A 144,179-nucleotide genomic window follows, 5' to 3' on the forward strand; every position below is an offset into this window, starting at 1 on the left:
TCTATTACAGGAGTGGGTGGTCAGACTAGGTAATCATGATGGTCCCTTCTGACCTTAGTTTATGAGGAGCAAACAACGTGTAGCAAATTCTGCTTAGAATTTCTTGTTTAGCCTTTTGTTCCTCATTGATGGGGTGTAGTACACTATCTAATAACACGAATAAGCCTGTATATTTACTTATGTAAACTGAAGAGCTTAAAAATAGTCCACATACATTTTCCTGAATCTATTGACCTTTTATTGACTTTCTCAGGAGAATTCTCAGTGTTTCTTATTAACTGGGCTTGATCTTGCCCCCACTGAAGTCAATGAAAGCTCCCATTAACTTCAGAAACTTTTAAAGGGAGACTGTTCTTATGAGATTTCCAGCTCAGTTTTATGGACTCCAGATGTTCAGAGGTAGGGCCTATGGGTCTGATCCAAACGGCACTGATATGAGCAAGAATCCTTCCATTGACTTCAAGGGGTCCTAATTCTGCAATTCTTAGCCAGTGAAGTCAAAGGGAGTTTTGAGTGCTCAAGGAGTGCAGTACTGGGTCTGTATGAAGTTTGAAACACACAAACTTTGTGGTGTTTATCCAAATTTTCCAACCTTTGGAACCTTGTCCTTCACTCATCACAATATCTTCCAAAATAAAAGCAGTCCGGGATCAAATGTAATAAATATATATTACATAGCCTTTTCATTACCACACCATTTTAGTCACTGTGATTAGTATATTGTGAAAAATAAAGACCATGTGTGTGAAATTGCAAAGTACACACAGCTCATCTATCCCATGTATGACCCGAATATTCAACATGTGGCTAGATAATATTTGTTCTTGGTTCTCATAAGCCACATGTAGTTTTGCAATCCAAAATATATAGTCTGATAATATAGAATAGCTGACCAAAACATTCTGTATAAGCAATTTTCATTTTCGCTCATCTTCTCAAATCAAGGACCATTGTTACATCACTACTCTTTTATTCAAAATCTTACGTTAGTATATTCATTTTAATGTTTTTTTAAAAATTGTAATGGTATTATCTTCTGACACAGACTAAAACTTTAATGTTAAAGGAATTGCAACAAGATTATATGGGTCACAGATAAAAATATTGGGTGAAATCCTGGCCCCATTAAATCAATGACTAAACTCCTATTGACTTCAATGGGACAAGGATTTCACCCACTGCCTATATATAGCATTACAATAAATTAATTGGTTTATGGGCTCCAAATCTACAGGTAGTGTCATAAATCCTTTTGAAAACATGATATCTCTGAATGCTTGATGTTGTGTCTGGATCTCTCTCAGTTATGTGAAAGAAATTTAAAAACAAATGTAACCATTCAGCTCCCTTTTGTTTACAGAACTAAAAGGTTGAAAGAGCATTTGATGATGCAAAAATTAGTATTTATTTAGGTCTAATAAATTAGCTTTTTCAGATGAGAGAAAAATGACACACTGAGTAGTCTACACACTTTGTGTCAACCAGTGCAACTGTCATGGTATAATTCCCCACTCTGAACCTTAGCGTCCAAAAGATGGGGTACCAGCATGAATTCCTCTAAGCTCAAATACCAGCTTAGTACTTGTAGCGCTGCCACCAACCAGGAATTCCAGTGCCTGGTACACTCTGGTCCCCCCAAAACCTTGCCTGGGGGCCCCCAAGACCCAGACCCTCTGGATCTTAACACAAGGAAAGTAAATCCTTTCCCCCACCATTGCCTCTCCCAGGCTTCCCCTTCCTGGGTTACCCTGGAAGATCACTGTGATTCAAACTCCTTGAACCTTAAAACAGAGAGGAAAATTCACCTTTCCCACTTCTTCTCTCTCCCCCTCCCAGACTCCCTGAGAAAGAAAGTAATCCTAACACAGAGAGAAAATTAACCTCTTTCTCCCCCTTCCCTCCTTTCTCCCCACCAATTCCCTGGTGGATCCAGACCCAGTCCCCTGGGGTCTCACCAGAATAAAAAAACAATCAGGTTATTAAACAAGAAAAGCTTTTAATTAAAGAAAGAAAAAACAGTAAAAATTATCTTTGTAAATTTAAAATGGAATAGGTACAGGGTCTTTCAGCTATAGACACTGGGAATACCCTCTCAGCCTAAGTATACAAGTACAAAGTAAAATCCTTTCAGCAAAATACAAATTTGAATTCCTTCCAGCTAAATACACATTTGCAAATAAAGAAAACAACCATAAGCCTAACTTGCCTTATCACTTAGTACTTACTATTTTGAATCTGTAAGACCCTGCATCAGGGAGATTGGAGAGAAACCTGGTTCATGTCTGGTCACTCTCAGAAGCCAGAGAGAACAACAACCAAAATCTAACAGCACACACAAAACTTCCCTCCCTCAAGATTTGAAAGTATCCTGTCCCCTGATTGGTCCTCTGGTCAGGTGACAGCCGGCTCACTGATCTTGTTAACCCTTTCCAGGCCAAAGAGATATGAAGTACTTCTGTTCTATTAACTCTTACTTATTTGTTTCTGACAGCAACCTTCAGGGATAAGCCATCACAAAAGTGAAAAAAAGTGTAGTGTTCTCACACTGTCGAAGGGGAAGTACAAAAATACTTGTATTTACTTGTACGACACAAGCTTTTAAAAAGTGAGCCTGACTGCTAAATTTGACTGCACTCTCTGCAGTGATGGGACCATGGATTTGCTTATTGGAAACGTTAGTCTTAAAACGCTCATGACCACAAAGATTAAAAACATATTTAAAGTTTTTCACCCTTTTCCTAATTTTTCTTTTTTTATTGATCTTAAATTTTAAAAATCATTTTTATGAAAAATGAATAAAATATGCTCAATGACCCCTGAGTGAGCAGAAACAAGTATTTCACTTTCAGCATCAGCCCTTGGTGCAGGTCTTTTGCTTTTGAAGTATCCAGGTATTACATTACAAGTTTTTGGGGGCAGGGACCATCTTCTGATTATGTGTTTGTTTAGTGACTAGCACAGTGGTGTCTAGATTCCTGACACCTAGGCACTGCCTCAATGCAAATAATAAATCCCTGTTTGAGGATGAATTTGTCCTCAGCAGGAAAAAAAAAGCCACTGTTTTTTAAAAATTGCTTTTAAAATTCCTGGTGGTGGCTGCCTTTCTGTAGACTTACAGTCTATTTTTTAAAAAAGTTATCTATTAAAAATGACTTACTTATGACCAATTACAAAGTGCTAAACACAGATTAGGTCACATCGTCCTGCCTTAGCAAAGGAATATACCTATACCATTCTACTGACAAATGTCATAGATACAGAGACGCTGCATACATATAAAGCTCTGTAGTCACCGAAAATTTATGAGGACTGATGGTAGCTGGCGGTTCCTACTAGAAGCAGAAATTATACAGATGTATACTTCCGTCTCCTCCACAATAAAACCCCCACCCTATGTGACACTGCACCCCATATTATTCACAGTGATATTATTGTGATATGAGTATGGCATAATTATGGTGTATTTTAGGTGAGGTGAGGTGAGGTGTCATTGGAAAAGTTATGAATTGCTAAATATGATTATCCTATTTGTATGCATATATCATTTTTGTATCTGGAGTTATGAATATTGACTATGTATCTGTATTTCAAATGTAGTTACAGCTGGGTAACGCCCACTAGACAAGATGTTTTCAGTCTAGGTAGTGGGTGGGGATGGGCCTATTCAGGGGCAATGGGCCCTTAGGAAAAAACAATAGGCCTTAGGAGAAGCTTATGTCCACCTGGTGACGAGCCTTCCTGTAAACGCTACATACAGCCTCCCAGTAATGGCTGCTATGACTCTACAAGGTTATATGATGAGACCACATGTCTCTAGACCCCATCTTGGGATGTCAGTATTTTTCCACAGACCAGTCTGGGGACCAAGGGTATGTCTAACTTGCAGAGTTTTTGCTCTGTAAGTTTCACCGGTGATAGGGAACCAGTGAAAGTAAAGCACTGGTTTGTGTACTCACTTAATTCCTCAGGCGTCTGAGAGTGTTTCCATTAGCAGCACTTCCATTGCAGATGAGCGCAGCGCTCTAGGGCAGCTATCCCACAGTGCAGCTCTTTCCAGTTTGATGATAGATCTTGTGAGAACGGGGGGGATAGTGATTGTGGGGCATCCTGGGTCCCTTCACAGCCTCCTCTCCCCAGACACTGATAAGCTCCACTAGCTCAGCATTGCACCAGGCAGAGGATTGTTTGCTCCCTGGAGGAGGCATTGTCACCTGGCCAGATAAGTGAGCACTTGCCAAGAAAACAGGAAGAGGAGTTTCAAAGTGCCTGGGGCTTTACAGGGGCAGGGGTGGATGTCTGTTGACAACAGAGCAGCAGAGCTACTGGCTAGAGTGGTCACCGAGGCAATGTGAGATATCCTCCGAAGGTTAAAAGCTGTGTAAGCAGGACGAACGTGTCTTCACTTGCACATCACCTCAAAAGCATCACTGGTAAGAGCTGTATGCCTCTCCTGGAGGTGGTTCTCTTTTTACAAAACGTCATTGGCAAGTGTAGACGCTCCCATGGTTCTTGCACAAAAAGGGGATTTTTTTCTATTTCAAATGGCAAGTGTAGACATGGCCCAAGCTTTGAAACAAAGGGTTCCTGCCATATGCAAAAACTATATAAGGCAGGGAGTGACATCATCTGGTGTACTTCACTCCTCACACAAGAAGACGCCTGGGAACACCTGAGGAAAAAGACTGAACTAGGGGAAGTGCTGGACTGAGGCTAAATGGATTTCTAGTCTGTGAATGAGATACCTGGGGATTCCAAACTGTAAAGCAAGTACAGCTTGTCCCTTAAGAACCTTCAGCCTGCTTGCATCATCACTTAGGGTGAGAATCTGCTAATTCACATCCAATCTATTTAGTATATTAAACTTAGTCTGAGAGTTTGTTTATTTGCTAGGTAATCTGCTTTGATGTTTGCTATCCCTTATAACCACTTAAAATCTATCTTTTGTAGTTAATAAACTTGTTTTAGCTTTATCTAAACCAGTGAGTTGGAGTGATGTGTACGAGAACCATAACTCCCATAACTGCAAAGGCTGTTGCATATTCCTCTCCATATTGAGTGAGGGGGCAAATTTGATGAGCTTACGCTGTACAATTCCCCTTGCAGTGCAAGATGGTATAATTTTGGGTTTGTACTCTAGAGCGGGTGCGTGCCTGGGGAGCTGGGAGTTGCCTTAACTTTAACTCTCCTGTTCAGAGGCCTGCATGTAACTGCAGCTGGATGTGGCCCTACCTGTATGAAGGCTGGTGAAAGTACAGGCTGGAAGGCTTTTCAGCGGTCATAGCAATACAGTGTGAGATGGAGCCCAGACTGGTGGGTCGGGGGCTCAGTAGGTTCTGGGGGGAACCTGTCAAAGTAGCTGGCAGTTCCTATTGGAAGCAGAAATGATACAGATGTATGCTTTAGTCTCCCCCACAGTAAAACCCTCAACCTTGACTACAAAATCTGTTCCAACCAATCTCTCACTCCTGTTGATCTCTTCATTCATTACACACACTCACACTCGCTGGTTTCTGGAGTTCTGTTCTTTCTGTCCATCCCAGACTCTTTTTCAGTCTGGCTTTCACCCTCAACACTTCACTGAAAGTACTCTCATCAAAGTTTTTAATGACATATTCCTGGCCAGATCTCAGGGTTTGGACTTCATCCTCATCTTCATCCTCTCAGCTGCCTTTGACACCATCAGCTGTGCTTTTCGAACTCTTGTTCTCCCTTGGCTTTTGTGATCCTGTCCTTTCCAGGCTCTCTTCTATTTACCTTGCAGTTACTCATTCAGTGGGTCTTCCCTGTTCCCTTGCTCCTTTTAATAAAGTCCAACAGAGACCCCCTCCTTTCTCTTTTTACATCCTATTGCCAGGTGATCATATTTAAAAACATGGCTTCACCTATCATCTCTATGCTGAAACCCACAGACCCTATCTCTGTGCTTCAGACTCCTTTTGTCTGGACTAAAACCTTGGCCTGGCTTTCTGACATTGCCTTGTGCATGTCCAGAGCTCAATTTAAGATCAACATGGCCACAACTGGACTCTTAATCTTTTTGCAAAGCTTTTCCATGCTTTAATTATCATTGGAGATAACACTATCTATCTCCCAGCCACTCATTCAAGCCTGTAATCTAAGTATCATCCCCTTCTCTACACCTACATTTCCAGCCTGTGTCTATAACTCATTGCTTCTTCCTACTCAGCATCTCTAAGATCTGGCCTTTCCTCTCTTGCCACTTGACCAAAACTGCATTCCAGCCCCTTATCATATTGCTTTGATTACTGCAAAGTCCTTTCTGGACTTGACAAATGTAACCTTTCCCTCCTCCAGTCCAGTCATACCAATGCTGCTAAAATCACTTCCTTGGATCATCCCTTATTATGTCACCTTCTTCTTTGCATTACACCACTGATTCCCTTTTCTCCACCACATCGAACACAAGATACATGGCTTTGCTTTTAAGACACTTCACATCTTAGCTCCATCCTATGTGTCAACCCTAATGTGCTATTGATCCATTAACTTCTGCCTTTGCTGTGCCAGTGATGACCACTTTCAGTGCCCATTGACCAGTTTTCCCTCAACCCCCTCATGCGTTCTCCTGTGCTGTCACTTATGCATGGCGGGAGATCTCTTTAAAGCCAGTAGTTCATTTGTAATGCTAGTAATACATTGTTCTCCTTCAAATCCCTCCTTAAAACTCACCTCTGCCACTCAGCAGTGGCTAGGCGGATGCTTCTCTTGACTGCTCCTTATGATAATAAACGTGATGATTTTACTCTTACCTCATCATATTTGTCTGCTGTATCCTCCTACTGTCTTGCATCATAGACTAGGACTGTAAACTCTCTGGGATGGCAAATGTTTTTTTATTTGTCCAGTTCCTAGTACAATGGGGCATTGAACCCTGATTGACACTACTGCATTATGATGATGATGACGGCGACATAATGGAGCATATGTGAGGGTTCAGGAGGCCTGTTCCACTGCCAAGAAAAGCAGCTGCCTCAGAATTTGAGACCCTGAGCCTCCCTCCCCCTCCCAGGAAAAGTAGGCGTTTGAGACACCAATGCAAGAGTGCTTTCCCCGTTTTGAAACTTTAAGCCCCTCACAAAATCTTACTCCTAGACTTTAAGGTCAGAAGGGATATCTTCTGTTTCCACTTTGTGGCTTGAAGGTCTCACCCACAAAGAATAACTGCCTTGCTTCGTGCCACCAGGGCTCCCATTGCAAAGGGGAGCTCTCCCAATATGCAGCGTTAAAGCTCCCAAGCTAACCCTTTCCCTGACTAGGAGACACTATACTCTCCCGTAAATGGCAGCTTCCCCAAATATGAGAAAATAGAAGCCTTCTTACGAAAAAATGGAGGCCTTGCATTTTTAGACCAAAGCCTCACCCACAAAGAGCAGCTCCCCCTTTTTTCAGAAACAAAGCCACCTCACCAAGGAGTGCCCCCTCGAAACTTCAAAGCCCTTCCCTGAAGGAGCACCATGCCCGCCTGAGCCACTTGTGCTTCCCTAAGCTCATATGTCCTCTATCTGCCTCTCCCTGTGCTTTCCTTCTCATTTGGAAAGTCATCACAGAGCAGCTGTTGGGGTCCTCCACTGATGGACAGGCCTTTTCCCTCTCTCAGGATGCCAGGCCTCCTTTGGTATTGAAAACAAACATTTAAGAAAAAAAATACACTTATTGTACCTAAGTGCACAGTTTTAATTCTGTCTCTTAACTGCAAAACTGATGGTGTAAACAAGTTAAGAAAATGGCAGGATTTTTATTCTGCTTAATTTTGAAAAAATGGCCTGCTTTCCTGGAATGGCTGGGAGAACACCAAAGATTTGCCCACCTTAAGGGCACCTTATCACACCATTTGATACTATCAATGTAGGGTCTTGTACCAGTTCTGCATAAGGCTGGCCCTGGGACAAGCCCTAAGATGCACCAGTGTAAGTGCTGCCGTGACCTGCTCCAGTGTGACTATATTAAGGCTTGGCACCATTGTAAACAATATCAGTGTAATTACATTGGTGTGAAGGTCCTGAATATAAACAGAGCTCAAGCTAGAGGGGAGTGTTTAGTTCCAGAATTTACAAATAACAGTAGCTAAAATAATACCAATATCTCTGCTCCTGATATTGTAGAGCAGTACCATCAACACCTACAAAAGGCCAAAGCATCTTCTAATAGTGAGAGTTAAATGAATGTGCTCCTATATCTTAGTCAATAAACACCTATACCCAAAGTAAATCAACATCATTCTGACTGACAGCTTGTCACCATTCCAAGTTGTCAGTACCTTAGGCCATGTCTACACTACACTGTATGGCCTACACATACTCCATTTGGCCCCACTTGCCTAACTCTAGATAGGAATGAAGAGCAGATAGAAACTTCATCTCTCTTTGTTGTGTCATGACCGCTTCTATTCAAATAAATTAATGAAAAGTTGACAGCTGTGTTCTTACAAGTTGGGGATGGGGGAATCACTATAATAGGAAATTTATTTACACACTTATCCAAGGTTCCTTCTCCTGCATCACACTCATCCATGCTTGACTGCAGGGACTGACTGGACTCTGGTGGAGTCAAAAACAGGTCTTGGCTTACAGCACAGCTGGATCCCTGCTTTTCTGTTCCCCATACTCCACCTCCTCTTCCTCATCTACCTTCTTCTCCTCACTGTTCACGGCAGAGGCCTGAGTCTCAGGCTCTGTGGTGATATCCATGGTGTTATGCAGTTGTGGTGGGGTCTCTTCCAAGTATGGCTCACTGCACTTTGTAAAAGTAGCAGGTCTACGGCTTGACACCAGATCAATTGTTGGCCACAATTCCTTGCCTTTCCCACAGCTGTGCTGTTAATTCCTGTCCTCTTCTACTGCAATCTGCTTGTAAGTGTCAACATTTCTGTGGCTGATCCATAGCTGTGCCTGCACAGCCTCTTCTCCCTACTGGCCCAGGAGATCCAATAGCTCCTGTCTACTCCAGGCAGGAGCATGTCTGGAGTGCGTAGCCAGCAGGGCCTGCTGGGCAGTTGCACAGCACAATGGAGAGCACATAAAGGTATGCTCACCAAGCTGGAGGACAGGTCAAAGTCATTTCAAAAATTAACGGGGGTTTTAAAAGGTGGAGGAGAGGCTGCCGGTATGTGTGACCCCTAGGCAGTGGAGTTAACAATTGTGATCAGAAGGGTCAGTGTTGGGCAGTGTAGGACAGCTGTTAGGGTCGACATAGGTAATGTAGTGTTTGCACTCATGGTGCTTGAACACCACTGCACAGAGACCATGGTTCAACACAGCTCAGTCAGGAAGTGTTACTATCTTGGCGTAATGGGGCACTGTCAGTAACCTAGTCCCAGATTTGGACCTTAGCATCCAAAATATGGGGGTTAGCATGAAAACCTCCAAGGTTAGTTACCAGCTTGGACCTGGTACTGCTGCCACCACCCAAAAAATTAGAGTGTTTTGGGGCACTCTGGTCCCCCCAAAAACCTTCCCTGGGGACCCCAAGACCCAAATCCCTTGAGTCTCACAACAAAGGGAAATAAACCTTTTCCCTTCCCCCCCCCTCCAGGTGTTCCTGGAGAGATACACAGAAGCAACCTCCGTGAATCTAAACAGAGGGATTCCACCCTCCCCGTTCCCAGCCTGGAGAACAGAATTACCGAGAGTCACTCTCTCTTCCCCCCTCACCCAGAGTGAATGCAAAGTCAGGCTAGTACATCTAACACACACAGGTTTTCCCCTGACTTCTTCCTCCCACCAATTCCCTGGTGAGCTGCAGACCCAATTCCCTGGAGTTCCTCACTAAAGAAAAAACTCCAACAGGTCTTAAAAGAAAGCTTTATATAAAAAAGAAAGAAAAATACATACAAATGGTCTCTCTGTATTAAGGTGACAAATACAGGGTCAATTGCTTAAAAGAAATATGAATAAACAGCCTTATTCAAAAGAATACAATTTAAAGCACTCCAGCAACTATAGACATGTAAATACAAAACAAAAAACCAACTTTGTACTCACAACTTGGAAACAGAAGATTAGAAAGCAGGAAATAGAAAAATCCTTCTCTAGCTGAGAGAGATTCAGGCAGAAGACAAAGAACTCAGACACAAACTTCCCTCCACCCAGAGTTGAAAAAAATCCTGTTTCCTGATTGGTCCTCTGGTCAGGTGCTTCAGGTTACTTTTTTTTCAGGTGAAAGAGACATTAACCCTTAGCTATCTGTTTATGACAGGCACTTACATCAGTGGGAGACAAATTTAAGTGTAGACACATGCACAGCAAAGTCGGCACAAGGAGGCTTTCATCCACCTAATTTTGTAGTGTTGATCAGGCCTTAAACCTCAACATAAAATATGCATTTTTTTATTTAAAAAAAAAAAAAAGCACTGAACAAGATGGAAAGTATGACAGGCATGTATAAACCAAATATTGTATTGCATTGACCTTTCCATTTTACTTGCTTTCCATCACTGATCACAGTTTGCTCATATCTTGTTTATTCTGAGTGATATGCCCATTTTGTAATAGCAAATTTCTAACTAATAAATACTGAAAAAACATCCTAGACTTCGAAACATAAATGCTGGACATCAATCCTGAAGCAGTTACTCAGCTCTCACTCAGGCAATACCCACTGGAGTCAAGATACACACATATACTATATATGTATGTATTTCACAACTGTTACAATTAAAGCTACAATTATGTCATGGAGGTCATGGAAGTCATAGAATCCATGACTTCCATTGACCTCCATGACATTTTATGCCCTGGGGTTGGAGCTCCCAGCCATCCCCACCCTTGCAGCTCCCAGCATCCAAGCTGGTGGGGACACCCTGCAGCTGCCCAGTCGCAGAGGGGGCTGATGGAACTGCAGCTGCCCAGCCGCGGAAGGCAGATGGGGGGGACTCCCTGCATCTGCCCAGCCACAGCCGTGGCCAGCTGCCCGGGGCGAGGGGACCTTGCAGCAGCCCAGTCCCAGGGGGAGGGGGACCTTGAAGCTCCCATGCACCACATCAGTGGGGGACTCGGGAGCCCCAGCAGCAGTGGGTGCTGATCCCACCTACTCTTTGTTAGGGATATTTTTAGTGAAAGTCAGGGACAGGTCACGAGCTGACATGAATTTTTGTTTGTTTATTTCCCATGAACCGTTCCTGACTTTTACTAAAAATATCCATGACAAAAAAACTTAGCCTTTGTTATAATATATATTTATTATTTTGCTCTGTGTGTATGTATATATATATATATATATATATATACACACACACACATATACACACACACACACTGGTCCCGTGTAAATATATATACGCTGGTCTCGCGGCTTCGGCGGTCCTTCCACAGGCACACCTGAGGGAGGTCTGCCGAAGCCGTGGGACCAGGAGACCCTCCGCAGGCAAGCCACTGAAGGCAGCCTGCCTGCAGTGCTTGGGGCGGCAAAATGCCTAGAGCTACCCCTGAGACTAAAATTTATTTGAGCAAAAGCTTTTGTGGGCTACAGCCCACTTCATTGGATGCCTGCAGTGGAAAATATAGTAGGAAGACTGTGTGTATACACACACACACACGCACACACACAGAGAACATGAAACAGTGAGTGTTACCATACACACTCTAACGACAGTGATCAGTTAAGGTGAGCTATTACCAGCTGGAGAGAAAAATGTTTTTGTAGTGGTAATCAAAATGGTCCATTTGCAGCAGTTGACAAGAAGTTGTGAGGAACAGTGTGTGTGTGTGGGAGGGGAATAAACATGGGGAAATAATTTTACTTTGCGAATGACCCATCCACTCCCAGTCTTTATTTAAGCCTAATTTAATGGTGTCCCTTTTGCAAATTAATTCCAATTCAGCAGTCTCTCGCTGGAGTCTGTTTTTGAAGGTTTTTTGTTGTAATATTGCGACTTTTAGGTCTGTAATCGAGTGGCTAGGGAGATTGAAGTGTTCTCCAACTGGTTTTTGAATGTTATAATTCTTGATGTCTGATTTGTGTCCATTTATTCTTTTACGTAGAGACTGTCCGGTTTGGCCAATGTACATGGCAGAGGGGCATTGCTGGCTGTAGCCCACGAAAGCTTATGCTCAAATAAGCTAGTTAATCTCTAAGGTGCCACAAGTACTCCTTTTTGTGCATACAGAATAACACAACTGCTACTCTGAAACCTGTCAAAAAAATTAATCACCATTAATCACACTTATAACTTTAGAATATCAATTGAAATTTATTTAATATTTTTGGATGTTTTTCTACATTTTCAATATTGTTTTCAATTACAACACAGTATACAAAGCGCACAGTGCTCATTTTATATTATTATTTTTATTACAAATACATGCACTGTAAAAATGATAAACAAAAGAAATAGTATTTTTCAAATTACCTTATACAAGTTCATTTTAAGAACACTTTCACAGCAGATTTGACAAAATGCAAAGAAGATACCAATGTGAGATTTCTAAAAATAGCTACAGCATTCGACCCAAGCTTTACGAATCAGAAGTGCGATCCAAAACCTGAGAGGGACGAGATGGAGAGTATGCTTTTAGAAGTCTTAGAGCAACACTCCGATGCAGAAACTACAGAACCCGAACCACCAGAAAAGAAAACCAACCTTCTGCTGGTGGCATCTGACTAAGATGATGAAAATGAACATGCATTGGTCCACACTGCTTTGGATTGTTATCGAGCAGAACCCTTCAGCAGCATGGATGCATGTCTCCTGGAATGGTGGTTGAAGCATGAAGGGACATATGAATCTTTAGCACATCTGGCATGTAAATACATTATGATGCCAACTACAGTGCCATGCAAATGCCTGTTCTCACTTTTAACACATTGTAAACAAGAAGCGGGCAGCATTATCTCCTGTAAATTGTTACTGAGTTTGTTTGTCTGAGGGACTGGCTGAAGTAGGACTGAGTGGACTTGTAGGGTCTAAAGTTTTATGTTGAAAAATAAAACAATGCCATTATTTTTTGTACATAATTCTACATTTGTAAGTTCAACTTTCATGATAGAGATAGCACTACAGTACTTGTATGAGGTGAATAGTTCAAATATTTGTAATAAAAATATAAAGTGAGCACTATACACTTTGTGTTCTGTGTTGTAATTTAAATCAATATATTTGAAAATGTAAAAAATATTTAAATAAATGGTATTCCATTATTGTTTAACACCATTAATCACGATTAATCGCAATTAATGTTTTTATCCATGCAATTAATCATGATTTTTTTAAAAATCACTTGACAGCCCATATTTTTATATTACATATACATATATACATACACACATATATATATATATATATATATATATATATATATATATATATATATATATATATATATATATATATATATATATATATATATATATATATAAAATCAGAATATTGTATTATTAAGATTTGGTGAATCACCTTGATAATATTACTTGTTTATTGTACTTTTCTCCTACTGGTTTGTTTTTTACCCCACCCCTTCCATCTGAGGCCCCGCCCCCCACAGTCTAGAGCTCCCAAACCCACCCCACCATAACAGGAGGAACCCTGAGTGACCCCTCCCCCTCCCCAAGACCAGAGGAGCCCCGGCTTGCCCACCCCAGCCCAGCCCCAGCACCGGGCTGAGCTGCTCCTTCCTGGCCGAGCTGCTCCTTCCTGGCCGAGCCACCTCATTCCCCTACCAGACCCCTGCGCCCACTGCTTGCTTGCAGCTTCCCTCCTTACTCCCCTGACCCTGAGGAGAAGTGACGCCGCGAGCAGTGGGGATCTCGGATGGAAGGGGGAGGTGGAGTGCAGGTAGGCAGGTGGCAGCAGGCTGTAGGTGGGGGCCTCGGGGAAGGGGCGGGGCCACTGCAGCCCAGGTGTCTGTCAGGGCTGCTACACCAGGGAACTCTTAGCCTTCCCTGGCCTGTTATACCCACTGCCCCTGACTAAGTACATCAGCTGCTCTGAGGCCTGTGTGGATCCTAGGGAGGGGAGTGGGAAATCAAGGAGAGAGAAAAATGACCATCCACCACCCCACCTGTTCTCTGGCCTATATGGAACTTGTGAGTGTGTGAGATGGTGGTGGTTGGTCTCAGGCTTGTCGGGAACAAATTTATAGACGTGTGCATAAGGCATGTTTGATAGGTGACAGAATGACTGATCTGAACTGTTGCCACCTAAAAGAAAGAGCAGGAGTACTGTAGGGTTATAGTGGAAGGACTAATTGAGTCAATACAGTGCTTGAGCTTTCCAGCTGTACTAGCACTGCATCAATGCCAATAGAATCAATGAGAATGGACATGTTGACAAGGCATCCTAAGATCCAGTTCAATTCTACTGGTAGTGAGAGGACAGCATAACACTTGTGAAATATTCAAAACACCTTTTTGTTGGGGCATAAAGCATTCCAAATGGTTGAGCCGTGGATGTAAAATCAAAGGCTAGATTTTTTAGCTGTGCTCATTTTCAGCTGGACACTTTGGGGGTGTCATAAACAGAGTGTTAAGGGTTAATGCCTCTTATACCTGTAAAGGGTTACAAGCAGGAAACTGGACACCTGACCAGAAGACCAATCAGAAGACAAGATACTTTTAAATTCGGGTGGAGGGAAGTTTCGGTGTGAGTTCTTTGTTCTTCTCTCGGAGGGTCTGAGAGAGACCAGACATTACTACAGGCTCTCTAAGTTTCTTTTCAAATAGAAGGTAAAAACCAGGCGGTTTAGGCTTTTTAATTGTTTTACTCTATTTGCAATTGTGGATCTGGCTGGTTAACTTTTATATGTGTAGTTGCTGGGAATATTTTGATTTGTATTGGTACTGGGGGGGGGAAAGTATCTCTCTGTATCTGTAAGCTGTAGGACCCTGTATATTTACATCTTGAAGTTACAGAGATAATTCTTTACTTTTTCTTTCTTTTATTAAAAGATTTCTTTTTAGAGAACCTGATTGATTTTTTTCTTGTTTCCCTTGTTTTATCCCAGGGGATTGGGATAACTCACCAGGACTGGTGGGGGAGACGGGAGGAGGGAGAGATAGAATCTCTCTCTGTTTTCCTTGAATCTGTTTGCCTCTTTGTGAGAGGGAAGGGAGATGCTTCTCTGTATGGTGATTTAAGAGGTTGGATCAGTATCTCTCAGAATAGCCCAGGGAGGGAAATTCTGGGAGGGGGATAGGTGGGGGAATGGCTTATTTCTCCTTGTTTTAAGAACCCAAGGGATCTGGGTTCTTGGGGTCCCCAGGGAAAGTTGGGGAGGTCAGAGTGCCCCAAAACACTATATTTTTGGGTGGTGGCAGCCTATCAGATCTAAGCTGGTAATTAAGCTTAGGGAAATTCATGCTAGTATCTCATTCCTGGACTCTAAGGTTCAGATTTGAGAAAGAATGCTATGACAGGGGGAATAGGGGACATGGTGGTGTGCTCTGATCCCAGCATATTTTAGAGCAGTCTAAGGGCTGATCTAAAATACTGTGGCTGGCTGTAACCCCTGCAGGTTAGTGCACTAGCTGAGACTAGCTGGATCACAGTAGTTCTCAGATCAAGTCTGAATTATTCCTTCTATAGTAGGGTAGTATAGGAAGTGGTCATGCTGGCTCTCTACCATTTGGGGACTCTCCCATAAAAAAGAGAGTCAGGGCCTGTCACTCTGGTGGCACGAGAGAAATCAGATTGCAGAAGACAGTCTGGCCTTAAAACCCTGAAACATCAGAGTCTTAAAAGGCCCTCAAACACTCTAGAGATTTTGTGAACAAGCATTCTAGCTACAGGGAAGCCCGATGAGCTTGTAAAGGGCTTTTGGAATTTAAATCAATTATTTATCTGGCTTATGTATTTTATTGAGGTTACATCAATATACCGCCCCAAAATTCAGCTTATTAAAGAGGTCTCGTGTCAAAGTACACCACATCACGAACTGATAGCTGGAGTTTGTTTTAGGTGTTAAGATGACTAGATATACGGTTGCTTTAATAGGCAAATAGAAGAGTCATTAATTCATTCCTGTGTTTTTTAAAAGGTAGTGAGCCACATTCCTGCTGCCTCTGAAGTAAGAAGTGGCATGGATAATACAGGTAAAAATCTTGTAAGTGCCATTACAAAAGAGAGTTTAGGCACTCAGGAATCTACATTTCATTGACCTATAAGCTTAGCTTCCTAAAAGTCCTGCTTGAAATTGGGACTTAGGCTCCTAAGTAATTGAGGAACTTTTGAAAATGTTGTTGTCATAAACAGATAGTTAAGGGTTAATGTCTCTTTTACCTGTAAAGGGTTACAAGCAGTGAACCTGGACCACCTGACCAGAGGACCAATCAGAAGACAAGATACTTTCAAATCTCGGTGGAGGGAAGTTTTTGTTTTGTGTTGTGTTGTTTGTCTGTTGTTCTCTCTGGGTTCTGCGAGTGACCAGACGTACCTACAGGCTCTCTAATTTTCTGTTCAAATAGTATATACAAGTAGAAAGGCGGTTTAGTCTTTTTGATTGTTTTCTTTATTAGCAAATGTGTATTTTGCTGGAAGGATTTTAATGTGTATTTGTGCTGGGGGGAGGCTTCTCTCTAGTGTCTATAAGCTGAAAGACCCTGTAACCTTTACCATCTTAATTACAGAGACAACTTTTACTTTTTTTCTCTCTTTTATTAAAAGCTTTTCTTTTTTAAGACCTGATTGATTTTTTCCCCTTGTTGAGGCTCAAGGAAATTGAGTCTGTACTCACCAGGGAATTGGTGGGAGACAGGGAGAGGGAAGGGGGGGGGAAGGTGGAATGCCTCTGTTTTTTTAGATTCACAGAGCTTGAATCTGTATTACCTCTTGGGGAGGGGAAAAGAGGAGGGGGGAAGGTGCATTCCTCTCTGTTTTAAGATTCAAGAAGTTTGAATCACAGTGATCTTCCAGGGTAACCCAGGGAGGAAAAGCCTGGGAGAGGCAACGGTGGGGGAAAAGGGTTTACTTTCCTTGTGTAAGATCCAGGGGGTCTGGGTCTTGGGGTCCTCTGAGAAGGTTTTAGGGGGACCAGAGTGTACCAGGCACTGCAAGTCCTGGTTGGTGGCAGCACTACAAGATCTAAGCTGGTAATTAAACTTAGGGGGATTCATGCTGGTACCCCATCTTTTGGACGCTAAGGTTCAAAGTGGGGGTTAGACCATGACAGTTGTCCTGCCTTTTAATTCCTATTCTATGAAGCATATTGTTTAAGTTAAAGAACAGATTTAAATTTTTTATTAAAGTTCATGTTAAAAAATTATATAGTACACAGGTTAAAAAAAGAGTGTCTGTACATCTGGGTTTAGTGCTTAGATTATCCACTAATACAGTTTGTTTTAAAAGTCATAGGATACTGTGGCAAAGCTCCAACATTTCCTCCACGGGTCCCATGCTCCCAGACAGTTTATGCTAGCCTCAGTGGCTCACTGCAACCCTCCTTATAGCCCTTCTCTCTCTAGGGCCAGGGTTACAGTCTACTGAGCCCTTTTCATCAGAGGCCAGCAAGGAAGTTTGTGAGAGAACTCCCACAGTCTCTGTTGTCTCTACAGATGTATTTCAGAATAGTTTAGCCTCCTGTCCTGTCTTCCCCTCCCAGGAGGAGTTTTTGTAGTGGCGGGTTGGGGGGAACCCAGGCCCACATTCTACTCCAGGTTCTGGCCCAGGGACCCTAGTGGCAGTAGCTGTTGGCAGCCGACCTTTCACTAACAGAGCTGCTACACTTCCCTGGACTACTTCCCCACAGCTCTCCCGCTTCTTTCTCTTAATACCTTCTTCACTCTTACCTTGGGGCTCCTTCCAGTGGCTTAAGGGTATCTTCATTACCCAGCCACACTTGCTCTCCTGTGACTCCCTTTTCCTCTATCCAGCTAGACCAAAGTGAGTCCTTTTATAGTATCAGAGGGGCCTTAATTAGAGTCAAGTGTTCACATTAGCTTAACTGCCTCACCTGACTCTGCAAGTTAATTAGAGTCAGGTGTTCACCTTAGCCTAATGGCCTCACCTGATTTTTTGCAGGCTAATTAGAGTCATGTGTCCACCCTAGCCTGGAGCAGCGCCCGCGCTGGTCAGTCAGGGAACAGAAAACTGCCTATCCAGTGGCCAGTATATCTGCCTTTGACTACTCTGTTACCATCTACAAAATCAGGGAGAGGAGGTTGGCCGACGGGGTTTCTTGCGACTGTGCGACCTATTTCCACTCCTCCATCCGTTCATGCATCCAGGCAGAGTTCCTCTGGGTGGCGTCCTCTGGCTCCCTTGACGCTTTCAAGGAGCAGTGGGTGTGGTCCGGGGTTCTCTGCTCAGTGTCCCCACCAGGTTCCCTTTGTTTAGCCCTTTGACTTCACTCTCGTTCCTGTTGTCTCATTAGTTGTCCCCCACAATTATTTGGTATCCCGGACCTGTGCATCCTCCCCTTAAGCTGCGGGGAGGTCCTTTAGCAGCGGGCGGGCAGAGCCCACCCACTTCTTGGATCCAACAGGACTACTCTGCTGTACCAACTGGCCTGGATCTATCACAATATATATAGTGCATAATCAGCAATAACCCAAATTTAGGTGAATAAATTTAACAATACAGTTTAGATATTAGCACCCGAGTAAGAACATCCAATGTGAGAAAAGGTCAATTTCACAGGCCCTGACTCCAAATTGCACTGTAGTTACTTGTGGTCCAGTCCAACTCCTACTAAAGTCCATGGAAAGATTCTGATTGACTTAAAGGGGAGTAGTGTCTAGCCCTTTTACCTCTGAAAAAATGAATGCTAATTGGGTAAGAAGAGCTGTAAATGGTGAGTGGGGAATACTGCTTTGGTAGCATTTTAGACTCACTTCACATAGGTGTAAATGTATGTACAATGTGCAGGGCAGTGGAGAATCAGGCCCTTTTTTCTACTGTTAATTTGTTTTTGAGAGCCTTTGATTCCTTGTTGTGTGTAAAGCTGGAGAAACACAATGGTTGCAATTATTTCAGATTGGAAAACCTTTTGGGCGGAGAACGTGTTATTCTCAGTTTATACTGTGTATGGCACAGAATAGAGTGATTTTTAATCATTGTTCCTCTTGCATCCCAGTCCTGATACATCACTGCATATTCTGTATTATCGCTTCCAGGTCTGACACTGTTTCTAACTCCAGACCTGTGCATTTAAAGATGAGAATTCAAACAGGCAAGGAAGAGAATTAAGAGATTATCAGACATCAGATGGTAGATAACTTGGGTTTATGCTTAAATGCTATAGTATCTCCATTTAAACACAATATCAAAAGGTATATTTCAATGTGGTTTGAAATGTGATTTGAAAAAATGACCCTAATCTCATGAAAGACTGTCCTGACACATGTATTTCACTAGCTTGTCCTTTTTTCCCCTCTGAGGATTTAAAGAAGATATGCTAAAATACTGCCTAGCATAGTCTTCCCTACAGAAAGTGTTGAAGTGTAACTGGCGATGGGAAGGGCTGATAAGGCTGTACAATATATGCCACTGACTTAGTGTGTGGCTGCTATTTTGATATGTCTGATGCTGGAATAAGGAGGACTGCCTGAAACCAAACCTGCCAGTGAGGAAGTTACATGGTTAGAGAGGTTTGGAATGTAATGAACATCCTTATCGTCACTGGTATCTTTACAACTGCTTAGATGACTTTTAAATTGTAGCTTAATGCATTTAATTATGACAACTCTTCTCCATTCTCAAGTATGATGTATTAATATTACAGATCATTAACATTGCTAAATTACTGTAATGACACTGAGTCCTCCATGTCCCAGTTAGACAGAGACTCGCTCTCTCATTTGGCTCTTTTGTTATTTGCCTCATAGGAAATTCACTCATGATTCTTGAGTCTTTAAAGCATGTAGAAAGGCTGCTTTGGCTGCACCCTCCTTCTTAAATTATTGATAGAGAAAATCCCCCATGTAAAGCTTCCCCATCTTGAGACTGCATGGCAGCTAATATTGTCTTTCTAATATCCACTTCATCAATATAAAAGTTAGAAAGCCACAGCTCTTGAGCAGTTTTTTTTAAATATATGATGAGAGCAGATTGTATTTAACATCTGCAAAATACTCATGCTTACAAGGTATGAGAAATGTGAGATGTTCCATTCTGTCTGCCATGGTTAGACCATTTTAATCTCTTAACTTCAATATATGTCCTCTAGCAGGCTATCCTTGGATTTCATTTTTAGATCCTTAAGGCTGCATATATCTGTCAAACAGACATAATGAATTTAAAGTGCTAATGCCTAGAAGACCAGAAAAAAAACACTGAAATATATCCTTGGTTGATTAAATTACCACCTCTAGCTACTTTACCTCTTTATGTCCAAACAGATTTCCTTTTTTACTTACCAAGTACTGGATCTGGAAGATGTGGAAGATGTAATTTCATGGTAAAAAACATACACAAGTCTTTAGACAAGTACATATTCTTTAAACAGCTTTTCAAATATGTGTCTGTATGATAGGACTTGCAACTGACTAGAGATACTTTCAATTACACCCAACCTGCAGGTTAACCTTACGGTGTAGCAAGTGACTTTTGTGTAGCATTCTTAAAATATAATTAGTGTTAAAATCTCTGGTATTAAATTAAAGGGTTTTTTTTTTGATAGCTCCCCATTAAAATTTGTAGCTGCACAGCTTTTAAGAAGGGAACCTGGATGTAAGAAACATAGGTAACCTTGGTGCTTTGAGTATTCTGAGCTATTTGTTGATCTTTGGACATGCCTATGGACAAGGAGACAATCCAAGGTGTCCAGTCAGTGCTGTGCACTTCAGGGAAATGGTGTCCTGTGGTCCTAGAATGGCCCTTGTTAACCTGTCCCACCTTGACCTTTGTCTTTTCCATATATGCAAATGAGTTATATAGGATAGAAAGCGGGATACAAAAGTGTACCAGAAATAGGGTCACGTCGAGTGTTTTGGGCTGTAACATCCTCCAATGCTGACACAGGCAGAGGACTAGATCTTTTATGGGATTTTGGATTGGAATGCAATGGTAGGACTTAGAAGACATGCATGCAAATGTACAAAGACAGAGGCACAATCAATCAAAGAGACAAAGCAGCAGCAGCTGTTGCTGTCACACTGGAAGGGTTGTCCCATGTCAAGTGGCTCCTTGAAAACTGGAGATCAAACTAAAATTTAATGTGGATGGTCCACCAATGGAGCCCACTTGGTACCTTTCAATTACCAAAGGAAGTTCCCAGCCGTTCAAACCTAAGGCAAAGCTGGAGAACTGTTAGCTAGGTATAAGTGCCAGGCCATGTGGTTTTTGGGAGGCTAAAACTAAAGAATGCAATGAATTTGAAACGAAATGACAAGTATCAGAAGAAGCAGGAGCAGGGACCGAATGAAGGAGAGCAGATTTGTAGTACTTTGAAATGAAACGTTATAATCCCTCCAACAATCCTGTTGATTGTGAGCTACAGCACTAGGAGTACAACACAGGGGGAAAAAAAGATACATTGTTGGATAAACAGCTTCTTATAGGTAAAAACTGAATGGCCCAAATAGATGAACAAGTCAACACAATGGGGAGGGGGAGGAGGGTTGATTCAGTGGCAGTATAAGAAAAAGGTAAAAGTGAACAGAAGAGAGAAAAGGGGAGAAAAGAAAAAAAATTTAAATGAGACAAAAAAGCAAAGAGAAAAAGAAAAGAGAACAAGAGGAGGAAAGAAGTAATATTTTCCTTGATAAAAATGCACAAAAGGGAAGATGAACTTTGTTCTTTTTCTCTTTCTACTCTCCTCTCTCTTTCTGCTTTTCGCCTCGCAGCACGCCAGCCTAAGCTGAGAGCTGTAATGTCATTAAATTGCAAATGCTTTTTCATTTCCGACACACACTGTTTACTTATCTGGCAAAAACATATGTTGGAAGGAATCCGTTAAATTCTGCCCATTGCCTTGGGTAAAAGTGCAATGGAAACGGACCCACTGAGCTTCTTCTTTCTTCTTCTTTTAGCACTTCCCTTATCTACAAGACTGCTTCGCAGAAAACTGGCTAGTTCAATGAAAAATGAAGATACAGCAGGAGATTAGAGAAGAACACTGCGCAAAAAATTCCTGGAGAGAGGGTCACTCCATTGCAAATGATTTCACTCCTCTAGATCTGCATAAATTACTATTTTTAAGGCATCTCCAAAGTCTGTATATTTTTCTCACTCTGTCAAACATTTAATTTCACGCCCCGTGTTCTGAATATGCTAAAATGCATATCTCTGATGCACCTTTAAGCCAGAAAAACGAATGCAAAATTGAAGATAAAATGATGTGATTTGCACTACAAGCCTATTACTTGAGGTATTTACATATAGTTTACCTCTGCAGTTCTGAGAATGATTTATTAAAAAAAAATCTGGATTAAGCTCATATAAATATGTATAAATCTTTGTTTAGAAAATAGATTTTGCAGCTGTTGTGTCAAAAAGTTCTTTAAGATTCTGTGAAGAATTTTCCTTTTAGCATGCTTTAAAAATAAAAAGAGGCAGTATATGACATTCTGCTTTGGCAGGAAAAAAACCCACCACACACATTCTGTCATCTAGGATTTTTCTTGACTCGTTTTATTTTATACTTCTCTTCCTAAAACTACCCCCTTATTCATTTCATTTGCCGGGATGCCAAATAAAGTGGGCACTGGATTTCCCTAAATGCCACTGAAATAGTGGTTCAGATTTTATTAAAACAATTTTGTGTCTATGGGGAGAAGGAGAATGCCAGTCGATATGGCAAACAGTGAATTTATCCTGGTTAAGTATTGAGGCTGCACTAACACTAGTGCCCAATGTTTGGAGAAAGATGTAGGAAGTCAGACATTTGGATTGTTTTAGGAATTCTTTTACATCCTAGGAACAGCTCATTCAAACAGCACAGTAAGTAATATTATTTCTCTTTAAAAAAACCCAAATACTCCTAAAACTTCATCTGTCAGAACAATAACATGTCACAGCTTTGGCCTCTTCCTGCAATTCCTCCCCACTATAATAACCCTTGCAAAGAAAATGATCAGATCTCTCCCCTCCCCCAATTTATTTTACGGATGTGGTTGAAGATTTCAAAGTTGACTAAATAAGAGCGGAGAATGAACTCTGCCCATGTGCTGGAGTCTAAATGTTAAGATCAGGACAACGCTTCTAGGTTGCTCCTGTAGTGGTATTGTGAGAACAACTGTCTCTGACAGCAGGTACAGGGGAACAGCTATTACTTCAAAGGCTACATTAATCTGTCTGCAATTAAAACGCCTGTGTACAAGCATTGGATTGCTTTTGGGAGAGATAGGAGTTTGCTTACAAAGATTGAATTAGAGTTCCAGCATGATGCTCCTGCTTAGAGTTGTCTAATGACCATTTTAAATAATGAAACTTGGAGTAATTTTCAAGAGCTGTCATTTTTTTTCCCCTTCTTTGTGCAAAATAACTTAACAATCCCCCCTAGTGGTATTTCCACTGCTGTTCAAGAACACACATTTCTGGTTGCAAGTATAGTATTGCAAACAGAAACATATGTGGGGACTATGTAGTTACACACGCACACACACACACAAATCTATATACTCAAATGCATGTATATACTCCCTTTGAGGGGCTGACATCCGTAGGACATTTTTCAGAGCCATGTAATAAATGAATTAATCATGCACTTTTTGATAGCCTCACCTGCACTCTGCCCATTCATTCATCTCCTTTCCCCCTACTTATTTGAACATTCCAGACCCCTGAGCCACTTCAGACAGACACCATCAGTCTCTCCTCAGAAATGTTTCCTCTTCATTCCCCACAAATTACATCTGCTCAAAGCTGAGGAATAGCAAAACACAGCTCAGTCCTGAGCCCACAGCTTTTCCTTACATAAAAATAACAGATTCCCAGAGCCCCACTGAGATGGACAGAGCACATAATCTAGTCATGGACACCTAACTTAATGGACTCTAAATGGTGACATGAGTACAAAAAACCAGATATTTTAGGTAATTCATGGTCGTTTTTATGGCTCCTTCTGAGCCCTCTACAACTATACTTGTAGCTAAGGTACCTAAAAACTATTCTATATAAACCAAAACCCTTAAACATTGCTAAATAGCATTTCTGTAATGTATGAGGCACATACAAAATACATGGTGGAGAGGTGGGATATAAAAGTGTCATAAACAGATAGTTAAGGGTTAATAGAACAGGAGTACTTCATGTCTCTTTTGCCTGTAAAGGGTTAAGTTCAGTGAGCCTGGCTGTTACCTGACCAGAGGACCAATCAAGGGACAGGATACTTTCAAATCTTGAGGGAGGGAAGTTTTTGTGTGTGCTGTTAGTTTTTGGTTGTTGTTCTTTCTGGGTTCTGAAAGTGACCAGATGTGCAACTAGGTTTCTCTCCAATCTCTCTCATACAGTCTCTTATATGTCCAGAAGAGTAAGTACTAGGTAGATAAAGCGAGTTAGGCTTGTTTGTTTTATTTGCAAATGTGTATTTGGCTGGAAGGAGTTCAAATTTGTATTTTGCTGAAAGGATTTTAATTTGTACTTGTATACTTAGGCTGGGAGGGTATTCCCAGTGTCTATAGCTGAAAGACCCTGTAACATATTCCATCTTAAATTTACAAAGATAATTTTTACTGTTTTTCTCTCTTTAAAAGTTTCTTGTTTAAAAACCTGATTTTTTTTTTATTCTGGTGTGAGACCCCAGGGGACTGGGTCTGGATTCACCAGGGAATTGGTGGGCAAAAAGGAGGGAAGGGGGAGAGAAAGGCTAATTTCTCTCTGGGTTAGGATTACTTTCTCTCTCAGGGAGAGTCTGGGAGGGGGAGAGAGAAGGAGGGGGGAAGGTGAATTTTCCTCTCTGTTTTAAGATTCAAAGAGTTTGAATCACAGTGATCTTCCAGGGTACCCAGGGAGGGGAAGCCTGGGAGAGGAAATGCTAAGGGAAAGGGTTTACTTTCCTCATGTTAAGATCCAGAGGGACTGGGTCTTGGGGGTCCCCGGGCAAGGTTTTGGGGGGACCAGAGTGTACCAGGCACTGCAATTCCTGGTTGGTGGCAGCGCTACAAGTACTAAGCTGGTAATTGAGCTTAGAGGAATTCATGCTGGTACCCCATCTTTTGGACGCTAAGGGTCAGAGCGAGGAATTATACCGTGACAAAAAGTTTTATATGAACTTGGCTGGCCATGCCTTTGTCACTTGTGAATAAAATTACAGTAGTAGATTACAAACCCAGGATTACATTGACAGATGTAATTCACAGATTATAAAGCCAAAAGGGACCATTGTGATCACCCAGTCTGCCCTCCTGTATAACACAGGCCATAGAACTTCCCCAAAATAATTCCCAGAGCAGAACTTTTTTTAAAAAAAACATTAAATCTTGATTACCAGTGGTCAGTGATGGAGAATCCATCATGACCTTTGGTAAATTGTTCCAAAGGTTAATTATGCTCATTGTCAAAAAGTTACACTTTATTTCCAGTTTGAATTTGTCTAGCTTCAACTTTCGGCCATTGGATCCTGTTATATCTTTCTCTGCTAGACTGGAGTCCATTATCAAATATTTGATCTCCGTGTTAGTACTTAAACACTGTAATCAAGTCCTCTCTTAACCTTTTCTTTGTTAAACTAAAGAGATTGAGCTTCTTGAGTCTATTACTATCCTGAGTCTATTTCTATAAGGCAGGTTTTCTAATCCTTTCATCATTCTCTGAACCCTCTCCAATTTTTTTATCATTCTTGAACTGTGGACATCAGAACATGACACAGTAATCCAGCAGTGGGCACACCGGTGTCTCTACAGAGGTCAAACAACTACTCTACTTCTACTTAAGATCCTGCCTCTTTATGCATCCCAAGATGCATTAGCTTCTTTAGCCACAGCTTTACATTGAGACCTCACTTCCATATTATTCACCACGATTCCTAAATCTTTTTCAGAGTCACTGCTTCTCAGAATAGAGTCCTCCGTTCTGTAACTGTGGCCTACATTCTTTGTTCCTAGATGGATATACTTACATTTAATATTAAAACACATACTGTTTGCTTTCTTTCAGTTTACTAAGCAATCCAGATCACTCTCAATATGTGACTTGTCCTCTTCATTAGTTACCACTCTCCCATTTTTGGTGTCTTTAGCAATCTTTAGCAGTGACAGTTTAATGTTTTCTGCTGGGGCATTGATAAAAATGTTAAACAGCAGGATCCCACTGGAAACATACCCGCTCGATGAAAATTCTCCATTTATTGTTACATTTTGAAACTATCAGTTAGCCAGTTTTCTGACGGATGAAATGCATGCCAGGTTAACTTGATATCATTCCAGTTCTTTAATCTAAATGTCATGGTACCCAGTCAAATGCCATACAGAAATCAAAGTATATTACATCAACAGTTACCTTTATTTACAATCTTGTAATCTCATAAAAAAAAAAGAGGGACATCAAGTTAGTTCCACAGGATCTGTTTTCCATAAAATCACGCTGATTTTCATTAAGTGCATTACCACCTTTAATTCTTTATTAATCAAGTACCGTATCAGTTGCTCCACTACGTAGCCTGGGATTGATGTCTGGCTGACAGTCCTATAATTACCTGGATCATCCCATTTACTGTTTTTAAAGTCTGGCACAACATTAGCTTTCTTCCAGTTTTGAGGAACTTCCCCACTGCTCCAAGATGGATTGAAAATCAACATTAATGATCTAGTGAGCTTCTCAGCCAGCTCTTTTAAAACTTGTGGATGCAATTTATCTGATTTAAAAGTATCTGTCTAAAGTAGTTTCTGTTTAACATTCTCCAGAGAAGTTAGTGGGTTGGAAAGAGTTATCACCATATGATGAGACTATATCATGTTTTTGCTCCAAATACGGAACAGAATTATTTTTGAACATTTCTACATTATTATTGATAATTCTACTATTTGCATCTAGTAATGGACCAATAGCATTGTCAGGATTCTTTTTGGTCCTAATGTATTTTAAAAACTCCTATTTATTGTCCTTAATTTACAGACGCTAAGGCCAGAAGGGACCATCATGATCATCAGGTCTAGCCTCCTGCACATTTTCGGGCCACAGAACCTCACTCACCCATTCCTGTAGTAGGCCCATAACCTCTGGCTGAGGTACTGAAGTCCTCTGCTGGCCATGGATTTCTCATTGTGTCCCTTTGTTCCCTTATCAATTATATACAATTCCTAACTACTGATTTATATTTATTACTATCAAATTCCCCTTTCTTCCATTTGTTAAATATAATTTTTTTATTTTGTATAGGTGCCTTCACTTTCTCTCTAAACCAGGTTAGTTTTTAAATCACCAAGGCCTATTTCCTCAACTGTGGGATTGTGGCTTTTTGGGTAGCTAGTAAGGTGGTGTTAAATGATTCTCAGTTATAAGTCACATTTTTTCTGATTAAATTCTTCCTCCCAGCTGATTCGGCTCAGAGTTGTTTCCAGCTTTGTGAAGTTGGCCCTATATTACTTCTTGACTTTGTTCTGCTTATCATTATTACAAATGTGATCAAGTCATGATCTCTTATACCTCAGCTACCATTAATTTTTACTTCTATGATCAGTTCCTCTTTATCTGGTAGGACAAAGTCTAATAAATAATTCCCCCCATAGTGACTGCAACACTTTGAGGAAGGAAACTGTCATCTATATTTAAAATTCCAATGATATTTAGGACTGGCAGCCTGAGACCTGTAGAATATGTCACTCAAATTGAAGTTCCTCATGACCTCACAGTTCCCCCCCCCCATGTCCATCCCAAAATCATATGGATAACACTTCTGTAGCACATTGTCCATCAAGCTGAGGAGGAATCTCCTCATCTTGAACCCAAGTTATGATTAGATATTGCAGTACTCTTCCAATAGTGAGTTCTTTTACATAGCAGGTACCCAAAAAGTGCACTGCATTGACTGGTTTTCCTTTGGTGCAAGTATAAGTCCATATACTGCTCTTGCTGTGTCAGCTCGGCTTCTATTGACATGGATTTGATGCAGGTAGGAAATGAAAATGGTGGCCTTCCCTGTTGTCTGTGTTTTTGTTTGTGGATTGTGCCTTAGCCAAAGAGGACCAGAATTACTCATCCTTCATATGTTTTTCCTTGAGGATTTAGATCCAATTTTGGAATTTAAATTACAACTGATATTTCATGAAATAATTTAAGCATTGAAGCCTTCCCAGATCCATAGCCAATAGGAAAATATCTGCCTCTATGTTTTTAATCACTGGCATCAAGAAAAATTAGAGATCCAGATGCAACATTTCGTACTCAAATGACATGTAGAATTGCAGCATTCCCTGGTAGATTTGGTGTCCATGGAACTGATGAACGGGTTCACCTTCACATCTGAAATTCATACTTTCCATTATTCCTAACTTTTTCACAATACAACATGTGAATTGAAAATAAATATTGTTTGGACTGATATTTTGAGCTCAGAACAGTGCTTGGCTATGAGAAATTGAAACAAATGTTCAATATATAAGAGAAGCTTAGTGACAGAAAATCCCTTGCATCTCAAACAAATTACCACCTAACGTTAATTACATTGAAAATTCCCTCATTTATGTAAAACTATCATCATCTGTATGTATTTAGTGTCTTCTCTGCTGTTGGATGAAAAAAACACTGTCCCAGAAACATGCACATAGATTCCAGATAGATTGAGTGACCATGTCATTCATCTAGTAGTAACGTAACAAACTGCGACAGAGAGCGTCAGGGATCAGGTCCCTGGCTCATCCCTTGTTCCGCAGGTGGGTAGGAACTGGGAACACAGTGAGGTTGGGACATTTACTCCCTGTGAGAGAAGAGCACCTTCCCCCACTCCTTGATGACTTTCTAGAGAAAGTCACGACAATGGGGAGACTTGGAGCCTGGGATTGTGCTTTTTGTTTCCAAGGGGGCAAAGAGCAAAGAAAAAGGGGATTAAGACAGGCACTTCTGAAGAGAATGATCTTTACGCATAATGTGGTTCATACTGGCCTTTATGTTTCCTTGTACCGCATTTCTTTCACAGAAACATTGATGTGCTGTCCATCTGATATGAGATAACATAGTTACCTGTAATAAATACCGAGAGTGAAATTCTCCCCTGTGCAGAGTTCTAGCACAAAGCTTATGCACCATCTAAGTCCTTCTTAAACTCTATTTGGAGGGCTTAAGTGGGATTTACATGATGCAAAACGGTGAATTTAATTCCATCTGAGTAGCATTATCTGAAGTGTAATCATTATTCCGCTGAAACTCCACAGTCTCAAGTGTTAATCCTAAAGAACATTCTTCTACGGGGAAGTCTGGTCAAGAAGTTACCTGGTGTTTTACTAATTCCGAACACAGACATTTAGTCATTTCGAACATCTATCCAGCGCACTCTTTTCTTCAGGAGGTTAGAAGTAGCAGTCAACAGGGAGGCACTGGAGCCATGATGGCTGTGAAGAGGCGCAGGAGTGCAATGTGGATGGCCCTGGCTTATGGAGGAACGCTATCCTAGATATTTCTAAGCACTTATCATTTTGGTATATTGGGGAATACGTGTGTTTGGGAGCCTAACTTCTTACTAACTCCGTGGTGGGACAAATCTACCTTCCCAAACAAAGACATTCCAGCCTAAACTCCATTAGTTCAGACTTGCAGTTTCCTATTGTCTCTATGGAAATATCTATTTAGGGACAACTGTGCCCTGACTTTCAGCTGTGACTGAATTTCCTACATTTTATAAATTAGATTCAGTCCCTCTGTATTACTTTAATGCAGTTTTATCTGAATGGGCCTTTGTTAGCTACTGCAGTCTATTGCATAAATACATATTTGAGCTTCATGCGTGACGTTAGTGTATGTGTCATATATACTGTAGAAAGCCTTCCATGGGTGTTACTGAAAAGCGGTTAAAGCACATATGCATCAGCCATTTTTCAAAGTAGAACCTATCTGTTAATTTTATTTTCAGAATACCAAAAGCAGTAAAATCAAGTAATTGATTAATCACTTGCCAAATTTTGTTTTTTAATCTAATCTATTTTGTGCTACACAAGAGCCAAAATGCAAATTAAATTGGTACACTTCCAAATGATTTTTTTCTTTTTAAATACTCATATAAATTGGAAAAACATTTTAAAGCTGTTTGCTCTTGTATGCTCTAAACTTTGAATAGCAAGTTTCAGCTTGAAGGTAATTTTCATGGTTGATAGAGGTTTTATGTACATATTGATCCACCCTTAACTCTTTCATTTTAAATCCTTGGATTGAAATTAATAATTCCATAGTCTTAAAGAGGGCCACATGGTCAACAATTGTTTGAAAAACTATTTACTATTATTGCCATGCACACATACATCCTTTCAGATCTAGTTACCACCTCAAACAAAATGGTGGATGCTTTCATGAAACTGCGTGTTTACACAGCTTTTCCAGTGAGCTGTTTTACTGCAGAATAAAATATTCATTAGCCAACCTAAACAAACTCTTCAGAGTGCTTTACCCAAAGTGAGAAAATACTATTCAAACTTGCAAACTTATGAAGCCATCCACCATTTTGTTTGATGTTGCTGATGTGTGTAAAAATGCCCTTAAGTGAGCTCACTGCTGGAAACTATTCCAACTCATGGGGCAATGGTTTAAAATCTCTCTCTCTGTATACATACATACATACACACACACTAATACACACACACACACACTTCCCTTGGCAGATTCTGCATACAGATAGGCTGTCTCTTTTCCCCTGCAGTTGGCACACCACCTTGTTCCAAGGCATAACTATATACACAATTTAGCCCCATGGCAATAGCAAAGTAGCTTTCCTCTTTTCACTGAGAACACCTAAGGCGACCTATGAAAATCAAAAAGAAAGTCAAGATATATGGAGTTTGATTCTGCACTGCTTGGCCCCTGTGCGGTCATTGACACTTGTTCAGGGTGAATACAAAACGGGTGTGAAATGCTAACCAGTCAGAATGGTAGCATTGCCAACCCACTTTGCAGAGACATAAATGACTACACAAGGGGACGGCAGAGCAGCCATAGGATTTTACATGCAATAGAAATACCATGAATAAGAAATAGCAGCAGAGCACCTGGTAAAGCAGAATAATGCTGAAGTCAGGTGAAGACATGGGTCGGAGTGGTGAGGAGACTGAAGACTTGGTAGGCAAAGTAAACAAGAAGCTGGGAGAGAAACAAAAAGAATGGGGGGAAAAGGGAAAGCTCATAATAGATAGAAAGTAAGAGCCTGATTGTGGATGCTGACAGTGCTTGTGGGAACAAGTTCTGAGAGAGATGAAAAGAAATGGTGCCTTGAACTCTGAAGAAGATTGTGTTTGTAATGGGCTCCTGGAAGATGGGAGACAGAGATCCAGTAAAGATGGTTGCAATTCTGAAATTACATTTTTTGCCATAATATTTAACTTGTTCAGTTAGCATGCCATGTTTAACTGTATTGGCATTAGCGGGTAGTCTATGCATAAATAAAAATTACATCTACTTTTTTCATTTAACATTTTAAATTTGCAGAACAGACATTTAAAAAAACAAAAAAACAAAAAACCAAAGTGTATTAGGACTCATTTGTCTTTTGTACATTGTACCATGCATTCTTAACACGTAGTTGCCCATGTATAAAACAAAGAGTTAAAGATCTACTGCATGTTGTCAGTTTTGAGCAGCCCAATCTATGTTATTTACAATAACACCTAAGTAATATCAATTAGCTGAATAACATAGCACAGTTAATAAACAGGGCCAAATCAAATAGAAATGCTGTCTGACCTGTCTTAGTGAACAGGACTAAGATCCAGACAACAAAAATAAAGAGGTGAATGGCCTTCCATTGGCACAGAAACCAGAAAGAGTGTTCATTAGAAGTGGCTCTAAAAATTTGGTTTGTGTGGGTGGGAAGAGGAATGTACTAATGTCTATTAGATGGAATTTTGATTTTTTTTCCAGTCTATTAATATATAAAATTGTATGTAATTGTCAGCATAGTTCCTCATTGTTGAACACTTTTAAAAGTACAATAAACATATTTTTGTATGGTACAGGAATGAATGGCTTAGGGGTTCGGTAAAGGCTACAGAACTGTTCCCTTCTAGGCCAACGGTTCAAATTCAGCCCAAGTTCTCATAGACTCATAGGTCAGAAGGGACCAATCTGATCATCTAGTCTGACCTCCTGCACAAGGCAGGCCACAGAACCCCACCCATCCAATTTTATACAACCCCTATCCCAGGACCGAGTTATTGAAATCCTCAAAAATGGTTTGAAGACCTCAAGCTGCAGAGACACCACCAGCAAGCGACCCGTGCCCCACGCTGCAGGGGAAGGCGAAAAACCTCCAGGGCACCTGCCAATCCGCCCTGGAGGAAAATTCCTTCCCGACCCCAAATATGGCGATCAGCTAAACCCTGAGCATGTGGGCAAGAGTCACCAGCCAGCACCCAAGAAGGAGTTCTCCGCAGCAACTCAGTACCCATCGCATGCAACATCTCCCCGCAGACCATTGAGCAGACCTGTCTGATGGTAATTCAAGATCAATTGCCCAAATTGACGATCCTATCATAACATCCCCTCCATATACTGTTGGTAGAAATGGAAAATTATTTCCATGTGAAGGCTGTTAGGGGCCTTTGTGAAGTGAGTTGGTGACCTCAGTCTAATTCCTAATGAACAGAAAACTCCCCATAATTGGAACAGCTGGCAGATATGCCAGTGCAGAAGGCAAGAATTGGGCATGGCTATGAAATACCCTACAACACCTAGAAGTGGGTTCCTTCAGAATCCAGGGAACTTTAGTTTGCAGCCTTGTCAATATTCGGCACCTTTCATGAACATTGCTATTCACCTACAGTAATCTGGGAGAGTACATAACTGCATCCTGTAGATAACACAGAAGTCTATATTCAGTAAGTCAATGCATGAAAACTAATGAGTAAGATGGCATCATTCACCTCCAGCCTACTGTCGGCTGGCAGTGTCAATGCACATGGACCTTGCATACATTTCTTTTGGTTCCTTTACATGGCTGCAGTGGCGCAAAGAGACTACAGTCTGGCCACAGATACCCAGTTGAGAAAGAATTTTATCAGGTAAGAAATTTACCTTTTTGATATCAGTGTCTCCCACAGTTCTACTATGTATGGGCTAGCCCCCTCCTGTAGGCAGTTTTCAGAGGTGGTTCAAAGCTGTAGCACAGCCTGTGCTAACCACAACCCCCTCTCCTGTCTGATGCCAGATGATTCATTCCAAAGCTGTGTAAAAACTCATAATATGATTAGTAACAACAATTTAAATTCCAACCAATCAACTATGTAGTAGGGCTATAGCCTACTAGCATAACTATCAAAATTAAACACTGTCCCTGGGCTAGGAAGCTAACCGAGGAAGACAGGGAGGATAGAATTGTGGAAGATGATGTTAGAAAAAAGGAAATTATCTGGTAAGAAATTTTCCATTCTGCAGCCCAGCATCTCCCACAATTCTGACACGTCTGGGAAGTAGCAAACAGTGAACAGAAGTAGGGAGGGATAAGAAAAGAAGATGAAAAGAAGATGAAAGGGAAGACATCACTCTCCTGAGTTAATTGCTTAAAACAGCAATGCCATTACTGGAGCCCCGCCTGCAGCACCTGCCCAAAGGAGGCCTCTGCAGAGAACTGAAAGTCCACTTTATAGTGCCTAATAAAAGGTGTTAACCAATGACCACGCTGCTGCCTTGCAGATCACTGAAGTGGAAGCATGAGCTCTATTCACCCACAAAGTCACCACAGATCTTGTGGAGTGTGCCTTGATGCTGTCTGGAATAGGAGCACCTGACACCTTCTATGCCTCTACTGTGCATAGCTTGATCCATCTAGCTAGTGATGGCCTGGATACCCTGAGTCCTTTGCACTTCAGATGAAAGGAGACAGACAAGAAGCCCAGTGTTCTTGCTGATTCAGTGCTCTTTGAACCTCTAATGTGAGCCACAGTTTTCAGTTGGTTGCTGTGGCTTTGGGGTGAATGAAGGGAGGACACTCTCCTGTGAGGCACAGAAAGATGAATTTGCCTAGGCAAGAATGATGTTGGGATTCTTAGCATGATCTTGTCATCATGGAACACCCAGTGGGGATCCTGCATAGATACAGCTGCCAAGTTCAGAAACTTGTCTAGAAGATGTGATGGCGACAAGAGAACAGTGTTCATGGATAGGTAGAATGGAGATATTGATGTCAGTGGTTCAAAAGGGTGTATGGTTATGGCTTTTAACCAGCAGTGGGTATCACTTAGGAAAGATTGGCTAAACCTGCAGTTAGACCAAGCTGACTGCTCTGAGCAACCTGGATACCTGATGGTTCTCTGTCAAGGAACCAGAGGATCCTATAAATAGGACACTAGCTGACACCTGGCACACTACGGTGCTCCACTGAAGTCCCTTGTATGCACCTTCTTGAAGAAAGTCCAGGATAACAAAAATCCCAAGGATTCCTAATTATGTGCTTTTGTTATGTTCAGATCTCACTGGCAGCAGCAATGATGGTTCTGATTTCAGTTCTATCAGACTGGAGAACTCTGTTCTCCATAGCCAGTGCTGAGCTAACACCACCATCTTTCTTTTTTCTTGCCCTACCTTCTGGATCACCTTTCCTAGAAGTGGAAAGGGTGGGAATGCATATAGCAGGCCATGTGTCCATCTGTGCAAAAGAGCATCTGTCTCTAGAGATTTGGGGTCTGCTTGCCTGGTGAAGTACTTTGGCCACTTTGTGCTCCTGATTAGCGAACAGGTCGACTTACATGAGAATACCCTTGCAGATGTTCTGAGGGATTGTCCACCATTTGAGAGAGTTGAGAACCAGATTCAGAACAGTATCTAGTGTTGAATGCATTCTGATAAATGGTTTCATACTTTCAGGAGAAAGGACTCTTTGTCATAGTGTCTGTTTCCATTCCCCGGTTAACTATCTTTGTGGAGGGAGTTAAGAAGCTCTTCTTGTGTTTATCACAAATACATATGCTTGAAGGAGATCCAGCATCTGGACTTTGGCACTGTGTTTTGCTGCTTTAGTTGGATCACTGATCAAGATGTCATCTAGGGATGGAAGGTTACTGGTGAGCACCCCAAAGAGCCTGAGGATAGCTAGTATCACCACGAATATCTTTGTAAAGACCCAGGGGCCAACAAGATGCTGAATGGAAGCATTCAATGCAGGCAGTGGGCTATGCCATATGCAAATCTCAGCAATCTGTGGCAGTACAGTCATATAGGAGCATAGAGTTATGCATCTGTTAGGTCCATGGAAGCGAGGAAGTCCATCTGAGGCAAGGATGCTCTTGGTGAAGCTAGGGCCACCATGTTTTCTTTATCATTTGCTGAGCCGCTTGAACTTCAGGACTGCTCTGACCCACCAGTATGCTTCTGGACAATGAAGAAAATAGAGTTGTAAGAAACTTTCTTCAGAGGGAACCTTTTCTATTGCTCCAGTCTCCAGGAGATATGAGATTTTGTATAATACCAGCTCAGATTTGATGGCATCTCTTGAGATGGGGGATTGGATGAAGGTGAGGAGCTTCAGGGAGTGTCCATGACTCACTACCTCTCAACCACTTCTCTGCATTCAGTTGAGACCATTCTTCTGAGGAGGAAATTCTACCTTCTAGATTCAGGTCTGGACAGAGGCACATTTGTTTGTTGCCACAGAGTGCTCTTAGAGATGGTAGATTCCCCTCTGGATTTTCCACCCAATCCTCAATTCTAGGATTTTCCCTGATATACCTGTTGTCTTTTGTCCGATAGCTTTGTGAGGAGGATGGACGAAAGGAACACTGTTGTCTGTTGCTAGGTTTATAGTCCCACCTTAGAGCATTGAGTTGGGAGGGAAAGGGAGGAAGGGAGGGTTTAGGTTTGGTAGCACTTTCTGCCATTATTTTGTCTAGTTTTTCCACCAGAGGAGAGAGCCTGTGAATTTACATGCACACAGAATTTGTTTGAGTGAGCCTCAGCCTTCTGGAGGCAAAGCCAGATGTGGCTGAAAAGCTCATTGCATCCATTGAGGATTTTGCCAAAGAGGCTGTTGCTAAGGAACTTTTCTTACGCTCAGAACTTGGTATAGTCTGTCCATTATGGCCTTAAGTTCATCCAGGCACAACACTGTGGCCCTTCTAAAGCCCTTATAGATGCTCCAAAGGAGACTGACAAAGTCCCTCCTGAGGGTCGCTATCACCTTTCTATTAGTAGGATCCTGGGGACAGACATCGTCTTCAGACAGAATTACTGTGTCTCACTAGAGATGCTACTGCAGCATTGATCTTTGGTATATCTGTAATGGGTTGGGGGGGTTGGGGTTTTTTTGGCTCTTGCATCCCTGTAATATAAAAAAGTGTCTGCCTGCTTATGCATTTACCCTTATCAGGTGGTCCCCATTCCTCTCTGATCACATCCTCAAAGGATGGGATCAGTGTGATCACTGTTTCAGGCAAGGATTTAGAAGATAGGTATTTGCCTTTAGGTTTGTCCTCTAGCACCTGCTCACATTGGATCTGGATTGTGGTTGTAACCTTTTTGCATATTTCAGAGATGTGGGGGTCTTCTGTTGCTCAGAGCCTGAATTTGAGAGCTCCCCTTCCTCCACAGAGGATAAAGGTGTCTGAATCAGAGGACAAATACCTCTCAGGGTTTTAAATACCTTTCTATTCCTTTTTGCTTTTTGAATTTTTTAGCCGTTTTGGCACGCTTTGCAGGTGTTGCCACCTGGCTGTGACCAAGGCATGGTCATTTGTAGCAGCTTGCTTTATGCAACTCCTTGACTCCTCTGCATAAGTCTCCCTCAGACTATGTAGACACTGCGCATCATCAGTACATAGGGTATGCGCAGCTACACATCACAGTGAAAAGCAGGCTGCATCCATGCTGTGGTACGTAACAACATGTGTCAGTGAAAGGCTTGGGCAGGAGCAGACAACAGGGAAAGATTTGAGCAGTAGGACGCTATCCTACTAAAAATAGCAAGGTAGACAGGGAAAGCATTGCTTAGTCACGTAGAAAGCCAGATAGAAAACACACTCACAGAGTTCAGGTGTGTTTTTACTTGCCTAAGCGCTTCACCAGCCACACTATTTATACCTGTGCTACGATGGTGTGTAGTACATGTATTGTGGAATCATAAGGTGTGTGCAGCGTAGACTGTACCCTCGGTTTCCTCCCCTTCATGGTCCCCCTGCCAAGGGGATGGGGCTTTGAGCTGGGAGAACAGCTGCTGAGTATGAGCCCTGCTTCAATCCTCAAAGAACTTAAGACCTATTTTGGGACTTGGGCAGTGGTACTGGGAGCCCCTCAAGAGTTTTTGCTTTCCAGACCTATTGTGCCCCAGGACTCACCGCCGGGGCTGGAAGAATGAAGTCCTCCTTGTGCATGGAGTTTCTTCCTGCTCTGCATCTCCAGATCAGGGTTTTCTCTGTTGGAGCCCTGGCTTCTCAGGGCAAACGTAGGAGGGAGGGAACACAACATGTCTGTCTGACTCAGTGCCCCATGCCCTAGTGAAAAGGTGGGCTGATTGAGAACAAGCAGGGTACAATTCACCTTCTGAAGAGCCTGGAAAGCTGCCTCACAAATAGAGCAGTGTTTGGTATCAACTCACTGTTCCCGCTACAGCTCTGCCATGTCTGAGAGGGGGCTGAGAAGTTGGCAGGAAGGCGCTGCAGTGCTGGTGCTGGATGGCTGAAAACACCCCACTAAATGCCTGATCCAAGAGACGAAGAAGAAAGGCTGCTCGCTACTGCCCAAAAAACACAGATTAAATGAAGCCAACAAAGAAAGGGGAACAAAGTGACCTGCCCTTGGACTGCTACTGGATAAGGGGATGTGGTTAGCATGAGCTGTCTACAGCTTTTGAACTGTTTCCTCCAAGGGCAGACATATCAGAGTTCTGGGAGATGCTGACTTTCAGAATTCCTTTCCTGACTCCTGTGCCAACCATTATACTGGGGTACTAGGTGTGTCAGGGGAATGTTGGGGAAGGAACAAGGTACAACTGCTATCTGCATAGTCTCAGCCTGCATATGGTCCATTAGGGTAAATCAGGGCAGCTTATAGGCTGCTGTAATTTATGACAGTGAAGGGGTCAGAGCAGCTGTAGCCTGAGAATCGGGGTGGAGGAACCTGCACCGTTGCCCCTTCCTGTTCCAAGTTGATCTTAGTGCGGGAGATAAACTGGCTCAGTTTTCAAGTCATAATGCATTAACCAAAGTGTGTGGAAGGATCATTTCCCAAAGCTATTAGCCTCTGCAGTTATGAAATAATCTAGAAAACGGGTATTTATATAAAAATTCATTAATGAATTGATACACAAGGTTGTCAGATGCTAGATGACAGGAAAAAAGCTTCCTGATGTGGCCCATTTTACTACCAGCAGAGTGACACTTAACTGCTATGGTTACACTAAAAGACAGATTAAATTGATGTTTTCAAATAATTGGGTATGATGCAAACTAGCAGGATGAGGTTACCTGATGACCAATGAATGTATTCATGAATATGAAAAGACTGAATGTCATACTACATATTTATATGCAGATGAACTATGAATTCTGAGTTAGGATTTTGTATTCACTGTTTTTGTAATGTGATGTCAATGAACTACCGACATGGCAGGTAAACAAACTGGCCCGGCCCGCCAGGGTGCTTACCCTGATGAGCCGCGTGCCAGACGTTGCCGGCCCCTGACTTAGATTGATCCCCCTCCACGTACACCAGGGCTAAAAGGGAAATACTGTTAGTTTCAAACAAGTGTACAACTGAAGCAAACATGAACAAAATCTATATATTTAAGCTATAATCTATTACAGATATGAATGTTCATTTCTTTATAAAAATTCAATATGCTTACTATTAAATAAAATAAATGCTGTGAAGAAACAAAATGTGACAATAATAGGTCTAGACAATTTGACAAATACCAAATCAAGTACAAACAAGAAGAATTTCAAACAATGACTTAATAGGAATGTCCACATGATACAGAAGAAAAAATTGACAAAATGATTTAAATCACGCTAAATAAATAGGCACTTCAATAAAGTACATATTTACACTGGCATTCTGAATGCTAGGGCATCACAAAGATGTATGGCTTTATTACAATGGATGGAAAATGGCAACTACTTAGAACCCAGTGCCAACATGGATTATAACAAATCCAGTGAGTATTTTGTTTTTCAATTATTCATAGAAAATTTAATCCTGATTAAGTATCCTTGGGCAGGAATACATGAGTAGTTGATGACTGAAACCAACATTTATTTGAAATGCTTCTGTTAATTTAATCTGTGTATATGGCTTAATTATGATTGAATCCTCAATGTAAGAGAAATGAATTATATCAGGATTAAAATTCTAGTACCACATTACACATTCTTTCCTAAAAAAGGCAAGCCTGCTGTTTTTATTACTAGTGTTGCCACCTCTTTAAAGCCTCAAACAGAATTCTGCCAATCACACTTATGTTTTTAGTAACATTCATCTCAAAAGTGTAATGAATAAAACCTCATTGCTGCTCAAGTTAAAATTTGAACTAACACCAACACTGGTGGGAAAAAAAGTGCTTTTCCTTTTGCACAAATAATGAAAAGAAAGCTTACTGCACAGCTAGCTGTAAATATTTTACAATGGTTTCTAGAGCAATTTTGTTTTTCGGTCCTTTAAATTTAAGCACTACATTTTCTTTTAAGCATTTTCTTTACAGAATAAAAAGAAAAGCAAACTTTTATTCTGTGTATTACACTGATTTCATAACTGGCTTATTTCAGACATGTTTGAGCTCATAGCCACTTAAAGGACTGGATTCTTCTAGGCCTTCAAACTTAATATTGATACAAAGTCATGGAGTTCTTAGAGTGAAAACACTGTGGCTATGAATGGGACAGGTTAGGTTTGACCTGCTTTGTCGTCATACCTCACAGCACCACATGCATCACAAACAGAGTCTCTATTCAAACGTTCAGATTTTAAATATATTTTCATACTACCAGTTTTATTTTTAAAATCAATCAATGTACCTAGTTTGGGGACCTGTTCAGATCCAGGATCAGTGACGTGCTCTGGTTTTATGATTCAGTTTTTCCAGGGAAACTGATGTAGCACACTGACCTGATGAAAATAGCTATATTTGGGTCATTATTGCATTGTATTCTTTCCTAAATATATCTCAGAAGTAATGTCGACTTTTATGTCCAGATGCCATGGTCAGTGGCAATGTCACTGATGACAGAGAAGACACTTCCCAATATAGACTATGAGACAGAAAAAGTCTGTAGAGGATAACCATGGAGATGGACTGGCAGAGGATAACACCTATGGTAATAACCTAAAGACAAAAAAAAAAGAGGAAGAGAAAGTTAATGCTTTGAAAAAAGAATAAAATAAATCAGTTGACTTTATTTTTATAAGCACAATGAAGCTAACTGCAAATCTTTTGCTCCTGCAACAGTTACAAAGGGTTTGAGCATGGGTCTGGGATCCAGGAACTCTTGACTAGTAATTCTGGAGCTACACTAGCTCAGTAGGTAGCCCTGGACAAGTCACATAACCTCTCTGCCTGTGTCTGCTCTTGGAAAGCTCAGTCTTGTAGTTCACCACGACTAAGGGCTAGATCAGGGGTCGGCAACCTTTCAGAAGTGGTGTGCCGAGTCTTCGTTTATTCACTCTGATTTAAGGTTTCATGTGCCAGTAATACATTTTAATGTTTTTAGAAGGTTCTTTCTATAAGTCTATAATCTATAATTAAACTATTGTTGTATGTAAAGTAAACAAGGTTTTAAAAATGTTTAAGAAGTTCATTTAAAATTAAATTAAAATGCAGAGCCTCTCGGACTGGTGGCCAGGACCCGGGCAGTGTGAGTGCCACTGAAAATCAGCTCGTGTGCCACCTTCCGCACACGTGCCATAGGTTGTCTACCCCTGGGCTAGATTCACAAAAGGGACTTGGGTGCCTAAATCCGACATTTAGGTACCACTGACATTCACAAAACCACTGCTCAGTTGCTGCCTAATTCCATAGGTGCCTACATTTCCACCGATAAAAGTCCATGAGGCACCTAAAATTCTGCCAGTGGTCATGCACAAAGCCACTTAAGTCCTGACACTGCTGAACTACTTGGAGCCTGACTCTCATAAAAACCTTGGTGGGATTCTCAAGAGGCAGGGCCAACACTCCAGCAGGGCCAAGTCTGGTCAACATGCTCTTAGCATGCCTAACATGCAATGATGGTTGGAGGAGATGCCACTATTGCTATGGCCACACCCCCTTATACTCTGTAGTCCAGTGTTTAGAGCACTCACCCAAGATGTGGGAAGCCTGGATTCAAATCCCTCCTCTGCCCGATTCAGAACCTAGCTCTGCCACCTCCCAAATGAATGCCCTAATTACTTTGTTATAGAAGGGTTTTCTGAGGTGCATCTCTTCATCTGAAGCTGTTCCACTTTGTGTGAAATACTTACAGAGTCATTGGGCTAGAGAGGGAGTGTGTAAATAACTGCAGATCAACACTGAGCATTGCCACATCTAAGTCCCCTTTGTGAATCCAGCCCTTAGATGACACAGCAATAAAATGAGCCTTGTCTACAAACAGCCTCCATCCGTGGAGCTGCAATGGTGGTGATTTATTGGTCTAATTTTCTAATATAGGCAAGGCCTTTTAATCTCAGTTTCTCCATCTGTAAATGATGTGCATGTTAATAGTTACCCAGCTCACAACGGTAGTGTGAAAGTTTACTTGCGTGTGTAGGCACTTTGAGGAAGTTCTATATAAAAGTACAGGACATCTTTTTTAAATACTTGTTTTTCTCAGCTAAATGTGACAATATTTTTCTGTATTTTGAATTAAAAGGTAAACAATGTTAAATCTTCATAGTTTCAGAACTGTAGTTGTCCAAGCACAGTGATCAAACTTCTCCAGTACCCAAGAGCAGTGTCCTCCTACAGTGTCCTATCAGGTCTCTACATATCACAAAGCACTGCACTGAATCCTATCTCAAGAGAGCCAAAACTCCCTCGGCATCAAGGTTTTCAGCCAGCAAAAGAAAACTAATGTCCTGACTAATGCAGCTAAAGGAATAAAAGCCCTAAAAGTAAATTATGGGCTACATTTCTTCTATATTTTTAGTAGCATATTTTCTACATACATAATAATCCAGTCTCAGAAAATATTTGCACACTCATATATTCACTGCATTAACCGCAAGGAATGAGAAAACTCTGCTCTGGAATGATGTACTCACCCACCTGCGAATGAGGGTGCACTTTATCTGAAAGTGGCAGGCTCCACACACTAGCTCCCAGCATATTAAAGCAACAAGAAAGCCAAAAAAAATCCATCTTTGTTTTTCATTATTAAGACTTTACAAACTGAATTACACATTTGGAGAACATCTTTTTATCCAAAGAATACAGTTCAGCTGTGGTTTTCCTGATCTCCTTAGCCACTTAAAGATTTTTATTTTTTTTTAAGAATTAGCCTAAAAGCCTCCCCAGAGATTTTTTTACAACAAAGTTGGCAAAAACACAAAAGTTGGTTTTTACTAGAATCATTTTTTTGCTTTACCTTAGCAAGCATCTCCCGCTTCTTCCTACAAACTATTACCTTTACATTTTATAAGGCATGCAGAGTTTCAGCCACATGATTCTCATTTGTGTCAGTGAGAGTGGTATGGCTAAAACTCCATGGGTTACTTTGGGAATGTAAAGGTTCGAGGCCTTGGAACATGCGTTTTCTAATAAAAGAAAGCCCAACAGAAGGAACAGCTCCTCTGCAGCTTATGCAGAATTTCTAATCAAATCCCACATTCTTTTTATCTTATCCATACATACCTTCTCTCTTTGATAGTCTCTAAATAGCATAGAAATGGTTGCAAGGCCTGGGTGGCACAAAAACCACAGGATGCAGCCCTGAAAGAGAATAATGGCATATTATGATGTGTCGGTACAGAAGTGATATGACAATTAGAGGGAGTACGTTTACATGTTTCCAAGTTTCCATCTTGAATATCCATTGTTCTGCAATCAAATCAACAGAATGAAAACCACACTTTATGCTTTAGGTCACACTTTATGCTTATCACATCAAATTTAACTACTCAGTGTATACTGAAAGAATACAATTTATTTAATCAAATCAAATACTTAATCATTAACTCTCCTATGGAGGTAAAGCATAGTCCAGTCAATAGCATACTGGAAGAATATTTACAAAGAAAATAAGTGTACTTTGGCAAAGGTGATATAGAACTCCCTTTTGAGTGTACTTCTCTCCACTCTGATGATCTGGTAGAGACCACAGGCCAATGACAGAGATAGGAAAACTCTTAGACCAATAAGAAGTCCACTTGCTAAACTGTGGTGTGAATGGTAGCTGTGGTGATTAGTATCTTCAAACTGCTCCCAAATTAGTAAAATACTCTGCAAAACAATAACAAAGTACATTTAGAGTAAATACGGTATCTACATTACATTCTTTCACATAACTAACTTTATTTATGATAGGACCATGATGCCAGCTATCAGCACAAGAGCCGTTGTTCTGTCTTCTTGCCTGAAACTGCCATGCTACCAAAAGCAACAGAGCTGGAACTGTTCCTTTGGCACCAACAATGAACACATTAAGTACAACTGACGCGTCTGTTAGCAGGGAAGGAATCTGATTCCTGACTTCCCTCATTTTTTGAAAAATTCACACATTTAAAAATGTCAAATAATGTAGTAACCTAGAGCAGCAAGACTGTAGCTAAATTCCATTTTCTCCTTTGAGAGGAACCTGATGGGAGAACCACAATCCTGCTTCCACTAAAGAGGGAGTTTTGCCAATTGACTTCAATAGGAGCAGAATTAGGCCCATAGGCACTAGCTCTCAAAAACTGATACCCCCTCCTACCTGAATTAGTATGCTCTCTCCAGCACCTTCTTCTGTGACTTAGTGCCTGAGCCACAGTCCATTGAAACCAATGGGAAGACTCTCAATTGATTTCTGTGGACTTTGGTTCACGCTCATACTTAGCAGGGAACATCAACTACTATTAAAAGAGTTCCAAGGCTCCATTTAATTTCTGTTTGGGACTAGTACTAGTTACAAAGATTACCAAAAATCTTGTGCCAGTCCACTTCTGGCTCCCTTCCAATATCAGCAGCCATATGCAGGCAACATTAATTTCCTTCATTACTGTCTCTAGTTTCTCTCTGCTCCTCCACTTCTCTGTGCTTCTCAGATTCTTTCTTCTCTATTTTTAATTACTTTTTTAGGCACTCCAATAAGATAAAATTTACTATAATGTTAATGATTTATTTGCTACTCTAAATTGACTTTATTTAATTACATTAATTCAGCTCATTTCAGTATATGTCCCAGACCATTTTTATATTTGCAGGACCAATTCTGCATCCAACAAGCTCAAGAATTCTCCTAGATGGATCTGAAAGACCACTAGATATCTCAGGATCCTGAATTGAGGATGCTAAGTAGTAAAACGATAGTGGATGTGTTATCATCTGTTACATACTCTTGCTTTTTTGTTATTTTATCTTCTCACATGTTTAAAAAGGATTGAAGGTCTTGATGTTCATTCACCAAAATCATAAAATATTGACATGGGATGTTCCCAGTTCTGTCATACTTATCAATACACTTCTTCCAAAGTTAGTAGTAGCAGCTGCTCAGGTAACAGTAACACAGTTTCTGCACAGTACAGCAAGAAAAGTCAACACAAATACAAACCTGGGTTACAACAACTACTACAGCAATGCCAGTGGATGCTGGAGTGGAATCCCACTGAAGGGGTCTGCTTTGAGATTTCTTCATTCTGCCTATCATCCAACCCATACACAAACTCAGCAATAGGTACAGCATTTGTATCTGACAGACTATGTCACACACTAGTGGGAATCAAAGAAAGTTAATGTAGTCACAACAACATAATGGCAATTCCTTTCTCTAGCAGAAAAAAACCAGAGTAAAGTGGCAACTGTATGGTAAATCAGCTACTGTAAAATGGACATGTCTCAATATAATATTCACTCTTAATTAAACACTATAGACGTTGAAACTGTTTGAATATATATTTTTCATGCTGTGGATAATTCTCTATGTGAAATTTTATTTAATCAATTGTGAATTACATCATTATCAACATTCCCTTACTAAGGTCCGAATCCTGCAATTAGCTCCAAGCAGGCAGATGATTATATACATGCAGAATCCCACTGAAGACAAGAGACTAAGCCCGGGCTCAAGCATCCACCTTCATGAATCTGTCTGTAAGGTCAGGAAACTAAAACTGAAGTCTATATATCAATTACCAAGTATATCCGCAGCCAGTGGGAGCCATGATTGGCCGGACCTGTGGACGGGGCCGGTAAACACACTGGCCCAGTCTGCCAGGGGCTTTCCCTACAGAAGTGGCGACCCCTGTCTGAGAAACCCTGTTCTACTGGCTGGTGAAATGGCTCATTTTACAAGTGGCTTGACCAGCTGGTGTGTGTCCAGGCCTCAGCGCGGTAAGAGAAAACCCGAGGAAAAACCTGAGTGGTTTTTGTTTCTGAGTTGTTTATAGAATAACCAAAGACTGACTGGGGTTTCTTAACTTTGCTTGTGACTAACCCTGACCAACACTTAATTTGGAGTGTTAGTCCTTGCTTAACTGGTTTAACTTTGGAATTTAAATAAACTTTCTTTTTACTACTTTCACTGTGGGAGGTTGCCCATATTTTTGCCTCTGCGTGGCCCCACCTGATGGCTGTGTGTACAAGCACCTTCTTAATCAGCAACTCTGATCCTTGCGTGCATTTGTGTGCTGTCATATCTGCTTACACCAGCGAAGGGATCTTTTTTTTTCCTTTTACAACCTTTAACTCCTATTAGCCTTCCAGGGGTGCTACTGCTAGGGGAGAGGAAGAAGGATTACTAACTATACTCCAGTCACACATTTATTACCACCAGCACCAAATGAACCACCCAGAAAGAACACTGCTTGACTTGCAGCTCTTGGATTGAGTTTCTGACAGTGCTGGTGTAGCTTTGCTAGATCAATTAGCTCTGTAGTTTTAATGAACTGAGTAAACTTGCCATGGAAGACTCCGAGACTAACAAACTTTGAACTTCACCATGTTTTTAGGCATTATTTCTGTATCACAAACAAATTTAAGTACTTTTCACACATAAAAGAAATCTTCAAAATATTATGGGCTATATACCCACTCAAGGGATTATATTTATGTTAAACGGTGGTCAGAATAATTTCCTTGATGTTTAGCAATATTAGCAAAACATGAATGTTAAATAATTAAGACCCAAGATACTGCCCCCGACATTTATATGGCATTAAAGGTAGTTTATTGACCCTTAACGATTCTGGTATTTGGAGTGCTCGTTTTGCTTATTTAAAAATTATTTTCAGGCCATTTTAATAAAGATGTACTAAGTTCTATCTTTAAAATCATAAAAGCACATTTATCTGAGCAAAATACTATTATCTTCCCAGGCTTGTAGGTGAGGAGGCAGGATGAATGATTTTGGTTATTTGAAATCAAGGCTACCGTACTAGTCAACTGCTTCGGGAACAAGCTCTGACAGCTATTCTGTAGAGTGGCATTATCAACTTCATTATGCCATCAGTGTTTGGCTGTAGATATGGGATTCATCTGTCATGGCAGACAAAAATAAAAAACAGGGAGATAACTGAAAACAAAATAGTCTGAAAAATCTAGAAGAAGAAGAAAAAGTGACTATTCTATCCTTCTTAAAGCTAACCTCTTCCCTACTAACAAGCTATGGACAAACAGATTCTCTTTTAATCACAGCTCAGAGGCAGAAATTGTGAAATGTTCTGTGGCATCTGTGTGTGTGGAATACCAGATTGAGAGATGAATAAACTCTCCTGGTAGCTCAGTGTGTCTTACTGAATTGTGGAAAAACAGAAACAGATTAAGTGGATTCTTGGATAAAATCATATTATTTTTGTCCCCTTTGATAACTTGTTGAGACCAATAAGGTTATCTTACTGTTTGATGAGATTTTTAAAACGTCTATCCCACAGTGGTACCAAAGTTCAGTATAGAGCCATGCACAGGCTCAGCCGGTATGAAATGTACCTGCTTTCTTCATCATCCATTTCTCTCATCAGGCTGCTCAAGATCCAGAAAAATCGCTGTTTGAGTCTCACATACATTCAGAAGCAGGGCTGCCGAGAGCGGGTTTGGGCCCTGGTGAAAATTTTTTTTCAGGCCCACCAGCAAGGGCGGACTGGTTAAACAGGGCCGATGAAGCCAGGCCCGGGCCCCCTTCCAAAAAACCAGGCCCTGGTAATTTGCACTGGCTTCCCCCACTCTCGTCGGCCCTGTTCAGAAGCTGCCTAAACTTAAAAGGATCCGCTGACTGCTCACAGCGCTTGAAGTCAATGGAACTATTCATGTGAGTGAAGTTGCATGCTTAAACTGTTGTAGAAGCAAGCCCTTAGGTTGTAAGAGATGTTGTAGAAAGATATTGGGATAGCATCAGAACCAGATATCTGGAGTGAAATCCTGGCCCTACTGAAGTCAATGTGAGTTTTGCCACTGATATCACCCTTTACATAAAAAATCTGCTTTGAGAGCAGTAACAGCTAGAAGAGATTGTTGCACTCCTGCAACCTACGCTTGGTATTATCCATCCCTCAGAGCTGTGGTTGCACCAGGAAGACATCTTCCATATTTCTATCCTTTCATTCGGTCCTACTGCTTCCTTTGGAAACTATTACCATACAAAGAAAGGAATAGGGAGGAAAAGTCTCAGAGCCAAAACAGCTTTTAAATTAAACTATTCTTAAAGCAAGGAGAACAAGCTACCCCCTTGAATGAAGAGGATATGAAGATCTGATAGGGGCTGCACTGTAAATACTACCCCAAGGAAAGAATCTAAAACCACAGTACATAGCAAACCAACTTATACAGGAAAGTGCACAGCAGTGGCCTCAGCAAAGAAGTTTGGAGTAGTTTCATATACTCCATCTAACCTCACCTCTGGAGGCCAAAGAAAGGATTTAATCACATTGCTGCTGCACAGTCAGTGCAGATTCACTAGTTCAACTGTCCAAAACAGAGAATTAATGTAAGTTACTGTGGGGCCAGCTGCCACCAAGAGGCTGTTAATTCAAACTGCAAGTATTATGGACTCTCTGGATACTGTTTCTGTTGGCTAATGAGAGACAGTGTACAAAATTATATGCCATGTCATAGTTGCAGAGAAGAAAATATCTGTCACCCTTAAAGCTAAAAACAAACACTTTCATACACATTGATTTGTAAACAATCACACTTACCAAAGTAGTGCAATAATCAAAGACTCCTTTATTTTGCATAGAAATTGAATCTCCTGCTGTTTAATGAAATGGAACTTTATTTACAGAAATTTCCATAACATAATGACAACCCGATCAACAGCTGTCAGATTTCTGGTCACTGAATGGGTCAGAAAGTGGGATCCAGTATGAAATCTTTACAAGTTCTAAACCTTCAGCCTGAACACATTTATATCCAAATAAAATAATCTGATTACAGACCCCTGGTGACAAAACTATGGGTTCTACTTTACCAGGCGTGTACTAGTAAGTGTTAATATTCTAAGGTGACATGAGCCTAAAATTATATTTGCATCATTTCATTATACAGTTTCAAATCCTTTATTCAGTTTTCAGCAAACAAAATCACTTACTAATAAAGTGTATATTATTTCCTTCCTAAAGGCCAGATCATGATCCTTACTCCCACAGGTGATCAGTCAGTAACACAAGCAGTCTCACTGACTTAAAAATATCCGACACTTACTAGCTGTTAGGGAGCCCCTCAGTAAGGTCCAGAGACTGCACTGTAGAATGGGGAAGGTGCTGGATTTATATTAAACAAATGGGAGGTCAGGGCTTCTCATCTAGCTTTTGCCACTGAGCCTCACTGGTGGAGTTCCTCTCTTGTCTGTTTTATCTACCCGTGGTTAGGTAGGTTTACTCCTCCAGCCAGTAGGTGTCATTGAGTAAAGAGAGCGCTGGATCATGGGCTGTACTAGAGCTCCTAAAAGGATTCCAAAGGACATCCAATTCAGCTGCCAGAGGTCTGTGGAAGTCCAGAACAGCAGGACAGGATTTGTGACAGCTTGTGAGGATCTACTTTGCTATTTAGGTTCTTAAACTGCATGTTACACCTGAGTGCCAGTTTCTTGGAAAGTTTCAGTCAAGTAGAAAGGCAATGTATTATCTTGGGGAAAAAACCCTCTATATTTCTAACCAGAACTTCAGAACAACCAAAGCAGCAGCCGCAGCCTGTGAAGAAGCCAGCCAAGATTATACATAACTAGTACATGTTGGGACAGGATGCTCTAGGGTGTTTTGGTTCCAGTTAGACATTCAGCAAAGCTGGATGAAACCAAGAAAGCTGCTTTGTGCTAATACTGAGTCTTAGGGTAATTTTTTGGCACAGCTCTAAATGTTAAAATGCTTGTGCCATAAAATACATCATTTTCCATTTAAAATCAATTCTATATATAGACGTGCAGCTTCCATAAAATGGATATAAATTTTTAAAATGCATTACTACTCAAGAAAACACATACTAACAATTTGATCCAGGAAAATGCTTCAGCATATGGATAACCTTATTCATATGATAGTCCCCTAGACATAAATGGGAATATTTGTGTGAGTAAAAGCTATATGCTTAAATGATAGTAAGGTTAGGTTTTAGGGCATTCTTAAATCACACCTTAATTACATAACTCTTAAAAATACCCAGAAAAAAGCCACTATTTTCAAAGAAATAGTTGCATTTCATATATTTAAAATAAAGTAGTGATATATACCTGAGATCAGAATCTGGCTCTAAATGTTAGCATTGGTTAATATGCTTTAACAGATTATTTCTCTACATTACTCTGCATAAATATGTTGAACAAAGTAAGTTTTCTTAAGCATACTCACATTCTGCCAGACTTCCCATGAAAGGTGCCCCTATTCCATCTTTAGCATAACTAATAAAAAACAGGAGATAATAAATGGTCTAAATTAGTCAGTATTAAATACACTGGTCTACAATTTTCGAGAAGTCGTCTGCTTCAGAGATAAAATGTGATATTTATTATGTATTTTGATGTGCTGAATTCAAATATGACAATTAAAACAACTGATTGGCTACTGTTTCTAAGATATTTAAGTTTTTACATTTTATGTCTATGTATATTGTGTAGATAGTAGAGTTTTAATCATAAATTGTAAACCTAGGTCTTTTCATGTGTTTATGGTTGCTTTACATGACAATATTTCACTTGTCCTCTTTATGTAACATTTTAAAAATCAGCAAAAGGATTATATCAATAAAATTTATTATGAAACAAAAGGCAAAAAACTATTATGGACATAGTTTAGTCCTATTCAGTGTCTACTCGGCGCTTCTTGGCTTGTATTCATTAAATGGAGCATCTCTTGTCACTGTCCAGCAATAGTCTGCAAGCATTGATGGGCTCCATTTGCCCTGATAGCCTGCCAGGAGATTCCACTGCTGTAGTCTGGAGCCCAACAGCTCTGCCTTACTCTTAGGTAGTTCCAAATCCCTGACAAGGTCATTCAGTTCACCTTCTGTTATGAGGTGTGGTTCAGAGGAGGAGGATGGGAGAAAATGTGGGTCCTGTGACATTGATGGTTCAGGACCAGAAGTTTCATCCTCTTCCTCGTCTGACTCAAGTGAGAATGATTCTGGTGCATCAGGAACCGGCAGTCCTTCCAGACTGGGCGTATAGCTGATGGAATGTTTGGATAATGCATAGTCCACTTTTTCTTCTTTGACACACCTTTCCCAACTGGAGGCACCATGCAGAAGTAACAATTGCTGGGAGGATCTGTTGGCTCTCTCCAAATCATTGGCACTGCAGAAGGCATAGATTTCCTTTTCCTGTTCAACCACTGGCGAAGATTTGTTGCACAAGTGTTGCAGCATATGTGTGGGGCCCACCTCTTGTCCTGATCTCCAATTTGGCAGCCAAAAGAAAGGTGATAGGCTCTCTTAACCATAGTGGTTAGACTGCACTTTTGGGATGCAAAAGTCACTTCACCACAAACATAGCAGATGTTATCTGCACTGTTCACACAAGTACGAGGCATCTCTGCTCACTTTGGCTAAACAGAAATGTGTCCCTTTGCAAAATCAAACACTGACAAATAAGAGAGCACTACACTGTATGATTTCTAGAGCTGATATAGGGCAATTTGTTCAGCAGAGTGATGTAAGCTTCGTTATGATTGCATCATCCATGACTTCTAGGAATAACATGATGCAATTCATATAATGTATGATGCAATACCAGCTTCAGATTGCATCATTCATTGTTTTGCCTCAAAAGCAAGTACTGTCCAAACCCAGTCACAGATTTATTCATAGATCCAGTCAAAGATGTATTTTAGTCATTTCTGGTTTAAATTGAGATCCCTTCCCTTTATAACTCACTTATCCTCCGCCATTCCCAAGTCAAGGGTCGTATATACTGACCCAATAGCATATCTTGAAAACTAGAGCCAATCAACAATTTTAAGCATCATTTTCGTTCTCAGTGACCCAGAATTAGTAAAGTTGGACTACATTTATTTCAGAAGCATTTTGGCTGTAGAGCAGTGATCTCTCTTCCTTCTTAGAGATACAGCTAAGTAACTATATAGTTGTAACAAGTCAACCCTATAAGTTTTGTTACGACCCAAGTTCCCTCTAGTTTTTTCAATCCAAGCGAAGAATAAATTGTTATGTGCACCAAGGTATGTGCCACTAGCTGAAATGAAAAAACTAGATATATATTTTTTCAAAAGGTTACCATAGGAATAATTACTCCAGCCAAGACAGGTTAGGCATTTTAGAACTCACTACTCAAAGAATTAAATTTAAGTGTAGGAGAAATAAAAATTATGAAATGCATAGACCAGTCAAACTAAAATAACACACTTTGAAAGAATAAAATTACAGAGAATATGTGTGCATTGCAGCAAGTACCAAGATGTAACAACAACAATAATGCAAGTATATGTTGGGAGGTGACTTTGAAAGAGACAGCGTGTGTGTTGGTTGCTCGGGAAGTTTCTGAGAGATGCCATGCGCTGTCTCTTTAAGGTACTCACTCACTGCCTGGAAGGCTCCTTCAGACCTCAGACTACAGCAGCTCTCTCCTGCTCAGAGTCCTGAGCCAGGCTGTTCCCTCTCTCTTGCTCTGTGGAGATGGCGTACAGGGCTGGGGTGAGAGGGACACCCTGACATCAGCACTCCCCTTCCCCCCTCTCGCTCTCCACAACCAGCAGGAGGGTCCCAGGAGCAGCTGAAGGAGCAATGTGTCAGCAAAGCAGTGGGGGAGAGGAGCACCTGAACACATGCTGCTGGATGTGCATGGCTCTGCTAGTCAAGTGCGTGGCACTTGAATCAGTCCTGGACGACCACTCGACCACGCAGCTAAGAGGGAACACAGGGTCATGACCATCATTACTTTTAGCTGTACTGATCTCTACAGCTGTCTCCTTCCTCATTTAAGGGAATTTGAAAATGGAAAGACAAGTAAGTAAAGTTACCTTGAGAAATGCAGGTAGTTGGCAAATGCTGAGCCAGCCTGAAACAATAACACTGTTGATAGCATCTTTAAGACAGTATGCATAGGTCCTCCTTTCTTAAGAGTTTGCCATAGTGATTGAGTATATATGCAAGCAGCTACAAAGTATGCTAGGACAAGGAGGAAAAAGAATTCATGTAATCCTAGGAAGAGAAGAAATGCAGTTTAATAAAGTGAATTATGGCACATAAAAAGTACTACCTAAGATAATATTGCTTGTCTTGCAGTAAGAGTAAGTTATGTAGTTGTTACTACGTAGTAACACAAAAGTGATAGTAGAGCTGGATTAGCATTCAACTACTTTCTTTTATCCTTCTCACACAGTAATAGAAGAAAGAAATCTTCATGTGTCAGTTTAGTTCAGTAAGATGGCTGGTCATTATTTGACCTGTAAGTCTTTGTCCAGCAAAAATACCTATCTTGAATATAAAGAGGCATTCTGTAAACAATTTACCTTTAAAAAAATCCAAACATATGTAAGAATTACTGGAAAAATCTTCAACAGTAAATAGTTTCCTATAAATAGGCTTGGCAGAATTTGATTTTTTAAAATCAAACTTTAACAGATAACATTGATGTTAACTTTTAAGCCTTTTTTTATGTTTACCAATTTAAATGTTCACAGTTGCACAAAATTATTGAGAGGTCAGACAATTATTTAATGACAGTTGAGATTCAAAAAATTAAATCTTTACAACCATTAAAACACATATTGTCAGCAGCACATGTCAAAATATACAAAGTAAAATATCCTTAAATCAAATGCTAATGAATTCTCAGCCAATTTTTTCTTACTTTGCCTATCTGTAAATTTCTATCATCATCGCTGGATTTTTTTTTCTCATGTGTGTCTATAGTGAAGTAGAGATTTACCAATATTTACCAATAAAAATTTAATCCCTCCTACCTATAAAGTAAACAATAGCCTAGCTCAATGTGTAGTCAGGAACATCTACAATAAACAGGTTAAATTTTAAACTTTCAAAGAGAGGATCTGAGATGAGGAGAGACATCCAATACACATTTGAGGTAAGCCTGTCTAACCACTGGGTGTCACTCTTACACCACATAAAATGAAGTATGGTTAGCCCAGATAACACCTGTGTCCAACAGAGAAGTTAAAGGCAGAGCTGTGTGAAGAAAGGTAATTCCATTCTGGGGAAGCTTTTGATATTCTGAAATCTGGTTTTGTTCCAATTTGGAATGAAAACCAAAAAAAAGTTTCACAATTCTCAGTGAAAAGGAAAGCCCTGGGGTCCCTGGCTAAGGGGCAGTTCGCCAGGATGGCTGCCCTGGAGCCACAGACCCTGGGAACCCAAGCTGCTAAAGAGCCTGCTTTCTATCAGACTTCTGTTGAAACTGGACCATCTCCACAGAACATTTTGATTTCAACAATCTGTATTCTCTAATGGAAAACCGTTCTGTCACAGAATTTCCAACCAGCTAGTTAAATGAGATAGGAAATCTAGAACAAGCATAAGTGTTCCATGTCTATTAACTAAAGAAGGGAATCTGTGTTGGATGAAGTATGAACATTTGCTAGAGATTAAGACTGAAGGTGGTCAATGATGGACACACACAGGGTGGATGGAACTATAGTCTCCTTAAACCTCAATTGTTAAGAAGCTAATAAGGAGATATTCATTATGAGCCTTATTTAAATAGACCCTTCTGTTTCTCCCATCTAGATTATCCATTTCTCTTCTTTCTTCATAGTTCTTTATTTTATAGGGAAAATATGTATATTGTACCAGATTCTACCACTTTTACTTGCACTGAGCTACTCCTTACTGCATAAATAGCTCCACTGAAATTGAAAATTTCATACAAACTGATTTACAGGTTGGATTAATGCAATCAGGAACCCTAGAAACACCTGACATGGGGGTTCCCCTCCTCTCAGAGGCAGGTGCACAGGGCCCCTTCCCCACTCCCAACACTCTGTCCCCCCGCTCTGGGAGGAGCAAGAGGACAACCACTACTTAGCTCAGCTGCTGGGCTAAATCTATTAGTGAGTGGGAGGGCATGGGAAGGCATGCCAGGTTCACCGCACTCTTCTTTTTCTGTAACATACTCTCCTGTTAGGGTTGTGATGGTGGGGCCTCCTCCAAGGCAGTGGGCCCTAGAGTTAACCCTTCACTGAGATATCTAAGACAATTCATATCCCTGCATCTGCTATGCTTGGGTCACTTTTTCAAGCTTTTCTTTGTAAACTTGAAGGCTGGATATTTGCATTTTTTTAATGAAAGATGGGACTGCCATAATTGTATGGCTTTAGAAGCTGGGGCCCTAGCTATAGGGGGAATCTTTGCTTTATTCTGTCCTTGATGATTTAGACATATTTAACTGAAATTTCATTGACAGAAAGTTCACACAGTGCATTCTGGATTTCTACCATAAATCTTGTATATTTCTTAAAAAATTACTAGGACTATCACTTGCTCAAAGCCAAAGACCAAAGGAGGCTATATGACATCAAAAACAAGACCTCTGAGATCCAGGGTTTCGTAGATCAGGATGACAAGAGAAGCTTTCTTTCAAAGCAACAAAAGCTATATATGGGCCAACCTCCAAATGCCCAACCCCTTTATATTCCCAGGATGGCTCCACCTTCCTCAAGGACAATGCAACCATTAAACAATGCTGGAAGAAGCACTTGGAGAGCCTACTAAACTGCGAATCCACAGTTTCTGAAGACACCATCAAGTTTATTCATAACGCTCAGCAATGCAACACCTTGCTGATCCTCCATCTTCTGATGAAGTCCAGTGTGCCATCACCCAGACACAAGAAAAAAATCACAAGGCACCAGGTCTAGACAGCATCTCAGCTGAGATTTTTAAAGCTGGTGGAACAATGCTCCAGGACAAACTTTGCCAAATCCTCGACAAAACCTGGACCTGAGAAGAAATTCCATCTGATTTTAAGAATGTCAACATTGTTACAATATTCAAAAAGGGGGAAAAATCATTGTATGAGAATTACAGAGGTACTGCCCTCATCTGCATCGCAGGGAAGATCCTTACCCAGATCCTACTAAACTGCCTCCTCCCCCTTGCAAAGGAACTCCTCCCCGAATCACAGTGTGGCTTCAGGCCATTCTGAGGCACAACTGACATGATCTTTGTGGCATGACAGATTCAGGAGAAGTGCAAAGAGCAACACCCGGAATGTTTATGGCATTCATCCACCTAATCAAGGCCTTTGGCTCTATCAGTTGTGATACCTATGGAAGGTGCTATATAGGTTTGGCTGGCCACAGAAATTCATTTTCATCATCCCATCATGGAGTAGTCTGATGACTGCCACCATTCTGTGCAACGGCTCAAAGACCAAACCATTCGTCATTCACACTGGTGTCAAGCAGGGCTGTGTCATTGCTCCAACACTCTTCTCCATTTACCTTGCCGTGATCTTGATTCTCATCTGCGACCCCCTTCCTGATGGGATCAGGATTGAGTATCATATAGATGGCCATCTCCAACATCTCCAAACAAAATTTAAGATCATGAGAATTAGCATCACTGACCTTCAGTATGCAGATCACTGTGTCACTCTTGCACACACTGAGGCCAATCTGCAAAGCACCCTAAATCTTTTTGCAGATGCCAATCACAGCCTTGGTGTGTCTCAATATCAAGAAAACCAAGGCACTCTACCAGCCCTCACCTGCAGAAACTACTCTTCGTACTCCACAAATAGGCAGCAGGTTTAAAGGAAACAAAAGAGAAATTTTTCACACAACCTGTGGAACTCCTTGCCAGAGAATGTTGTGAAGGTTGAGACTAGATAACTTCATGGAGGATACATCCATCAAAGGCTATTAACCAGGATGTGTAGGGATGGTGTCCTTAGCCTCTGTTTGCCAGAAGCTGGGAATGGGCAACAGGGGATGAATCACTTGATGATTACCTGTTCTGTTCATTCTCTCTGGGGAACCTGGCACTGGTCAGGGTCGGAAGACAGGATACTGGGCTAGATGGACCTTTAGTCTGACCCAATATGGCCGTTCTTATGTTCACCATCGGTGGAGAACCTCTGGAAAATGTGGACTATTTCCCATACCTAGGCAGCCACCTCTCCCAAACAGCCAACATTGACACAGAAATTGAATAAAGGATTTGCTGTGCCAGCATATCCTTTGGAAGACTACTCAAATGAGTTTTCAATGATAGGCATCTGCAAACAGGCACCAAGATCTTGGTTTACAAGGAAGTTGTCATCCCCACCCTTTTCTAAGGGTATGAGACCTGGGTAACCTACAGAGAACATCTCAAATGGCTGGAGTGGTTCCAGCAGCGCTGCCTCAGATGGATTATCAGGATCAGTAGGGAAGACCCAACACAGTAACATCAGCATTCTCTCTGCAGCCAACATCAGCAGTGTAGAAGCGCAGGTCATGAAACACCAACTCTGTACGTATGCCTGACACTCGCCTCCCGAAGCAAGTACTCTTCTCTCAGTTAAGTCAGGGAAGAAGGGCTTGCGGAGGGCAGAAAAAGCACTTCAAAGACATACTGAAAGTACACCTTAAAAGGGAGGCATCAACCCAACAAACTGGGAGGACTTGTCATGGAACAGAACACAGTGGCGCCACACCATACACTGACTCACAGCTCACTTTGAGAACAGACGTGCTCATGAGACAAAGGAGGAAAGAAAGGACACAACAATACTGCCAACAACTGTCTCCTCCAACATCACAACTGTCACTGCTCTGGGAAAATCTGCAGGGCATGAACTGGGCTCCTCAGCCACCTAAAAACCCACCAATGAATCCCCGTGGCAGACATCATCCTTGCATTGAGGGACAGCCGAAGAAGAGAAGGAGAAGACTAGGACTAAATAAATGACTAAGGGAATTAGTCTACACCTAGGCTATTTTATTGGCAAAGGTGTCAGATTTGATCAAACAGTTCTCTTAGGGCAGATTTCTTACTGGGCAGCAACAGCAAGTTGACTGCTGTACAAACAGATGAAGACATTGTTCCTCCTCCAGTGAGTTACAGTCTAAAGTACTCAGACAATCCAATTCAAACATACACAATGAGGGCTGAAGTTTCAGCCTGTAGTGCAGGTATTTTGCATATATATAGTTTCTATACACACTCACGTCTAATTCTTGGAAGCAGTCGCAGTGCTTCTAAGGAGGGATTTAGTGCAGATCGCATGGACTTGTCTAAATATAAGTTGTGCTGCTGTAACTATATTGGTCTAGTTCAGTGGTACAACCTCCACAGTGTGGACACTTAAGACACTAATGGCACCTTAGCCAATATAGCTTCTTTGTACCAATACAACAGCATCCACTCAAGGGTGGGGGAGGGTTGTACTGATTTGACTCTTTTGATTAAGAGTGTGATTTTTTTTTTTTTACACCCAAATGTGATATCAATACAAAAACTGCATGTAGACCAGGTGTACAATGCACAAGGAGGAAGGAGCAAATTCCAAGTATAAAAGGATGGAAGGCCTGGAATAAAGCATGAAGACACAGTGGATGAAGGATACAAAAATAGGAGGCAAGAATGAGGCTTTACAGGCACACACAGAGTGCGAATGGTAATAGGAACACTTTAGGAGATAAGTGTGCAGATGCAGAAGAAGCCCAAGGGAAATCCATGCTCAATTCCCACTTAGGCTCCTTCAACACTACAAGCCTTAATGTGAAAGGCAAGAATAAGCCTATAAATGGATATGAAGAGCCGAATGCCACAGAGAGATCCGTGAAGTACAGATTTTAGCAGCAGCGCTTTGGACAGATTGAAGGTGACTAAAACAAGAAGCAGGGAGAAGAGGACCAAGGTTTGGACAAGTGCATTCTAGAGGAAGAGAGAGAGTATAGATTTTTGAAGTGAAGTGAAGTGATGTACAGGAAGAATTGACATGATCTGGTGACAGCCTGGATATGAGGACGAAGTATCAGGGGCAAAAAGAGGAGTCAAAGATGACAATGAGGTTTTGAGCCTGCATGACGGGTGTGCGTGTGGGGAGAAATGAAATCAAGTTTAAGTTGACAATAGGCCAACCATGATGATTTGTCACAAGGCAGCCAAACTATCGACTGAAACAATACAACAAATTTAATACACTAAATTCCATACCATATTAGTATTATGAAAATATTAATAGGCTACAATGAAAGAAATCTAAATAGAATGATTCTGAGTCCAAGCCCAAAGATACCCATTATAGAACGTAATGCAACATTTTACTGATTTTAGTGCTAGCCTGATGTTTCACTTGTTCCTGCAGTCTACATTGTTAGTGAAAAGTTCAAAACCAAACAAGCAATAAAGCTCCTCAAAATTTGCAAAAAGCTTTAATCTTTACTGTGAACCTCTTAATTCTAGGACAGTTCTATCCTTAACACTAAGAGATAAAACCCATAAATGCACCTAAAGAACTAACCGTGTCAAATGAATAAAGTATATGGTGAATTAGATTATCAGGACTGTTAAATATGCAACAAACAAGAATGTAACAAATGAAGTATTCTCTTAAAGGTATATAACTAACCAAGGCCAATCCCATTTTGGAGAGCTGAGAATTCATGTATAAAAGCACTTTGAAGATAAACATTAAATAAATTTTTTTTTTTTTTACCACTTTTAAAAGACCCACATTGGATTACAATACAACTACTTTGTACTGCAGCAACATGGAACTTCAATATGCCGTAGCAGATCCCAGTTGTTTCAAGATAAACACTGGACAAGCTGACTGTTTGATGTTACCCTTTTAAATTAATCTATTTCTCTGATTAGACCAGAGTTTAATAACTAGGTTAAAGATCTAGAAAGGCTAGTGTTAGAAAAATTCATCCAGACTACCTACTCTCTGAGGAAGTATTGTACTAAAAGTGAAAGGCTCAGCCATCCATTTCTCCAAATACACACTTTTTAAAACACAGAGAACACTGATTTATTTGATGATCAGATCCTTATCTTATTGATCTAATTTCAAGAAAAAAATCTTACCCGATTCCCCTGCGCTAAAGTGATCTAATGGATTCCCTTCTGCATCTGGGTTTAGTAACACCATTTCAAATGGAATATCCTCGGATTCAGAATTTTCATAATTCTCCTCGCAGGTAAACTTGTCTACATAAAACACATACCACGTTTCTGGATATGGAATCTGGGTCATTGTCAGATTTTGCTCTGTGAGGTTCATAGGCACTTTAAAAAGAAACAAAGAATGAAGTAAGCATTTAATGTATTAACTCTTCTGTAAACTATTAAATCTTCTGAGATATAATACACTGTGATGCTTCCCAGGGGAACCCAGGGTTGAGAGGCACCTCACTACTACCTGCACTTTGCATGAGGAAGCTTTCTCTGTGTCTACCAAAGGTCAGCTCCCCAACTCCATCGACAGTGGCAACACAGGCACCCCGCCCTTAAGGTTTTGCAGGCCCTGATGTGGTTAGCAATTTGCACATCCCAACCCTTGAATCGTCTAAGCAAGGGGTTCTCAAAGTGGAGGTCAGGACCCCTCAGAGGGTCACAAGATTTTTACATGAGGGGGGGGTCATGAGCTGTCAGCCTCCACCCCAAACCTCCAGCATTTAGAATAGTGTTATAAATTAAAAATACTTTTTTATATATTTAAGGGGGGGAGGTCACACACAGAGGTTTGCTATGAGAAAGGGGTCACCAGTACAAAAATTTGAGAACTGCTGATATAAGCATCTCCATGGAGTGTCCAGCCTCTAGTTTGCTGGATGCTCACAGTGTTCAGAGATTTACTATTTCCAGAGAAACAATACATCCCAGCTTGCCAGTTCCACCTCAGATCACTGCTCTGCTTAACACACAGCACTAAGTTATATTTGTATGAAAGCAAATATAAACTTTTATTTAACAAACCCTGGAAATTCAAGTAGTAACAATAATTATTATTGGAGACAAATGGTTATATAGAAAATAAAATCAAACATGCATTCTAGAGCCTAGATTTAATTAAGAAGATACTCTCACATCTTGCATTGTATTACTCAACTAAAAACCTTGCAGTGCTTTTCAGCCAGACTGGCTGTTACTCTTATTTCATGAGATGGACACAGTCAGTTTGCTCCTGCCTGAAGGATTCGGTGAGTCTCTTTGCATTCCCAGATATATCAGACCAACCCTTTGTCTTTACTCATGAAGAGGACACTCCCCTGCTGCTTGTTTCTTCCTCTATAGTTTCTTTTTATTTTCTCTCTCTCCCTCCCTCCCTCCCGCCCCACCTCAGATTTCACAATCTCTTAATTTGCACCTGGCTTAGTATGCAAATATTCAAACAGTCAGACAGGGAGATAAGCATTTGTTATCTCCTGTCTGAAGAGAACATTTCCAAGATGTGTCATCTTCTGCTGACCTGCCTTAACTCCAAGACCTTAAGGACATAAATTTCAGTATACATAGCTTTTTAAATATTATCTGTACATACATTTTGCAGTTATGATGACAACCAGTGGGCAATTGGCTCTCAGTATACACGTTACATGCCAACCATCGGGGAACTACTACGCAGTGGATCCCTGTACAACCCTAAGCACTTGTGCCCTTCGCCATTTGGCACTATGGAGTTCCCGGGTCATGTACCTATTTAATTCTAAAGCATCAATTACATTTCTTTACACTATAACTGAACTCCAAAAATGAACGGTCTCTACTTTGAAGCATACTATAAAACTGTATGAAGAAAGACTCTGGGCTAAATCTTCATTTTTGCTGAGCTTAAACTTGATGCAATTTAGGAAGTGTTTGGAGCACACACTCTCATCCATCTTTTAGCCTCTCTAATCTTGGGCTGGCTGGAGGATGAAAAAAGCCCTTGACAGCACTCTATCCACAGCCAGTGGCTGTAAATTCTGAAGACCTAGTGCAGTACTGTCTACTTTGGCACCTCCTTCCTTTTCTCCTGCGCTAAGGGAGGAGTGGGTTTCACTCAGCAGGTGGAACTGCATCTGAGGAATGAGACCATTTTCTCTAAAAATGTAGCTGCTTTCCAATTGCACTACACTTAACAAAAAGATACAAAAGAGATTAGGAAGCTCAGTTTGGCCCTGAACCATTACACCTGAAAAGAACAGCGGCAGCAGTGTCAATGACCACTAGAACCTTCTGAGTCACAAGTCTTTAGATTACTGTTCTGTAATGCAAAGATGTTGTGATACCACTGAGCAACTTCTTGGCAGTTTTCTGGTATTAAGTTATTTAGAAGAACTCTACAATATGCCTCTTGTGAAAAAGTTATATGTACCTGGTATTCATCTTTGTGGGTTTCCGCAGATTCTGTTGAATGCAACTTGTAGATGGGCTGGAGTTTGGGGTGGGGAAGCAAGACTAAAAGGGAACAGAGAAAAACGGAAATAGGGGCACCTAGAGCAGTACTGAGTTACCTGTGTAAGTCATGAATGAAAAGTCAGGTGCCTAAGCTGACTCTGTCCCCGAAAAGGGACTTACCTTATGTAGCTAACATTTCAGTTAATAATCATAGCCACACTGAAGAAATATTTTCATTAACTGCTCCTAAACAGCCTCTTTGTGTTGTACATGCAATTGTTTTTATTCCATCTATTTCTTTTTCTTGACAAGAATATTGTGACTGGGTACAAAGGGGGAGAAAAAAAATCACTTGTGTTGAGTTTTACTGGTCTGAAAGAAATACAGATTATTGTTGAAATACAAGGTTCTTGTTCTACACTTGAATTATTTTTGTGGGATCTCTTTTCAAGCGTTCAGTGTTACAAAGCAATTAGTATTTGTTCTCTGATGCTATTTTGGAGACAAACTAGCAATGAAAAAATGACTAAGCAACTAGCAATGTGGGGTGAAATCCCTATTATGGATTAAAAAAGACAATGACTAGATGGAAAAGGAAAAATGAAAGAAATGACAAATTTATAAACTAATTAAGAGTATAGAGGACACTTGAGTACCTTGCTACCCTTTCACAAAATACAAAGAGAACAGTCTAAGTTGGAAGACAAGCAAACTTGCAAATTAAAAATAAGTAAATCTTAAATTACATTAAAAAAACCCTGTAGTACACACTGCCCCAGGATACAACTTAGAGAGTCTAACTCCCTTTATGAAACCTATTATGAATAGCTATAATTAAATTACTGTATCTGGGATATAGTTTAAAGGCCTACTTTCCCTTATCCTTCAAGGCTTAAATTGATCAACAGTTGGATTCAGGAAGAAACACATTCCAGGTTCCATTGAGGCAACCAGCATTGAGTACCATGGGGGACCATATACTGAACTAACACCAACACATGTAATAAATGCTATTTGTGTCGCGTACTTCTTTAAGCATGTATTATTCTAGTGTTATCCTTGTTCCATCAACCAAGCATAGGTAATGGCAACAGCTGATACAAAGGCAACTGTTTTCAGAACATGGTAGTCTTAGAAGCAGCACCACAGTCAGATTGTGTTAAGGTTCTATTCCGACAACATGCCAAGAGGTCACTAATTTACTCTACAGATTGTGGTCTCTTGGTTGGCTAAGGGAAACATATGAAAATAGAGCTCCATTCACATAAGATACTGATGAATGAAGTCTTTAATATCTGCTTTATTTGAAAAGGAAAATTTATACTTGCTTCAATTAGAATGTCTAATATTACACTCAATAAATGGTACAAAATAATGCTTTTAGTATCTGTATCTTTCAATTAAATAATTATCAGAGCTATTGAACGCTTTATTGTTTGGCTTTTCTACAATTTTCACTTTTTTTTTTTTTTACTTAGAACAGTACACAATTTAAGCATTATCTTGATTAACACTTCTTTGAAACTGAATTTTATGAGGGTCTTCAATGTTTTGTATATCAAAGGCTGCCAGATTCATGCTTCCATAGAAGTGGCAACTGGCCTTTTAATTTTGTTTTCCTGTCTTTGAACAATGCTATTTTCTACAGGAAGGGGGAAAAGAACCTAACAAAACTGAATTATTCTTCTAGAAACAAAATACAACATAGCATGCATATTCTATGCTGGTACAATTATCAATTTAAATATTAACAACACTTGAATTAGAGATTCAATGATGAATAGCAAAATGAAATGGTAAAAGGAAATTAATATTAAACAAACTTTGTGAAATGAGACAGCACAGGGTGAGTAGATGGGAGGAAGAAAATATTGGGACACATGGGGGGGGCGAGAGGGGTGCCGAGTGCTGCTGGCGGAACGAAATATCGGGACAAATTGTGTCCCGACCAAAGATCGGTCAGGACCAGAGACAAAGACCTAAATATCGAGATGGTCCTGATTTTATCGGGATATCTGGTCACCCTAAGACAGCACAATTCAGCCTTGAATTAATTTTAGAGAGATGAAACTTACAAAAGGACATGGGAAATGGTAAAATTATTGTAGGAGGAGGTGTGAAAGAAAACATGGAGGGGGGAGGTTCAGATAAAATCCTACCCTTATGGATGCCTTACTCTCTAACACCACATTATACTCATCTTACAAACAAGCACTTCTTACTATGACTGAATCTTCTTAACATTTCTTAAATGTATTTATAATTAGTGAAATCTATTGCAATTATTTGTTTATAAAACCTGTTTTCTCCTGTTCCAACAAAGAGAACACCACCCCCTCACGCACAACTGTGCATTTGAAGAACTGATTCCTGCCCTTACCCTCCAGGCTCCCAAACATTTATACATCATAGTGATTTTATTCTGCAAACTGGCTTGGAGAGTGCACTTTGTTAAGGTCTTCTGTTAAGATTTTCTGCACACTCAATAACAATCTTACAGTATGGTGAAATGGGTTAGAATGAGACTTGATATAAAATTACCTATCTTAAAATGTTTCACTACTTGGTTTGTCAAGGAATATTAATATCCCAGCTGTTTAAGGAGACATCATTTGTAAAATAAAAAATCCTCCAAAAAACATAAGCAAACCAACTACATCTCTTTGTAATTAAACAAAAAAATACTGATGGGACCATTCTGGTTTCATGTAAGTTGATAACAAAAATCTTACTGATTTCAATGAGACCATTGTTAAGATAAGTTCCTGTCTGCATCCTAAAAGACTTGCCCATACCGGTATTGCCCTGGCCTCTTCCTTTGTCATTTAGTGTTAAAGGCATTCTGAACTATATGCATTTCCTCACCTTTTGGGGGCGAAGCCAGACTTTCAGGCACCTGCTCCCCTACTTGGTGTAAACTTTGCTTGTATCAATCAGAAACGAACACACACAGTTTTTGGGCCCCGTCCCCTATGACACTTCTATGATGTCATAGTGGGTATTTTAGGCTGGTCTGCCATGTGCAGGCAGAAGAGGAGAAAGAAAAACGAATCCTGTGTACCTTGTACACACCCGTAACCGAGCCTGATCACCTCGAAGCCTCTCTCAGCTCACGTGTTTTAAGCAGAGTTTCTACGTTTGCAGGTCGTTATGAGTTGGTTTGTATTCGTAAGTACTGGTTATTACTAAATGCTGCATCCGTGTTTATAAATATTGTTTACTGCATCTTTGTTTATAAATATTAATAGTAAATACTTTAGCCATTGTATGTTTTAAGTTCCATTAACCCTATTAGCTAATCATACGCTGCTCTCCTACCCCTTGTAACTATCCCCAATAAAACTTTTAATTAATTAAATTTTAGTTGTGTGCGTGCCTGCAGTTTGCATCGTGACCCAGACCCTCCTTGCATCCCTACCTATACAGTCTATTGCCACGTGCAGCCTGGTAAATAACAGCTCTGCATTTTTCTTTCGCCCCTAAAAGTACGTGGCAATCTACAACCATGAATTTATCCAAAATACATACAGTTAAAAGAACGCTGACTTCAAGATTTAAAAAAGAATAAACTCACTTGTCAGCTGAGCTTTGGACAGTTTCTCTCCACAGCTGTGATCCTGGGTGCTGTCCTGCAGCTTTAGCCATTCCTGTGCTTGAAAAAGGTGAAGTCTGGCCTCTTTTTCAACAGCTGCTGCTACATTGTTGATTCTGATATACAGAACAGCATGGTCACCTTGATATTTAAAACAATAAAATCAGCTACATGACTTATGTGGATCACACAAATAAAAGTGGCATAGTACCTAGACAGCTATAGCAGTACCTTTCTAATGCATGCCACAGATCCAGATGGACCACTCTTGGTCACTCTCCAGATTACTGTAAGGGGGCTCATTTCATTGGGCCATGTGTGCTTTAGGTCACCAAAGCATAAGTGTGGTCCAGTCACTCTCCCTGGTCTGGAATCCCTAGTCATACTCTTGACGGGCAGTTCCTATATCACACCCTCTCCAGAGAGCTGAGACCTCACAGTCCAACTACCCAGGCCCAAGGACCAGTACTGACCCCTCAGTCTCCCTTGCAGCTTCTCTCTCAGAACTCCAGCACTTCTGGGGTCCACAGGTTAATTCTTCAAGTGCATACAATGGGTATACCACGTAACTCACAGACTGACTTTGCACAAGAGTCTAAACCACCATTGCTCTTTATTCAACTGCACAAAAAATATGCACACCTATATAAAAATAATAAACCCTGCATGCATTTCCCTGCCTTGGTTTTCTGACCACCTCAGATCTTTCTTTGGGCTGGGATCAGAGTCCTCTGGTGCTGTCCAGGGTTCCTCTGCTGCAAGACACAGCTTGCCGCCTTGCCTTCTCAATTACCAAGCCTCCTTCTTGGTCATCTTGCTCTGACCTTGGTTGGTCCTGCAGCTAACTCAACCACCCCATGCTATGAATATATACACATCTCTTCCTTTCTCTCCTACTCAAAGTTCCTGAGTGGCTCTGATAATCCCTCAAGTTTGTCTGTCCTAGCACAACACCTGGCTGCTTTGTTCTGCTGTTGGTAATTTTCAATTTGTCAAGCTCCTTCAAATTTCAGCCCCCTACAGACAAGCTGGAGAAAGTGATTTCCTCTAGCTCCAGCCAACCTTCTTAGCATACCTACTGACTAGTCATACAGTCATTGAGATTAACTAGGAAGCTGCACACTTTGTACCATCTGTAAATCAAGCTTACTGCACACACCAGGAGTGGAACGCATGCATCCCTGTATTCCACCCCTCCACATGCTCCCTGTGTGCTATCCTCCCATTCCCCTTTGTTTCAGGGGCACCCTGCAACTCCCTCCTGACTGGGTCTCAATGTGGCCTCCAGTCTCACCTCCTCCCATACCAGGATGGATCCCCATTTTCCTATCCCATACCCCACACTCAGCAGCTCTGAGTGCACCGCAAGTTCCACTTCCCCATGCCCTCCATACCCCTCACAGGAAGAGACTCTCTGTAACCCCCCATTCCCCTTCCCACACCAGAGGCTGTGTGCATGCATCCCTGGCCCCTCCCTCCAACTCTTCTTTCTGAGTGCTAAGTTATCCAGCGTGTCAACATGTTGCACTCTCCTGGGAGGACGGGCAGAGACAAGATGGGGTGCTGTTATGCTGGAAGGTGTTAAAGGGTGCCATCAACCTGTTTGTTCTACTGCCAACCGCAGAGGTGTCTGAGGTGGTGGCTGTGCTAAAGAGCTGGCAGGGAAATTGGAGGGAGTAATGGCCATTGATGCCTAGAACATTCCCTGAAATTTTGGAACTGATTGCATGTGGTGTTTGAAAGTTATTACATTAGACAGAGAGACTGGCTGCCAAATTGAATACAAAATCTTTGCAAGCCCAACCAACTACTCTCCATTGAACATCATTCTTATGATCTCAACTTGCACAAAATCCTAATTTTGGCCTCATTAACATAAACATACATTTATGTTATAACTGTACTTTAAACAACTAACAAAAAAAAAAAAAGCCTTCCAGATAGTTGTCTCCCCCTTTCCTCTCAATTTACATCTGTCCAAGGTCCAGGAATTGTTCTATTCAGATTTGCACCAGTGACTGGTTAAAGATCCTTTGGGCTAGAAAGAACATATTCCAGTCTTCCCTATGGAATGTAGCACTTGATTCTAAAACTGGAAGGGCTTGACATACTAACCTTTAAAATCACAATTACTTTATCATCTGCTGTAAAGTAGAACTGATGAGAACTAAGATACTTAAATATAAGATGGAAAAATACAAGACAGCACCAATTTTTTTTAAAAAGAACTTCTAGAAGTTAGTCAGTAACATGGGGTGTGTGTAGATATACCTGGCAAATATATGACCTGGTGAAAAAGTTTTATTTGAGGATAACTTGCATCACTCAATAATTCATCACTTGTGAATAAATCAGAAATCCCCAACTCATGCCAATAAATCCATTTATTCCACACCATCATGTGGTCTTTACATTAAATACAATACACACACCCCATTCTTAAAAGAAAAAATTCATAGAATTGAGAATTCTAGTCAGAGTAAGTCAATACAATACAAATGGCAAAGATATAAATTATGTCAGCATTGTTTTGCTTTTAAACTCTAAAGACTCCCACCTCTTGTATATTTATTATCTCTCACATTCGTATCTAATTAAGGCACTAATCCAGCAACTGGCTCTGAGCAAGTGGACTCCCATTGAATTCAATGGGGCTCCACATAGGAGCAGGGGTTCACCATATAGAGTCAGTTGCAGGACAGAGGTCTCAGATGGTATGAACTTGGTGACAGAGACAATGTCTTAGACATCCAAAAAGCACTATGCATGTCTATGGTACAGGCTAATACTTCTTCATCTGCATAATTAGACCTTTCATAAACATGTGTCTGAATAAAAGACATACAAATTGTTTTATAACATTATTATTAATAACTGACAACCTGTATAGAGGTGTTTCCCAGAAAATGCATCTTCTGCAAACATCCTGACATGTTAAGGGCATGTACTTATAGGAAGTGGAAAAAGCTACAAGGTTCCTTGAAACTTTCTGATTGAGGAACGCAGAGTACTGAGCATCATTCTAGTCACTATTTAGCGATTTAACATATAATCTGAGTTATTATTAAAATTAAGCAAACATAATGCAAAATACCCTCAAGATACTACTACTTTTTATTTTTTTTTTAAGTATTATTACATGGCAACTCTTTTATAGCCAACGCTCATAAAGCTCTTGGCTCTGCCATTGGCTTGCTATGTGGCTTTGGACAAGTTGCTACCCCTCTGTGCGTCCCACTTTCCCCATCTGTAAAATGGATTGTGATAGTGATCTCCTGTGCAAAGTCATTGAGACAGACCGATAACAGTATCTAGTTCTTAATGTACTTTCATCACTATATAATCTATTATGATATTTGGGCACCGGTAGAGGCAAACTAGATGGTTTGGGATTGCTGAATGGCCTCTTCAGGAATGAGTACACTGACATCAAAAACTCTTGCCAACTCACCAGGTTTACAGACTAAAGAGCTGTTTAATTGTGGTGTAGACATTTGGGCTCAGGCTCTAGGACCTGCAAGGTGGGAGGATCCCAGAGTTCCGGCTGCAGTCCAAGCCCAAACATCTATACTGCAATTAAACAGTTCCTTAGCCCAAGTCCAGCAAGCTCGAGTCAGCAGGTTTTTAATTACAGTGTAGACAGGTCTGGGTCTTTACCTAAAACTTAGGTTGATCTCTAGCTACAATGCTCAGGGCTATTAAAAATGTCATGCCCTGTGCTACATAGTTACCGCGACTTAACCCACACTGTCAACACAGGCTGGTCAATGGAAGAATATTTCCTTTGATCCAGATGCTGCCTCTCAAGGGATGGGGCTGAGGATTAACCCACCTTCCCCGGCTGTGGGGAGCGCCCACCCCTCGGGCTGCAGCCACTATAGCGCGGACATGCCCCAGTCTCCCTTCCAAACCCGGTGCAGGGCCCCTCCGGCTGTCGGCAGGCTCCGGGCACGCGTGTGCGCCCGGCTCCACCCGCGCGCAGCCCTGGGCTCGGCGCGCCAGGCAGAGCTCGCCACCCAGCCTAGCTGCGGCGACGGGGCGGGGTCTCACGCTGCAAACGGGTCCCGAGGCCCCCACGGGCTGCGGAGTCGCTGGCTCCCACCCGCGCCCGGAGCGACGTGGGGGCCGCCCGCGGCGGGCACCTACCGTGGAACTGGAACCGCGCCGCCGGCCGCGCCCCGCCCCCCGCGCTAGGGAAGCGGCCCCGCAGCGTCTTCCCCTGGGCGGCCCGCAGCCACCAGCGGCTGCTGCCCACGGCCACGCAGAGCAGCCACAGCAGCCGCCCCATCCCCGGCAGCGGCACGGGCCCCCCGCCCGCTCAGTATCACGTGACAGCTCCCCCCCGTGCACAGCTGGAACCGGCGGAGGGAGAACCAATAGGAACAAAGAACGAGCTACGGGGCGGAGCCAACGCCTGCCCCGCCTCCCCCAGTGTTATTCCCCGCCCTCCTGCAGCGAGAGCTTGAGGCTTGGCTCGCTGCCAGGCCGCTACGTGTCCGGTGCTTAGCTTGGCTATACGGCTGCCAAATGTCGTGAAACCGTATTTTACGGCTGCCATGGAGGGAGCGGATGAGGGTGGGCACGTTGCAGCGTCCGCCCGCCCTCTGCTGGGGGGCCTGCCCCTGCCCAATCCACGGACCCGCGCCGCCGCCAGCGCACCCCCCTCAGCCCCGCGCGTGAACGCGGACGAGGGCAGTAGTAGAGGGTGTCGCTGTGCACGCGCGGGGACGGAGGCACCGCTTCGCCCATGCGCAGTGGCGGAAAACGGGGGGGGGGCGGTGAGACACAACGCCGGGAAGTGACGGCAGGCGGCGAGCAGCGGTAGTGCCGTAAAGCGCGGGTGATGTCGGGCGCTGGGGGTCCTGGGGCTGCTGTCGGGGCTTCGGGCTTTGCCAAGCGGCTCCTGGTGACGGGCGGCGCCGGGTTCATGTGAGTAGCGGCGCTCGGGGGAAGGTCCCGACCGATGTGTGGGCGGCGCAGTTTGTCCCGGCGTCTCGCGGTTCTCACTGATGGTTTGTTGTTTGCTCCGTCAGTGTCTGCCCCCCCCCACCACGTGTCCTAATATTTTGTTCTTCTCACCCTACTTGGGAGGGGGGCGGGGTGAGTCTCCCTCCCGCTGTCCCGCCGCTGCGATCCGCACTCCTGACTCCGCCACCCGGGGCTGGGCCAAGGTGGCCCCCGGCTGCCGACCCTGATCGCCTTGCCGCGGCTGGGGGCCCCCTCGGTGTGCGTGCGGCTGTCTGGAGGCCCGCTTGGCTGGAGCAGGGGGGCGGGTGCGATGCGAGGGCATCCCCTGCCCCTCCGGGACAGTGGGGGGTGAGGGTTCTTCCCTTGCCTGCTCCTGCCCGGGGAGCCGGAGTCCCATATTGACAGGGGGCAGGTAACCGCGCACTGGGGCGGTTAGCACCAGCACAACGCTAAAAGCCGCTTCAGAGCAGAACCATAGGTAGTTATTTTTGTGCGGAGGCAAGAATATAAAATTGCACCCTCCCTCCTCCATATAATTTCATAGTAGTTACTTTGTAAAAAAAAAAAAAAAAAAAAGAAAAGAAAAATACCGTAAGCAAGAAGAATAATGATAATAGAACGTTTATTTATTTTAATCATAAGTTCTGCATACAAAATCAACTAATACATATACGAAATGCATCATAGTGCACGTAACATACTATTTAAATAGTCACAAGTAAAATTTAGCTGTAGAACCATATCAGATATAATTAACAATAATTTTTCAAAATTGTACTCTTCACGCTTTTAATGAGGCAAATTCATTGATAATTGCATCAAAATTAATGTTGTTTGCTACTTCATGTTATATTGACAAGATGGGCTTATTTGTTAATTTCTCCTGACCCATGGTTGCTGGAAGGTAGTTTTTAATTAATCTGAGCTTACCGAAGCTTCTTTCACAAGAATCCACAGTTACAAGCAGAGAAATATTCTTAATGCAATTTCTAAATTTGGATAAGATTTGGCCAAATTATATTCATGAATTAACTGGAAAAGGTCCAAAGTAATTGTACATGAAACGTTTGGAAACAAAGCTAACGCCTGATGTTTAAAACTCTGAATCTCTGATGACATTTCTGAGGCAGTAAACAAAATTAATATATTATAGAGATCACAGATTCCCAATATGTGATCTGCATAAGAAATAAGGAATGATAAACAAAGGTGCTCACCGTTTGGTGGGTCTTAAGCAGATTCGAGAAGTCCTAATATATAATAAGCGTGTGCTCACTGGGAATATTAGAACTTGATTACTCAAATGACGGTTGTTGTGTCTGCAGAAAAACACGCTCATGTCATATTTTTCTGTGCCCCTCAACTTTCTGCGCCCAAGGCAAGTGCCTCACTCACCTCACCCTTGTTACAGCACTGATTCAGAGACTGTGTGTGCCACTGAGTCCCCGCGCCAGCTTCCGCATGTTCCCATGCCCAGAGTTGTCTTTCTTTTGCTGGTTGCTGTTTGAAAGACTTTTGCAAAGAGGGAGAGTTGGTGATAACCCTGACCCTGGAAACTGGCAGCTCTGCCCTGGCAGATAGCTGCGCAGAAATGGGCTGCAGTGGCAATACAGGGGATATAGAGAAATAGCATGTCAAATGCAGTAAGTAAATGGTAGGTGGGAAACTTCCACCTTCTTTTTATTATAGTGCTCCTGGATGTTATCAGTGTCATAAACAGATAGCTAAGGGTTAATGTCTCTTTCACCTGAAGCACCTGACCAGAGGACCAATCAGGAAACCGGATTTTTTCAACTCTGGGTGGAGGGAAGTTTGTGTCTGAGTCTTTGTTTTCTGTCTGCCTGCTGTCTCTGAGCTTTGGAGAAGTAGTTTTACTTTCTAATCTTCTGTTTCTAAGTGTAAGGACAAAGAGATCAGATAGTAAGTTATATGGTTTCTTTTCTTTGGTGTTTGCATGAATATAAGTGCTGGAGTGCTTTGATTTGTGTTCTTTTTGAATAAGACTGTTTATTCAATATTCTTTTAAGCAATTGACCCTGTATTTTGTCACCTTAATACAGAGAGACCATTTGTATGTATTTTTTCTTTCTTTTTATATAAAGCTTTCTTTTTAAAACCTGTTGGAGTTTTCTTTACTGGGAAATTTCAGGGAAATTGAGTCTGTACTCACCAGGGAATTGGTGGGAGGAAGAAATCAGGGGGAGATCTGTGTGTGTTGGATTTGCTAGCCTGATTTTGCATTCCCTCTGGGTGAAGAGGAAAGTGCTTTTGTTTCCAGGACTGGGAACGGAGAGGGGGAGTCACTCTGTTTGGATTCACAGAGCTTGTGTCTGTGTATCTCTCCAGGAGCACCTGGAGCGGGGAAGGGAAAAAGGATTATTTCCCTTTGTTGTGAGACTCAAGGGATTTGGGTCTTGGGGTCCCCAGGGAAGTTTTTTCAGGGGGACCAGAGTGCCCCAAAACACTCTAATTTTTTGGGTGGTGGCAGCAAGTACCAGGTCCAAGCTGGTAACTAAACTTGGAGGTTTTCATGCTAACCCCCATATTTTGGACGCTAAGGTCCAAATCTGGGACTAAGGTTATGATAATCAGTAAGGCTAAGATTTTGTCACTGTTTAGTAAAAATCAAGGACAGGTCATAGGTATAAACAAAAATTCACAGAGGCCTGTGACCTGTCCCTGACTTTTACTAAAAATAACTGACACAATGGGGCTAACGATGCTTGCCTAAACCCTGCTGTGGGGGCAGGGAGGGTTGTCTAGCACCTGCTGCCCATGGTGGCTCATAGCTCTGGGATTGCCCCTTGCTGTGGCTTGGAGTTTTGGGGTTGTCGCACTCAGGGTTGAAGTGGAAAATATCACAGAGGTCTCTGGAAGTCATGGAATCCATGACTTCTGTGATCTTGCGTGACATAATCTTAGCTTTAATTATCAGCAGTAAGCAAACAATTTCAGACAGAAGTAGTTATCTGTTCAGTTCAGTGGCCCTTTATGGCAAAAGCTGAATTTTGCTTTCTTTACCAAGTTGAAGGGACAACAGTTTATATCAGGGGTCAGCACCCTGGCGGGCCAGGTCAGTTTGTTTATCTGCCGCATCGGCAGGTTTGGCGTACAGCAGCTCTCACTAGCCATGGTTTGCTATCCCAGGCCGAGGCGGGAAGCCACGGCCAGCACATCCCTCGGCGCTTCCCGCAGCGCCCATTGGCCTGGGACAGTGAACCACAGCTGGTGGGAGCCGCGGTCTACTGAACCTGCCGACGCGGCAGGTAAACAAACTGACCTGACCTGCCAGGGTGCTTACCCGGTGAGCAGCATACCAGAGGTTGCCGACCCCGGTTTATGCTAATCATCTTATAAATTAAATATTTCTCACTCGCATGCAAGTTAGCATATAATGAACGTCAGAGATACGTCAAGTTAGCTGTCTGTGGAAGACTGATATGTGGTCTACGCTTAAAAAGTTTTGCTGGCATAGCTATGTCAGTCTCAACTGGGAGGAGGGGTATCACTCCTCAAAACTACATAACAATTCAAAGACCCTAATGTACATGCAGTTATACTAGCAAAAATGTTGTTGGGGAAGGTGGAGTGTACACTAGAAGGGTTTGCCGATAGAGCTGTACTTGCAAAGCCTAGTATAGACAAGGTAAAAATCTAGGATTGTTTTCTTTATTCCTTTTTTTAAAAACAAAGAAACAAACAAAAAAACCATTGTCTTAAATACAGCATTTGCATCAGGAAAACTTAAATTGGTTTGAAAATTGATTGGTTAAAGCAGGGCAAAGGGCTAGTTTATACTGATTGAGCTTAAACCTTTTCCTGACTGACTTCAGCTGAAGCAATGTAAGAACAGGTTTTTATTAATTTGAGAATGTGCATACTCACAGTGTTTTACATCTGTAAAGCTAAGCTGATTGGCCGAGCAGAGCAAGGTACATTCTGGGACATTTCTCTGTTTCTTTGTGTATAGGAGTGGCCATACTGGGTCAAATCAATAGTCCATCTAGCCCAGTATATTTTCTTCTGATAGTGGCCAATATTAGATGTTTCAGAGGGAATGAACAGAACAGGGCAATTACTAAATAATTCATTAGCTGTCATCCACTCCCAGCTTCTAGCATTCAGAGGCTTAGGGACATCTCGGGCATGGGTTGTATCCCTGACCGTCTTGACTAATAGCCATTGATGAACCTATCCTCCATGAATTTATCTAATTCTGTTTTGAACTCAGTTATAATTTTGGCAATCACAACATCTCCTGGCAACAAGTTCCACAGGTTGACTATGTGTTATGTGAAGAACTTCATTTTGTTTGTTTTAAACGTATTCCTTATGTGAAGGAGGAAATAACACTTCCTTATTCACTTTCTTGGCACCAGTCATGATTTTATAGACCTCTGTTGTATCCCCTCCTTACTTATGTCTTCCAAACTTAAAAGTCCCTGTCTTTTTAATCTTGCCTCATAAAAGAGAGGAAGTGGAGTTTATTTCTCATCATTTCCCTGCAAACGTGAGTAAGGACTGTGCGCCAGGGACCCTGGGTCTTGAACCTTGGTACATAGGGCTCTTAGGAGGTAGTAAGTTCCAGCCTGTCACATGTGTGATACTTTAAAATGCTGTAATCAATCAATTCCAAAATTTCAAGGAATTTTTAAGTATCAGTGGGCAGAATCCTTTGCTTTTTGGTGAAAATCAGAAAATTGGAAGGGAGAAATGGAGGACACGTAAGCACTCCTTGTGTCTGGATAGCAAAATTGTCAATTTCAATACAGTGTTTACAGTTCAGTGTTAAAACTGACCGGCCAAGCACACAGCTCGTTTGGAACCAAAAGTATACAATCAGGCAGCAGCAGAGACAGGAAAAAAAGGAAATGCAGTACAGTACTATGTTAAACATAAATTATTTGAAAAAAGGAAAGTTTAAAAAAATTGGACAAGGTAAGGAAACTGTATCAGTACTTGTTTCATTTAAATTAAGATGGTTAAAAGCAGCATTTTTATTTTGCATAGTAAAGTTTCAATTTTGTATTAAGTCATTAAGGTTCAGTTGTAAACTTTTGAAATAACACTATGATGTTTGTTCAGTTATGAACATTTGAGTTATGAACAACTCCATTCCTGAAGTGTTAGTTACAACAGAGATCAAAGAACTGGTTAATCAAAGCCACGAACACCTTCCAGCATAATATACCTCATCTCAGTTCTGCTCGTCGTCCTAATAGTTTAAAAGTGTTGACAACCTCAGTGACTTATTTCTAGGACAGAAACAAAAGAAATAAGAATAGTGGAGAGCCATGGGGAAGAAAGGGCATGGCAAAGAGAACGAGGGACCCTTGTATGGAAAGAATGGGAGGCACATGGACCTCCTGGTAAAGGGGATTGGGTGGAGAATGGAGTACTGTAGTGTGAGCACATAGGGCAAGGAGGGGCACACAGGGCCCCTGGCTTGGAGAGAGAATGGAGGACAATAGTATGGTGGAGGGGGATATGGGAGTAGCATACAAAGCCCCTTGATGAGGGGTGGGTGAGCAGAGTTGGCAAGAGTCCCTGAAATAGAGGGGATGTGAGGATGGTCCACAGGGAGCTTGGGGGGAGAAATGGTATACAAGGTGCCCATTTCCCTCTTCTCCCCATGTTGGTGCTCTTTGTGGCCCCCCCCCTCCATTTTCCCCTTTTCCCAGAAGTGTCTGCAGCTCCTAGGTTTGCTAACCAAATGCATGGGCTCCATGTGTTATACGTTTCTGTCTCTACCTTAATTGGTCAATTAAGGTGCAGAGAGAAATTGACAAAAATAAATTCTGGAATGTGCTTAGGCGTAGAAATTAATGTAATGTATGGACAGAACCACGTTAATGTATGAACAGACCTCACGGCTCGGTATTGAAGCACAGATCATTGAGACTATTGGTATTGCAGGGGATGGATCAGCTCTTAAAAAAATGTTTAAGGTTACACAGATGCTAATCTTACAAACAGTCATGTGCTTAACTCTATGCAGTGGAACTACACACCTATACATTTTAAAGCCATGTGTAAGTATATGAAGAATTGAGGCCAAAGATATGCTGATATGTAGGTTATACAGTTTATTAGAAACTATGACATTTGAACAAATGAGATCTTACTGATTTTTGGGGGGGAGTGGCTAGAACAACAAAACTTTAATTATACAATAAAATTATTTCTCTAGCTTTTAATTCACTAACATTACATGCTTATTAAAAGGGTAACAAAAAACAACATTAGCAAATTTTTAAAAATCAGTGTATTTTTGTATCAATTAGGGTTTTGTCTCTAGGGATCTGGTATCCTAAAGTTATCTATGTTATCATCATTTAAAACAGGATTATTCTTTTTTTAAACCTGCAGTGCATCACATGTGGTTGTGTCTCTTGTAGAAAACTATCCAAACTATCTGATTATCAATCTAGATAAGGTAAGTTTTTGTGTTTTTTCTCTCTAAAGAAATGTGAAATACACCTCTACCTCGATATAACGCTGCCCTTGGGAGCCAAAAAATCTTACTGTGTTATAGCTAAAACCACATTATATCGAACTTGATTTGATCTGCTGGAGCACGCAGCCCAGCCCACCCGGAGCGCTGCTTTACCGCGTTATATGCAAATTCGTGTTATATCGGATGGTGTTATAATGGGGTAGAAGTGTAATATGAATCCGTTAATATACAATATGATGAAAGTTTTACATTAGATCTTGAATTACTTAAAATTCAGAGTTGGCATGTTTTATGTGCTAATTTAGGACCTGATCTAAAGCCCAGTTCTCAGAGCCCACCCTCAATTCTGCTAACATGTTTGTTTCACATACTGTACCTTAACTCTAATCAAATGAAGTATTTTTATTTGGAGTAGCCATGAGTTTCAAATCTGCTTCTCAGCCATGTCATGCTTTCTACAATGGGTTTGTAACTTCTACCCCAGGTGACTTATTTCGTTAGACAGAGGTTCTTAATTAGGCATTATGTAGAAATTGATTTATTTTTTATAAATTTATGGTAACAATGAGAAAGTAAGCAATTTTTCAGTAATAGTGTGCTATGACACTTGTATTTTTATGTCTGATTTTGTAAGCAAGTTGTTTTTAAGTGAGGTGTAAATTGAGGGTACGTAAGACAGATCAGACTCCTGAAAGGGATACAGTATTCTGGGAAGTTGCAAGCCATTGGATGGAAAGTTGCAAGCTATTGGATTAGAGTAAAGATTGCTCAACTGCAGATCCCATTAAACACAATCACTGAAAACCTCCAGGTGAGGTAATTTTCAGGGCAAAACTTTCAAAGACTCTTCACCTTCACAACAAACTCTTCTGCACTTCCATAATATAACCAACCACAATAGCATGTGTCATAGCAAAGTCTGGCCCAGTCCTGAAAATACTGCTACAGAAACTTAACTTTACTCATGTGAGTAATATCACTGAAGTAAATGCTGAATCATATGTGTATTTTTAGAATCAAGGTCTACAATGTTAATGAGTCTGGGAATTTTAAAAAGAGGATCACTTTCAAATGTTTCCTCTGCCAAAATTTAATATTTTACTTTCATACATTCCTTCCGCTCTCTTTATTAGAGAGCATTCATATGAAAATGGCTCTGTTTTGGAAGACTTCAACTGTTTCTCATTTTTATTTTCCCATCTCACAATCATCTGTTTTGGCTGCCAAATGATATCAGAGAATTGTGTTGTCAACAAAGTGTGGGCAGATGGATCAATTCTAGGGGACTAGGATTCTAAGCTTCTATTTAATTGATTATTGCTAGATTTTTCAATCACCACGTAATGGCACATAATACACCTTTTAAACAGAGAAGTTGACCTTCCTGCAGATCTATTTTAAACAATAGTTTTAGCACCTTCTCCTCAAGCTTGTTAATTAGAGACTTGCTCAGTTAGTAAATAAGCAGGATCTAGTATAGAATCGTTAAAGAAAACTCATCGTCTTAGTAATATTCTGGTTTTTTTTCCTTAAGCTGGACTATTGCGCAAGCTTGAAGAATCTTGAAACCATTTCTGAGAAGCAAAACTACAAGTTTATCCAGGTATGGCAGATTTTTTAGTATCGAGCTAGCAAGTTATGGTTGTAAAATCTGAGGTTGGACAGGCTTTTGTATCTGGGCTTCTGCAGAACTAAGACCTGATTTGGGAATCTCCATCTTTTTCTTCTCATGGAACTATAGCTTCTGCTTTTGGTTACACTGTATAACTTCCACTTTTGACCATGTATTTATAGGTATCGACATGGCTTATTACTGCATACTTCTGATACAGTGTCTATAACGGATCGGCAACCTCTGGCACGCAGCTCACCAGAGTAAGCCCCCTGGCGGGCTGGGCCAGTTTGTTTACCTGCCGCATTGGCAGGTTCGGCCAACCGCGGCTCCCAATTTATACCTAACTTTCCTATATATAGAGAGACCCTACCATTAGGGTTATGCTGCTGTTTCTCTAGATAAAATTAGATTAGATGGTGTCCTCTCTTCTTTTAAAAACAATATACTGGTGTGGTAAAGAGTTTCATTTCACTGACAGATGAGGTGGATTGTTCTATTTAAATCTTACGTGCCTCAGCTTCCTCATTTGTAAAATGGAGATAGTACTTCATTACACACCTCACAAGGGTGCTGCATAGTTTAATTAGTTGATGTTTGTAAGGTGCTTCTGAAACTGGGAAGCCTAGTATAAGTGCAGAATGTTAATGTAAAAATGGACTGGCTATATATTTTAAGATTATGAGAGCATACTACAAAGTATATAGCTGTACCAAGTACTATGTGCTATGCATTGCAAGGGCCAAAACTAAAAGCCTGCAGGTTCTAATTGTGTATAATTATAAGAGTATTAGCATCGTTCAGCATTCCCCACTGAAAATTACTGGAATGTTGATGACTCTCTGAAGGGTGTATTTCTTTAGAGGTACAGTAAGAAACACATTATTTTAAATCCTTCATTGACTTTTTGCAAACACGCTGGTTTCTGTAGCAAAGACTGAGTAATGCTGATGCTGTTTAAAGAACATTTACTAGTGTGTTTTATCTCTGAGGTGAAGGAATGGGAAAATGTCAACCTAATGTTTTCCTAGTGTGTTTTTTGGTGTGTAGCATTTTGAGCGAAGGTAAACTAACACTTTTTTGCCTGTGTAGTTAAACCAAATAGTTATATATTTGGAACTATTGCCAGCCAGTTAGTTGCCTTGCTTCTGAAAACTCTGAAGTAGATCCTAGAATGATCTTCAGTTCATCTTCCATTTTTTTTAAAGCCACTAGGTGTCGCTGTTCATTCAACAATTATTCATAACATCTTTATGCTTTAGGTATAGCAGGGATAGGCAACCTTTGGCCCACGACCCTCCAGGGTAAGCATCCTGGCAGGCCGAGCTGATTTGTTTACCTGCTGGGTCCGCAGGTTCGGCCGATTGTGGCTCCCACTGGCCGCGGGTCGCCGCTACAGGCCAATAGGGGCTGCGGGAAGCTGCGTGGGCCGAAGGATATGTTGGCAGCTGCTCCCTGCAGCCCACATTGGCCTGGAGCAGTGAACTGTGGCCAGTGGGAGCTGCAATCGGCCAAACCTGCAGATGCGGCAGATAAACAAACTGACCTGGCCCGCCAGGGTACTTACCTTGGTGAGCTGTGTGCCAGAGGTTGCCGATCCCTGATGTACAGTATAGCTAATACTCGTAAGTAGCTTGAGTACTAGTATTGGAGATGTTTCCTAAATTTCTAGTGGTGGTAATTTAGCTCCATATTTAATGGGTAATGTACATCAATAATATGAGTCTGAATACATATGAGAGTCTTGCTTGAAAAGCATGGAGTACATTTCTATTTCCTTATATTTAGAGGTAGCTGTAGTTTGTTTTCTATTAATGCATAAACTACAGGAAAGCAGTTTTTGAATCACTTTAAAAAATTGGATATGAGATTCTTTTTTTTTTTGTTAGCAGTGCTTTTGCTTGCTCTTTGAACAATTTACTTGCTTTTTCCTATGGGCAGTCTTTATTTTCTATGAACTGATTTTCTTATTCTTTCAAATAACAGAACTTTTGACTCTGTGGCTTAGCCTACAAATTCTGGCTTCATGAAGATTGTTTTAGGACAGAGGGTATTTTTCACTTGCTCTTTCTGTGATAGTTCACATTTCAATTCGTGAAAATGCATATTAACCTCAGAGTGTAAGTGCTAAAGTAAACTAATTAGATAATTTCAAAGATGTAATTTTCTCTAATAAACTTACAGTGGCTCTTGCCATTGCTAATTCACTATTCTGTGTAATTTAAAAACTATTTTAATATTGACAGAACCTAGTTCTAGAATTTAAAAATATCCTTCCTCTGTCATCACTAACAGATTCTGACAGAGTGGTTGTTGGTTTGAACCCCCCCACCCTCCATGTAATTGTGACTTTTTAATATGAACTTTATTCAGTTAATGAGTATTTATATAAATAGGTTAAATTAACTGGTCCTTTTATGTTTAAAGTAACATTTCTGCTATTTTAAGAATATGGCTAGTTTGACTGCAAGTATGAGGGTTACACAGAATTTTATTTCTTTAGCTGTAAAATGTGTTAAGGGAACTGAATGACTTTTGGACATGATTTGGCAATTTACTTTATGTAATAGTTTATTGTAAGTATCAACAGAGTACTTCCCCCGCATTTACTCATTGAGGTAGTCCCACTTGTATGTAAGTGCTTAGCCCTTTTTGATTCTTGTATACTGTGTTTTTTAAAATAAGCTGTTCAATAAATTTGAACTGACATGATAGTATACAAGTAATCAACAGAAAGCAGTCCTGCATAAAGTCATGGATAAAATTAACAAAACAGACTACTTGCTGTTTATACACTATAGATAAAACTTGGTACAGTTAAGAGTCAAGACCCCATTGTTAAAAACTGACTTGGATTGCTATCTTTGTTTTTAATCTAATTGTTTTTCTCTCTTAGGGTGACATCTGTGAACCCCATTTTATAAAACTACTTTTTGAAACTGAGAAAATTGATATAGTACTACATTTTGCAGCACAAACCCACGTAGGTGAGCATTGTTGCATGTCATTGTAATAAATCTACTAGGTGTTTTGTTTGAAACAACTAACCTTTTCATGTTGTTGCTGTTTTCATTCCTGTCGCTTTCATATTAAACTAAAGGACCATAATTGTCTATTTATTATAGCAACACCAAGTAGCTCTGTTAAGACTCAGGGTCTGTCAGCAAGGCCGGAGTAAGGCATAAGATAACTAAGCTACAGGTTAGGGCCTCACAATATGAGGGGCCTCTAAAAAAGAAAAAACTAACTCCATTTTAAATTTTATCAAAATCGGTTGATAAATAAAGAAGATATGGGAAAAAGAAGAGTCTCTCTAAATATAGACACTTTAGTTCAAATATGACAAAAATATACACATCTGGCTACACAAATACCCTTGTTCTATTACCTGTTACCCTTCACTAATTGTTCATTATTGACAGGTGAGAGGCCAGGCTGAGGGGAAAAAAAATGATAATTGCACTTGTAAAATTAGTTTTTCTACGAGTAAGTCTGGTCTCCGTCTCCTAAGGAAGCATTTCATTGGCCAGCTGCTTCTAGTTTAGCATCCCCCTTGGCTGGTAATAGCTGGAAGGCCGCCATCTTTTGTTTATGTCCAGCACGCTCCATCATGTAGTGGCTTCATTCCTGTTTTTCTAAGTTTTCTTAAGAGTTAGTGTGTTCTTTTTTCTTTTGATCTATACATATGTAATGTTGTGTATGTTAGTGCGCACTCCGCTTTCTGCTTTATGCATTATCCATACTTCACATGATTGAATTTGCAGGTGATCATTTTATGCACTTGGGTCGAGTGGATCTTGAGGATAAATTTGTGTTGGCTTCCCTCTATCAGTTTCAGGAACCTTCACAGTAAATATCAAGAGTGGTGACAAAAGAATAAATAGAGGGTTTTGGGAGAAGTGAAGGAAGGGGTGTGTGTGTCTGTGTGTGTGTGTGTGTGTGTGTATGTATATATATATATATATATATATATATATATATATCTTCCTTCACTTCCTATCAAAATATTCTGAGTACTTGGTGAGGAAGTTATTTCAAACTATGTGCATATTTGATTTATAGGCTTTAATAGCCTATGACATTCATTATATTTGCTTGAATATAGGCTAATTTTTCTCACTTTCTCAATGCCTGTCTAGAGATTACCCGTCTCTTTTCTGGTAAATTCTTTCTCTTTCACGCATATAGCTTGTTGTCACTGAGTCCGAGGTGTTTACTCAAGCTTAATTAACGGTCCGGGGGGAGACAGCGGATAGAGAAGCGAACACAAAGAGAGCTTTTCTTGCAGCATTTTCTAGGCAGACATCTATCTGCTCCAAGCATTGTGGTACGTCAAAAGTGACAAACTCTGTAGCTTGAGGACATCATCAGTGACTTTGCTCTCCAAAAATCACAAAGGAAAACGTTTTAAATTTAAGTGTTAAAATTAATGTGGTGTGCAAACAGACATACAGCAGGTTGTACTGCTTCCATTAAGTAAGCTGGTCTGTGTAACTGCTTTTGTGTTGCTGTAGATATAAAGTTTTCGTATCTACTAATTAAGAAATCATAAATGAAAATATGTTAATTTGAAACTATTTCATAATGCAAACAGGCATATTGCAAGACATGTTTTCGTTAGATTATTATTCTAGTTTACAACTTCACCTTTTTATATATGCATATATAAAGCTTTCATGTTCATATATTCAGTGTCCTGTGAAAATTTTATATATATATATAATTTATGGTAGGTGGCCTCTTACATTTGACATAGCTTAGGGCCTCAAAATGTCATTATCCAGCCCTGTCTGTCAGCATTTTCATTATAAACCTATTTTCAGGGATTTACAGCTTTGCAACCAAAAAAAAAAAGCTCCAAGCAGAAACTAGATGTTTCAAAGTCTCAAAAACAAGTTTAATCCTTAAGCTAAAGGAGTGCAAAATATAGCTTACTAACATCTGGTGGCAATCATTGATTTTGCATCCCTCTGCTGGATGAGTAGTATGCCATTACACTTCTTTTCTTTTTAGGTTCAAATTGTTCTCCTACAGACATATGTGCAATCGCCGTTGAAATCGATGAGTCATGTAAACATCCAGGAAAGTGCAGGACTCAAAGGATTAAAAAAACCCCTACACTTAAGTGCCCAACTATGAACTAACATTCAACAGAAGGTATCAATATAGTAAATTCCATATGCCTTTTGACAGCCATTACCTTCACTCCGCACAGTAATTCATCTCCAACGGTACTGCTAATGTACTCAATGCTTTTTTTGCCTCTGTCTTCACGAACAAAGTCAGCTCCCAGACTACTGCACTGGGCAGCACAGTATGGGGACGAGGTGACCAGCCCTCTGTGGAGAAAAAAGTGGTTCAGGAATATTTAGAAAAGCTGGACGAGCACAATCCCATGGGGCCGGATGCACTGCATCCAAGGATGCTAAAGGAGTTGGCGGATGTGATTGCAGAGCCATTGGCCGTTATCTTTGAAAACTCATGGTGATCGGGGGAGGTCCCGGATGACTGGAAAAAGGCTAATGTGCCCTTCTTTTAAAAAGGGAAGAAGGAGGATCTGGGGAACTACAGGCCAGTAAGCCTCACCTCAGTCCCTGGAAAAATCATGGCGCAGGTCCTCAAGGAATCAATTTTGAAGCACTTAGAGGAGAGGAAAATGATCAGGAACAGTCAGCATGGATTTACCAAGGGCAAGTCATGCCTGACTAACCTAATTGCCTTCTATGATGAGATAACTGGCTCTGTGGATGAGAGGAAAGCAGTGGATATGTTATTAATTGACTTTAGCAAAGCTTTTGATACGATCTCCCACAGTATTCTTGCAAGCAAGTTAAAGAAATATAGGCTGGATGAATGGACTGTAAGGTGGATAGAAAGCTGTCTAGATCATCAGGCTCAATGGGTAGTGATCAATGGCTCCATGTCTAGTTGGCAGCCGATATCAAGCGGAGTGTCCCAAGGGTTGGTCCTGGGGCCGGTTTTGTTCAATATCTTCATTAATGATCTGGAGGATGGCATGGACTGCACCCTCAGCAAGTTTGCAGATGACACTAAACTTGGAGGAGTGGTAGATACGCTGGAGGGTAGGGATAGGATACAGAGGGACCTAGACAAACTAGAGGATTGGGCCAAAATAAAGCTGATGAGGTTCAGCAAGGACAAGTGCGGAGTCCTGCACTTAGTACGGAAGCATCCCATGCACTGCTGCAAACTAAGGACCGAGTGGCTAGGCAGGAGTTCTGCAGAAAAGACCTAGGGGTTATAGTAGACGAGAAGCTGGATATGAGTAAACAGTGTGTCCTTGTTGCCAAGAAGGCTAACGGTATTTTGGGCTGTATAAGTAGGAGCATTGCCTGCAGATCGAGGGACATGATCATTCACCTCTATTTGGTGTTGGTGAGGCCTCATCTGGAGTACTGTGTCCAGTTTTGGACCCCATACTACAAGAAGGATGTGGAAAAATTGGAAAGGGTCCAGCAGAGGGCAACAAAAATTATTAGGGAGTTGGAGCACATGATTTATGAGGAGAGGCTGAGGGAACTGGGATTATTAGTCTGCAGAAGAGAAGAATGGGGGCGGGGGGGGGGATTTAATAGCTGCTTTCAACTACCTGAAAGGGGGTTCCAAAGAGGATGGATCTAAATTGTTCTCAGTGGTACCAGATGACAGTAATGGTCTCAAGTTGCAGTGAAGGAGGTTTAGATTGGATTGGCTATTATTTTCTTTAAAGCTACCAGCTAGAGAAAATATTCCTTTACTCTTTTTTTCTCTTACCCTTTTCCACACCATTCTCCCTCTCCTCCCAGAAATTATTCTGGTATTAGGTGCAGGGCACTGTTCATTTCTGGTCCAGGGATAGGTTTAAGGTTGAGTATCACAGGACCATCCTGACTAGAATGGGACCATTAGACAGGAAATTTCCTTCAGATTTGTTTCTTGCGCTGTCAGTTCGTGAGACTGGGCCTTAAAAGGTTACTTCAGTGCCCCCCTCTCCCTTGTCCCATCACCCATGCACAATACCTTGAACATCTGTAGTACTTGTATTAGTAAAGCCTGGCTTTCTGCATTCTGAACTCCTTTTCACAAACCAAGACATTTGAATTGTATTTCACGATCTACAAATAGCAGGTTTAGTGTAAATCATTTGTGAGACTTTGGACTGGGTGATGCCCTTTTTGCTTTCAGGTCAGATGTGAAAAGTGTTGGTTCAGGACTCCTATATGAAATCCCAACTTTTGATAGTTTCTTTCTTGAGGAAGCAACTTGATGAATACTCCTTTCTCATTTCCTCCTCTACTATAGGGAACCACCATTCTGGGACCCTGCACCCCAAAATGGGACCATTTATCTATTACACATTATTGTATCAAAGTGGAAATGATGGAGCATGGCAATTATAGAAATTTCTGATGTTATCTCAGTTTTAAAGTAGTCTTTAACACTGTAGATCGTGTGTGTGTGTGTGTGTGTATATATATATATAGAGAGAGAGAGAGAGCGCACACACAGGGCTTTTAAGAGATTTCCAGCTTATATTTACCAGACTACCAAATATGAATACAGCATAAGGCAAATTGAAGAGAGGATGCGGTTAAGGTTCAGCATTCAACCTCACTTTTTTTGTTTATTTGTTTGTTCCTTAAATTCTGAATTTTTCTATTTTACTGCTGGGTTTTTTTTTTAGGGGTGTGTACACATTGCATTAATAACAAATTTTCCTGAAGAACTCTCCAGAAAATACAGTTACGTACTTTGCAATGTTGGGAAGTAAAACTTGCATATATTAACGCTTTAACTCCTTTCAGTTAGTTTCAGTTTCTTATCTAATGAGAATTGTTAAAACTAATGTTTCAGTAATAACAAATTAATGATTGGATATTGTATTGCAACCTATACTTAAACCACACTTGAGTTAGGCCTTTTGTTACATAGAGGGGTTTGGTTTCTTGTAAACTCAAGTGAATTGACTGCCATTTAACTTAGTTAACTATCATTGCTGTAAAGGCAAATATAGGTCCTCTGCAAACATTTTATTCCTGGTTGTAGTTCACCCTGGCATTGGTCATGGTTTGTTACCAGGTACAAATGTTTGTCTTGGAGTAAATATTGGGAATGTCTATATATGTCTTCATAATCATGTTAATTGGCAATCAAGTAACTCAAGTTAAAACACTACCGAAAACTCTCATCTCTACAGTGCCTCGTGATATGGTTCCCTGTTAATCTTTTCATGCCAAGTCATCTTTTTAAAGTCTTCAGTGGCCTGAAATGAAAACTCTTTTTCGTTCTCTACTCTAGTGAAATTAAATTTTAAGACAAACTCATTCTGTTATAGATCTTTCATTTTGGCATTCCTTGGAATTCACTTATGTGAATGTTTATGGCACTCATGTTCTGGTCACTGCTGCATATGAAGCCAGTGTGGAGAAGTTCATTTATGTCAGCACAGATGAAGTATATGGAGGTAGCATTGATGAGGTGAGCTTGAAAACACAGCTGTATTTTTTTTTGTACCTCTGCTTGTTTTATGCATATTTTTAAAGATTTTAAACAGAACAAAATAAGATTTTAATAACTTCCCATGACTTCTGTGAATGAACTATCATATACTGTATGTGCTGTTCCTGAAGATGATGAAACTTATAACTTATGATTGTTACTAAAACATAGTTTAATAATAGTCTCTTGTTCATCATCTTTTATCATTTGTGTATTACATTTAATACAGAATGCCTAGAACAATGGGTAGACAGTTGAAAAAAATGCAGTTGAAGAAATAAAATTTATGTGGTATGGAAAGAATGTCCTGTCACAAATTCTGCCCAGGGTGTTTTTAAGCCTATCTTTGTTTAAAGAACACTTTGTTCTTTCTGCCCTTCTTTGTCTGTTGTCTACTTAGATTGTAAGCTTTATGTGACAGGGAACTTGTTTTGCTATATATTTAAGGGCTTGTGTACATGGTAAGTTACTGTGTGGCAAGCCCTGGTGTGAGCCTGCATAGTTTGGTGAGCTGCGCTTTCAAGTCGTAGTATGTCAAGCTGCGCTCCTGGACATTCGCTGAGCTGTAGCAGTGACGACAGAGGATATTTTTGTGCAGCAAGCGCACTGTAGATTCACACCCTGGGTTGCAGCACAATAACTTGCCATGTAGAAAAGCCCTAAAATACCTAACACACTTTTGGGCATTTTGTAAATAAGGAAAGACATAGCCTTGTTTGATACTTTGTGGCAGTGATTCTTTCATCAGTGCAAAAAGTAATGGTGATAACTATTTCTCAGCATTGAGGGGAAACCTTACTGATTACTACCCATTCACAACTTCTTTTTTAATCAGCAGGGAGGATTGTACAACTTAAGCCCACTTTGATTAAAAGAAAGAGAAAAGGAATACTATTTCTCATAGATGAATCCCAAAATTGTCAAACACATAGATGGACATAATTCGTTGGGGAAGGGTCATCATGGTTTTGGTAAGGGGAAATTATGCCTCACCAATCTACTAGAACTCTTTGAGGGGGGTCAACAAGCATGTGGACAAGGGGGATCCAGACAAGGGATATGTGGATATAGTGTACTTAGATTTTCAAAAAGCCTTTAACAAGGTCCCTTATCAAAGGCTCTTAAGCAAAGTAAACTGTCATGGGATAAGAGGGAAGTTCCTCTCATAAATGATCTGGAAAAAGGGATAGGCAGACTGCAAAGAGCTACAAAAGGATCTCGCAACACTGGGTCACTGGACAACAGAATGGCAGATGAAATTCAGTGTTGATAAATGGAAAGTAATGCACATTGGAAAACATAATCCCAACTATACATATAAAATGAGGGGGTCTAAATTAGCTGTTACCACTCAAGAAAGAGATCTTGGGGTCATTGTGGATAGTTCTCTAAAAACATCCTCTCAATGTGCAGCGGCAGTCAAAAAAGCGAACAGAATGTTGGGATCATGAAGAAAGAGATAGATAATAAGACAAAAAAAATCATATTGCTTCTATATAAATCCATGGTACGCCCAAATCTTGAATACTGCATGCAGATGTGGTTGCCCCATCTCAAAAAAGATATATTGGAATCGCAAAAGGCACAGAAGAGGACAACAGAAACGATTAGGGGTATGAAATGGCATCCGTATGAGACGAGATTAATAAAACTAGAACTTTTCAGCTTGGAAAAGAGATGACTAAGTGAGGATATGATTGAAGTACATACAATCATGTGTGGTATGGAGAAGGTAAATAAGGAAGTGTTATTTACTCTTCATAATGCAAGAACTAGGGGTCACCAAATGAAATTAATAGGCTGCCAGGTTTTACAACAAAAGGAAGTATTTTTTTCCGCATAACACACAGTCAATCTGTGGAACTCTTTGCCAGAGGATGTTGTGAAGTCCAAGACTATAGCAGGGTTCAAAAAAGAACTAGATAAGTTCATGAACGATAGGTCCATCAATGGCTATTAGCCAGGATGGGCAGGGATGGTGTCCCTAGCCTCTGTTTACCAGAAGCTGGGAATGGGTGACAGAGGATGGATCACTTAATGATTACCTGTTCTGTTCGTTCCCTCTGGGCACCTGACATTGGTCAATATCGGAAGATAGGATACTGGGCTAGATGGACCTTTGGTCTGACCCAGTATGGCCGCTCTTATGTTCTTCCACTAAGGAATTTTTATATGGCCTACTTTGCATCTATATCCATTTAACTAAGAGTTTCTCATCTCAGATCTACCACTTTGTTAGGTTACGCATCATAGCAAAATAGTGATAGGAAAGTCTTTATCTGTACCAGTTGCTGAAATTGTGGCAGACACCACTGGGACGGCAGGGTTATGTTGCTCTAAAGAACTCATCCAGTCCAGGGTATAGCTATGTGTGGGTCTGGAAGTTACCTTCAAGAAAGTAGAGAGATTGGGTAGGAGGTTTTGTGCTATTGATCATGTGGATTTTAAAGTTTTCCCGAAGATAAGTGGTATGACTTCATCACCATGTCAGACAGAACCTCAGTCAGTTCCAGGCTATGTTTACAATGCACACTTTACAGGGGCACAGCTATGCCACTACAGCAGTTCCACTGTAAGTTAGGCAGTGTAGCCCCTCTTTGTTGGCAGGAGAGAGCTCTCCTGCCAACAAAATAAAACCACCCCCAGCTAGGGGCGGTAGCTTTGTAGGCTGGAGAGAGTCTTCTGCCAGAAAAGAGTTATCCAGGCCAACACTTTTCGCCGGTAAAGCTTTTGTCCATCTGGGGTGTATTTTTGTTTTCATATAGGCATTTATACTCTGCCTTAAATTTCTCCTTTGTTTTCAGCTGAATGATGTATTCTTTACTTCCAGTACTGTCAATCAACTGCTGTATTTTACTCCAGTTGTAGTAGAAATGTTTTGACAATAGCTTCAGGATGAAGCTTTAAAAACATTCTAGGATTCTTTATGATGAAAGCTATTATAGAATGCAAGTTATCATTCTTTTTATTTCAGGAATTTGATGAAGCTTCACCCAAACGACCAACGAATCCTTATGCCTCATCTAAAGCAGCTGCTGAATGCTTTGTTCAGTCTTACTGGGAAAGGTATCAGGTAAGCTTACTCAGGTTTCAGAAACTATAAGGTTTATTGCAATAGCATCCCTTCTGTATGTGTCAAAGTAAAATCTACCACAATATAAGCCCACATTAGATTTGAGTGAATTATAGTTTTAAACTGAGTTTGGATTTTGACATAAGTAATAGGCATGAAGCACATGACCAAAAATAATGAGATTATGAGAAAGAGGGATTGTTTATGTTAAACTTCTAGCAACCCTGGAAATATTTAAGATTTGGGCTGAATATTAGAAATAAGGAAAACATGATAGATTGGATGTTAGACGCAGTAAATGATTAATTATGTAACTTTGTTTAGAAAGACATGTGGAGTTCAGTAGCTAGGTGAAAATACAGCAAAATAAGATAAGAAAACCAAGAAGAGAGCAAAGTGCAGCCCTAAACTGCTACGGGTAACTTTCAGTAAGGTCCAATAACCAGTAATGACATTGTATGTTTATTATAGTATATAAAAAGCAACATTTTTTTAGGAGTTCTTGGTACAGAAAAGCACTGACCCTTTTGGAATCATGCCATGATAGAAAGGTACCTTCTGGGCCTGAACCTGTTACATTTTGGCTATTGTGTATACATTGATGATGTACTCCTGGAGGAATTCCACGCCAAAAAAAAGTTCCATGCATAATATTTTAAAATTCTGCATACTTTATTTGTCAAAAGAACACAATATAATCATACCAGTTTCAATTATTTTTGGTCATTTATTTCAAAATGCCTGTCAGCAAGTATGTCTGTAACAATACAGACAACCAAAAAGTATCAGGAAATGTTTTTTGACAAATAGATTCCTTATTGGGCATATTAGTACAGAACTCTGAGTAATAATTCATTTAAACTACAATACAGAACCATATTTTCTGCATCCCTCAGAAGCAGTGCAAAGGCTTGGGAGAGTCAGGGGTAACGGAGGAGCTGAGGGAGATGGAAGTAAATTGCTGGGAAGGAGCCTGGGTGTGAACTTGGAGAGTTATTGGGTATGGGTAGGAAAAATATGGAACAGGGGTTTTTTGTGGGGTGGAAGGGGATTCATAGAATCATAGAACATTAGGTTGGAAGAGACCTCAGGAGGTCATCTAGTCCAAAGCAGGACCAGCACCAGCTAAATAATCCCAGCCAGGGCTTTGTTAAGCTGGGCCTTAAAAACCTCTAAGGATGGAGATTCCACACCCCCCGAGGTAACCCATTCCAGTGCTTCACTACCCTCCAAATGAAATAGTGTTTCCTAATATCCAACCTAGACCTCCCCCTCTGCAACTTGAGACCGTTGCTTCTTGTTTTGTCATCTGCCACCACTGAGAACAGGCTAGTTCCATCCTCTTTGGAACCTCCGTTCAGGTAGTTGAAGGCTGCTATCAAATCCCCTGTCACTTTTTTCTTCTGCAGACTAAATAACCCCAGTTCCCTCAGCCTCTCCTTGTAAGTCATGTGCCCCAGACCCCTAATCATTTTCGTTGCCCTCCACTGGATTCTTTCCAATTTGTCCACATCCCTTCTGTAGTGGGGGGACCAAAACTGGACACAACACTCCAGGTGTGGCCTTACCAGCGCCGAATAAGGGTTAATGTCTCTTTCACCTGAAGCACCTGACCAGAGGACCAATCAGGAAACCGAATTTTTTCAACTCTGGGTGGAGGGAAGTTTGTGTCTGAGGTCTTTGTCTGTCTGCCTGCTTTCTCTGAGCTTTGGAGAAGTAGTTCTGCTTTCTAATCTTCTGTTTCTAAGTGTAAGGACAAAGAGATCAGATAGTAAGTTATATGGTTTCTTTTCTTTGGTATTTGCATGAATATAAGTGCTGGAGTGCTTTGATTTGTATTCTTTTTGAATAAGGCTGGTTATTCAATATTCTTTTAAGCAATTGACCCTGTATTTTGTCACCTTAACACAGAGAGACCATTTGTATGTATTTTTCTTTCTTTTTTATATAAAGCTTTCTTTTAAGACCTGTTGGAGTTTTTCTTTACTTCAGGGAAATTGAGTCTGTACTCACCAGGGAATTGGTGGGAGGAAGAAATCAGGGAGAGATCTGTGTGTGTTGGATTTGCTAGCCTGATTTTGCATTTCCTCTGGGTGAAGAGGAAAGTGCTTTTGTTTCCAGGACTGGGAATGGAGAGGGGGAGTCACTTTGTTTGGATTCACAGAGCTGGTGTCTGTGTATCTCTCCAGGAGCACCTGGAGCGGGGAAGGGAAAAAGGATTATTTCCCTCTGTTGTGAGACTCAAGGGATTTGGGTCTTGGGGTCCCCAGGAAGGTTTTTCAGGGGGACCAGAGTGCCCCAAAACACTCTAATTTTTTTGGGTGGTGGCAGCAAGTACCAGGTCCAAGCTGGTAACTAAGCTTGGAGGTTTTCATGCTAACCCCCATATTTTGGACGCTAAGGTCCAAATCTGGGACTACGGTTATGATATGGTGTGCAGCGGTTACGGGATAGACAAAATCCAGAAGCCAGTAGGAATATTATTTTTTTCTCTCCTCTGCTAGGGGCTTTTTGGCAGAGAGAAACAGTTTGGTTTTAAAGGGAACCAAAGAGAATTTTTTTTTTTCTGCTCTCTCTGGCAGTTTGTGGCTTGCATGTTAAGCAAGAAGCCATTACCAGACTGTTAAGGGTCTTTTGTCATGCAATAGCTCTCCCATTGAGAGTCATTACCAGCTCTATATACATGCAAATAAAGTGGTTTTTCAGGTTTACTTAACATTGAAGATTAGCTAAAGGCACTGTTGCTAGGCAGACTTCAGGAGGCAACAGAGAACCTGCAGTTCAGAAGATAAACACCGGAGGGCACCCCAACACAAGAAAACAGGAATCATGACTTCTAAGGCAAAATTGAGGCCGAAGAGCAATTCAGAAAGAAGCTGAACACAGGCGACAACTGAGCTGAAAGAAAAGGAAGAAAGCATCAAACTGGCAGCCTACCAAAGAGAACAGGCAGCCAAAGAGGCAGCACACAAAAGAAAACTAGAAGAAGAAGAGGTGGCCTACCGAAGGAAACAAGCAGAAGAAGAGTTGGCCCACAGAAGGAAGCAAGAAGAAGAAGAGGCGGCCCACCGCCGAGACATGGAAAAACACCAAAAAGAATGGAAAAACAACAAAAAGAGAATGAAGAGAAGGAAAAAACAGAGAAAACATGAACTGGACTTGGCAAAAGCTGGGCTGCATGTGCCAGCCAACCCTAACAACCCGGCGCCAATTATTGCTCCACAGCACAGGAAATTTCCCACCTACAAGGCAGGTGATGACACCGAGGCCTTCTTGGAAAATTTTGAAAGAGCCTGTCTTGGGTACAGCATCCCCGAAGACCAGTACATGGTAGAATTGAGGTCACAGCTCAGTGGACCTTTAGCAGAGGTGGCAGCTGAAATGCCTAAGCAGCAAATGAATGACTATAAACTTTTTCAAACCAAGGCCAGATACAGGATGGGGATAACCCCAGATCATGCCCGTCGGCGCTTCAGAACCCAAAAGTGGAAACCAGATGTGCCATTTCCCAAACACGCCTACTACGTTGCAAAAAATTATGAGGCTTGGATATCAGGACACAATGTTAAAACCTTGGAAGAACTGCACCTCCTCATACAAATGGAGCAGTTCTTGGATGGTGTTCCTGAAGACATCACACGGTACATACAAGATGGAAAACCCAAAGATCTCGCTGAGGCGGGGGAGATTGGAGCCAAATGGATGGAAGTGGCAGAAAGCAAGAAAGCTACTGTCAAGGGGAACGATTACCCCGGGGGCACACAGACCATAAACCCTACAACCAAGGACAGCCAAAGACCCCACATACCACCCAAGTAAAGCCACAGACACCCTACTCTTCCACCTCACCAGTCTCCAGTAACTCACCTCGGCCCAGTGACCCATCAGATGGAAGATGCTTTAAGTGTAATGAACTAGGACATATCAAGGCCAACTGTCCAAAGAACACCATGCGAGTGCAATTCATTACACCACCATCACACCAAAGATCCCCAGGCCCGGATGCCTCTTAAATACCCTTGGAGCGAAGGGAAAAATTTGAGAGTGGGCGGAAAGAAGGTTACTGCGTGGAGAGACACAGGGGCACAAGTGTCAGCTATCCACCAATCCTTCGTTGACCCCAAATTCATCAACCCAAAGGCCAAAGTTACAATTTACCCCTTCATGTCACAAGCTGTAGACTTGCCTACAGCTCAACTGCCTGTCCAGTACAAAGGCTGGTCAGGAATGTGGACTTTTGCAGTCTATGACAATTATCCTATCCCCATGCTACTGGGGGAAGACTTGGCCAACCAGGTGAGGCGGGCCAAGAGAGTGGGAATGGTTACACGTAGCCAAACCAGGCAAGCTTCCAGACCCATTCCTGTTCCTGAGCCGTCCACAGAGGCCCCATCTGTGTTACCAGAGACCCAGACAGAGGTAGTGGATCCAGATTCCATGCCAACCACTGAAACAGCCACAGCACCTCCAGTCCGAGGCCGAGAACTGGAACAGCAACCAGCACCAGCAAGTGCAACCACATCTTCAAACTCAAAGCCAGAGGGCGCCAGCGAGCCAAAACTGGCAGAAGCAACAGACAGCCATACCCAAAAGGCTCAGCCAGCGCCTGAAATAACCTCAGGTGCACCAGCGGAGAGCGGTTCACCAGCAACGGAAACAACCCCATCACCTACATCGCTTCCAGAGGGACCAAGCCCAAGTCCACAGTCTGAGGAAGAACTGGTGACCCCAGCCTCAAGGGAACAGTTCCAGACTGAGCAGGAAGCAGATGACAGCCTTCAGAAAGCGTGGGCGGCGGCACGGAGCACCCCACCGCCTCTCAGCTCTTCTAATCGATCCCGGTTTGTTATAGACCAAGGACTTTTATACAAGGAGATTCTTTCTGGTGGACACCGGGAAGAATGGCAGCCGCAAAAACAGTTGGTGGTTCCAACTAAGTACCGGGGGAAGCTCTTAAGCTTAGCCCATGATCATCCCAGTGGCCATGCTGGGGTGAACAGAACCAAGAACCGGTTGGGGAAGTCCTTCCACTGGGAGGGGATGGGCAAGGACGTTGCCAAGTATGTCCGGTCTTGTGAGGTATGCCAAAGAGTGGGAAAGCCTCAAGACCAGGTCAAGGCCCCTCTCCAGCCACTCCCCATAATTGAGGTCCCATTTCAGCGAGTAGCTGTGGATATTCTGGGTCCTTTCCCAAAAAAGACACCCAGAGGAAAGCAGTACGTACTGACTTTAGTGGACTTTGCTACCCGATGGCCGGAAGCAGTAGCTCTAGGCAACACAGGGGCTAACACTGTGTGCCTGGCCCTAACAGACATCTTTGCCAGGGTAGGTTGGCCCTCCGACATCCTTACAGATTCAGGGTCTAATTTCCTGGCAGGGACCATGGAAAAACTGTGGGAAACTCATGGGGTGAATCACTTGGTTGCCACCCCGTACCACCATCAAACCAATGGCCTGGTGGAAAGGTTCAATGGAACTTTGGGGGCCATGATACGAAAATTCATCAACGAATTCTCCAATAATTGGGACCTAGTGTTGCAGCAGTTGCTGTTTGCCTACAGGGCTGTACCACATCCCAGTTTAGGGTTTTCACCATTTGAACTTGTGTATGGTCACGAGGTTAAGGGGCCATTACAGTTGGTGAAGCAGCAATGGGCGGGGTTTACGCCTTCTCCAGGAACTAACATTCTGGACTTTGTAAGCAACCTACAAAGCACCCTCCGACACTCTTTAGCCCTTGCTAGAGAGAAACTAAAGAATGCTCAGGAAGAGCAAAAGGCCTGGTATGACAGACATGCCAGAGAACGTTCCTTCAAGGTAGGAGACCAGGTTATGGTCTTGAAGGCGCAACAGGCCCATAAGATGGAAGCATCATGGGAAGGGCCATTCACGGTCCAAGAGCGCCTGGGAACTGTGAATTACCTCATAGCATTTCCCAATTCCTCACTAAAACCTAGAGTTTACCATGTTAATTCTCTCAAGCCTTTCTATTCCAGAGACTTACAGGTTTGTCAGTTTACAGTCCAGGGAGATGAGGCTGAGTGGCCTGATGGTGTCTACTACGACGGGAAAAAAGACGGTGGCGTGGAAGAGGTGAACCTCTCAACCACCCTGGAACGTCTGCAGCGGCGACAAATCAAGGAGCTGTGCACTAGCTTCGCCCCATTGTTCTCAGCCACCCCAGGACGGACTGAACGCGCATACCACTCCATTAACACAGGTAATGCTCACCCGATCAGAACCCCACCCTACCGGGTGTCTCCTCATGCCCAAGCTGCTATAGAACGGGAGATCCAGAACATGCTACAGATGGGTATAATCCGCCTATCTACCAGTGCATGGGCATCTCCAGTGGTTCTGGTACCCAAACCAGATGGGGAAATACGCTTTTGCGTGGACTACCGTAAGCTAATGCGGTAACTCGTCCGGACAACTATCCAATGCCACGCACCGATGAGCTATTGGAGAAGTTGGGACGTGCCCAGTTCATCTCTACAATAGACTTAACCAAGGGGTACTGGCAAGTACCGCTAGATGAACCTGCCAAGGAGAGGTCAGCATTCGTCACCCATGCGGGGGTGTATGAATTCAATGTCCTTCCTTTCGGCCTTCGAAATGCACCCGCCACCTTCCAGAGGCTGGTAGATGGTCTACTAGCTGGACTGGGAGAATTTGCAGTTGCCTACCTCGATGATGTGGCCATTTTCTCAGACTCCTGGCCCGAACACCTACTACACCTGGAAAAGGTATTTGAGCGCATCAGGCAGGCTGGACTAACTGTTAAGGCCAAAAAGTGTCAAATAGGCCAAAACAGAGTGACTTACCTGGGGCACCAAGTGGGTCGAGGAACCATAAACCCCCTACAGGCCAAGGTGGATGCTATCCAAAAGTGGCCTGTCCCACGGTCCAAGAAGCAGGTCCAATCCTTCTTAGGCTTGGCCGGATACTACAGGCGATTTGTACCACACTACAGCCAAATCGCTGCCCCACTGACCGACCTGACCAAAAAGACCCAGCCAAATGCAGTTAAGTGGACTGATAAGCTGGGTAAAGGCCTTTTGACACTCAAGGCGATGCTCATGTCTGACCCTGTGCTCAGGGCCCCGGACTTTGACAAGCCATTCCTAGTAACCACAGATGCATCTGAGCGTGGTATAGGAGCAGTGCTCATGCAGGAAGCAACAGATCACAACTTCCATCCTGTCGTGTTTCTCAGCAAGAAACTGTCTGAGAGGGAAAGTCACTGGTCAGTCAGTGAAAAGGAATGCTATGCCATTGTCTACGCCCTGGAAAAGCTACGCCCATATGTTTGGGGATGGCGGTTCCAACTACAAACTGACCATGCTGCACTAAAGTGGCTTCATAGTGCCAAGGGGAACAATAAGAAACTTCTTCGTTGGAGTTTAGCTCTCCAAGATTTTGATTTTGAAATTCAACACATCACAGGAGCTTCTAACAAAGTTGCTGATGCACTCTCCCGTGAGAGTTTCCCAGAATCCAGTAGTTAAAAAGTGTTCTTAAAATGTAGAAGTCTGTTAGTTATATACTTAGTAGTATATGTAAAGGTGCATGTGTTGTAGTAATCTGTTTATTTTAAAGTTCTAGAAGGAAATCGCCGCCAGTGAGCTTCCCCACTGTCTGCAATTTGGGGGGTGTGTCATAAACAGATAGCTAAGGGTTAATGTCTCTTTCACCTGAAGCACCTGACCAGAGGACCAATCAGGAAACCGGATTTTTTCAACTCTGGGTGGAGGGAAGTTTGTGTCTGAGGTCTTTGTCTGTCTGCCTGCTTTCTCTGAGCTTTGGAGAAGTAGTTCTGCTTTCTAATCTTCTGTTTCTAAGTGTAAGGACAAAGAGATCAGATAGTAAGTTATATGGTTTCTTTTCTTTGGTATTTGCATGAATATAAGTGCTGGAGTGCTTTGATTTGTATTCTTTTTGAATAAGGCTGGTTATTCAATATTCTTTTAAGCAATTGACCCTGTATTTTGTCACCTTAACACAGAGAGACCATTTGTATGTATTTTTCTTTCTTTTTTATATAAAGCTTTCTTTTAAGACCTGTTGGAGTTTTTCTTTACTTCAGGGAAATTGAGTCTGTACTCACCAGGGAATTGGTGGGAGGAAGAAATCAGGGGGAGATCTGTGTGTGTTGGATTTGCTAGCCTGATTTTGCATTTCCTCTGGGTGAAGAGGAAAGTGCTTTTGTTTCCAGGACTGGGAATGGAGAGGGGGAGTCACTTTGTTTGGATTCACAGAGCTGGTGTCTGTGTATCTCTCCAGGAGCACCTGGAGCGGGGAAGGGAAAAAGGATTATTTCCCTTTGTTGTGAGACTCAAGGGATTTGGGTCTTGGGGTCCCCAGGGAAGGTTTTTCAGGGGGACCAGAGTGCCCCAAAACACTCTAATTTTTTGGGAGGTGGCAGCAAGTACCAGGTCCAAGCTGGTAACTAAGCTTGGAGGTTTTCATGCTAACCCCCATATTTTGGACGCTAAGGTCCAAATCTGGGACTAAGGTTATGATAGTGTGGCCTTACCAGCGCCGAATAGAGGGGAATAATCACTTCCCTTGATCTGCTGGCTATTCTCCTACTAATACAGCCAAATATGTATTAGCCTTCTTTCAAACAAAGGCACACTGATGACTCATATCCAGCTTCTCGTCCACTGTAATCCTGAGGTCCTTTTCTGCAGAACTGCTGCTTAGCCAGTCGGTCCCCAGCCTGTAGCGGGGTATGGGATTCTTCCTTCCTAAATGCAGGACTCTGCACTTGTCCTTGTTGAAGCTCATCAGATTTCTTTTGGCCCAATCCTCCGATTTGTCTAGGTCACTCTGGATGCTATCCCTACCTCCAGTGTATCTACCTGTCCCCCCAGCTTAGTGTCATCTGCGAATTTGCTGAGGGTGTAATTCATCCCATTGTCCAGATCATTAATAAAGATGTTGAACAAAATCGGCCCCAGGACCGACCCCTGGTGCAGTCCGCCTGATACCAGCTGCTAACTAGACATCAAACCATTGATCACTACCCGCTTAGCCTGACAATCTAGCCAGCTTTCTACTTACCTTATAGATAGGATTGTTAGGGGGCTTCCCCCATGCAGACCCTATCTGACCCCTAGCCTCTCCCATTCAGTCAGGCACATTTGCCCCTGTCCCCCATGTGTTCCTGCACCCCCATGTGTCCTTGCATCCCCTGTGCATGTGTCCCTCCACTCCCACTCAGACACCCACTCTCCCCAACACCATGTGGTCCTGCACTCCCTTCCCCTGTCCGTATGTGGCTCTGTACCCTATCTCCATGTGTTTCTGTGCCCCCACTCAGCCATTCCCCTGTCCCTATATGTCTGTGCCTCACCTAGCCACTCCCATGTCCCTGTACCCCCTCCCCATGTGTCTCTGTGCCCCCATGCAGCCATTACCCCTGTCCCTATGTGTCCCTGTTCAGCCCCTGCCCAGTCTGTCTTTCTCCACTAGCTCTTATGAGCTCCTATTTGACCTCCCCACCCCTGCCAGCACCCCACGCTGTCTGTCTCTCCATAGCTCCCGTCTCCTGACCTGGCCTGGCATGCACTGCGAAGAAGGCAGGCTCTTTCTCTTCCTTAGGTTGCTGGGAGCTGCTGCTGTTTTTGCATCACAGTGCCCTCTGGTGGGGAAAAAGGCAGAACTGCAGCAACATTTAGGCAGAAGCTTTTTTCTGCTCAAAAATTAAAAATACACATGGCTCATTAATTATGCATGCATGTAGTAGTGCAGAATCCCCGCAGGAGTAATATTTTGAATGTAATTAACAGCAAGTGGCTTTTAGACCAATAAAAGAATGCTTATGTGGAAACTGAGTCATGGTAAACCTTAATAAGCTGTTTAGAGAAATTATTTCTGACACAGTACCATCTGATTCACAGTTCTGTTTAAATTGGATCAAAAAGACACTTGCCTATCCTATTATTAAAGGCATTCAAAACAAACAGATATTTTTTCATCGCAATTGTAAACTTCTGAATTTTCATCTTTCTTCTACCAGTCTATCAAAACTAACTAAATTCCCTAGTTGCTAAATTACAGCTAAACGTAAAAGAAATCGTATATTCCAAAGTAGGGGTGTGCAAAGTTAAGGTAACCAAATTGCATTGTCTACTCCCATGGGGAAAGCAACCTTCCATCTTTCCTTATTTATTTTTATTTGAAGCTTTAAATTGCTATGCAGATCCTTGTTTGTTTAAACATTTCAATTGTAAACTGTCTTGCTTCATTCTTCATCTTATTTTTTTCAGGCCTTTGAAGGCTCTTCATAAGTGTGCTGTCTTTGGGATGGGGAGAACTTAGGGATAGATTTCTGTTAGTGACAGTGAAACATTTCTTTTGAATAAGAAATGTCACATAAAGGCTCTTTATATTGTCTACCGTATACATGTTTGTAGTGTCCTCTAGACAGGAATGCAAATGAGAATGAGGATCAGAAACTTCTGTTGCTGACTGCATGTCTCCATCTCTAAATTGGAGGTATTTATCTACTGGCGGGTGCGTCTTGTGGCGTCATTTGTTCATGAAGTGCTTCCAGATATTTGGATAGGCACTACAAAATTGCGAATTGCTATTATTAATTGTTCAGTGAAGAAGCGAAGGCAGTTTGGGCCTACAGTCCTTGACAGATAATACTCGCATGTTTAATATTTTACAGTTTCCAGTTGTTATCACACGAAGCAGCAATGTTTATGGACCACATCAGTATCCAGAAAAAGTAAGTAAGATGTTTGTTTCTATCTTAACTCTCTAAACCATTGTAAAAAGGTGATTTAGATGTTTTACTGCTGTTTTTTTTTTTGTGTTGTGTGTGTGTCAGAATATACTTACAATGTTTTCCAAAGAAAATAATTTGTGTCACAGGCAAAGTAGGTCAAGCTCAATTAGCACCATCTGTCTTAGTCTGATATTAATAACCTACCAGACTAACCACCTAAATGACTCATGTTGGTGGATGCAGGGGAAAGTGGGAACTACATTTCTCCAATAAAGCATTTGTTAGAGTGTCTCAAATATCTGTTTAAGCGTTGTCAGAAATTTTTACAGTGCTTCTAGATTTTCAGAGGATATCAGCGTGCCACAAGGATTGATGTTAATTCCGGTCTTAATTAATAATTCCATCAATGATATGAAAGCGAGGTAAACAGTTTTTTTTTTTTTTTTTTTTTTGGAAATCCTTCAGATATGAAAGAAGGTGGAGTTGCATCAATAAAGATAAAAAGAAACTTAAAGTGAGAAATCTGGTCACAAATAAAATGAAATTGAAGTGGAATGCATTTGTCTAGGCTTATCTTATGGAGAGGAATCATTCAAAATAGATATTAAATAGGAGGGAGTTATGTTTTGTATTGCTACTATCCAAATACGGGGTGATAGTGAATAAATGACAATGAAAGTTACCGCACATTTTGATAAAGAAATGCTGCATTTTGCAAAGGCATGTTTGTGCTATTTTTTTGAGGTTGTGCCTCTCTGCACTGCTTTTAGTTCTGACCGTCCTGGAAAAATTTAGACGGATTGGTGGTAACTCATAGAAGAATAAAGAAAAAATATTTAGAGACTTAACGAACTGACTGATGAAGAGTCAAAATGCTCTAAAATGTATAGCCTTTTATAGTTAGACAAAAATAACTGTAGGATGCAATATGTTTTTGATGAATCCTTGGCCACAGCTGGATATCTCAATTGCTAGTGTAAGTACTCGCAGGTAGCCTGGGACTCTTGCTCAAAAATTAGTACCTCAAGATCTTTCTATCTTTGTGGCACATTTGTGCTCTTTAGCTGGCAACTGCAGTAACTATTGTTTGTAGCTAAGGATTTGTTACAGGTAGGTACCAGACCACTGGATTTTAACTCATGCTCACAGATGTTTGAGTAATTTTTTGCCTACGTGGGGATATTTGGCTGTGACTTGTCTTTGCAAGGTAAGATCATGCTTGCTCAAGTGTTTAGCCCCATTTGCCTTGATCCTGCAAATGCTTTCACGTGTGCGTAACTTTATGCATTTGAGCAGCCCCATTGATATCTGTGGGACTCCTCATATGCATAAAGTTAAGCATATGTTGTGTTTGTAGGATCGGGGCCTCCCTGGCTCCATAAAGAGGGTAAGATTTAAAACTACTAATCCTGTGATCTCCAGTGATTTTTAGAACAAAAGATCATGGATTCCATTTCTTATTCTGCTTTTCTACTATTACACTGGTTTGTTTCACAGAATCATAGTGATGATATTTCCTATCTTGAGTAAAATCCTTTGAACAGACTTCTGAAATGTATGTAAATATTCACTTTGAACAACATAATAAATATGCATGTAACTTCCACGCCCAGGGAGCTTTTAGCTTGGTTGTTAGGATGAATGTTGGAAGGTGTGCATTCCCACAAATGCTCCTTTAAAAAAAATCCTAAACTTCTTTTTTTCTATTAAACAGCTTTTAAAATTCAAATGAATATATTATTTCAGTTCTTCCATCTAAATTTCAATTGTGTTTTGCTTTGTTTTTAAATTGATATTCTTTATGGGTGAAATCCTGGGCCCATTTACTTCAGTGAGGCCACAATTTTACGTTGTAAATCCTTGTAGAGCTTCAGCTTTTCCAAAATGAACCGACTTTATTTATTTATTGCTGTTTAGGTTATTCCAAAGTTTATATCTTTGTTGCATCAGAACAGGAAATGGTATGTAACTTGAATTTTCTACAGTGTGTTTTTTGGGTTTGTGGCAGGGAGTATGTGGTGGAAAAGCCTTGGTTATAATTGTAATCAATGCAGTATTCTTCATAAATTGAATGTTTTTTAAATTAGTCCCATTAGTAATCTGAGTATGTCCATAACTTACTTGCATTTTAGTTACACTACAATCAGGAACCAAAAAAAGCTATTTTAAAATTAACTCAAACAGAATCTTCTTTCTACCAAAAAGCATCTTTGTCTGATTTTTAATAGTTGTAGCCATTTAAAAATACACATCTAAATGTTGATAGAATAACTGGATACTTCTGTTTTTAAAGTTACACAACACTGTATCTTTCTTTTTCCTGTTCAGCTGCATTCATGGTTCTGGGCTTCAGAGAAGGAATTTTCTTTACACCACTGATGTAGTAGAAGCATTCCTTACTGTTCTAAAGAAGGGGAAGCCAGGTGAAATTTATAACATTGGAACCAGTTTTGAAATGTCCATTGTACAGCTTGCTAAAGAATTAATCCATCTAGTAAGTAAACAATGTAGATAGTTCAGAGTATTTATGGTTTCTTTTCTTCTTAATAATGGTACATCTGCAATTAAACTTCAGAGGATTTGAATTACTTTGGGCTTATGTGAGTTTAATGTTCAAAGGGAGGGAAAGATGAGGTTTGACAATCCCCTAGGGAGACAGAAGTGCCATAGATACACAGAACTGGTAGCACAGGTATAATGCACAAAACAGCCATGCAAGCTACCCCACGCTACAGTATTTTTTCAGTCCTCCTGGGATCCTGACCTGGAAGAAATGATCTATAACTCTGAAGGTAGCTCAGTCTCCATACTAATGCAATCAGACCTGGGCTCAATTTCCTGCTCTTCCATAAACTTCCTGGGTGACCTTGGGCCTGTAATTTAGCCTCTAAGTGCTTCAGTTCCTCATCTGTAAAATGGGATGGTGTGAGGCGAAATACATTGAAAGACTTGGAAGTATTTTGAGATCTACTGATGAAAAGTGCTATTTAAGAAATAGGTAGTGGTGGTATTATTGTTTCTCACTGATACAAGTGCTTCTTTAAAAAAGGGGGCAGCATTGAGAGCTCTCCACCTGTTTTTCACGCAGGCTAATGACCAGTCATCAATTGACAACTGCTTCTTGATACTCTTTCATTTTGGTCAGGGAATGTGGAATTGACAAAAGTAAAAACTTGTTATTATTTAGAATTATACAAAAATCCAGTTATTAATCATAGAATCATAGACTGTCAGGGTTGGAAGGGACCTCAGGAGGTCATCTAGTCCAACCCCCTGCTCAAAGCAGGACCAATCCCCAAGTATTGGAAGGTATCTGGAGAAGAGTGGCCTTTGGAATCATTATAAATGGTCAAAACTAATTACATTGCAATAATTTTACCAGCCACAGCTCATAAAATTTAAACCAAAAAACATACAGAAATGGTGGTTCTTAGTCCAGTGTTAAATTCAAACCTTAATATTGATTTAATTCTATGCATTGTAACCCAGTTTGTAATATAGAAAATAATTTATTCTTTTCTGGTTGACAGATAAAAAAGACCAATTCAGAATCTGAAATGGAACATTGGGTGGATTATGTAAAAGACAGGTGAGGAATTGGTTAACAGTCTATTGGGGAATTTTATCTTAAAGATGTGTTCTATCTTTTTTTGTGTTTGTTTTGTACTTTCTTTGTACCACTGCAAAAAAAAAAAAAAAAAAAGTTCTCATTATGCCCTTTTGTGACAATAGTCTGTTCCTGTTCCAGTGATGTCAGGCTCACCTGAAGGGCATATTCCATTTTTAGTCATAAGCCAGGCTGTGTGTACACAGTGGTATTTCCTCCCCTTAATCCACAGAGGAATGCCTATTGTCAGGAGATTTGCAAAAAGATAAAGTGTAGAAGTATGGCATTTATGTAGTAACTAAACTCTCTTAATTTGTTTGTTCAGTTCTTGTTACATTCATCATCATGCAGGATGGAAGAAACTCTGACATTTACAACCACTCTTACTTCTGTCATTTGTTTAACTTTCTGTTTTTGTGTGTTGTCTCTGTTCTCCGTTTGCATTTCCTTCTCTGAAGCAACTTCCAATTTCCCACCTTCAGTAAGCTTCACTTGCACCCCCATTCTCTGTTCTGAAATGATCAGTAATGGAATAGTTAATATCACCATTAACATGGCATCAACAGGCTTTAGAATTGACACTCCAGTGAGATTACTGCGGAGCAGGAGGGGTCACACCTCTGAGCCATTGTTTCAGGTGATCTGCAGGCTTAGAAAGATTATCAGGTTAAGATTCTGTCATGGGTATTTTTAATAAAAATCAGGGACAGGTCATGGGCTTCTGTGAATTTTTGTTAATTGCTCATGTCCTTTCCCTGACTTTTTTACTTAAAATACCTTGGGAGGTGGGGAGGACGACATTGTCAGAGTGCTGTTGGGGCTTGCAGCTGCTCTAGCCCTGGTGACCACTGCTGCTCCAGCTCCAGAGGACCAGCAGCTGCTTTGACAGGCCAGGGGCCAGCCCCTGGTTTGGTCTTGCCCCAGAAGTCAGAGAGGTCCCGGAAAGTCGTGGAATCTGTGACCTCCATGATAGAATCTTACCCTTAACTATCAGTTATTATGTTCCTATTTGGAAGGTTATCTTGGCAACCAGGAGGGCTTTAAATTTATTCACTTAAAAAGATTAAAGCTTAGATTCTGGACATTCTGAATGTAATTATGCGGGCTGCATAAATACGTCAGATAGGCCAAATGCAGCCCTTTGGCTGTATTTTAGACTGATTGATTTGTCCAAGGCCAAAGGGGACCATTATGATCATCTAGTCTGACCTGTATAACACAAGCCATAGAACTTCGCCAGAATAATTCCTAGAGCATAAAATACACAAGCTCTTATTGTACTCTTGATAAGATCGAGAGTTATGAACTTTAGAGATGGGAACAGATTAGCCCTGAAGTGTTGTTGAAAAATAGGACATTGTCCTCTGAAAACTAAGTTTTCTATAAAATATGAACCCTGCCTCACTTTCTGTGAACAAACATAAAGAAAGGAAATTGGAAAGACTAACTGCAGGCTGCATCTTGGCAAAGAATTATGGTGACAATAGTATAACATCTTAAAATGTAGCGCAAGACACTTTATATTCTATTTTATTTAAATAACAGTTGTACAATATCTGGAAGGTATTTGGTTGAGGAGACTGACAGACACAAGTCTTGTCTATGCGACATTAATCACTACCGTTACTCGGACAATGTTGAAAATAGTTTATCCATATTTCCACTGGCACCCAAACAGTTCAGCAGCATCTACATCTTTTGTCAGCTTCTGGAATGTTGCTATGGCTTACTCTCTAGGTGCCTGAGCTCCCAGATGTAGTGATGCAGCAGCTTTTCTCCTCAAGTAAGCAGCACTTCAGATAAAAGGTGAAGTACATAAGTAGGATTCTCCTCACTCACTTTCCATCAGTGGAGATTGGTACATTTAGGTCCCATGTATTGAGCAGCACTGAGCTCTCACTAACGGTGACGTTGCTGTTGTAGATTTCTAGAGTATTGCCAAGTCTTCAGAGCATCAAACAAGGTGAATATTTGACGCTTCCTAACAGTGTATTATTAATATTTATTACTAATAATGTTTAGTGTGGTTGTACCAAAGAGCCAACTCAGAATGGACCCCCATGGTGCTACGCATTGTACAAAGAGTAGTATATGGTCCCAGTCCCAGAGAGCTTAAAATCTAAATAGATAAAACAGACACAGAGTTCTGGAAGGGTATAACACTTAAACAGAATGAACTGTGTGATGACAGCAGACAATGACGAAATTCACCCTAGTGTATTTAAGGAACTAGTTGAAGCAATCTGTGAATTATTAACTCTTATCTTCAAGAATTCATGGAGGATGAATGACATCCCAGATGACTATAAAAAGGTAAACGTAGTACCTCGCTTCAAAAAGAGGAAAAAACAGGACCTGGGGAATTATAGACCACTCAGCCTGATACCTGTAGAGATACTGAAACAAATTTATTAAATAATCAGTTTGCTCAAACCTATAGAAAAATAAGGTGATAATTAATAGCTAATATGGATTTCTCAAGAACAAACTGTGTCAAATCTAATTGCTTTCTTTGACAAGGTAACTGATCTAGTGATTGGAGGGGAAGGAATAGACATGATATATCTGGGCTTTTTACATAATCCTACATGATATTCTCGTAAGCAAACTGGGGAAATGTAGTTTAGATGAAATTACTCTAAGGTGGGTGCATAACTTGTTGAAAAACTACTCAAGAATATTTATCAGTGGTTTGCTGTCAAACTCTGAAGACATATCAAGTAGGGTCTTGCAGGAAACGAGGTGAAGGGAGAAAGAAAAGGTAGGGGAGAAAAGGGTAAGAGGGACGGATGTGGAGTGAAACTGAGGTGAAACTGAGGTGAAAAGACTTTGGGGGAGGGGAGGAGAGGATCAAACAGCAAACCAGCACAGGGCAGAGAAAGTCCAATTAAAACTGTATAAGGTTCTCTGAATGTCCGGAGGACCAAAGGTCTCAGCTTTGGCTGCTTCTGCCACTATCAACTGGAGTCTCTGGTAGCTTCTCTCTGCAGTTTTCTCCAAAGGCCACATAAATTGGTGGGAAGCACCATCTGGGTTCTAAAGCCCTCCAGAATGGGTGGATAGGTGGAGTGGAGTAATATAAACACACTAGCACAGTGGAGTTTAAGTTACCGTGAGGGCCGAACTCATTTTTCTCCCTGAGCATCTGCACATGATGAGTTTTGTGCAGATCACATGCATGGTAAAAATGTTTTGAAAATGTGACAAAGCAGATCTGTTTGAGTGGGAAAATCATTTTTAATTAAAAAACGCCTAATACGAGTGCTTGAGGGCACTGTAGAGCAAAGTGCTGTACACTGAATTGTTTTCAAAAATGTTGTACATGCTTGAACTGTATTTTTCTTTAAACTTGTATTTTTGTATTTATTTTTAAGACCTACCAATGACCTAAGATATCCAATGAATTCAGAAAAAATGCACAATTTAGGATGGAGACCTAAAGTTCCTTGGAAGGAAGGAATAAAGAAAACAAGTATGCTACATTTAATATCTGTAACTCACTTGAGGGTGGTGATTTGGGAGTAAAGAAGTAGAGAATATTTTGGTTTTGAAATTGTGTTACCTTATGAGCAGCTAAAATTAGAATGCTGCTGAGCTTACTCTTTCAAACTAGCCAGTAGAACTGATTCCTCTTTAAGTAGCTTATGTGCCTATTAGTATTTTTTTTAAAGAAACCCATTAAGTCACTTTACCATTATTAATATAATTTAAAAGCAGGGGCAGAAATAAGTAGACATTTTGATATGATACAATAGTATCTTGGTTAAGGACTTCGCTGAAGATTCCAAATATTATTAGCTATATATGTCACAGAATGCAATTTATGTACAACTATACTACTGCTGTGGTAGCTTCCTTATAGTATCTGGAAAAAGGTACAAATATTCCTAACTATCAGTTTCTCTGTTTAATTTGATCTGTGTCTTAAATTCAATCTTCTCGTTTATGCTAGTTGAATGGTACAGAGACAATTTTCGCAACTGGAAGAATGCGGAGAAAGCTTTGGAACCCTTTCCTGTGACAGAACTATTTGCCCAGCTTGATGTGCCGTAGGGAGGAAGAGAGAACATAAAGGAAATTCACCCTCTCTCCTCGTGACCATGTCTTCTTTATAGAAACTTGCAGTCAAGTGACCAAGACGAAGTCTTCTCATATTTCAAGATGCATGGACAATTATGAATTCACAGCTGTAAATAAGGAACAAAATGGGAAAGATTTTCAGAGCTTTTTAATACTTGATTTTGAGATGTAAATCAGTTTTTAGTGCAATATCCTTAAATTTTTTATAGAAATTTATTTTAAATAACTATATGAAGGATTTTTATAACACTATACATTGATACACTTGATTTTAAACCTGTTTTGTTCACTTTGACTAAGAAACATTTTTGAATACAACTCTTGGTATTTTTTGATAAAAATATGTTATTGGTGTGTTTAAGTTCAGAAATGCATCAGATGTACAAGACAAGTCATCACTTCTTATAGTTGTTCCATCACGTTAGCTACAAAATTATATTTTCTGTTCAGATGTTTAATCATTAAGGAGCCAAATGTTCTATGCTCTACCAAAGGTGTACAGAATCACCAAAGGTAGAGATGAGATCTAAATGGTTAGTCTATTTCCCTGCCATTGCAGTATTGTTCTCCATAGATAACTATTCTAGAACATTGTCTGGTCTGATCTTAAATGTCTTAAATAGCATGTATCACCTGTCTTGGGAAATTATCATCAACCTAATAGATCTTTCATGAAGCTTGTATTTAAGTTCATTCCATTATCTGTCTACATTATTTTCAAAGGATTTTGTCACTGTGATTATTATCCAGTTATTACCTCTTGTATTACCCCAAATAATTTCTTTCTCCTTAATGTTTACAATTGGAATGTTTGGAAAACTTGAATGCTAAGTTTGTTACAGTATTTAAAATGTTATAATGTTCCATAATATGAAGAATATTTTTGGCCATAGGGATAAAAGCTAAATAGTTTTGTTTCACTGAGTTGTGGGATGGTTTGCATTATCAGAGTTTAGATCATCTTATCAATGAAACATTGCTTGTAAGTAAAACTTCCTTGTAAATTACCTTTTTTTATAGAAGGGAGAAATATCCTGTATTTTCACATAAAATTCAGTAGAAAACTATAATTATGGAAAAGCTGCTAATATGGATTTTTCAATGTCAACATTTGAATATAAAGTGCTTGTCTAACTCGATTATTTTTCTGTTGTTCATGAGGTGGTTCACTTTGTGCCTTTCTTGGTAAAAAGTTAAATGATGACATTATATATTAACTGAATCTTCCAGGGACCTTGAAGAGTAGCCCTAAGTCAAGAACAAGACATTACCGACTCTTGGAGATAACAAGGACATGAATAAGTAGAGAGCATTACATGGTCAACAGGGAAATGGTTTCATAAACTATTTTAATACAAGCTCTTGCTTGTAACACTAAACACATAAGGAATGGAAAAAGCCAAGGTTTTTGTAGAGAACAAGATAGTGAGATAATATATTTTATTGGACCAACTGCTGTTGGTGGAAGGGACAAGCTTTTGAGCTTCACAGAGCTATTCCTCTGGTCTGTAGAAGGTAACCACAGTGTCAGATCTAAATGCAAGGAGGGACATATTGTTAAGCATAAGGGTTTGCACATGTTGTAGGAGATGACTTAATTTTAAGTCGGCAATGAATAGCTCTGCAGTCGTAGGACGATGGAATGTTAAGCAGCAGAGTGTGTTACAAATTATTGTGATGAGCACTATAACCAGTGTCTTTGTTAAGTTCATGGTTTGTAGTGTCTTGCAGGGTTATGAATTTAAGGTCTCAGGCTCATCTTTTGAGGTTTCCTTTGAGGATGAGGACTCGGAGGCTGGATATGGAGTGATTGCATTGTGAAGTGTTCACCCATGGGTGATACAATATTTTTGTCTTGTCTTATTGTGCTGCTTGAGTTCATTAGAGAGCACAGTGATTGTCTGATTTCCTCCACATAGTTATTGGGGCATTTGATATATTGGGTGAGATATACCCCATTTTGTGACAGGTGTATGTAGGACCTATGGATTTTAAAAGGTGTGTGTGTTTTTTGGGGGGAGGGGGAGGGATTATTGGTTATCATGGTAGTGGAGCTATGACTGCAGGTTTTGCATCTGTTCTGGCAGGGTCTTGTGCTGCTTTGAGTTGATGTGTCCTGGTCAGTGAGGACCTTGCTTCTGGTGATGAGGTTGGGTTGTTTGAAGGCCAGAAGAGAGGATTTGGGAAAGATTTCTTTCAGGATGTGGTCCCCATCAAATATGGGCTGTACTTATTTGCTGCCCCAAATAGGTTCTGTTGTGAGGTTGGGGGGTGACAACTAGGGATGTGCAGGAAGTGTTTTTTTCTCCTCTGTATTGAAGCAGTCTCTCCTGGGATATTTGGGTGGCCCATTCCATGCTGCAATCTACATCTTGGGTGGAGTGTCTGTGTTTGGCGAAGGCAAAGACTGCAGAGGTATTAATTGTCCACTTCATTTTAAATGGTCACTACAACATGTATGAACCCCTTATGCTTAATAGTCTGTCCCAGTTTGCATTTAGCTTGGACACTCTGGTTACCTTCCCCAGACCTGAAGAAATGCTCTGTGAAGCTCAAAAACTTGTCCCTTCCACCACCAGCAGCTTGTCCAATAAAAGATATTAACTCACCTATCTTGTCTCTCATATCAATGGACCAACACTGCAAACTAGTTTTTAATAGTAATGTCAGTTCGTTATCCCTGATCTTGGAAACTGCAGCTCCCTAATCTGTAGTCTCCATAAATTCTGGATCCCTCACCTCTGTCACGTGCTGCTATTCTGCACTTACTTGTCTGCACCCAGACTTACGATCACATCAACTTGTCCTCAAACAGCTTCACTGCCTCTTTAATCACTTCAAGATGAAATTCAGAATGGTTTGCCTTGGCAAATAGGCTACCAGTTTGTGCTATGGTTCTGTGATGTCTCACAAGCTCAGCATCATCTACCTGGGTCAGATTTTGGACTAGAGGCCTCCAGGGGAAGTCCTAATGTTGATTAAGTAGGTGATATTCGTCCTTCTGCCGGGGCACTGGTTCAGTGTTGACGTCATAATGCTGTAGGACTGGGTACTGCAATGCAGAGGAGATGTTATTGAGTACATGGCCACTTTTTGTGTGAAAGAACTATTACTTTTGCAAGAGTAGAGATCTTGTGGCTTGATTGAATTCTGCTTGGTATTTATAATTCTCATTATATTCCCTTGTAGTTTCAGTTGGATGTTGATCTGCTTCTCCAGTCACACAGTTGGGCTTGTGTGAACAAATAGAGATTCACCCTGCAGATAAGTTTGTATCATTGGAGGCTTCTCCCTTTTACTGAACGAGGTTTCCTAGTGCTTCCAACTTGATTTTGAGGTGGTGGTGGTATCTTGTTTTTCATAGTTATTGCAGACATCCCACCTATCTGAAGGGCAGAACATCAAGGAGAAGGGGCTTGTCTGGTCTCCTTCCCCTTGATATTGCTGTCACTGTTTTTTCTGTGGTACACTTCCTTGGCAGTTAAATTGCCTGGTACATGTTGAACCTTACAAGCTTGATGTAGCTGGTTTCTGGTCTTTCTCTGGGGGATTGTGGCAGGTAACTCCCATGTTTTTCCTGTAGGGAGTTTCTAAAATGATTTGTCCTTAGAAAGCAGTTCAGTCTTGGGAACAGGAGTGGATTAGATCTCCTTTCTCTTAAGGCAGAGGTGGCTGACATAATTTTTTTAAGGCTAGAAGTGACCACTGTGAACATGTAGGTCAGAGTTTCTCTACCTTTGGGTCAGGACTCAAAACTGGATCACCAGAATGTGTTAAAGGGTTGCAGGACAGGCTGGGCTCAGCCCTCCACTCTGGGACTTGCCACCTGCTGCACAAGGTTACAGTCACTCAAGGTTGGCCCAATCACCCCTCCCTCATGATGACGGGGCTGACTGGGCCAAATTCAAGTTACTGGAACAAAAACCCCACGTACCAGATTGCAACACCATTCTCACAAATTGAGCTTGGCCAGCCTCCTGTGAAGGAGGCCAGGCCAAACCTGAGCAGCAATGTAACCTAGCTTGCTGCAATGCCCAGAGTGGGGAACCAAGCCCAGCCACCCCTCTGGGACAGGAGCCGGGAGGAAGCAGTTGTTATCCTATTCTCTAGTCCTGGCCCCCTGTTGTTCCACCTTGCAGCTGGGTGACACCCTGTGTTCTGAACCCTCATCTGCCCTCCCAGCCTGGGCCCCTCAAAAGTAGCCCTCCTCTGCAGCTGGGCAACTCTCCCTCTATCACGCTACCCATCCTGGACTCCAGCCTCCCAGATCTTCCCCCCATTTTATCCCCATGGGCCATGTGGGGGCTGTTTTCTGGGGTGCTATTTGGTTACCAGCCTCCATATCCTTCCCCAGAATCCCCAGCTCCTTCCTTAGTGCACCCTCAGACCCCTACTCTCTCCACTTTACCTCCAGGCTCCGAACCCTCCCTTTCCCTTTGCCCTTCGTGGGATGTGTATATTTGGGGGAAGGGTAGTCTTGGCTCTTTGCCCCTCCACCAGTTGCATCTGGAATCTTAACTTTGAACCCTATAACCCCCTGCTAGACCCTTGAAGGTGAGGTGGGCATTGGATTTTTGGAGGCCTCCGAGTCACAACAGGCCACAAGATTTACAAATGGGTTCTGACCTCAAAAATTTGCTTGTCTAGTCTGGCCTGTATAACATGGGCCAAAGGACTTCCTTCAGTTAATTCCTCTTTGAACTAGAGCATATCTTTTAGAAAAACATCCAATCTTGATTGAAAAAATGCTAGTGATGGAAAATCCACCACCTCCCTTAGTAAATTGTTTGTGGTTAATTACCCTCTCTGTTAAAAATTAGGCCTTATTTTTTATCTGAATTTATCTAGCTTCAAATTTTTGTTCCTCACAGTTACTTATAAACTGTAATCAAGTCACCCTCTAAGCATCCCTTTCATAAGCTAAGTAGATGGATTCAAGGAGCTCAATCATCATAAGGTGGGTTTTCCAGTCCTTTAATCATTGTCATGGCTCTTAGCTGAGCTCTCTTCAGTTCATCAACATCCTTCTTGAGTTGTGAACACCAGTACTGGATGTGGTATTCCAGTAGCGGTCGCCTCAGTGCCAAATACAGATGTAATACAGCCTCACAACTCCTACTCGAGGTTCCCCTGTTTATACATCCAAGGATCACATTGGTCCTTTTGACTATAGTGTGACACTGACAACTCATTTGTGGTTGATTTTTCCACCATGACTTCCAAGTCTTTTTCAGCATTACTGCATCTTAGGATAGAGTCCTCTATCCTGTAAGTATGACAGACCTTCTTTGTTCCTAGTTATATAGCTTTACAGTTCACATATTAAAACACACACAGTTTGCTTGCACTGGACTTATCATGTAATCTAGATTTCTCAGTATCAATAACCTGTCCTCATTATTTACCACTCCTCCAGTCTTTGTTGTGCAAACTTCATCAGTTATTTTTGTTTCCAGGTCATTGATAAAAATGTAAAATGATAAAAATGATAATAGCATAGGGCCAAGAATTGGTCCCTATGGGACCCTACTAGAGCTCCTTGGTCGATGACCACTTATAATTACCCAGTACTTAATCTGTTTAGGATCCAGTTTTGCTCGATTTTTGGGGTTGAGGAACCTTCTAAAGTTAAGGTACTTCAAGGAGTGGGAGTTCAGGAGGAGACTTATGGGAGATATTTGGGGAGGCTGCAGGCCTGTCAGCCTGTGTTGTGCTTGACATAACACTTGTAGATCGTATCTTTGAACCTAGACAAGGAAGAGTACTACAGTCCCACCCCTCTATTAGAACCTCCTAAGGCATGGGCTTATATGGGGAGGGAGACAGACACTGGTGACAGACACGAAAGGGAGCCGAATCTGCTTGTCATGGTATAATTCCCCACTCTGAACCTTAGCGTCTAAAAGATGGGGTACCAGCATGAGTTCCTCTAAGCTCAATTACCAGCTTAGTACTTGTAGCGCTGCCACCAACCAGGAATTCCAGTGCCTAGTACACTCTGGTCCCCCCCAAAACCTTGCCCGGGGACCCCCAAGACCCAGTCCCTCTGGATCTTAACACAAGGGAAGTAAACCCTTTCTCTCACTGTTGTCTCTCCCAGGCTTCCCCTCTCTGGGTTACCCTGGAAGATCACTCTGATTCAAACTCCTTGAATCTTAAAACAGAGAGGAAAATCCACCTTCCCCTCTCCTTCTCTCTCCCTCTCCCAGACTCCCTGAGAGAGAAAGTAATTGTAACACGGAGAAATTTAACCTTTCTCTCCCCCTTCCCTCCTTTCTCCTCACCATTTCCCTGGTGGCTCCAGACCTAGTCCCCTGGGGTCTCACCAGAATAAAAACAATCAGGTTCTTAAACAAGAAAAGCTTTTAATTAAAGAGAGAAAAAACAGTAAAAATTATCTTTGTAAATTTAAAAAATGGAATAGGTACAGGGTCTTCCAGCTATAGACATTGGGAATACCCTCCCAGCCTAAGTATACAAGTACAAATTAAAATCTTTTCAGCAAAATACCAATTTGAACTCCTTCCAGCCAAATACACATTTGCAAATAAAGAAAACAACCATAAGCCTAACTCGCTTTATCTACCTAGTACTCACTATTCTGAACTTATAAGAGCCTGTATCGGAGAGATTGGAGAGAAACCTGGTTGCACATCTGGTCCCTCTGAGCCCCCAGAGTGAACAACAACCAAAATCTAACAGCACACACACAAACTTCCGTCCCTCAAGATTTGAAAGTATTCCCCGTCCCCTGACTGGTCCTCTGGTCAGGTGACAGCCAGGCTTACAGAACTTGTTAACCCTTCACAGGCAAAAGAAATATGAAGTACTTCTGTTCTATTAACTCCTACTATCTGTTTATGACACTGCTCTTCTGAGAAAAGGGGTTTTCCTTTTCTATATTTCCTCCTACCATTTTTCTAGTATTTTCTCTCTGAAGCGTTACCTTCAGGGGCAGCTCTATGTTTTTTGCCACCCCAAGCATGGCAGTCAGGTGGCCTTCAGCAGCACGCGTGGATTTGGCGGCATTTCTGCGGGTGATCTACTGGTCCCGTGCCTTTGGCATACCCGCTGCCAAAGCCACGGGACCAGAGGACCTCCTGCAGGCATGCTGCTGAGGCCTGCCTGACTACCTCCCTCACTGCAACCGGCATGCTTCCCCCCACGGCTTGCTGCCCCAGGCATGCGCTTGCTGCGCTGGTGCCTGGAGCCATCCCGGTTACATTACTCCCCTTGGGGTTATACCAGTTAATCTGAGTAAGATAACATATTTGTGCATGCTTTTCAGGTCACTTCACAAACATTTGTTCCAGGATACATGATTGTGACTCAGCCTAGGATGAAGCACAAGTGTTTGTGAAGTGTCCAGGCTAGCATGTTAGCTAACTTGAAATAATTGGCAATCAAATATACAGAACTTCTCCCCCCCCCCACTGCCTCCCCTCCCCCCCCCCAAAAAGACTCCATAGGGTAGGAATCCAAGGAGGCAGATTTAAAGTTGCATGGCTGTGCTGTGTGGGAAGTATCACATTAACTCTGCATTTCATGACTTTTCCATGTTTGTGTTTTGGGAATTAAGCTCATAGTCTGGAAGGACACAAGAAGCACAGGATTCAGTGCCAGTAATCTAACACCTCATTAACAAAGTTCTTGCAGGTGTATGGGGCTAAATACATTAGACTAAAAATAGCACTAAACAATCATTTTAAATCTCATCCTTTAAAAAAGGATTTTTAAAAAATGTTCAGGGAGAATTACTTCATCTTCTTCAGGAGCCATATATTTTAGGCAGTTTAGATATTTCAAATGGCTGCTTTTGTAAACTGCCCTACAAAATTGTATTTCTTCATTTGTTCTCACTGCAGCAGCTCCATAAGTTGAGATGGGAAACGTTTATAGTTACTGCACCTCGGTGTAGCAGAAGGATCAGGTCAGCCTTGGGAGACAGGAACCATCATGTGTTTAAAAATTTACTTTGCAAGAAAAGTGACTCCTGAAGCAGCCACCAAATCAAAAATGGCTAGAGGTGGGAGGATGTGTTGGAGAAATCCCACTCATCTCTATCACTATTGAAAGGTGTCCTAAACAAAGAGATCTGAACTTGAACTGTTAACTTAGCCCAGTGGTACGTGTACCCCAGGGGGTACTCCACTCATCTAGATAGTATTTCTTAACGTGGGGATTGCAGCCCCAGGGAGGTTGAGAGATGGGTTTGGGGAGGGTAGCAAGTGCAGGGCTGGCATTAGGAAATGACAAGCAGGGTAATTATCTGGTGTTCCGTGCTATAAGGTGCCCTGTGAAGTTAAGTTACATGTTTCAGCCCTGCTTCAGACAAGGCTCACAAATGGAAAGACAGGCTCAAGTAACACACAAATATACATACAATATTTATATTCCAATCAATTTATTTGATAATTATTTCGTAAAAATGAGAAAGTAAGCAATTCAGTAATAGTGTGCTGTGAGACTTTTGTGTTTTTTAGGTCTGATTTTGTAAGCAAGTGAAACTTTTTTAAGCAAGGTGAAACTTGGAGTATGCAAGACAAATCAGACACCTGAAAGGGTTATAGTAATCTAGAAAGGTTGAGAACCACCGACTTAGCCAAGTGGTGTAATTGTCATGTGAGTAATATTACTGAAATGAGGTTGGATAGGATTTTCAAAAGTGCCTTAGTGACTTAGACTCACTGACCTTCAATAGAACTTTTGCTCCTAAGTCAGTTAGGCACTTCTGAAAATCCTAGCCCAAGTTGTGCTTTTAAAAATCCCACCTTTCAACCACTTCCTGCTCTCCTTGTCTCAATGTTCTCAAGCATCAGTTTCCCCATTTCTCTTCCCCTGTCACCTGCTTGTTAGATTCAGCAGGTCAGATTGCCATGTCAGGGAAATGTCCTCAGAGGAATATTTTGTTTTACCTTTAGCACACCTGCTTCTACTAGGGAAGGAGGAGAATAAATGGTCCTCTAGTGTCCTGCTGGTGTAGAGAAGTGTAACATATTACATGACAAGTTGAAATCATAGCAATGAATATTGAACACAGCAAGGGAATTATGCACAGCAGTTCAGAATTATGCTCCTTGCAGCAAAAGGTTGGTCTTGTGATTAAAGAAATGGACTGTGATTAGAGGGAGTTGGTTCCATTGCCAGGTCTCTCTCTGCCTCTGTTTCCCATCTGTAAAATGGGGATAATAACTCTTCCTTTCTCCCATGCTTTGTCTGTCTTGTTTATTTAGATTGTATGCACTTTGGGAATAGGGATTCTCTCTATGTTTGTACAATACCTAGTATGAGGGGACCCCATTCTTGGCTGGGGCCTCTGCATGCTATCACAATGCAAATAACAGTAGCAGGAATGGCTTTGCCCACCTTAATTACCCTGCACTATAAACTGTAAAATATATTATTGTAACCCAAGAACATTTTAATGCCAACCAGTTGGAAGTTTAATGCCAACTGATTCTGGTGTTACATTCTGGTTCCCCTAAGAATGTCTGTGAGGTCTTAAATGAAAGCCAAGGTCATGCTAAGTCATTAATATTGTTGTGAAATGTATGTACAGATACTATGTAAGAAGTTATGTTTACTTATACTGAAAATATGGTTTTAAAGTCTGTATCGAGGTATCAGTCACAAGCAAAGGTGAAAGATAGGTTTTCCATCAGACGAGATAAGAAATGTATACCTCTCTGTCAGGCTGTAACACTTAATACACTAGATGCCTATTTACACATGAAGTCAATAGGAAAGCAGCACACAGGAAAAACAAGCCATGGGTGGTTATCCTCTCTCTCTGAATACAAACAATGAACATTGGGTATATATTTAGGAAAGAAAGAAGAGACCCCCTCATCCTGCACCTAAACAAAAAATGGGCAGTGCAATTACATTCATGAACATGGGATTTCAGCCAAGCTTGGTTGAAAACACTGCAAAGGACTTGGGATTAGATAACCTCCTGTCTAAAGATGCTTAACCTGTTTGTTTAGTCTAGAAAGCAAGTTACAATTCTATGTTTTCTATGTAACCATTTGTTTCCAATAGTCTTCATTATTATCGTCTGAATCTCTAGTGTTTAATGGTATATTTGTAGTGAAAACAGGAATAAGTTTATCTCAGTGCTGTATTGTTAAACAAATTGCTGGTCCTGAGCTGAATCTTACAAGCATGGTGTGTGCACGACAGACCTGGTATTTCTGTGAGTGTCCAGTGGATAAGGCATGAGAGACTACAGGAGATGGCTTCAGAGGGACTCAGGTGAACTAATTGTTAATCTGCAAGGGAAAGTAAGGGCTGGTATAGCCCAGAGGAGACTGCTTGGCTAGCTATAACAGGCTGGTGGTGGTAGGGAACTTATACCCAGTTTAGCACAAGTAAGGCTCCCTCTCACTGAGGCTGGGGTTAAGAAGGTACTCAGAGTCCTGGGTATCCATCACAATTATACTATAAACTGAGTTACCTTTTCAAGTGAGTTTTGCATACACACTACCCAAAGTCAGCGTCCCCCCTTCTTCGGCTATCCCTTGATACAAGGGTGAAGTCTGCCAAGGGGGTTCATTGCTGAGCTTTTAGGTGGCTGAGGAGCCCTATTTGTGCCCTGCAGACTTTCCCACAGCTGTAATCTTGGAGGAGACATAGTTGTTGGCTGGACTGTTGTGCACTTTCCTCCTTTGTCGCTTCTCTGTCTCATGAGCATGTCTGTTTTCAAAGTGAGCTGTGGGTCAGTGTATGGTGTGGTGTCACTGTGTTCCGTTCCACGCCAAGTCCTCCCAGTTTGTTGGGTTGATGCCTCCCTTTTAAGGTGTACTTTCAGTATGTCTTTGAAGTGCTTTTTCCGCCCTCCGCAAGCCCTTCTTCCCTGACTTCACTGAGAGAAGAGTACTTGCTTCGGGAGGCGAGTGCCAGGCATATGTACGGAGTTGGTGTTTCATGACCTGCGCTTCCACACTGCTGATGTTGGCTGCAGAGAGAATGCTGATATACCTGCCATCGACTGTAACAAATACAAACATTTTAGAAAGGTCAGAGCCAGTCTATCGGCCTTTTTTGCTCTGAATGTAATGGGTGTGAAAACTCTCACGTAAATAGTGTTTCGAATTTTATGAGTACGGTCACATATGCTTTAGAGTTTAAAAAGATTCTAAAGATTACAAGATTATGTCAGCTGGTTTTGAACAAGCCAGTCATAACCAGGGCAATGGAAAATTATGAAAAGAATGAGATGTCAAGATTTGTATTTTGTCAGAAGAAATTGCTGCTTTAGAGCACCTTTCTATTAAGCAAAGTGACAGTATTTTTCCCTCTCCACAATTGAAATCTTCCACCTGTTTTTCTTTTGTTCTTGAGATATCGTCTTGAGCAACCACTGATCACGTCCTCAGCATTTATAGTTCTGAAAGTGTATATCACGTCTAGCGCTGCTATATGCAGAATGCTAGGGAAAGCAGTGGATAGCAAAAGAGCTCTCAAGGGGTAGTGGGATAGCTTGAGAAAGCTGATGCTTGGGCTAAAGCTTAAAAGAAAGATATGAGATGACGTATGCCACTATGTTCTTCTCTAGAGGCTGCCTGGGTGGAGGCTGTGGTGCATTGCTTCCTCTATCCCGCAGCCGCCAGCAGGATCAGGACGGTAAGGCTTTTGAGGACTCACTCTCAGAAAGAGAGAAATCTTTCAGGCACCTTCACCAAGTTCTACTCAAACCTCAGTAAACTACTACTCACCAATGGGCACAATTTCAGAGGCACAATTATACTCTGTGCAAGAGCCATCCCTAAAAGCACACATTCCTTCCCCCTTGGTAAGACAAATATCAATTCTTTTTAATTATTTCATTGATACTTCAACAATGTGCTTGGTCCATTGCAGTAATAATACTACTAATACCTTGTGCTTCATACTGCTTTTCAGCAGTGGGTCCCAAAGCACTTTACAGAGGAGGTCAATATCATTATCTTTTTTATGGAGAGGGAAACAGACGCATAGAAGTGACATGACTTGCCCAAAGTCACCCAGCAGACTAATGGCAAAGACATGACTAGAGCTTAAGTCAGGGGTCCCCAATGTGGTGCCCACGGGTGCCATGGTGCTCCCCGGGGCATCTAAGTGCTCCCGCGTACTGGCTGGCAGATGAGCTTCCACCAAAATTTGGCAGTATTTCAGCCGTGACGCCTCTGGATGATGCCGTTTGTTGGTAGCATTTTGGTGGATGCTCATCCACCGCCACAGTCCTCCATGGCTCATCGTCTGGCGCCTGCCAGACGAAAAAGGTTGGGGACCACTGACTTAAGTCATCTGTAACCAAGCCTAGCATGCTGTCTTCTAGTACAAATCAAAGCCACGCGCCCATCCCCTAAGGCGCTTACAGGCTAACTGCAGATGCAGTGAGGGGAGTAACAGGGCAATGTGGAGGAAGAGAACAGGGCAACCTTCAGTAAAATTATTTGGATGCTTAGAGCTGCCTAGTTCTCAGAAAGATGGAACAACCCTGTATCCCTGAAGTATCCCATCTTCAATGCAGGTTCTTCTTGCTTGGTACTTACATTCTTCCATTATGTGGGTTTCCTGTGATAGCATCCACCTTTGTCACCGTGCATGGTGCCCGCATTGGACAATCTCTATCAGAGATGGCATGTCTGGGAGTGGTCTCTTTTGCTCCACCCATCCCTGGAAAGAAGAAAGTGATGGGCTCATCAACAGGGCCGGCTCCAGCTTTTCTGTCACCCCAAGTGGAAAAAAAAAGAGCAGCACTTCGGCGGCAGCTCAGTCACGCCGCTTCTTCCGCGGCAGTTTGGCGGTGGGTCCTCCCTCCCTCCCTCCCTCCCTTCCTCATCGGCGGCAATTCGGCGGCAGCTCAAAGAGAAAGAGAGGGAATGAGGGACCGAATTACTGCCGAGGAACTGGACGTGCCGCCCAGATACCGGACAGAGTGCCGGCCCTGCTAATCAACAACCTAAGCAGCCAAACAGAAGGTTGAGTAAAGTGAGGGGATTTACCCAACTGAAATATAAACAGTGCAACCTCTCCCAGTCTGATCCTTCTGGAATGCTGTGAGTTGCAAATGTGGAAGTAGAGCAAGAACTGACAAGACTGGAAGGAGATTTCAATGCAAACAGTCCCTTCTGTGAGCAAGAGTCAGGCTAGCTGTAACCCTAATAATGCGAGACTTGTAGAAGTGAGGATTGTGTGAGGCGAGTGGGGAAAAAACTATGCGAGAAGTTGTTGTGACCTTGTGTTAGATAAAGTGTGGAATGAAGACTATAGTCTAAATAGAAGTGAGAAAAATAAGATATCAGGATGACCTATGTATAAACAAAATGCAGCTGTTGCTCATTATTGTATGTAACAAAAGGTATAAATGCTTGCTGTAATTGTTTACCTCTAGAGAGACTTGCCCATGGAAACCCTGTGTCTTAGTGCACTCTCTCCCTCCATGCAATTGCTAGACCCAGCCAGAGAGTGAGGACTATGTTTTTCTCTGACACAAATAAATGCACAGGGATGTGAGATCCAGATATGAGTTGCTTCAGCTCTACCTATTCCCACATGCACGTGCATACAGCCCTGTAGCTTTATATTATTGGAATGATCATATATATTGAAATAAATGTATACACTGAGAATAAGCTGTGTTTTTGCAAATATGTGGAGTTAGACTTGTAAATAAACCTAGGAACTGGTGCAGCGCTCTGCATACAGAACATACATGTAGCTGGAGCATTAGGTGATAAATCAAACCCTTTGAGATGTTGAAGGAAAAACTACTCTACATGTTCCTAAGAAACATGTCATAGGGTCAGGGGCTGGGCACTGTCAAGCTGGCCAACTCTTTCCCCACTTCTCATGCACCTGGTACTGTTTGAGTTATCAGGGAACAAAATAAAGGCATTAAAAGTGTTGTGCTATGAAAAAACCTCACACTTCATTCATGTTTTGATAACTCCCGAAATGGCCATACAGACCTGATCAGCCTTTAAACAACACCAAAAATCAAAGCAAGTATTTTGGGACTCAGGCGCAATACAAGAAATTTTATTGCTAAAGACCTTTTTTTTCTCCAGCAAATGATATGCATCTGGATATAGAGGGGTGTAATGAAAGGATTTTTATATTGCTATTAATCATAATTTTCTGTATATAGTAAGGCAAAATGTATTTGCAGGGATCTCTTGGTGAATATTGTCTTTGCTATAGTCTATGTGATACGTAATAGAGGTGCTTAGCAGCAACTGGCTTTTTTATTTCAAGCACTGATCTGTTTTATTTATATAAAGTGTGTCTATCTCAAAAACAATGAGAATGTGCAAAAAAAAAGTCTTCCCTGGGGTTTTCTTGCGTGTGTGTCACGCTGATGGTGGAGGGGGAGTGCCTACACAAACACTTCATTATGTAATTTAATACATGGGAAACACTAACTAGTTTAGTAGGTGCTGAAGGGCAGAGACTGTATAGTTCCTTGTATTTTCCCCACGCTGAGTATTTAATGCTCAACAAAGAACAATTTATAACAAATATAAAACAGCTATAAGGAGAGGTTGACCGCGGTAAAATGACTTTTCACAGAGTCCCTGAAATCAACTGAGCATGAGCCGAAATAGCTCAGTTGGGAGAGCGTTAGACTGAAGATCTAAAGGTCCCTGGTTCGATCCCGGGTTTCGGCAGATGAATTTTGCTTTTGTGCGAACTGACTCTCCACTGTTCTGCCCTCCCCCAGCAGCTGAAACCGAGGTGGGGAATAGCCCCGGCTATAGGCGCAGAGAGGCTGGGGAGCGGTACTCCCCCTAGCCGGGGAAAGGGCATTTCTGGGCTGGAGTCGGGGTAGAAGGGGGTGGGGGCAGGCCCCCGGCGGGCGCTGCAGTGTCAGAGGCAGCAGCCAGCCGCCGGCCCGAGCTCCGCGTGTCCCGGGGCCGAGAGGAGGAAAGTTGCTGGCACCGGGGCCACCTGTGGGTGGGCGCGGGGCCGGTGTTCCCCGCTGGCTGGGCCACGCTAGCGCCCCCTCCCCAGGACTGTGGGGTTAAAGGCCCAGCGCCCCTTAATCCTCTAAGGTATTTCGGCTCCTATCGCCCATTGCGATCAATGGACCCAAGATTGCAACCGCAGAGTCTGAGCAGGGGAGCGGCTCTAGGAGACTCCAGCCAGTGAAGTATTTCAAGCAGCAAAGAGTATTTGACGCTCCCAGTCGCACACAGCCTAGGGTTTTAGTGCCGCAGAGCTGTGTTTGTCAGTCTCCAGCGCGGCAAGGGGAGACCCGTATAGCATTGCACACATTTGTCTTCTCATTGCCGCCCTCGGCCTGCCTTTGCTGCTATAATTCGCCCTAATTGGACTTTCTTCCCTTACCATTAAAAAAAAAAAAAATCTTCCCTTATTGTTCTGTGCACGCTTAACATTTACCCTGCTTTGTGCAGGTTGTTGTCATTGTGCAATTTAATTTACATTTTTAATAGCAAGCAAGCACTGAAAATACTAATTGATGATAGCAGCTCAGAGGTCCCCAAACTTTGGGGTGCACCCCCCCAAAGGGGCACAGAGGACCATTTAGGGGGGCATGCCTGGGCCAGCCCTCACAAGGGCAGGAAGAGAGCTTCACCCTGCTCGGCTCCTGGCCTTGTCAGTGGTTCCACCCTTAGCCCTCTTACGCCTGGCCTCAGCCCCCTTCCTAGAGCCATGGCCTTGATCCAGGCCCTGGCTCAGGGGGAAGCAAGGTAAAAAGTCTGGGGAGCACTGTGGTAGCTTAAGCAATCACATCTTTGTGTTGTAGTATAGCATTTGGTTGTCACAGTAAGTTTGTAATTTACTAATTTATTTCTAAAGTTTTAATCCCCGCCCCCATACCGCAAGTTTACTCTTTCTTCAGTTGCCTTTGATCCTCCAATGAAGATCAAGTGAGGATTACCTTTCTCAGCTGTTATTTTGCCTCAATCCTGAGCCTTAACATTCACACTGCAATTTTTAGCCCTGCAACTCAAGACTCAGGAGTCCAAGTGAGGTACTTGGGTTAATTTTGCCCATTTGGGAATTTTGTTCCAATGTAGAGATACACTAACAGGCTATGGGAAAATCACCCACATTGTTCTGCTTATTACTTTGTGTCATACCATGTTCAAACTCATGCTAATTACCATTTTCCAGGTTTCTCTTTCCCAACAACCACCTCTATTTCCATTATTTTTCTCCAAATGAATTGGTTTGCTTTTTCTTTTTTCAAGATGGATCATCTACTAAGAAGTAAATTCAGAACATCTTCTCGAGCTGAAGTTTCTACTTTTAGAATCATTAAGGTTTTTTTCTCTGTACCTGAGGAACTCCTTTGATGATGAACATAAGAAAGTCCATACTGGGTCAGACTAGTAATCCATCTAGCCCAGTATCCTGTTTTCCAACTGTTAGCGCCAGGTGCTTCAGAGGGAATGAGCAGAACAGGCAATCATTGAGTGAGCCATTTCCTGTCATCCACTCTTAGCTTCTGGCAGTCAGGCTCAAGTTGCCACGGACAACCAGAGCATGGGGCGCATCCCTGACCAGCTTGGTCTATGTGAGCGTGGTTGTATTTTTTTTCTGACCGATACCTGGGTAGAGAGGTTATTTTACTTCGATTCAGCACTGGAATACTGTGTCTAGTTCTGGTGCCCACAATTCAAGAAAGATGTTGATAAATTGAAGAGAGTTTAGAGAAGAGCCACAAAAATTAGTAAAAGATTAGAAACATGCTGTATAACAAGAGACTTAAAGCATTCATTCTATTTATCTTAACAAAGACAAGTTTAAGGGGTGATTTGATTACAGCCTATAAGTAGCTGCCTGGGGAACAATATTTAATAATGGGCTTCAATCTAGCAGGGAAAGATATAACAGGATCCAGCGACTGGAAGCTGAAGCTAGACAAATTCAGACTGGAAATAAGGTGTAAAATTTTTAATGGTGAGAGTAATTAACCATGGAATAACGTACCAAGAATTATGATGGATTCTCCGTCACTGACCATTTTTAAATCAAGACTGGATGTTTTTCTAAGATATGCTCTAGGGAAGTTCTATGGCCTGTGCTAGACTAGGAGGTCAGACTAGATGATCTCACACTGGTCCCTCCTGGCCTTGGAATCTATAACTCTTTGCAAACAGTGGGTATCACTAGAGCTTGCAACACGGGAGCTGCTGGAGGGGGAAGAGCACACAGGCACGCCTAAAAAACTGAGTGTGTATTTTCAAACAGTTCAAATAATGACTGAATTTTTTTTGTTTGAAAACGTAGTTTTCAATGTACCCTATTTTTGTGTGTTAAGTGTGATTTGGAACAGCCCTTTTATGAAACTTTAGACTTCACTCTCCATTTGTTTATCAATGTTATCTTTATTAATCGATGATTCTGAGAGGAAACAGCCTGAGTTTGTTTTTCTGGGCATGCTCGTTAATTTCCATATACCCATTCATATGCTGCTTTCTTACACTAAATGAACCATTCATCATTTTGGCCTAAGGTGCTTTTTGTTATTCATCTCTCTTGTCCATCCTTATTTCCCCTTCTATTTGCTCGTGAACATAATTGGGCTGAGCTTAACTGTAAGAAAGTATGTAAATGTTTGTAAGATATGACAGTAACCAATAATAAATGCTGATGGAAAATAAGTCAAGATACTTTCAATAATGGATGAGAACCAGACAAAGAGCTTAAATTAGCCCAAACAAACAGAAAAAGGCCATGTTGATATAATTCAAGGACTATGCTGAAATAGTGCTTGGTTAAAAGTAGAAGATGTGGAACCAGAAATTAATGAACAACAATTAGTGTGTTAGCTATTAGGCCAACTTGGTAGACAAAATAATGAGGGATGGACTGTTCCGTCCACCACTCCCTTTTTGGGTCCTTAAAAGAAAAGACGCTGTGGGAGAGGGGGAAGTATATAGAAGAACAGAGGGAGGCTACTGGAGCGAGCTTCACCATCATGGCTGGCACTCCTGCTGTCTTCTGGGACCCCAAACCTTCTTTGTCCCAATCCTGTGGGATATGCTGACTAGATCGGACCAGAGAGAGGGATCCAGTTGACATCACCAACCCTATCAGTTCCAGCTGAATCCCAAACACCATTTGAGATGAAACGGGATCAGACTTTAACAACAGTAGCAACAACAGCAGCGCCATTGGCTCCCGAGGACAGCGTAATATTGAGGTAGAGGTGTATATTGCATAGATAGGAGAACAAATACTTATTGATGTGCAACATGATAATACAATAGAAACAGTACCAGCTGGCTGTCAAACAAGGGGTCTTTTTCCTTCTAAAAACTCTCTCCAGCTAAAGAGTAAGGGAGATTGTTAAAACGAGAGGTTTACTTAATACTTTACATTTCAAAGGTTATCACTGTTTTGCCTTCTTTTCTGTGTCTTTAATAAAAGGTTCAAAGATTTTTAATGGTGTGTTTGCAATGGGTCTAAGCAGGCCGAGGCCTTTCAATAACCAAGCCCTGGACTTGTTTAACTTTCTTTAATGTTGGACAGCAACTGGGTCAGTGTTTCTCAAATGCGGCCACTGTGGCCTCATGTGGCCACCAGGGGCTTTTCTTGTGGCCACAGCCTCCTGGGCTGTGATTGAGGGAGAAAAGAGACTGCAGGGGAAAGCAGTGGCTACTCTCCTTCTCTAGTGCTCCTGGATACACCACCTTAGTGTTGGTTTCTTGGGCCACCAGCAGAGGTTGGGCCCTGCCCCCTCTGGAGACACCTGGGGCACAGCACTAGAGGAGCAGCTGGTGAGTTCCCTGCCTTCCCAGGGGCAGTGGGACGCAGGCTTTGGGCTTCAGTCCTGGGGTGGCGGGGCACCAGGGTGCCAGGCTTTGGCTGTGGGGCAGCAGGCTCTGACTGTGGGACTTCAGGCTCTAGCCCTGGGCTCTGGCTGCAGGCCCCAGGTTCTGGCTGTGTGGCTTCAGGCTCTAGCTCCCCATTGCCTCCCTGGCTCCTACTACCTCCCCTGACCCTCCATCCAGGGCTTAATTTTTCCCCAAACTTGCCAGGGCTGAGTAAGTCTGCTGTGAAAAGTGGTATTAACAAACATACAAGTATCACTTTTCACAGCAGATTTACTAGCTACCAATAAACAAATTACAATGCTTTGAACATGTGTAGGTGCATTTGTTTTCCCCAAAGTTAATTAAGTATTTTACAAAAAAATTGTCAGAGTGGCCACCAGAAAGAGTTGGTAGCTGCACTCTGAGGTCACCAAATAATTGGTTCTGAGAACCCCTGGGCTGAATTATGTTGACATCCTCCATCTAAATGAATATAAGAGACACAGCTTTTCACAGGTTAGCACTTATTGTAGTAGCATGAATAAATAATGTCTCCTGGCATTGTCTCTAGAACTGCTAGCATTAGGCCAGAGTTAATTTTTTACTAAAAGTTTCTGACAGCATTTAAAAAATTGTGTTTGGTGGTACGGAGATGCCTTCAAATGAGTATTTGACATGGTATGGCACGAAGAGACTGTTTGGAAGCCATTATGATTTCTCATATAAATCCATATATAGAAGCTGTTCTGAAATTAAGATGCATATTAAACAAATAAGAGTATTATACAGCATACGTACAAGCAGATCATTTTCCTATTTTAATAACCTGGACCGTATGATTTTAAAACCTACAAAATATTAATCATTATGGATTAATATCTTGTAAATTTCTGTTTAAAAGCCTACTTTAGTTTTAGAAGCATGGAAGAATATTCAAAAGTTAGGTAAAGTCTTAAAATAGCATTTATTTTGAAAGCTTAGAGCTGCTTTGAGCGGAATTCTTCATCTTAACAACCTGAAATTTTGTGGGTGAGTGGTATGGTGCCAAACCCAGAATTTTGCAGTTGGATCCAATCTCTATAATGAGCCAAACCAAAATTCTAGATCTAAACATTTCCAAACTTTGTTATGTTAAAAATTCATATGTGGTATGTGCTCATCTTTGTTAGAAATGGATATTTGATTTTTATAAAAATCTAATGTACTATATCTGATCCAAAAACAGTATGGTATTGTTTTGCTGGGGTTGGGTGAGACTATGTTGAAGATGGTGAGCATGCTTATCATAACCTAGTCCCAGATTTGGACCTTAGTGTCCAAAATATGGAGGTTAGCATGAAAACCTCCAAGCTTAGTTACCAGTTTGGACCTGGTAAAGCTGCCACTACCCAAAAAATTAGAGTGTTTTGGGGCACTCTGGTCCCCACAAAAACCTTCCCTGGGGACCCCAAGACCCAAATCCCTTGAGTCTCACAACAAAGGGAAATAAACCTTTTCCCTTCCCCCCTCCAGGTGTTCCTGGAGAGATACACAGAAGCAACCTCCGTGAATCTAAGCAGAGGGATTCCACCCTCCCCCGTTTCCAGCCGGGAAACACAAGCACTTCCCTCTTCACCCAGAGGGAATGCAAAGTCAGGCTAGTAAATCTAACACACACAGATTTCCCCCTGACTTCTTCCTCCCACCAATTCCCTGGTGAGCTGCAGACTCAATTCCCTAGAGTTTCCCACTAAAGAAAAACTCCAACAGGTCTTAAAAGAAAGCTTTATATAAAAAGAAAGAAAAATACATAAAAATGGTCTCTCTGTATTAAGGTGACAAATACAGGGTCAATTGCTTAAAAGAATATTGAATAAACAGCCTTATTAAAAAAGAATACAATTCAAAGCACTCCAGCAACTATAGACGTGTAACCGTTCTGCCCCTCTGAGTTGGCAGCAACAAGGGCCGGGTTCAGTATCCAGGGGTTCCGTTTCAATAACCCAATGCCAAACCAGCTCGAGCCCCCACCCAGTGACCTGGGAAAATCTTACACACACCCCTAGGTGCCTCAAAGAGGCAATGCTTCCCCTCTCGCAAGCACAGAGTCTTGGTGTAGCAAAAAAGGTTTAATACATGAGATAAACAACAAACACTAAATTGGGAAAAACACCTCAACTAGAGTTCCTAGACCAAACCGTGAGCAAAGACCCACCCCAGGAAATTGGGCTGTGTCCTCTTTCCTGGGCTCTTGAATCCAGCAACCCCCAAATCACCCACAGTACCAAAAGTCCCACAATCCCAAAAGTCTCTGTCCTGGGTCAGTGCAGCCCCAAAGTTAGAGAGTCTATCTGCAGAGGTCCCTCCTCCCAGCCTGGGTAGAAAGGGGCACCTTACGTGGTCCAGGGCCAACTGTCCTGCCTCTCCATGGGTTCTGCTTCTGCCTTCTCCACGAACTGCTCCGCTTTACCAGCCGCTCCACTCTGCTCCTCCAGCCGTCCTTACAAACTGCTTCACTCCACCAGCTGCTCTGCTCCACCAGCTGTACTGTGGGCTGCTCCAGTTGTCCCTGCAAACTGCTCGGCTCTGCTCACTCTGTGGGCCGCTCCACCCGTCTCACAGCTACTCCGCTCTGCCAGCTGCTCTGCTCCACCAGCTGTCCCGTGATTCGCTCCAGCCGTCCCCACAAACTGCTCCACTCCGCCAGTGGCTCTGTTCCACAGTATAGCTTTGGGCTCCCCACTAGTTAGCACAGTACTCAGTGCTCTCAGCTCAGTTATTTCAGCTCTTTAGTGATTTTCAGCTCTTAGTGATTCCAGCTCATAGTAGGGGAGCCCCAGTGCTAGTGCACCATTAGCCCAAAGTGAGTTCAGCTCAGTAACCTGTATCTAGATTCTTAAGGGAATAAAAAAAATCAACTCTAACATTCCACAGTGGAGAGAGGAGGGGGTGGAACTGGTGCTTCTGGCTCCACAAGGAGACTGCACCACCAGGCACAAATACCTGTCCCCAGCCTCTCTCAATTCTCTGGGTTTTGGAACCCATGTCCCTTGTCTAGCAAGTACCACCTAACTGAAGGTTAGTCATTTGTCACCAAGCAGCCCCACAGCTCGGCAGTCTGGGATAGGGTAGGCGTGCCTAGGCAAATACACTCTCTGAAATTCTTTCCACCAGATGTCAGTGTAGAGCTTATCCTGACACTGCTTACACATGTAAATACAAAAAAAAAAAAACCATATAAATCACTAGCTGATCCTTTGTACTTACAACTGGGAAACAGAAGATTAGAAAGCAAGAAATAGAAATCCCCTCATAGCCGAGAGAGCATACAGGCAGAAGACCAAGAACAAAGGACACACACACAAACTTCCCTCCACCCAGAGTTGAAAAAATCCTGTTTCCTGATTGGTCCTCTGGTCAGGTGCTTCAGGTTACTTTTTTTTTTCAGGTGAAAGAGACATTAACCCTTAGCTATCTGTTTCTAGATCTAAACATTTCCAAACTTTGTTATGTTAAAAATTCATATGTGGTATGTGCTCATCTTTGTTAGAAATGGATATTTGATTTTTATAAAAATCTAATGTGCTATATCTGATCCAAAAACAGTATGGTATTGTTTTGCTGGGGTTGGGTGAGACTATGTTGAAGATGGTGAGCATGCTAACAGCCCTTTATTCAGGAAACATGTTGTCAAAGTTAGAATCAGGACTCACAATTTGTCAGACCACTCTGTTTTATTAGCACAGCGCTCTGCCAATAACATTCAGAATATGTGAGCGGCCATGCAAGGCCAAAACAGTCTTATTTATACAGATTCAGACAAAGGAACAAAGAAAGCAAAACTGTAAAATTCACCTGGGGCACAGCATGCATATCCTACTTCCTTACTAACTCTTTATGGATCTGAGGCTAATACTTCACCAATTGCCCTTAAATGGTGCAATTGTTCTATGTGAATGTCTGTATTCCTGACACCTGGATTGCAGTATTCCAACAGTTTTTCTTAAAGGTACAGACAGCATTTCTTTAATCCTTTCTATTTTCACAATATAATTCATTCTACTTTCACAATCCCTCCTTTTGGTCAAGCGCACGCCATGACCAACAATTACTGGGTTCCACAAATTAACTGTTTCTTATCTTTTTGTTCATCAGTGATATTCAAAATCATCATATTAGCACTCTGTTTTGGGGCAGCCATCTGAGTGACACAATTCTGGATACAACAGATTAACTGAAAGCATACAAAAATCACTAAGATTTCAAACAGGATAGTTAGGGCTCCCTGAAACAACCAGTTTCCTATGCCAGAGAAATTGAACAGGTTACTTAGCCACTTCCATAAAGAACTCAGCTCTTCATGATGAAGATATGCGATTTGTTCTAAGTGGCTGTAGCGATCTATTACCTTATTGGTATTGTATAAACATACAACATTGTTTTCCAGTGAGAGCACAGGTCCCTCCTTTGGCCGTGAGCACTATGTCCAATGCCTGACGGTTCTGGAGGGCCACCTGTCCGATCGCCTCTGTTTCCTTGGCCAGGGCTCTTAAACTTTCTCTGGTTTTATTTGCCATTATTTAACTACTTAGGAGCCTTTTTGCCTGGTGTATTGCTCCCCCAAGTGGGGTAAAGGAACTGCCAATAGCCTCTTCCCAGGTGTCATTACTGTTCCATATTGTGTTAAACAGACAAGGTCCTCCAGTGAGGTCTGGTGAATTGAGTGGGATAGCCAGGACAGGAACACCAGTTTGAGAGTGGGCTGGGATGTGGCTGCAGACCCAGCATTTAGAAATAATAAGGGTCTGAGCTATCCACACTTGCTGCTGGATAAAAGAATTGTCATTGTGTGCACCCCAGACCTTAAGATACCAGCAGCCGAGGAACAGGCGCTACCAGAGCTGCATGTTGGAGGCAAGGCCCTTCTGGTTCTGACAACCTCAACTGAGGGAACTGCACTCACAGTTTTATGTCCACCAGGCAGCAGGCGCTCGGCTCACTACTGCTTCTTCTTGGGCCTTGCTTTATGTAGTCATCTGCTTCTGGCAACCCTTACGAGAGCGTAGATTGTAAGGTATTGCAGGCTGTTCCTCTACGTCTTCTTCTGGAGTCAAAAAAATTGACTCTGCGTGGTCCTGAGGTGGTGTTTGGTTCACTGGGGGTGGTGCATTCTTACACTGCGAAGCATGTATCCACTCTGAGATGCCAGACAGTTTAACAGCCGTCCCTTGACTCTGGCTATAACAATGGCCTTCACACCTTATCTTGTCCTGATGCATACATTCCTCATTCACACAAATAGATTTGAGAATACAAACAGTAGTATTTTATATTGAACAAAAAAAACATTGCAAATTAAACCTTGCTAAGTTTTACAATTGATAACTAAGACAATTTACATTGAGACCCAGGCCTTCAATGTTTCTCTAATTTACTTAACACAGACACAATAGAGAATCCTGTCTCTTACTACCTAAATCTTAAAACAAAGAGTTAGAGAGGGCCCAATTTGTAATGCATATGGGAAAACAGAATCCTATAGTCCCAGGGGGTCATTTCTTTCTGCTATTTAAAAATAGTGACTAGCAGGATGAAATCAAATTATACTTTAATTCTTATGGGATATTATAAAATCCTGCTCCTACATATCCCCCTTTTGACACTAAGATTATTAATCGCCAGTGTCACTTCTTATTTAGTCCACGTAATAGAAAATACTGGGAGGTGATTTGGGCCTGTGGCTTTAGCTTTACATACATTTGTTTTATCCACCAGCACATTTTAAACATTTCAATTAAACACATACAATGTAAAACCAAAAACAATTAGGGTAGTAATATTAGTATGCCAGTAGTTGTGGGAGACCATCCAGAAAATGTTATACCAATGGTAAGCTGTTATGCTTTTATGCAGTGGCAATTTTTAACATGTCCCCATTTGCGTGTATAATATGAACAGTTCAGTTTTCCACATTTTTGTTTTTATTTTTTTTAGGAGCCATGTTACCTTTTTACCTTTTAACAGATGATTGGTAACTGTTTGCCATTTAATGCCAAGGTTGATAGAGAACTCAGCTAAATCAGTGCTTACAGTAAGCGGAGACTCTTTTGTTGTTTTTGTTGTGGCAAATAGTAAATGTGATTATTGGTAAATACAGTACTTACATTACATTTACATTTGTCTTCTGGTGGGTTGCTAGCACTTTTTAAACACTTTTCCCCAAGAATTAACACATACACATAGTTCATTATACAGTACTTTGGATTATCTGAAAGACAAAAAGAACAGTTTTCTACCCCTTTTGGGGTGGCATTGATTATTGCTTAAAGATTTCATTCTTTTACAAATACCCTTCCTGACTGCAGGCAAAACAGAGGAATTACACCCATATTTTCCTGTGTGTTTTTTTTTTTTTTTTTTTTTTTTTTTTTTTTAAGGCAGGCCAGGTTTTAATGGCTTCTACATTTTAAGGGTTATGCAAAAATTATTTCACTGTTTAGTTATTAAATTCATGAGGTGGTGTACCTCAAGTTTTGCCTCTTATATAGCAGACCAAGTTTGTAATGTTTTCCCTGCTGTGTTAAGCTTTAAGTTTATTCACAGGTAATAGCTGAGAAGCATCATTACCATATTACTTTAAAGGATTTTTCCAAAAATCATACACACTACAAGTTGTTACAGGGGTACTCACTAATATTAAAGTTATTTTAATGTTTAATATTAACAGTAACATTAGCATCAAATTAATTAAAGGTATCTTGTTATACCATGCCTTTTATGTAGGCAGTTTGTTTGCTGACCAGGTATGTTCTTTATTTGCAGCTTCATTTGTGCTGGCAGTTTTCACCTTTCTTTATCAGTTAGGTAATTTGCATCAACACAGGCTAGGCTTTTGGATTCAAAGCCATCAGCAGAGCTCAGAGACTCTGTTTTAACACACAGGGATCTGAAAAAGAAAACACAGCCTATTGCGGCTCTTTTTGGAGCCCTAATAGGATTTTAATTCAGCAGCATGTTTCATTTGCATTTTTTTTTTTACATCCCTTTCTACAATATACGCTGCACATGTCCTACGGAAAATGCACATTCTTTCTATACTATAACTTTTCAAAAACATTAGCCATATTAATTTTTACATAAGGTATAACTTTGTTTTGTTTTTATAGAGTTTTCATGTACTTTTATTAAAGTGACAGTCTGATTACACATAGTCATTTTAAGGCTCAGTGTTTTTAACATTGCTTCTTTTTGTTTTGTGCACCTCACCTCTGCTGTTGCTTCAGAGGGTCACTGTTAACTTCTTATTCTGTCATTACAGCTCTTATCTGCTATTGTTACAAAAAAAACAAACCAAACAAACAAAAAGACTCCAGAATCTCTACCTGTTCTCCTGATTCTGACTGCCCTATTGCAGCCATGACTTGGTCTTTATTTAAAAACATTTTAATTTTTGTAAAGAATCAAGTTACCCCTTAAGGGTTAAATGCTAAATCCCAAAGCCAAACAACACTAATTACCTGTGTCTTGCAAAAAGGTCTGTCAGTTTTGCAACTTTGAATCAAAGAGTCAAATGAATTTTTAGTGGCATTAAAAACAAAAACAAAATCAATTTATCTTACACCTACAAAACAGTAGTTTTACAAACCAGATGTGTTGGTTTAGATTCTTAGAACTTTACATACACAGACAAATAAATACATACACATTTTCTTTTCCTTAACATTTTTTTTTTTACACTGCTTTGTTTTTGCATAGCTGTATATATATAAGGATTATTTACAGGCACTCTTCTGGAAAAGGGCCCATTTTCCCTTCAGAATGTCTGCAAAGAAACCAAGAATTCTCTCTCTTTAACATGGTCCTTTTTAACATTTTCCACAAAGTTTAACTGCTTAATTCTCTCCAGCCTCTATAGTTAACTTTTCACTCTCTTTTCTTAAATCACTTGTTTATGTTCCAAAATGACACCTTTATCACCTTAGATTTCACCCTTTTAAGTATTGTTCCAGGGGTTCATGCCTGCACTTACTACTTTTTTTTACTCCTGACACTATTCCCTTAGGGCTTTCAACCTGTTTCTTTTCTGTTGCTTGCCTGCTTGTCTGGGCCCGATCCTGCTTTTTTTCAACGAACCGTTTGTGAATGATATTGTGGTCATTTCACAATTTTGAAAGAAATGTTCAAGGAAAGGGACCAGGAAGGGTGGGGGCTAGTTGAGGAGCTCCCCCCGCCCCGAGTCTTGCTGAATTGGTAGTGGGACACTATAAAGAATCAGTTTCTGAGGCAGACAACAAAGAGGAACAGAACAAGGGACTTTTTGTCCTTTTTACAATGAGATGGGAGTATGAAGGGGTTTGGATCGATCCGGGGTTTGGAGAACGGGGTAAAGGGGAGCGCTCGGTCTAGTGGTGGGAGAGGAGGCTTTTAATAAAGCTTTTAACTTATTATTTGAATAAGTGAGAGAGGCCAGTTTTGATTTTGTCCACCTATGATTTGCCTCTTCCCACCACTGCATGAAACAATTAACCTCTCCTTTAGCCAATTTAGTTTTAGGTTGGCCGAGTTTGTCCTTTAAGACGTCCACTCAGTCTTTGTTCCAAGATTTTAACAGTGGCCACTGAGTTTTGGGATCCCCCTGAGTTAGCCTAGACCATTTTCCCAGAAATTTACAGGAGTCTTGACCCTTTTTACAGGAGTCTGGACCCATCCTAAATACATAAAATGAGCCGGCGTTCATTTAGGGAACTGTCCCGACTTAGACGTCTGGTTACCAGTACAGGAGGACTTTCACACACCAATCACACAAGAAGGAAATTCAGGTTCGTCAGAGCGATGCCTGCTGCAACACATAAAAGGAGCCCACAGGCTACTGCCTCAATTGCCCTTGCTTTCACACTAAGGGTTTTACCCAAGGTGTGGTGCGGCTGCAATTGTGCAGATTTCACTCACTCAGACCGCGGGGACAGGAACCCCTTGGTCGGCCGATCCCCAGACAGAGACGGCACCCAGACTCAAACACTCCACAAGTGGACAGATAGACACAGAGACAGGACAGTCCTCAGTCCGGACAAAACACAGAAATAATTACCTGACCAGATTCCTGATGTCAGATCCCGGGATCCCTACCAGAACAGAGTGGGAACCAACAGGTTCGATGGCGTAGACCTCACTGTGGCTGTGCGCCTTTCCGCTCTAGTGGGGGACCGCTTGGGCCAAATGCCCAGGTGCCGGCTGCCACGGTCATCCCACAAAAACAGTCAGGAATCACACAGCCCCAGTGAAGACGTTTGCCATCTCGGTGGAACCTCCAAATTGTCAAAGTTAGAATCAGGACTCACAATTTGTCAGACCACTCTGTTTTATTAGCACAGCGCTCTGCCAATAACATTCAGAATATGTGAGCGGCCATGCAAGGCCAAAACAGTCTTATTTATACAGATTCAGACAAAGGAACAAAGAAAGCAAAACTGTAAAATTCACCTGGGGCACAGCATGCATATCCTACTTCCTTACTAACTCTTTATGGATCTGAGGCTAATACTTCACCAATTGCCCTTAAATGGTGCAATTGTTCTATGTGAATGTCTGTATTCCTGACACCTGGATTGCAGTATTCCAACAGTTTTTCTTAAAGGTACAGACAGCATTTCTTTAATCCTTTCTATTTTCACAATATAATTCATTCTACTTTCACAATGTAAAAAGCAATTAAGCTTTTTTATGGAATAACATAGCTGAGACAATAGAAGCCACCACCCAAAACACAGCCCACATGCAAAGCCTATCAGTAGCTGAGCTTTGTGATCAAAGTTCTTTCACTGAGGTCTGAATGCATACGCAGGGGACTGAGTATTGTTTTGGCAGAGTGGAGTGTGTGTGTTTGTGTGGACACAGTGAGAAGCACCACAGACAGAAAGCCCAGGACAGCCAGAGATGCACTTGCAATTTCACCCTGAGAGAAGGCTAAATGAGAGAGTTTTTTGGACAGAATGCTGGCTGTAGAAAGAGGCTTGGAGGATTGGTTAACTAAACTGTCTGCTGTTGTTTGAGCCCTACTGTGTTCAGGGAAACAGGACTTTGTGTACTTCTTCGTAAACAAATTTGATTGCTCCAAATTACTGACTCCATCATTCATTTCTCTTCCTAAGAGAAACAACCAGCAAGAACCTAAATAACCCCTTAAATCAAAAAGGGAAACATTATGTTTATATCTAGTTTAAATTTGTTTGTGCACAAAAATTTCCCCTCAGTCTGTTTCTCTTTCAGGGACTAGCCTACTTATAAACAGTGCCAATTCCAGTAAGGGTGGGCCTCTAAGGGTCTATCTTTGCTACAGAGTTAACCTGGGTTGGGCCTCTAAGGGTCTATCTTTGCTACAGAGTTAACCTGGGTTATCAAAACCTGGGTCTGAGCAGCTACACTACAAAACTCTCCCCAAGTTATTGGGTCTCCACTGATGCTGCACCTATCTGTGTGTCACTAGAACTTCTGGAGTCACATGCCATGGGTCTTTGTGCTGAGCTACCCCCTGGTTCTTCCCTGCTGAAATGTGGGAGAATTTATCTGCTCTTCTGGGCATATGGGGGAATTGTGGAATGAGATTAGCACTTGAGTGAGCCTGTGTCCCCGTTGCAAAGTGGGTGTGGTATACCAGCCTAAGTGAAAGCAGAACCTGGGTTCTAAACGCCCTCACCCCAGCTAGACCATGCTGAAAGCACCCTTAACTCAGGTGAGAGGTTTTTTGTGTGGCTGGGAGACGGATTAGTGGCAACACCCAAGTAAGAGCTTGTGTTAACTCTCCAGCCAAGACCTACCCTAAATCTGAGTTCCCCTTCTTTGTCAGACAGTCAACACAATAGTTTTCTCTTTTACCTTCTTGTAGAATTAGAAGAAAGAAAGTTCTCACTCTTCAAGAGGGCAACAATCAGTATTTTCTCAAACAGAACAGACATATTCAGTCCAGACGCGATAAAAGGAAAGCTGTTGTATTTATTTTAAAGTATAGCAGTATAACATATGGGGAACTTTAAACATTAAGCACTTTACTCACAGTCATCTAGAAGTTTGGTAAAGCTCTACAAAGCAACATACTTTGCCTTTTCCAGCACTAAGTCTGTCTGAATCCTCTGTAGAAAATGTTTCTTGAGTTTATTTGGAGCTTCCTTGTACTTGCAAGTTCCCCCACCCTGCCTTCTTTGCCGGTCACTGCTATAATCAATAATACTTAACACAAAGTGCTTAGTATGTAATGTAAGTAGTCTTCATAATACCCCTGTGAGGTAGGCAAATGCCCATGTCTTGAATGCAGGAACCCAACGCCACAGATGTTAGTTTTAGGAAAGATACTAAATGAAGACGACATTTACTAATATCTACCCTGGAAAGGCCTCCTTTACTGAGTATTTCGGAGCACCTGGAAGTTATCTGCCGTAGGCAATATTTACAGTATGCAGACAGCACCCCCCCACGTATTAGTTTGGGTAAGGTGAGTAAGGCCACACTGATTCAGTATTTATGTATAACTCTTAATTTCCAGGAAATTCAGGATCTTTCCCTCCTGATAGCTGTGGCCATGTCTGATTATATCAGCTGAGTGCAGGAACTAAGGATGGTGCTGCACTGGGTCCTCCCTGAGCTCAGAATGTCCACATTACACTTTAAAAAAATGTTTTCAATGAGATTTAGGCTTTGTGGAGCCTACATAACTGTTGGAAATGTGACCTAGCCCTCCAAAGTCACTTGGGCACTTTGAAAATTTTACCTTCCATGTAGTACATGGTCACTGGAGAATATAGAGTTGTTACCTCACAGTGAAATAAACAGAAGGTCCCAACAGTTTCAGGGGGAATAAATAAGATTTATTTGGGTTCTTCTCTATTATCATATGACAGTCTGCTGAGGAAGCTGTAACTTTAGCTAATGAACCTAGAACACTAACAGTCATGTTTATACAGTAATCTGTTTCAGAAATAAAAGATTATAAATGTCATCATTGTTTCACGTATAGAAGTGTGACCATGAAAAGAATCATATTTTTGGTAGTAGTACAACTTTGCCTGCCAGCAATGCTCCTTTAAAGGACATAGTTTATAAGAAAGCTGACCCACATATAATTTTGCATTTAACAACCATATGCCATGTGTACTTGAGTAGTTTATAACAGAAAAGCATTTGTGGACATATTCTATTCTATATAGTTTCTTATACAGCATTCATCACCATAGTATCTGAGCACCTTCCAGGTGTGCATTAAGTAATATCACTATATAGCTGTTGTGACGGGACCCCCCGGGTAAAACCTGGGACTGGGGACCCACTGTGCCCCTTTTCTCACTATCCTGGGTTGTCTCTCACACTGCCTGATTGGTGGGAAGCAACAAACCCCTCCAGGTGCTATTTCCACTCAGTTCAACTGCATGTGGCGCCCCACACACAGCTAGATTGCTGGAATGCTTCCAGAGCGACTCATGAATCACACAGAGAAAGGCACCAGCCAAATTCCCCCCAGCTCCCAGCCTTGTACTCTAGGAATATACCATCTTGAATTGTTCAAGACCCTTTCTTGAGCAATGCAAGTTTACTAATTAGTTCACCACTTAATCAATGGAAAATGGATATGCACCAGCCTTTGTAACCGAAGCAGATTTACCAATCACTTCAGTCATACTCACTGGTAAAGATAAACATTAAAATAAGTTCATTGATTACAAAAATATAGATTTTAAGTGATTGACTTTTTGCCTGTGTTAGTTATCAAAAGAAAATAAAACATAAGCACACAGGCTAAACACTCACTCTATTAGACTGGGCAACTAGATTAAGCAGTTCTCACCCCAGTGGATATTGCAGTTCATAATACACAGCTTTCACCCTTGAAATTTGGGTGAGTCTCTTCTGTTGGAGTCTTCAGTCTTCTGAGCATTCTTTTGCTTGCAGTGATGGGGAGGGGGAAGGAAAAATCAGGACGGAAGGCAACTTTACAGGGTAATAAAAAGATTTAAAACACAGAGGATTCCCCTCTGGGCTCAGCTTCATAGTATAAAAACAAGAATAAAACTGCCTCTGTAGCATAGAAAAATTCACAAGCCAAAACAAAAGGTAACCTAATGCATTTCCTTGCCCTCCTTACAATTTCTGTGGCTTTAGATGGATTATTCCAGGTATATTTTCAGGAGATGTTGTACCTGCTTTGTTTCTCCCTCTGTCCGGAGAGGGAACAAAAAAGAGAGCGCACAAATAAAATCCCCCCCTCCAAGATTTGAAAGTATCTTCTTTCCTCATTGGTCCTTCTGGTCAGATGCCAACTAGGTTATTTGAACTACTTAACACCTTACAGGTAAGGCAATTTAGTACATTTAATACAGCTGCCAAGGAGGGATTTTATGCCACCCTTCTCTATATTTATGACACCTCAAAACTATAATTAGATTTCAGTCCCCTGGGGCATTCCAGTCTATCTTGCCACCCAGTGATAGATGGTTGCTATACACCAAAGATCACCAGATATTCAGGATACTCCCAGCCCCAAAGGACCAGTTGCTTACCCCAGGTCAACTTGTATGTTAGATATCATACCAAAGACAATGTTTGTAGTCAATTCTATAGTAAACTATGTAAGGATTTATTAACTAAGAAAAGTTATTACAAGGTTAAAGCAGGGAAGCATATATACACACAAATGAGTTACAGCCTATGATTTTAAAAGGTGACAGAACTGTAGTAATCTGTCAGTTCTGAATGTCTTTTAGGGCCAACCCAGGCAGACCCTGGGGATCTTGTCTTCTGTTTTGTGTGACCCCAAACAGCAAAAGAAATGAAAAATTTTCTTGTTGGCTATTTTTTATTTCCTTCTTTCAGAATGCAAGCTGATGAGATGAGCCCTTTTGCGCTAGGCTCTTCATGGCTGCAAGGGGGCAATTAAAAAACTGTTGTATTGTGATGTCCCACAATGGCCCAATTCGTTTTGGCAGGCTTTCTTGATAGGCAGATCCTTCTGACAGGATTCTGACAGTTTCAGAGCAATTTTTTCCAGTTACAAAGCAAAAATTAAATATTACCTTATAGCAGCTGATAAAGAAATTCTAAGTGAGATTAATGAATGCAGCAATTTACAAGCATTTCATAAAATCTAAACACTACACTCATTGTTATAAGTCCAGTACCCATCTTAACCATACTAACATGCAGGTGAAACATTTATTTCCAGCAATGAATTTGTCAGTGGTCAGCTGAAGCCTAATGGTCTGCCAGTATCAATCATACATACCAATAGGGTTATGTTAATAATAAATAATGCTGTTTGTGATGGGACATACAGGGCTCATACTGGCAGGGAGGGGGTTAATGAGAGCCTGTGGACTCAATTGGCTCTGCCCTGCCACACCTGTAGCAAATGTCAGGTGTGGAGACGGGAGGTGAAAGGAAGAGGCCCAGTTCAGTCAGAGCTCTGGTTCTTCCTTGGTGAAGGAAGCCTGTTGTCAGACAATGGTGTGAGACAGCATGCTGCCTGGATGAGCTACATGAAGACAAGTCCTAAGTAGGTGCATGGGGTCCTACTGAAGACTTCTTTTAGATGACCCTAGTTTTGAGTTCATAGTAATTCTTATTTTTGGACTTTAATACCTGGAAAGGGTATAACTCATGTATACCTTAGCCAAGGGTCAATGAACATACCTGTAAGCATAAGCTCCGTTAAAGATAAAAGGAGTGTGTGAATATGCCCCAGAGGTGAGTATTTTGGGTGGCGTGGCAGACAGAACGCAAATAAATTAAGAACAGACAAGAAAGACTGAGTGAGAGACACCCAAAAGGAGCAGATGAAAGCACAGTGACTGACCCCGGAAGAAACCTAGAGAGGTTTATGGATTGGGGTGCAGGCTTGAAAGGATGTTCTTGATGCTAGGGGCGGCTCTAGGTATTTTGCTGCCCCAAGCATGGCAGGCAGGCTGCCTTTGGCAGCTTGCCTGAGGGAGGTCCCCGGTCCCATGGATTCGGCGGCATGCCTGTGGGCGGTCCACCGAAGTCGCGGGACCAGCGGACCCTCCGCATGCATGCATGCCGCCGAAGGCAACTTGCCTGCCGCCCTCGCAGCGACCGGCAGAGCGCCCCCCATGGCTTGCTGCCCCAGGCACATGCTTGGCATGCTGATGCTGGGAGCTAAAGAAGCTGTTTCCTGCTATTTGAGTACTTCTGCATTCAGAGATATAGGACTGTGCATTCTTTGTAAATAAGCAAAACTGCATCAAAGAAATACCTGGTTGACACCAATTTCTACTGCCAACTGGAACATTCACTGGGCTTCAACCCTTGACAAAACTTTGATCAAAAGGGGCATAAAGAGGCAACTTGATCATGGTCTACAAGCACAGGGAGAAGATACTAAAGGGCTCTTTAATCTAGCAGGCAAATACAGAATAAGATTTAATGACTGAAAACTGAAACTGGAAAAATTCAAACTGGAAATAAAATACACTTTTAAAACAATTATAGTAATTTAACAGTTTACCAAGCAATTTGAGATATTTCTCATCACTTGGAATCTTTCAATGAAGATTGGATGTCTTCCTGAAAGACATGTTCTAGTTCAGCTACAAGTTATTAAAGTCACTGCAGGATGAAAGTAGAAACATAGGAACAGCCATACTGGGTCAGAGCCATCTAGTCCAGTTGTTCATCTCCAAATGACTCACACCAGCTGCATAAAAGGAAGGTGCAAGAAACTCCACAGGAAGCAGATATGGAGTAATCTGAGCCCCATAAAATCTCATCCTAATCCCTAATAAATAGAGCAGGGGTGGGCAAACTATGGCCTGTGGGCCAGATCTGGCCTATCAGGGCTTTGAATCGGCCCATAAGATTGCCACCTCCGTGGTGCTGAGGGCCCTGCACCACTCTCAGAAGTGGCTGGCACCATGTCCCTGCGGCCCCTGGAGACGGAAGGGGGGGCAGAGGGCTCCATAAACTGCCCCTGCCTGCAGGCACTGCCCCCCACAGCTCTCATTGGCCACAGTTCCCAGTTCCTGGCCAATGGGAGTTTTGGGGGAGGTATCCACAGGGGAGGGCAGCACACAGAGCCTTCTGCCCCTCTTTCCCAGGGGCCACCAGGACATGGTGCTGGCTTCCAGGAGTGGTGCAGGGCCAGGACAGGCAGGCAGGGAACCTGCCCTGGCCCCGCTGCATGCCGCTGCCACCCTGGAGTTGCTCCATTAAGTGGTGCCAGGCTGAAGGCCACACCCCAGCGCCCTCCTGTGCCCCCTCCCCAAGCCCTCTGACACACCCTGCCTGCTCCCCAACCCCCTGCCACACCCCAACCCCCTGCCCTGAGCCCCCTGCTGCACCCCACAACCCTCCTGAACCCCAATTCCCTGCCCTGAGCCCCATCCCACACCCCTCGTGCACCTCAATCCCCTTCCCTGAGCCCCCTTGTACACCCTGCACCCCTCCTCTGCCCCAATCCCTTGCCCGGAGCCCCTTCCTGCATAGTGCACCCCCTCGCACACCCTGCATCCCAACCTCCTGCCTCAGCCCTACATTCATAGCCCTGCATGCAGTTTCCCCACCCAGATGTGGCCCTCAGGCCAAAAGGTTTGCCCACCCCTGAGTTAGCATCAACCACTGCTCTTCTCTCCTTCCCCCTCAAAGTTTAGATGCTTACTGTGATCACATTTTAAACAGGAAAATTATTGCATGGAGAAGGAGTGTGTTTGGAATGTCTTTATCAGTGGGGCATGGGGTAAAAACACTCCTCCCTCCCTCAACACTACCAGCCATGTTCTCTCTTCTTCTCTCCTCCCTTGCCATTCCCTCCTAAACTTCAAAATGAAAAATCAGAACACTTTACAATACAGGGTGTGTTGGTTGAGAGGAACAGTAATTTCCACTCAGTGACCCTCTACTGTGTTCTCCTAACCCAGGGGTGGCAAACTTTTTGGGCCAAGGACCACATCTGGGTTAGGAAACTGTATGCAAGTCC

General features: G+C 41.7%; 2 protein-coding genes and 1 non-coding gene across 8 annotated transcripts; 2 read left to right on the forward strand and 1 right to left on the reverse strand.

Annotated features, from left to right (window-relative positions):
* Nucleotides 1–38,715: 38,715 nt before the first annotated feature.
* Nucleotides 38,716–69,716, reverse strand: GPR180 (G protein-coupled receptor 180). 4 transcript variants are annotated; one of them, XM_050949739.1, is made up of 9 exons: nt 69,565–69,716; nt 65,401–65,559; nt 59,532–59,732; nt 52,514–52,661; nt 49,895–49,944; nt 44,671–44,828; nt 43,170–43,361; nt 42,774–42,851; nt 38,716–40,271 (listed from the first exon to the last, which is right to left on the reverse strand). In XM_050949739.1, exons 1-9 carry the CDS (start codon nt 69,704–69,706, stop codon nt 40,113–40,115), a joined length of 1,287 nt encoding a protein of 428 aa, XP_050805696.1. In that variant the 5' UTR covers nt 69,707–69,716; the 3' UTR covers nt 38,716–40,112. The 4 variants fall into 4 exon arrangements, with proteins under 4 accessions (XP_050805696.1, XP_050805689.1, XP_050805714.1 ...); XM_050949732.1 differs by having other exon boundaries at nt 52,514–52,694; XM_050949757.1 differs by lacking the exon at nt 59,532–59,732.
* Nucleotides 69,717–70,216: 500 nt separating this feature from the next.
* Nucleotides 70,217–110,994, forward strand: TGDS (TDP-glucose 4,6-dehydratase). Of its 3 annotated transcripts, XR_007774001.1 has the most exons (13): nt 70,217–70,347; nt 76,756–76,822; nt 78,378–78,446; nt 81,352–81,442; nt 86,791–86,933; nt 89,929–90,027; nt 100,709–100,768; nt 102,686–102,729; nt 103,097–103,262; nt 104,299–104,357; nt 107,750–107,847; nt 108,328–109,583; nt 110,869–110,994. XR_007774001.1 is itself a non-coding variant. In XM_050950470.1 (12 exons), exons 1-12 carry the CDS (start codon nt 70,262–70,264, stop codon nt 108,426–108,428), a joined length of 1,083 nt encoding a protein of 360 aa, XP_050806427.1. In that variant the 5' UTR covers nt 70,217–70,261; the 3' UTR covers nt 108,429–109,589. The 3 variants fall into 3 exon arrangements, 1 of the variants encoding a protein (XP_050806427.1); XR_007774002.1 differs by lacking the exon at nt 86,791–86,933 and having other exon boundaries at nt 81,352–81,438; XM_050950470.1 differs by lacking the exon at nt 110,869–110,994 and having other exon boundaries at nt 108,328–109,589.
* Nucleotides 110,995–123,036: 12,042 nt separating this feature from the next.
* TRNAF-GAA (transfer RNA phenylalanine (anticodon GAA)) lies at nt 123,037–123,109 on the forward strand. The gene has a single exon. It is a non-coding gene; the product is annotated as a tRNA-Phe (tRNA).
* Nucleotides 123,110–144,179: the final 21,070 nt, after the last annotated feature.

The sequence above is a fragment of the Gopherus flavomarginatus genome, chromosome 1 (assembly GCF_025201925.1).
Source record: "Gopherus flavomarginatus isolate rGopFla2 chromosome 1, rGopFla2.mat.asm, whole genome shotgun sequence".
NCBI classification, from domain to species: Eukaryota; Metazoa; Chordata; order Testudines; family Testudinidae; genus Gopherus; species Gopherus flavomarginatus.

Excerpts from the sequence above, each read along its gene's own strand:
- TGDS (XM_050950470.1), top strand. The coding sequence starts at position 70,262 with ATGTCGGGCGCTGGGGGTCCTGGGGCTGCTGTCGGGGCTTCGGGCTTT. Across the intron at positions 81,443-86,790 it reads TGCAGCACAAACCCACGTAG|ATCTTTCATTTTGGCATTCC; the intron begins GTGAGCATTGTT and ends ATTCTGTTATAG. Across the intron at positions 107,848-108,327 it reads GGAAGGAATAAAGAAAACAA|TTGAATGGTACAGAGACAAT; the intron begins GTATGCTACATT and ends CGTTTATGCTAG.
- GPR180 (XM_050949732.1), bottom strand. The coding sequence starts at position 69,706 with ATGGGGCGGCTGCTGTGGCTGCTCTGCGTGGCCGTGGGCAGCAGCCGC. Across the intron at positions 44,829-49,894 it reads CATGGGAAGTCTGGCAGAAT|TGTGTGACATAGTCTGTCAG; the intron begins GTGAGTATGCTT and ends GATTCCCACTAG. Across the intron at positions 42,852-43,169 it reads TCTATATCACCTTTGCCAAA|GGCTGCATCCTGTGGTTTTT; the intron begins GTACACTTATTT and ends ATTCTCTTTCAG.